General features: G+C 37.8%; 1 protein-coding gene across 1 annotated transcript; it reads left to right on the top strand.

Moving 5' to 3' along the window:
* The first annotated feature begins 32,027 nt into the window (after positions 1-32,027).
* Positions 32,028-109,550, top strand: LOC114476342 (tetratricopeptide repeat protein 7A-like). Its single transcript, XM_028467775.1, has 20 exons — positions 32,028-32,233; positions 36,418-36,581; positions 36,665-36,833; positions 54,558-54,688; positions 55,877-55,998; positions 62,479-62,557; positions 63,159-63,328; positions 67,633-67,696; positions 67,777-67,914; positions 77,064-77,147; positions 81,075-81,179; positions 84,068-84,185; positions 85,548-85,605; positions 87,895-87,967; positions 88,050-88,210; positions 101,419-101,535; positions 103,010-103,122; positions 105,592-105,726; positions 108,942-109,144; positions 109,488-109,550. The coding sequence occupies exons 1-20, from the start codon at positions 32,059-32,061 to the stop codon at positions 109,548-109,550; spliced, it is 2,442 nt and encodes an 813-aa protein (XP_028323576.1). The 5' UTR covers positions 32,028-32,058.
* The last annotated feature ends 8,693 nt before the right edge of the window (positions 109,551-118,243 follow it).

Here is a 118,243-nt window from a genome sequence, read left to right as displayed (position 1 = left end):
GTTCACAAAGCACTAACTTAAATTTAAAGCCACACCGTGGACTTTTTGACCTAAAGAGTTTATCCATAGTTATTTTAACATTACATTATCAATGCTCCTAGCGGGGCTTCCCTCTGGAAATACCCCCATGTAAGTTTGGAGAAGACAGAAATTCAGGTCATGTGACCTGGAGAATTTCACTTTACAGCAGTCACGTGACCACAGGCTCTGATATACTCATAAAGTTAAGGCATTTACTACTATTAGTGTGTGCGTGTGCGTGTGCGTGTGTGTGTGTATGGTGTGTGTATTGTGTGTGTATAGTGTGTGTGTGTGTATGTGTATAGTGTGTGTGTATAGTGTGTGTATAGTGTGTGCGTGTGCGTGTGTGTGTGTATAGTGTGTGTAGTGTGTGTGTGTATAGTGTGTGTGTGTGTGTGTGTGTATAGTGTGTGTGTATTGTGTGTGTGTGTGTGTGTGTATAGTGTGTGTGTGTGTATAGTGTGTGTGTGTGTGTGTGTGTGTATAGTGTGTGTGTGTGTATAGTGTGTGTGTGTGTGTGTGTGTGTGTGTGTGTGTGTAGTGTGTGTGTGTATAGTGTGTGTGTGTGTGTGTATAGTGTGTGTGTGTGTGTGTGTGTGTGTGTGTGTATAGTGTGTGTGGTGTATAGTGTGTGTGTGTATAGTGTGTGTATAGTGTGTGTGTATAGTGTGTGTGTGTGTGTGTATAGTGTGTGTGTGTTGTGTGTGTGTGTGTGTATAGTGTGTGTATAGTGTGTGTGTGTATAGTGTGTGTAGAGTGTGTGTATAGTGTGTGTATAGTGTGTGTGTGTAGTGTTGGCGCATCAATGTGACAGTTACAAAGTTCATGTACAAGCTCTAAAGACTTAAAGTGGACATCACATTAGAGAGCTGAGAGGACACACACACACGCACACACACACACACACACTTCCCTCTCCTTGGCCACTTCCTTCAGCTCTTCCAGGAGGACCCTGAGGTGTTCCCAGGCCTGGGTCTTCCTTGGGGTCTCCTTCTAGAGGGACGTGCCTGCTCTTACTCAGTTCTTCTAACAGTTCACAGTTCACCTGTGTCAAACTAAAGGCCTAGGGGCCAAATCTGGCCCTTCACAGCGTTTACTTTGTCCTGCAGGAGAAACTAAAACCTAGCTGTAGATATCTCAAATTCACAAGTTCAATGAAGTCACAAAATGAGAAACTTTGACCTCCATTCTCCACTGGATGTTTATGTAACAGATACTCCTGTATGTGCTGAGTCAGCACTGCTGAGTAATGACTCCATCACATACTCAGACCTTCTATTATTGACAGACAGCAGAGCAAAGAGACGTTACGGAGCAGTGACGCCTCCAGTAACTGAAGTTTTCTAAAATCCTGTAATTTTTCACAATCCATAAATATTAAGCTAAAAATCTGACAAAAGATGGTCAAAAAGTCAAGGAAGTGAAAATCAGTGAAAAATCACTTATTGATGGATGTTGTCATAGCTTTACATTCTTAATAGATCATTGAGATGTAGATGTGCAAAATAGGGAAAAAAATAATGTTGAAATAGTCCATAATCTCACAATAACACATTATCAGAGATAAAGTTATGTGGGTGTTTTGCACTCAGGTGTTCTCTCTATTGTCACTTATTAAATATGTATATTCGCTCATGATTTGTGTTTAAATGCAGTGAATCTAGTTTTTGACGTCTGCATTCAGAGACAGTTTCAGGACCACTGATCTGTTTCTATAAGTCATGGTTCATGTCTGAATAAAACTCTATAACTCTATATCTAATAGATCTAATATATCTGATATACATATATATTTATATATATATATAATAACTGGGTTCCTCTGTCCTGAATCCTTGACGTCCATCAGCTGAAACTTATGTAAAACTTTATGCTTCAAATGTCTGAAGGGGTACAGGACTGTGGAGAGTGTGGGAAATCTGGATTTATTTTGAATCTCGATATATTGTTCAGCTCTACTTTGTGATACGTGTAGTTCCTGTTCTGTGTTATGCAACATTGGTGGAAAAATAAAGATTAAATGTTCATACTGAGATCAAATAAAAAATGTGTGTGTGTGTGTGTGTGTGTGTGTGTGTGTGTGTGTGCGTGCGTGCGTGCGTGCGTGTGTGCGCGTGTGTGTGTTACGAAACCGAATAAACAATAGAACAAACAGCAAAATTACACTAAACTAAAAAGCAATACACTGAGTTGCACTGTTTGTGTGTGTGCAATTCTCTTTTATGATTGTTTCTGTGGACTGCCAAGTTAATGTTCATGAAATATTGTTGATGGTTATGTTAATGATGATGAAACGTCCTTCTGGGTCTGTGATTGTGGATTTATGGGTGAATGACGGTGATTTGTTGATTAAAATACAAACCCCTCTTTGTTTTTTATTGTAATGTGATGAAAATGAAACTGGAAATTTAGATAATTTTAACTTAATGTTGTCCAGTTCTGAAATATGGGTTTCCTGTAATAAACAATTATAAGCCTGGAGTGAGGTGAGATGATTGAATAGTACTAAATTGTTTTGTCTGATTGCCAATATCACAAACATTCCATAAAACGATTTTAAGAGCTGTCATACTATTTGATTATTAACAATCAGAGAGTGGGAAATCATTATGCTGTGTGTGTGTGTGTGTGTGTGTGTGTGTGTGTGTGTGTGTGTGTGTGTGTGTGTGTGTGTGTGTGTGTGTGTGTGTGTGAATGTTTGTGTGTGTGTGTGTGTGTGTGTGTGTGTGTGTGTGAGTCTGTGTGTGTGTGTGTGTGTGTGTGTGTGTGTGTGTGTGTGTGTGTGTGTGTGTGTGTGTGTGTGTGTGTGTGTGTGTGTGTGTGTGTGTGTGTGTGTGTTTTAACAATAGAGCAGACGCTGAGTTGCACTGTTTGTGTGTGTGCAATTGTGTGCGGAATGGGACGTGGGTGCTTTAGTAAATATAGTCAATCTCATGTTTATAGCGCCACCTCCTGGCTGGCTCGCCAAAATATGTTTCACTGATAAAATGATGGGCCAACTCATCTCCTGTGCAATGTATTTATTTTTTTTAAAAAAGCTGTAAAAACAGAAAAAAACAGCAGTCAACAGGAGCGCACTGGAACCTCTTACTGTGCCGCATCACGTCCTCACATCTGTTGTTGTCTTCAGCTACTGATGTGCACTGAGCGCCCTCTGCTGGCTGTTGTTTAACAACTACAGACCAATTTCTGTTTTACTCTTGAACTTGAAAACTTAGCTCATACAAGAATATCTAAACACTTGACAGAAAATGATATGACCATCATTATGGCTTTAGAGAAAAAATGTCTAAAGAAATGGCCGTTTTGCAGTTTGTTGATAAAGTCATCAAATATCTAGATGATAAAAATAACACTGTTGGTATATTTTTAAACTTGTCAAAAGTGTTTGACATTGTTAATTATAACATTCTTTCAACAAAATTAGAAAATTATGGTATTAAAGATGATGCCTTAAAATGGATACAAAACTATTTGGATGAGAGAGAACAATTTGTTTATGTTAACAATCAAAGCTCCAACAGAGGTAAACTCAGATGCGGGGTACCACAGGGTTCCATTTTGGGACCTCTTTTATTTATAATTTATGTCAATGATTTAAGTAATGTTTGTAATAATGTACTGCCTCTTATGTTTGCTGACGACACATTTTTTTATTTTCTCATTCTTATTGTGATAGTTTAATAAGAGAAGCAAATAAAGAATTATCAAATTAAGTTTAAAATAAATCAACTCTAAATATACAAAAAAATAACTTTTTGATATTTGGCACAAAAAATAAACTGTCAATGAAGATGATGCAGAGGTATTAATTGATGGAACCAAAATTAGTCAAGTGACGCAAACTAAATTTTTTTGCGTCATTGTAGACCAAAAATTAACCTGTTTGTCGAAAAATAATGAAATATATAAGTATTTTGAGTAGAATTCAGTCTGTAATAGATCCTAAATGTATGACACTATATTATAGTTTAATTTATCCACATATAACTTACAGTAATATGATTTGGGGTGCTACATGCCAAACATATCTGAATAAGATTTTATTGATACAAAAAATCTAAGAATTATGAATTTTTAAAATAGATTGTCCTCATCTGCTCCTCTCTTCAGGAAATACAGTGTTTTGACAATATATAATGTTAATATCTATTGCACTTGTCTCTTCATGTATAAATATATGCATATGTCCAATGTTCTGCCCAGAGCTTGTAGCATTTTTTTCACATATACTTCAGATGTTCATGCCTACTCCACCAGGCATTGCAGAGATTTCCATCTGCCCTTCTGTAGAACTTTGGCCCAACAAAACACACTAATTATGTGTATGTATGTGTATATAAAACATGATATATATAAAATGTTTAAATATATATTAAAACATTCCTGCTCATGCCTGTTTTTGTTTAAACTGACTTTGGGGAGGTGGTCTCATAAGACCTCTAATGGTCTTCTCACTCTCTCCTGCACAGTTCTTTTAACCACTGTATACATTTTGTCTTATTATTTAATTAAAAACTATATTTCTTTAGTAGATTAGACCCTAACAGTATGTTTACAGATAGAAAGTGTTCATAGGCATACAAAAAAATGGGGGGCAACTATTTTCACTTGTTAATTTTAACCATAGTGACACATAAACTTCAAAATCACTTTCAGTTTTCTTTGTGATGAAGATGAAATGACAATACATGCCCCTTCTTTTGTTGGGTTTCTTTCTTCTTCTTTAAGTTCTTGGAGAGTGGACACATCCCACTGGGGGATTGGAACAAAATCATTTTACCAGAAAACTTTGAGCTGAGCCTCCACAGTTTCCCATCATCTGGTTGACAACAACAAACAAATAAATACATGAACTAACCTTATAAAGGATAACTACTTCCTTATCTACAGTATTGTGTATTTGTGTTACAAAGCATATTGAAGTAAATGTTGAGTACTTTTTGAGTATGCTGAGGTTTTTTTAGAAATCAACCTATGGTCACTCTACCCTAACTCAAGGCCTTCTCAGACGACTGTTCTTCAGGAAATTAACTTTGATCTCTTGACATGTTTCAACTGCCAGTCTTCTTCAGTTGTCTTAATAAATGAAACATTAACATATTAAAAAGAAAAGAGTCTGAGTGTGGCAATGAACACAACGATAAGGTTTAAAGGTCAACAAGCTTTTATTGGTCCATTCTGTTCTCAGCATCAGCAGTAATCCCATTTTAAAATCACCAAATATTTCATAATTCATTCATTCATCAGGAATGTGCAGGATTGTTGGATTCATTTTCAAATTGTTCCTCAACTCATGGTTACAATCTAATTATTGTGACGCTCCAACATGTGCACGTACAGATGTGTGTAACATTGTGGAATCAGTGTGAGGATCATGAGGAAGTCCTCAGTAAATGTTCTCCCTGAAAAGGATCCTGGAGCCCAAAAGTGGGAGAACTCATAGAGAACCATTGAATCCATAGTTGGTGAGACTTCATCATGACTCTGATCATTCACGTTGATTGACAGGACAGATGATCAGAGGTTCTGAGTTTTTACCACTACAGTTTAGCCAGGTATTAAAGAATGGGTGAAGTTTGTGAGTGAAGGAGTAGATAAGAGCTGCAGCATCTACATCATAAAAGGAGACCACACCCCCCTCATAGTCCACAAACACACCCACCTTCCCAGGAACACACTTCAGATGATGAATGACTGGAGGACTATCACATGCTACATACTCATTTTCATCTCTGAGGATCACAGCCCAGTAACCAGGACTCATAGCGATGTTTCTCTTCCTGTTGATGGATTCTTCAACCACTCCTAAAGTCCAGTCAGTTTTTCCTTTAAGCTGAACCTCAGAGTAAAATCTGCCTGAACTGAAACTCTGTTTTCCTAAAACATCGACACAAGCAGAACATCTCTCTGGATTATCTGGAAGTTTCTTCCACACATCACTGTGATACACTTGTTTTCCATCATCAGACAGGACGAGTTCAGGATGAGCTGTAAGAGAATCAAGAGTCACATCTACTGGAAACTGCTGCATCATCTTCATCTCATTCATCGTCTTCATCTTCATCTCCTTAATCTTCTTTGTCCTCTTGATCTATGTCTCCTTAACCTCCTTCATCCTCTTCATGTGATTCATTTTCTTTATCTTCATCTCCTTCATCCTCTTCATTTTCTCCTCATTCATCTTCTTCATCCTCTTTATCTTCATGTTCAGGCCCTCCACAGGCTTCACCAGCCGATATCTTCTCAGACATGATGCTAGCAGGTCAGCCTGAGGGACAGAGACAAGCAGTACATTAACAGGAGAATCTATCTTTTTTCTTCTTCTTCTTGTCTGCACATGTTGTCGAAGGTCATCACTATATGTATTGTAATCTTTTTGTGATTAAATTAATTATGTAATTATTGCAGGGGGAAGGGAACAGGGAGGAGAGTCTCAAGGTAGAAAATGGAAAGGTGGAGAAGAGTTGATTATTTTAAAGTGAGAGTGAGATGTAAAGATGTAGTTGTGCATATTGTGCTTATTGCGTTGTGTAATCAAGCCAGTCTGGTGACAAGTGTGAAGCTTATGTATAATGGTGGTGGCTGTGGACAGAGGGAAGGAGTGTGTGGGAATACCTAGAACAGGTATTTGGGATCATGTCTAAAGTTAAGCCCACTCCGAGTTTTATCCCACGGCCCAAGTCCAGTGCATCGTAGACCAGTGTATGTGCAAGAACCGCGACTGCCAACCCAAGTGCCGCCCCGGGCCCAAAGATGCAGCCAGGCCACCCCAAGCTATTGTCAAAATCAGGACCCCCCCAGGGACCCCAGTCATCCCACCTTACGGTATGTGGCACGCAAAGCACCAAGGTGGCAGAGTTGCAGACTCCAGCACTGCCCCCCGCCGCAGGCATACAAGGGCACGGCCCAAGCAACCTGCACCAGAAGACCCCCGCCAAAACTGGACCAGCCAGCCCACCGAGGCCGCCATCCCACCGGACTGCACATTTAGTTACCATTTACTTGTTCTCACAAGTTTTAAAAAAAATGAAATAAATTGTATTTCATACCATTTTGTACTTGTAAAGGTGAAATTTGTAATTAATGATATTGTGATAAATAACACATGGTTTAGTATTGGGACATATAATGTATTATATCGTGACATGCACATTGTGAATAACATCGTACCCTAATTCTTACACTATTTCTCTTTTTTTTTTTTTTACTTATTTACTATTAAAGAAATAGTTATGCTTCTAAAAGGACATATTTCATACTCTGAAAAATAAAAACCTTGATAGATTCATCAATTTTAAGTTTGGTTTTAGTTTTTTTTTATTTTAAGAGGTTTCCAAGGATCTGGTTCAAAGTGGACTTTTTCCTTTTTACTGAAGCTCATTATTTAAACACTGAGCCTACAACACATTACAGTTGTAAAAAATAATAATAATATACAAATATGATACAGATATTTACAACAATCCAGCTGTGAGGCTACAGTGATGCATTATACAGTTTGATTGCCACAGGCAGGAATGATTTCCTGTGGTGTTCTGTAGAGCACCATTATACTTATATTACATTACATGACATTAAACTCATATCATCATTAAGATAATTGAATTCTCAAAAATTCTAAATAACGAGGAAATTAATTTAGTCCTGGGACTTAGATTTAGAAATAAGAAAAAAGGGGACGTGAACCAAAAAAGTTTGAGAACTTAGAGGAGAAACAGACTAAAGTGGAACATATTGATCAGCTGTTTGTTAATAAATGTGTCTGTGTGACATTTTACATCAGCAAATTTAATCCAGAATTGTCTTCATGGTCAGACTTTATTGAGTTAAAACGTATTTTGACATTTGGAGAAAAAATATGGAGATAAACATGTGTTTTCAAACAGCAGAGAGTAGATTATCCTTAAACATGATCACTCTCTACAAGCTTTTTTCACTGTTTTGAAGGCAGATTGTGTCCATCAAAGACCAGGATGGGTTTGACTCTAAAGTTTAGCAGCATGTCTACAAACTTAGTACCACACATACCTGGGATGGAGAATTAATTAAGCGTCATAAAACTCAATTGTTTCATTCATCTTTACATTCATCTAGAAGATGAGTTATAATAATTATACCATTTAAGTTTGAAAATACAATATAGATAAAGAAGGTAGATTTGTATTAGTTAATGTACATATAGAAGGACCTAACATTACTGAATATACTGTATATAGTCTGCCAGAAGAAGGTACAAACGTAATTGAAAAGATTATTGAAGTAATTGTTGAACATACTAAAGGTATCATTGTTTTAGGAGGGGATTTTAATCTCTTCATGAATAAACAATTGGATTCACAAAGTAAAACCAAACATAAGGCCCATAATGATGCTGCTATGATGAGAAGATATAATTAACAGATGTATGGCAAACATTCAATTTAACTGAGAGAGATTATACTTGTTTTTCACCAGTAACTGGAAACTACTCTAGACTAGACTACTGTACTTTTTCATGTTCTCAAAAGATTCAATTCAACTTTATTTATACAGCACAAAATACAACAAAGTCATCTCAAAGCGCTGAACAAAATATAAAGTCCATAGTAAGAAAGAAAAAACCCAACAACATCCACATGAACAAGCATTTAGCGACAGTGGGAAGAAAAAACTCCCTGTTTTTATGGGAAGAATTCTCCAGCAGAACCAGGTTCAGAGGTGGAGAACATCTGGTTCCACTGGTTGGGTTTAGTGAACAGATGGACAAAGAATAGGATAGAGGGATAGACATTCAGAGGGTTCCAGACTAGTTGAGCTGCAAACCACCGATCAGGAACCACCAGCTCCTGCATCAAGACACCTGAAACAGAAAAGAAAGTGAGGAGAAGGCACAGACTGCAGGAAAAACATGATACACTATGATTCACTCCTTCCTAGTGGTTAGGTTAATATTAATATTAAACGTCGTGCGGCTTCCACCATGCTCTGAAATGCTACCACTACAGACAAGGTTTTGTCTTGTACTGGGATGTAACCAATGTAGAGAATATTAAAATAAGACCGATCCATCTATCAGGTCACGCCCCTGTCCAAATGAGACTTAACATTAATCAAAAGAAAACACCTGCTATCTGGAGATTTAATAATTCACTACTTATCAAAGATAACTTTAGATAAAAATAAGAAAAATAATATATATATAGAATTAAATGACAGTGACGAGGTAAATCCAGTGGTTCTTTGGGAAGGTGCAAAAGTGGTACTAAGAGGGGAAATAATAGCTTACGCCTCTTTTTGCAAAAAACAAATGAAACAAAAGGAAAAAACTCGATAAAGAGATTGACCAGATTGAAAAAGACTATAAAACTATAAAAAGTACAGATTCATTAAAACATCTCGAAGAAGCTAAAAGAAAAATTAGTGATTATATAAACCTTGAAGTTCAGAGAGACTTGGTCATTATTGAAAAAACTGCTTAAGAGGGAGTGGCAAAGATTATTGCTTATTAATTAATAAAGCAACCAAATCAAGCACTGGTGGAACAAATTAATATAGATGGTAAAATTATAAGAAATAGAGATGAAATTGTGAATTTGCAGAATATTATGAACAATTATAAAACGACAAAGACAGTGACAAAAGGACTTCCTCTAAAATCTCAAGTTGTTTCCAAAAGATGCAGAAGAACCAATAATAGTTTAGTGGAGAACATTTCTGAAATGGAAATTCAAACTCATATTGGTAAATTGAAAATGAATAAGTCACCAGGTTGTGACGGCTTTACAAATGAGTTCTATAAAGATTTTAAACATGAAATGACTCCTCTTTTATGCAAGGCCTTTAATTGGGCACTAAAAAATAATACCTGGACAACAACATGGAACTCAGGTATAATAACAGTTATACAAACTTGGAAAAAACCCAACTGATTGTGCTTCATATTGACCAATTAGTTTATTAAACACCGATCACAAACTTTTATCAACAATATTGGCCAATAGATTATTGAAAATAATAGCATCACTTGTAAAGCCTGACCAAACTGGATTTATAGGACAAAGATACTTTGCAGATAATGTCAGAAGAACTTTAAATGTGGTACAAATGGCCCAGAAGCATAATAAACATATAGTAATTATTACGTTAGATACAGAGAAGCCCTTCGATAAGGTCATATGGTCATGTCTGTTTGAAACTATGCGTAATACATGACACATTCACTAATTGGATAAAAATCCAAATGCCACAGTCAGAGTGAATGATACTGTATCAGGCAATTTTAAATTATTCAAAGGAATAAGTCAGGGTGATCCCTTATCAGGACTGTTATTTGCCCTATGTATAGAGCCACTAGAGCAACAAATTAGACAAGAAAATAATGTAAGTGAACTAAGCATCGCTGGAGAAAATCATAAACTGTCCTTATACGCTGACGACATAGTCATCTATTTCAACAATTCTGAGTAATCAATAGCTCCAATGATGGAAATTATCCTAGAAATTGGAAGAATTTCCAGGTATACTCTAAATGTGAATAAATCAGAGATTATGCTAATTGGATGTTCTGTTAAGGAAGAAGTAAAAAAATATTAGCCTTTTCATTATAAAATACCTGGGCGTTAACATAATAAAAGACTTGGATGATTTGTATAACAAAAACTTTGGTGAATTGATAACTGTTATGACAATAATTGAATCGGTGGTTCGTACTGATACCGTTTTCACTGTGGGGGGGGAAAAATCTAAATTATACAAAAGAATGTGCTCCCAAGATTCTCATTTTTGTTCACAGCTCTGCCTATTTACAGTATATTCCCCTCACTACATTTAAACAGGGATTCAATGTTCATAAAATTTATGTGGAAACATAAACAAGCAAGAATCTCACAAAATTATCTAAAATTACCAAAATAAATATGAGGTTTGGGATTTCAGAATTTTAAATCTATTACCAAGCAGCAAAAACCAGAAACATTGTAGAGTGGATGAAAACCAAATGGAGAGAAATAGAGAAATACTGTATGATAAACATATTCCACTCTACATTTTGCCTTTTGTTGAATGTAAAAAGTAGTGACGGAAGAAATAGAAAATATACGGTTAAAGAAACGCTTAAAGTGTGGAGACAAATATGTCATGAATAAAAAAAATGTAAGTGATTTCATTTTTTTTAAAGACAAATGAGGTTAGATCTAGTCTGGAATCCATCCTAATCTCCATGGATTACAAGTGGGTGTGGCTTTGCCAGGCTAGGTTAGATCCAGATTTCAAACCAAATAAAATAGATGGAATAACAAATGATTGCTTATATTTGGACAATTATTGTGGGATGTAGAAATATAAACTTTTGAAAGAATTGCCCAACAGTATGAAATCTCAAATTCTCATGTATTTAGATAAATGCAGATTCATAGCTATATCCAGGAGGCTCTAAAAAATAGAAAAGTAGAAGATATTAATCCATTTGTCAGACACATGATCAGAACACATGACATAGATGTAAAAAGAAAATTCTTAACAAAGATTGTCAAACTCATTCGAAAAAAATCCAGATATTGTTTATAAATAAAAAGTAAATAGGAAAAGGAATTTTCAATAAGCATAAACCAATATGTAAAAACATTAACAAATCAACACACTCTAACTACTGGAGGGAATATTGTAAATCAATACTTTAAAACACGTAATATGCAAAAGAAAAATAAGAATGCAACATCTGATTGTTGGCGAAACTGTGGAGAACAACAGGCAGAACATAATCATGTTTTCTGGTCATGTAAAATAATAAAAAAAAAACAATATTGGTAAAAAAAAAAATATTGGAAAATTAACAAAGATGTTCAATGTTAAAATTGACAGCGACCCATTAACTACTTGGAAAGATTCCGGATAATATGATGGAAAAAAATTATCCCCTGTTTTTAATTGTAAGACCACTAAATTGGATGGAAATAATATTTAAAATATATGAAATGAAAAAGATAACTATGAGACTCAGAAATGAAAAACCTGGAAACGGCATCTTTTAAAAATAATTTAACTATATTCATCTCAAATGTGTGTTGTAAAGTAACTAGTAAACTGTCACAAAGCGAAAAAACCAGAAGAACTTACTCAAATTCTTTCACGTCGGATAATCAAAGTAAGCTGTTTGTTGATGTTTTATTGTGGGATCTCGTGGTGTCGCATGAATGCACATGGCTCACAAGGCAGTGTGAAAAACAAAAAAAGAAGAAATATTGTTTATATATGAATGTTTTTCTACTGCAAAGACCAAGCGCGCGGTCGGTAGTTTGTCACCAGGTAACACGGGCACCAGGTGAGACTGAACGCAGGTCCTATTTTACTTCCTTTCTGGGTGAATAGAAGGAATCTGAGAGATCATCAGTTTTTAGCGACAAACAAACGTCAACATGTCCACAGAGGAAACACCGAAAAACAATAAATAATGTTAATATCTGAACAATTTCCTACAGCAAAGACCAAACGTGTAGCCGGTAGTTTGTCATCAGGTAACACGGGCACCAGCTGAGACAGAAAGCGGATCCTGTTGCAGCTCTCCCTCTAAACGGCCCTGTGTGAGTGCGGCATGTACATCCAAGGTGCTCATTAGGTGCATTTATAATGCTGTGTTTGAGGAGAAATGTGCATGTTTACATGGACTTTGTGGGCATGTGTTCACAGTACAGAGCCAGAGACGCCCCTCCCCCATCACATGTTCAGTCTAACCCACGTTCAAAATAAAATTAGAATAAACATTTTGCAAATAACCAAGTAAGTCCAAAATAATGCAGGCACACACTCAACCAATGTGCAAGCAGTCAAAAAAGTTTCAGGTCGAACAGACACAACGTCAGGGAGAAATTCGCTCCTCACACACACACACACACACACACACACACACACACACACGTGTTCAGATTCTTTCTGTGTAATGAGAGGCTTTATTTACATTAATTGTTTTAGTTAATAGAAGTCTGTCTGTCCTCTGCTGATGTTTCTTCAGGCCGTTTGATGGACTCTTTCGTGGGCTGCATATCTTTTATTGGTAATTAGCTTAAGAAATTCAAAATAATACAGTTTTTTTTATTGCTAACAAGCATTGGTTGAAACTGAAGTCACATGTTCAAAACTCCATGTGAACTAAACTGTGAATCACTTTTCATTGCTTTCACACAAAACACATTCAGTGACCACAGTCACCAAAATTCATCAACTCTTTCCTCAGTCACTAGTTATTATTATTAATTATACATTAATATAATTTGTTCACCACCTGCTAAACACTATACTTTTATCGCACATTTTTTCAAATGCTAACACACTTTGTTCCAAACAGAATGATAGAAAAAACCATGGGGAATGTCTGCTGCAGCCGCATGGAAATCTGTTTAAAATTATATCAAAAATATTGATGATAAAAAATAATTAAAACAATGATGTAATTCCAAACACAGCTGAGTTTAGTTGTAGCTGAAAAGCGAGTCAGGTGATCTGTGTTTGGCCTCATTAGAAACAAAGGAGTGAATTCTGAGTCTTTTTCCTTGGACTAAGTTTGGATCAAAGATCAGTGGGTGGTGAGATTAGAGAGAGAACAGACCAGGAGAGGAAGATTAAGAGCTGTGGTCTCTGAGAAAGCAGGACCACAGTGATTGACCATGTGCTAGAGGCTGCTTTCAGGTGCAGACAAACTTGCAGCGTTCAACAGTTGCATCAATTATGAGAATTGACATGCATCCCACATTTACTGTATTGAGTTAGATTTCACAAAATAAAATAATCTATGGCTTTACATCAGCTGGAAGTTTGGGTGTGTTGTTTTTTTTTAAATTTTATTTCTTAAATTGTATTCTGCCCCTAGAATTCTGAGATTCGGCAATTTTCTGTTTTTTTGTAAGGTCCTGAAGTACTTGTGCAAAAGCACAAATGTTCTTGAATACTGTAAATTGCTTCATTACTGATTTAGTCTTTATTACAACATATGTAATTGAGAACTATAAAAGTGCAAAGATCTTATTTTATAATAAAATACTGATTTACCTGACAAAAACCGTTGAAGATTGAAAGATAAGATGTATTTCATGTAATGCTCTTTGTTGTTTGTATCATGTAGTTCAGTGTGTGTTTCCATAGTGACACTATTTGCTAGTGTTGTGGTTGAATGAGCTTCTTTTGAGACGTGTATAAGTGTTTTGTTGATGAGAAACACTTATAGGAATGAGAGTAACTGTTGATCTGAGATCATTAACTGTGTTCAGAGTTTAGAACATGTGACTTCAGTTTAACCAATACTTGCAATTGAAAAAAACTGTAATTAACCTCAATCAGGGACCATTTGAATAATGGAGTTATATTTTTTAATACAAAGATTAACAACAGTACATAGTTTCTTTTCATTGAATTCACAATAATCAGTACATTTGTTATCAATGTCAAGAAATCTTGATATACAGGTTACTGTATATATGTGTTAGATGGATATATGTTGTGTAGTATGTGCTGACGTGGTGACGTATCGATCATTTCCTGTTTACGCTCTACCGCTGCTTGCAGCGCTCTACTACTGTGTTCTGCTAACTCTAATCAAACTTGTTGTCATTGATATTTTAGCCTTGAAAACACTTGTTTTAATTTTTTACCGTACAGTTAAACGTACGAAGGTTAAGTAAAAAGCAATCTCGCCTCTTATAGGCAGTGTAATCTCCTTTAAACTTCCTTTTGTCCTTAGCTTAGCTTAGCTTAAATTTAGCACCTATGGCTTCTCTCTCCTCCCCTCCGCTCTCCTGCCCGGTGTGTCAGATGTTTAGTTACTCCTCGTCCTCCTTTAGGGACAATGGTAGTTGCATAAAGTGTAGCGTACTGTTAGATATGGAGGCGAGGATCAACAATCTGAAGAAGCGGTTCCGCACCCCTGATACCAAAACCGAAGCTAGCAAGCAGGACCTAGCCGGTGCGGACCGTGCTAGCTCTAGCTTAGCCTCCCCCCGGCCAGCAATGACTGGGTTACTGTCCGTGGTAAGCATAGTCGAAGGTCAAAAAGCTGCTCGGGACACCACCATGTTCACGTCTCAAACAGGTTCTCCCCCCTCCGTGAGGACAACACACTCTGATAATTGGCGACTCCATAGTGAGAAACGTGAAGCTAGCGAAGTCAGCGGGCATCGTGAGGTGCATCCCAGGGGCCAGAGCGGGCGACATAGAATCAAATCTAAAGTTGCTGGCAAAGAGTAACCGTAAGTTTGATAGGATAGTCCTCCATGTCGGCACTAATGACTCCCGACGTCGTCAGTCGGAAGCAACCAAAGTGAACATTGAATCAGTTTGTGCTTATGCTAAAACAATGTCGGACTCCGTAATTTTCTCTGGTCCCTTACCAAATCTGACCAGTGATGACATGTCATCATTTAACCGCTGGCTATCGAGGTGGTGTCCAGAAAACGAGGTGGGCTTCATTGATAATTGGAGATCCTTCTGGGGAAAACCGAACCTGATAGGAAGAGATGGAATCCATCCTACTTTGGAGGGAGCATCTCTACTTTCAGAAAACATGGCACAGTCACATTTATGACATCTCATGAATGAGACCATGTTACAGAGGTGGAGTCCTCCACGCCCCTCTGCGCTTGCCTTAGGACAGTTTCCCTCCCATTGCTATTATGATAGCTGTGTTCATCGCCATGACAACTGTTGTGATGGTGATGAATATTATTTTATGGAGACGGTGTCAGTCCCCCGAACCAAATTTCACAATGATTTTAACATAAAATCAAATAAAAGAGCTATCAATTATAAAAATCTGAAAAAAATTAAAATCTCAAATCTAGAAACACCAAAACATAAAACCATTAGATGTGCTCTATTAAATATTAGATCACTGAGATCCAAATCTCTACTAGTAAATGACCTAATCTCAGAAAATAACTTTGATTTATTCTGTTTAACTGAAACATGGCTGTATCAAGATGAATATGTTAATTTAAATGAAGCCACTCCTCCCAGTCATTTAAATACTCATATGCCACGAGACATAGGCCGTGGAGGTAGTGTAGCAGCTATTTATCATTCCTCTCTCCTAATCTATCCTAAACCAAAGGCCAGTTACACTTCCTTTGAAAGCCTGGTTCTAAATTTATCTCATACCGAATCAAAAACCTGCCAGCCAGTCTTATTTGCGATAATTTACCGTCCTCCAGGCCCTTATTCTGAATTTCAATCAGAATTCTCTGAGTTTATATCAAACTTAGTCCTCAGTTCTGATAAAATACTGATAGTAGGAGATTTTAATATCCATGTGGACAAAGATAGTGATAGCCTGAGCTCAGCCTTTATGTCCCTAATAGACTCGGTTGGCTTTTTTCAAACTATTAATGAAGCTACTCATCGTTTAAATCATACTCTTGATCTTGTTCTAACATATGGCCTTGATATTAATGAACTAAAAGTCTACCCTGAAAATCCTCTGCTATCAGATCACTTTTTAATATCTTTTAACCTTATCCTAGAGGATCTCGCACTGTGCAATAAAATAGTTACGAGTAGAAATCTGTCCAATAGTGCTGTGGCTAAATTTAAAGAGGCCATTCCTGCTGCCTTAAACTCAGTGCACCATCCAATAAATAACTATGATATTAATTATAACCCCTCTCAACTGGATCTGCTTGTCGATAGCTCTGCTAGTCTACTAAAATCCACCTTGGACTCAATTGCCCCATTGAGGGAAAAAACTATTAAACGTCAGAGGAAAGCTCCGTGGTTTAGCTCTGAAACTCACACACTCAAACAAACAACCCGTAAATTAGAGAGAATGTGGCGCTCCAATAAAACAGAGGAGTCACGAATACTCTGGCAAGAAAGCCATAGTAAATACATGACAGCCTTACGACATAGTCGATCTACATACTATTCCTCACTAATTGAAGAAAATAAAAATAATCCGAGGTACCTTTTCAGCACTGTAGCCAGGCTAACACAAAGTCAGAGCTCTATTGAGCCCATGATTCCTCTAGCCCTCAGCTGTGAGGACTTTATGACATTTTTTAACGATAAAATTCATAAGATTAGAGATAAAATTAGCCACTCCCTGCCTTCACCTGAGCCTGCTGTACCATTAAATGTAAATAGGCCTAACCTAAACTGTTTCACACATATAGGACTTCAGGAACTTAACTCTATTATTTCATCCTCCAAACCATCGACCTGCCTTTCAGATCCGATCCCAACTAAGCTGTTTAAAGAAGTTGTTCCCCTGGTCTGCCCATCTTTGTTGGAGACAATAAATATATCCCTATCAATAGGCTACGTGCCACAGTCCTTTAAAGTAGCTGTAATCAAACCCCTTCTCAAAAAACCTACTCTTGATTCCAGCACTTTAGCAAACTACAGGCCTATATCTAATCTTCCTTTTATTTCAAAGATTCTTGAGAAAGTTGTGGCGGCTCAGCTCTGTAACTTCCTTCAAAACAACAACCTGTTCGAGGACTTCCAGTCAGGTTTTAGAGCTTAACACAGCACAGAGACTGCTTTAGTTAAAGTAACTAATGATCTACTCTGGGCTTCAGATGAAGGCAAATTTATTTATTTTTATTTATATAGCGCATTTCATACTCAAGGCAACTCAATGTGCTTTACATGATAAAACATTCAATTGTTTAAAATCAATAAGAACATTTAAAATCATCAGTAAAATCAGTAAAAATCAATTAAAATCATCAGTAAAATCATCATTACATCAACAACATGACAAAAAGTCTCTCTCTCAATCATATGCAGTAGAGAAAAAAAGTGCCTTTAACTTTGATTTAAAAATGTTCACATTGGATGCTGACTTCAGCTCCACTGGCAGTTTGTTCCACTTCTTTGCAGCATAACAACTAAAAGCAGCATCACCATGTTTACTGTGAACTCTGGGCTCCACTATCTGATCTGTGTCCATAGATCTGAGAGACCTGCTGGGTTCATACCTGACTAACATGTCACTGATGTATTCTGAAGGACGACTCTCAGTGCTGGTTTTATTAGATCTTAGTGCAGCTTTTGACACTATAGATCACTATATTCTACTAGAGAGATTAGAGAAATTACTTGGAATCACAGGGACTGCCCTAAACTGGTTTAAGTCCTACCTATCTGATAGGTACCAGTTTGTACACGTGAATAATAGGTCTTCTGTGTACACTAAAGTAAGCTACGTGTTGTGATACACACTGTGTGTATAATGTTTTGGACCCAGACGCACGACTCAGAGACAGAGTTAACAGTGAACAAGTGATTTAATTTCCAAGTGAGGTGAATGTGCAGAGTCCTTCTTCAGTGAGCGGTGAGGTGAGTGGTGATCCCAGTCACAATCCCGACGTCCCAAACACGTGAGGTGAGTGTGGAGCAGAAGAGTAGCAGGCAGGCAGGCAGGCAGGCAGGCAGGATCGCAGAACACTGGGGAATAAGGAGACACGAGGAGGTGAGAACAAAGATCATGGGAAAAGATACTTCCACTGAGAGCTGAGGGTACGATACCACTGGGGTAGATAATAATCCGGCACTGAGTGGAGGTAGAGTCTGGTCTTTATGCACTGGAGGTTGATGAGCTGATGAGGAAAACCTGGCTGCCACACCTGCCGCTGATTACAGGAAACCCACAGAGGAGCAGGCAGAAACACACACACAAAGTGGGAGGGCACTGCACAGAACTAACCATAACAGTACCCCCCCCTCAACGACCGCCTCCAGGCGGTCCACCAGGCTCACCCGGGTTAGCACGGTAAAAGTCCCGGATGAGGGACGCATCCAGAATGAGGGCCTTAGAAATCCAACACCTCTCCTCAGGGCCATACCCCACCCAGTCCACCAAAAACTGGAAGCCACGCCCCCTGCGACGGACACCCATAATCTTCCTCACCGTAAAGGAAGGATGGCCGTCGATGTGCCGGGGGGGCGGAGGGGCGACGGCAGGAGGGCTCAAGTCACAGGAGGACACTGGCTTGAGTTGGGACACATGGAACGTGGGATGAATCCTGAGGGCAGGAGGAAGTCTGAGGCGGACAGCAGAGGGGTTAATGACCTCCACAATCTCATACGGGCCAATAAACCGAGGAGCCAGCTTCTTGGAAGCCACGTTCAGTGGAATGTCTTTTGAGCTCAACCAAACCTTCTGCCCTGGGATGTAGGCAGGTGCCGGAATTCTGCGGCGGTCCGCCAGTCTCTGGTTGCGCTCTCTGGTCCTCAAAAGAGCCGCCCGAGCCTCATTCCAGACCCTACGGATCCGCCGAAGGTGAGCTCGCACAGAGGGAACGGCTATGTCCTCTTCCTGAGTGGGAAACAGCGGGGGCACGTAACCCAAGGAACATTGGAAAGGTGCCATACCTGTGGCCGAGGATGTGAGGGAGTTGTGAGCGTACTCCACCCATGCCAGATGTTGGCTCCAGGAAGTTGGTTTCCGGGCACAGACACATCGGAGGGCCGCCTCCAGATCCTGGTTGGTTCTCTCCGTCTGACCATTAGTTTGGGGGTGGTAACCTGACGACAAACTCACAGTTGCCCCCAGTGCCCGACAAAACGCTTTCCAGACCTGAGAAGTGAACTGTGGTCCCCGATCAGAAACAATATCCAAAGGAATTCCATGCAGACGGAAAACGTGCACAGTCAACAGTTCAGCAGTCTCTGTGGCCGATGGCAGTTTAGGTAGTGCAACAAAATGGGCAGCCTTAGAGAAACGATCAACAAAAGTGAGTACAACAGTTTTACCTTCAGAGGGAGGCAAGCCTGTTATGAAATCCAGAGCAATGTGAGACCATGGACGGCCAGGCACTGGGAGCGGACGGAGGAGCCCCACAGGGGGGCGGTGAGAGGCTTTACCACGGGAACACACTGTGCAGGCTAGCACAAACTCTTTGACGTCCGAACTCATAGTAGGCCACCAGAAGTGCCTCTTAAGCAGGTCCAAGGTTCGAGACACCCCTGGATGGCAGGCAAACCTTGATGAATGACCCCACTGGAGAACCTGGGAACGGACAGATTCTGGTACAAAGAGACAGTTAGGAGGACCCCCACCTGGATCGGGGTGTGTATCTTGAGCCGATCTCACCACCGACTCAATCTCCCAGGTGACAGCAGCCACCAGGCACGACGAAGGGAGAATAGTGTCAGGGTGGCTAGAGGTCCCATTACCAGTGGCAAACTGTCTAGACAGAGCGTCCGGTTTAATGTTCTTGCTACCTGGTCTGTAGGTAACCGTAAACTGGAAGCGGGTAAAAAACAAAGCCCACCGGGCTTGTCTCGAGTTTAATCTTTTTGCTGTCTGAATGTAAGATAAGTTCTTATGATCCGACCAAACTACAAATGGTGTCTCCGCTCCCTCCAACCAGTGCCGCCATTCCTCCAGAGCTAACTTAACTGCCAGTAGTTCACGATTACCGACGTCATAGTTACGTTCTGCTGGGGACAGTTTGCGGGAGAAGAAGGCACATGGATGTAGTTTATGGTCCCCTGGTGATCTTTGGGACAAGACCGCGCCCACCCCTACGTCTGATGCATCCACCTCCACAATAAATTGGCACTTGGGATCGGGTTGAATGAGGATGGGTGCCGACGAGAACCTCTCCTTGAGGTCCAGAAAAGCCTCTTCGGCCGCTGGAGACCAAGCAAAGGGAATGGAGAGTGAGGTAAGTCTAGTGAGGGGTGCTACAACCTGACTGTAGTTCCTGATGAAACGTCGGTAAAAGTTGGCGAATCCTAGGAACCGTTGTAGCTGTTTGCGAGAAGTTGGTGTGTTCCATTCCATGACAGCCTTGATCTTTTCCGGATCAGTCTTCACCTGCCCGCTCTCTAGAATGTATCCCAAAAAAGACACAGAAGATGAGTGGAATTCACATTTCTCCGCCTTCACAAACAGTTTGTTCTCCAGTAGTCTCTGTAGAACCTTGCGGACATGGACAACGTGTTCCTCGAGACTGTGCGAGAAAATCAGGATGTCATCCAAATATACAAAGACTGAATGATTCAACAGATCCCTGAGAACATCATTCACCAACGCCTGGAAAATGGCTGGAGCATTGGTTAACCCAAATGGCATGACCAGGTACTCGAAATGACCGAGTGGTGTTTTAAAGGCAGTTTTCCATTCGTCCCCCTCCCTAATGCGAACAAGGTGGTAGGCGTTACGGAGATCCAGTTTGGTGAACACTGTCGCCCCATGGAGGGGTTCAAAGGCGGAACTGATGAGTGGTAACGGATACTTGTTCTTGACGGTTATTTGGTTAAGGCCCCTGTAATCTATGCATGGTCTTAACGATTTGTCCTTCTTGTCAACGAAGAAAAAACCCGCACCGAGTGGAGACGACGAATGTCGGATAATGCCCGAGTTAAGAGACTCTGTGATGTAAGTCTCCATAGCCTGACGTTCAGGCGCCGATATGTTAAACAGCCGACTAGTAGGCAGAGGGGCACCAGGCAGCAAATCAATGGCGCAATCATACGGCCGATGCGGAGGAAGGGAGAGAGCCCTTTGTTTGTTAAAGACCTCTCGAAGGTCATGGTAAACGGAGGGAACCGATGAAATGTCCGGAGGAACCGAAGGGAGCCGACACGAAGGGGGTTTACACGAGGGGGACGCTGAGGTGAGGCATTTGGCGTGACAGTAATTGCTCCAACTGATTATATTACCCGCGGCCCAATCAATGAGGGGGTTATGAAGTTGGAGCCAGGGAAGACCCAACACGACGGGTGCGTGAGATGACGGCATGACGTGGAAGGCTAATTGTTCACGATGATTACCTGCTAAGAGTACTGATAGTGTCTCTGTCTCGAACTCGACACGAGCGAGCCGTTGACCATTTAAGGCATCGACAAGGAGGGGCTGGGAAATAGGCAGGGTCTTGATGCGAGCTCGCCTAGCTAACTCAATATCTAAAAAATTAGAATCTGCTCCTGAATCCACAAGGGCTAGCAGGGTTAGGGGTTTACCCTCAACAAAAATACAGGCCTCCAAATTGAAGCGTCTACGGGGAGAACTAAGAACAGAGGTGTTACTCACCAGCACCCCGACTGCGACTGGTGAGCCTAGTAGTTTAACCGGCTGGGACAGTTTGCCAATCTGTGCCCTTCTTCGCCACAATAAATACATAACCTCTGCTGAAAACGTCTGTTTCTCTCAGCGGGGTTTAGCCGGTTACGGCCAAGCTGCATTGGGACCTCTGAGGATGAGACGTCACCACGGCGGTTATCGGAGTCTCTGGCTCCACTAGCAGTGGGCAGGACAGAGGAAGAGGGACCCGGTCTTTGAGACTGAAACTCATGTCCACTCTCACGCCGTCTTTCCCGGAGCCTGTTATCAACCTTGATAGCTAGTGTGATGAGTTCCTGCAGGTTATTAGTTTCAGGTCGACCCACTAAGCTATCCTTGACTGCCCCATTGAGCCCCTTCAAAAATATCCCCTGCAGGGCCCCCTCGTCCCAACCTAGTGACATGGCTAATGTACTGAACTCAATTGAAAACTCGGCAACACTTCGGGAGCCTTGCCGAAGGCTGAGTAGCTGGTTGCCAGCGTCCTTACTAGCTACGGGATGATCAAAAACAGCGGTGATTTGTTCAAAAAATTGAGGGAAGCTAGCCTTAGCAGTGTGGGGGTTTTCCCAAAACGCGGTTCCCCAAGACCTCGCCCTTCCCGTGAGGAGTCCTAACACGTAGGCTATCTTGGAACGGTCACTGGCGTAAGTCAGTGGTTGTTGCTCGAACACGAGAGAACATTGAAAAAGAAACGACTTACAATCCCCCAGACTACCATTATATCTCTCGGGTGCGGGAACAAACGGCTCACGAGGTTGAGCAGAGCTAAGAGGAGGGGCAGCTTGGGTTGACGGAGTAGGAGCAGGCGGCTGAACAACATTTAATTGTGTCTCTACCCTGCTGAGGCTTGTGGAAATAACTTGTAATGCCTCCATGAGTCCGCGAAGAGTCTGATCGTGTTGACCGAGCAACGCACCTTGAGAGGAGAGGGCATCACGCAGAAAGCTGTAGTTGGCCGCTGTCTCTGAATCGGCTGGGTCCATGTGGCCGGATTATTCTGTTGTGATACACACTGTGTGTATAATGTTTTGGACCCAGACGCACGACTCAGAGACAGAGTTAACAGTGAACAAGTGATTTAATTTCCAAGTGAGGTGAATGTGCAGAGTCCTTCTTCAGTGAGCGGTGAGGTGAGTGGTGATCCCAGTCACAATCCCGACGTCCCAAACACGTGAGGTGAGTGTGGAGCAGAAGAGTAGCAGGCAGGCAGGCAGGCAGGCAGGCAGGATCGCAGAACACTGGGGAATAAGGAGACACGAGGAGGTGAGAACAAAGATCATGGGAAAAGATACTTCCACTGAGAGCTGAGGGTACGATACCACTGGGGTAGATAATAATCCGGCACTGAGTGGAGGTAGAGTCTGGTCTTTATGCACTGGAGGTTGATGAGCTGATGAGGAAAACCTGGCTGCCACACCTGCCGCTGATTACAGGAAACCCACAGAGGAGCAGGCAGAAACACACACACAAAGTGGGAGGGCACTGCACAGAACTAACCATAACACTACGGGGTTCCTCAGGGCTCTGTGCTAGGTCCAATCCTCTTCTGTATCTATATGCTCCCCCTTGGTAATGTTATGAGAAAATACTCTGTTAACTTTCACTGCTATGCTGATGATACCCAACTGTATGTATCAATGAAGCCAGGTGAGACAAATCAGCTATCTAAACTTGAGGCCTGTCTAAAGGACATTAGGGCCTGGATGGACCAAAATTTTCTTCTTCTTAACTCAGACAAGACTGAGGTCATTGTGCTGGGCCCACGACACCTTAGAAAAACCTATGCTAGCCTAACTGCCCTAGATGGCATTACTCTGGCACGAAGCACAACTGTCAGAAACCTTGGGGTTCTATTTGATCAGGATTTATCCTTCAACTCTCACACAAAACAAACTTCAAGAACTGCCTTCTTTCATCTCCGTAACATTGCTAAAATCAGATCTACCCTGTCTCAGAGCGACGCCGAAAAGCTCGTCCATGCTTTTGTTACCTCTCGACTGGATTATTGTAATTCTCTTTTAGCAGGCTGCCCGAGCAAGTCGCTTAAGACACTTCAGCTGGTTCAAAATGCTGCAGCACGTGTACTGACTAAAACTAGGAGAAGAGATCACATTACTCCTGTATTAGCCTCTCTGCATTGGCTTCCCATAAAATATAGAATAGAATTCAAGATTCTTCTTCTCACTTATAAAGCCCTAAATGGACAGGCACCAGTCTATCTCAAGGAGCTTGTTGTGCCATACAATCCCCCAGAACACTACGCTCTCAAAATGCTGGCCTACTCGTTGTTCCATTTGTCTCTAGAAGTAGTATAGGAGGAAGAGCTTTCAGTTATCAGGCCCCACTTCTCTGGAACCATCTACCAACCACGGTTTGGGGAGCAGACACCCTCTCTACCTTTAAGGTTAGGCTCAAAACATTCCTCTTTGGTAAAGCTTTTAGTTAGGAACCAGCTCATAGCTCATAGTTAAGATGCAATAGGCATAGACTGCCGGTGGGGGGGGTCTGGCATGCTCGGTTGGAGAGAGGTTGGAGAGGGCGTTAAGAGAGAGGTCATTTAGGTTAGAGAGGGACCGGAGAGGGTCCCATTCCTCTCTCAAACACTCCCTCTATGTCTGCTTCTTCCCTTGTGTGTTTGCTCCTGTACTCCTTCTGGCTTTTGTCTTGCAGGTCCGTGGGATCCTCAGTGTGGAGTTACAGAGTCTCAACAACTCTGTCTCCACCCTTTCCTCTGAACACACCCAACACAGCATAACGTGGATGGCTGTTCATCATAGGAATGGGATCCACACAAGGTTCCTGCTGCTTAACAGAAGGTTTTCCTTGCCGCCATGATGAATTCATGTTCGGTGTGGGATACATATGTATGTGTATATACGTATATATGCATATGTGTGTATCCATAAAATGAAGAGTCCCTCCTTAAGACTGCTCTACTGTAAAGTGTCTTGAGATACCATTGGTTATGATTTGGCGCTATACAAATAAAAGATTGATTGATTGATTGATTGATAGTATTCTCTAATTTTGTTTTTGACTATTAACTCACAGTGCCATTGACAAGATAACTCGTCATTTCAAATCCAAATGCTCAGTGCCAATGACGCGATAACTCGTCATTTGCGTTTTTTCACGGGGATTACTAGAAAACACCCTGGCGGAGGTCCCTCATCAATATCTAAGCTGTGGGGTGTTGTAGTGACCAACTGTGCCCTGAAGATGGCAGCAGTACACCTTTGGATGAGAGATTAGCCACTGATGCTACCCAGCAAAGCAGGAAGAAGCAGGAAAAATGGAGATTATGGCGCTACAGAATGATATTGTGACGTATCCAGCAGCTCACAGCTCCACATACTAACACAGAACATGTATGGACCTGAGTGGATTGTTGATAATGTTGTGATCGTGAGATAAAACCATCAACTAACCGGGCCAAACGGGTCATTCCTGCGTGTCGGGAGGAGGGGGTGTGGAGGGTGCTACAAAATACCCCCAGCCTGTGAGCCAGATAGCAAAATAATAGGTGACACATAGGAGGTAGCAGCGCACCTTTGGATGAGAGATCATCCATGCTCAGCAGAGCTCAGAAGGAGAAAGGAAAGGGGTTTATGAGACAGAAAATACCGCTACGTACAGAGTTGACATTCCCAGCAACGCACACTCCGACCAGAGAAAGTGTGGAACTCATGGATAATGTGGCGATTGTGAGATAAAACCATAAAGAAACGGGGCAAGCAGTGACACTCTGTATGTCGGGGAGGAAGAGGAAGTTGCGTGCGTGCAGACTGATGGGAGAGAAAGTTGGAGGAACGCCAAAATACAATAAGAAATTCATTCAACTCTGAACCAGATGGATAAATAATAATTTTGCCATCAAAAGCCCGGTCTCAGTGTTTTTTTTTTTTTTTTAATATATAAGTAAACAATGTTCAGATCTTAGAGTTGTCATTAAAGCAAAAAAAATAGCTTTAAAGTCACTGACAGGGTTTTTTTTAGAAAAAGGCTTTTTTCTCAGCTTTTTGCTCTGAAACTGAAGATTTGTGTAAAACTTGCCTTATTCAACGGCTGATTACAAAAGAACTAAAGGAGTCAGAAACAAATGTTTTTTTTGTTGAAAGTAGAGGCTTCAATCTTTCAGAATCTGGCGTCAGATTTCAGATAGTCATAGTGGAAAATATTCTGTGGGTCTTTAAAATCAGTCAAAATGCTCAAAAACGGCTGGTACTGAGGGGGTAGAAAATCTGAGAATGGCTGGCACTGAATGAGTTAATATCCTCAAAAAAGCATTGCAAAGAAATTTCCCTGGTGGTTTTTTTTTTTTTTTGTGTGTGTTATAAAAACATTTTCTAATTTATGTATTACTGTATTGCATTTTTTTTTTTTTTACATAGGATGTCAATGTCATTTATATAGAGGGTGTTCACAGTTGTAGTTGTATGTTTTGTTTTTAATAGCCTTGCGTTAATTCTACCATAGGATCGTAAGGAAACCAATGAAGACTGGATAGAATGGGGTTAACGTGGGCTGTTCTGGGTGCACCGCTCAAAGGTCTGGCAGCAGCATTCTGTACGTTCTGAAGTCTCTTCAGAGTCGACTTATTAAAAGAGAATTACAGTAGTCAGTGCGTGACGAGATGAACACGTGGATGATCATTTCAAGATCGGATTTTGACAACAAATTCCTTACTTTGGAGATATTTCTCAGATGATAAAATCAGTTTTTTGGTCAGATGATGACAGTGACTCTCCAAAGCATACCTGTCAAGTTTTGGATTTCAAAATAAGGGACATTTTCTGGCGTCTATATAACAAAATAGTGATGTATGATATAAATCTCAATAATTTTATTTCAAATGAAGTCTTATCAGAAAGATAATTCTGGGTTAAATTTTCTGACATTTATTAAGAAACAGATGCACAATATGTGTCACTTTTGGATCTTTCACCTGTAAGGGACAGCATGTGTGAGTGAGTTCTGTAGTGTAGCTTGTTCTTGGGAAGGTCTCGATTAGGATGCACTCATTGATCCATCTAATTGAGCTTTACAATGAGTATTTTAACACAAAATAAACTATTATATATATATATATATATATATATATATATATATATATCAATATATGCGATATTGTAGTTTTCTATATCGCCAAAATAGAAAACTCAATATACTGTGTCTTAAATCTCGATATATCACCCAGCCCTAATTCCTAAATTATAAAACAGCCTAAATAAAAACATAGTTGTGTATATGTAAATATATTAACTAACACATGTGCTTCAGTTTATATACAAGTCAACACTTTGCATATTTACTGTTAATTTAACATTGCTTGTCTTTAAGTTAGACATTAACATTGTGTTTTATTCCATATTTTCTGATTATTTCTCATGATCACTCATGTGGTTCTCTGGTATTCACTAATGACTTATTAGACACATTTATTACAGACTTTACATTCTTTAACACTTTATAAACAGTGTATATTTGTGGAGCTTGTGATTGAATGATTTTTCATGGTGACTTACGTGTTTCCTTCTGCTGTGGTAGACGTTAAAATATCAGTTATTAATCTAACAGAACGTGTAACTGTGTCACATCCTGATGGTCTTTATGAAGATAAACTCTCTGTCACATTCTTTGTTTTTTCACTAGAATGTCTTCATTCATCATCTCTTTTCTGAGTTGTTTCCAGGTTTGTTGCCGCTGTCAGCGCTAATCTCGCGAGAACTGCCACTCAGCCCATTTCAGGTGGCAGTTCTCACGAGGCGAGTGACGGTGTTCAGTTTAGTAAGACATCTTTTCATTATTATTACATTAAAATACGGGATATTTACAGGAAAATACTAATACGGGAAGATGGCGGGAAAGAGGGGTAAAATACGGGAGTTTTCTAGCCAAAACGGGATACTTGACAGATATGGTCCAAAGACATTGACTCATCAAACACAACCACAAGGTTTCAGAGGCTGGTTTTAACAGATGCGCCCAGAGCACCAAGAAAGTTCTTGATCAGAGGGATCTTTTTATCAGGAGTGATGATCAGAGTTAACTTTTTGTTTGAATTGAATTCTGCAGATAATTTGATGTCAACCAGTTTTTGATGCAGATACACATTCCAGGAATTCAGATAAGAAGTGAAACTCTGAGTCAATGAAAGAGCAATAAAGCTAGAAATGACAAGACACATTTTTAAAACCACGAATCAACCAACCAAAAGGCACCAGGTACAATAAAAAAAAAAAAAAACAGGTCCCAGAACAGAGCCCTGGGCTACTCCACATGACAGGTTGGACACATTCAACATTAATAGTAATATTAAACGTTATTTAATTTATATAAGAAGTAAACCACTGGAGAACAGTACCAGAAAACCCCATCTCAGATTTAAGTCGATCAACCAGTCTACTGTAATCTACTGTATCAAAGGAAGCTGTCAGATCAAGTAAAACCAAGACTGTGTAACGACCAGAGTCAGCGGCCATCAACACGTCACTGGAAACTTTCAGAAGAGCAGTTTCAGTGGAGTGTATTGATCTAAAACCAGATTGATATTTATCATAAAAATCATGTTGTTGCATGAATGAGGTCATCTGCTCAGCAACCACTTTTTCCATGATTTTTGAAACGAAGGGAAGTTTAGATATGGGCCGGTAGTTTATAGGCTCCCCGGGATCTAGATTAGGCTTTTCAAGAATGTTTTGGCACAAAATACCAATCAGTGCAGCTACGAACAAAATTTCCTGCAGAGCAGACAGACGGCAGCAGGTACAAGTTGGTGCCATCGTGCCACGTGTGCATTCCTGGTGTGCATATAATACCACAAAAAGAGCAAAGGATGTAAATATTTGTCTTATTTTTTTTTTTTTTTTAAAAGACTGGTCTTGACGAGATAGCGTCTATTTGGAATAATACATTTTCTTGGCAAGACCATGTGTTTTTCATTATATCAGTTATTCTAATAGAAGACTGCAGAAGGTTTGGAAACAATATCTCTATGAATAATATGTCTAATACAATAATTAATGGCTTTATCACTCAGTAAAGGGCAAATATTACCAGTATGTATCATTTCTGATTCTATGTCATTTTTTTTAAAATTTTTTTTTTTTTTTACTTACAAATAATGTATGTATTATATTTTATGAAGTTTACAAATCAGTAATACAACATAAAGGGAACAAAGAACAAAGTCAGGGAAAACATCAAGAATGAAACAAATACAGACATTTGAGGCACAGGAAACAGTTCTTCATATAGAAGCAGAGTTCTTTCACCTTTTAAAACGATTAATATAGTATTCATATAATATCTAAACTCAATTTATTATGAAAAAGTGAAAATTTGGAAGAGTGATGAGAATTTCTATTTATGAATATGGAATTTTGCCATTAATATTATGAATTAAGTTTGAAAGTCATTGATTTATTTTTTTAATTAAAGATTAAAAAAAATAACGTCTTTTGGCGTTATTTCTATCATGTTTTTGGTTGTGTTGTAAACATAATATCTAACCGCATTCCAGAATAATACTGTAAGTTAAATTGGCAGTGGTAAAATAAATGTAAAAAATTTTCAGGTTCATTTAAACAAAATGTGCATTTATCGTTCCTATCAGTATATTTTTTATGCACTTTTTTATTTATTTATTTCTGTATGTATGTTAATGATAGTTGTAAATATGGATTTGTTGTTTCCCTGTTATGTGTGAGCTGCTGTAACAGCATCATTTCCTGTAAATGATCATTAAAGTATTTATCTATCTATTTGAAAATCGACATGTTACAGGAATAAATGTGATGTAAAATTTTGAATGAATGAATTATGATCAAATGTATATGTGTTTGAAGGTTGGATGTATAAAGAGGTGTACATACTCTGTAGTGTTATAAAGGGGTTTATTTGTGGGTACAAGGTAAAATAGTGTGTGTGATTTGTCTGGTTTAATTCTATGGGACATGTGCATGATAAATTCATAAATAAAGTTTGTACCAATGCGCCGGTTTTTGTGTGTGTGTGTGTGTGTGTGTGTGTGCGTGTGTGTGTGTGGTGTTTAAAAAAGAATAATAATTAAAGCATTTTATTATAAATTATTAGATATTTCAGGGGACCACATTTGAATTCCAGACGACCCCACATGGGGCCACGATCCCAAGGTTGAAAAACTTTGCATTACATTACGTTTTTTCAGTGTGCAGGAGTAGGGGGTGCATGGCTTCAGGTTAAATGTCTGAAGGGGTACGGGACTGTGAGAAGCACTGCTACGTCATTACTTTGGGAGAAATCCCCGATGACGTCAGCAGGAGGCGTGTCGCGGGCGCTCAGCGGTTGAAGGTGTCAGAGGCTCAGTGCAGGAGACAAGAACCATCACAGGAAACAAGGAAACACAATAATGTCCAGTTCCAGAGGAGAGAATGACAGCGGTAGATCTCTGCTGAGGAGGCTGGAGGTTTTTACTGTGACCCTGTGACCCTGTGACCCCCTCCCACTGTGTAGTAGTTCACTTCATCTGACCCTTATTAGTAGTGCTCCTAGTTCACTTCCATTAGAAACAATGTTGATTATTTTCATTTCATAGCCTCTTATTCTTATATTTGACATCATTATATATCTTTTTTCTTGTTAAAATCAGTATTTGTTCACATTGTGGCTCGGTTTACTGCAGCTTTTCCTCCGTTTAATCTCCACCTGATCCACTTAACGGGAAAGATTAGAGGAGCAACTTATTTAGACACACAAGCAAACCTAGGGCTGCACAACTCATCGATTTTAATCGTGATCACAATTTTCATTTTGTTGACACGATTAAATGAACCTGATCATCAGCAATATTCACATTTAAATATCTTCACTCATGTATTTATTCACGTGGCCCTTGGGTTATTTTTACATATTTATTTAGAATCATTCTTAATTTGAGCTTCATTGTGCACTGTAAACTGTACACATATTGTTTGTTTAAAAGTATAGTGTAATAAAATACACATTTTTTCCAAACATGATAAATAATTGTGACTTTAATCGTGGCCAAAATCGTGCAGCTCTAAGCAAACCTTTAACCAGAGGTGGCAAAAGTATTAGTCTTCAGAACTCAAGTAAAAGTATAGATACATGAATAAAAAGTATTGCAGTTGCTCCCTTACTTGAGTAAAAGTAAAAAAGTACATGCTCCTAAATGTTAAAAAGTAAAACAAAAGGGTTTTTAAACCAGAAAATTCCATATCTTTTATTTTTTTTAAGAACTTGTAGAAAACTGTCACATGGAAACAAGTTCAATTTGTTACCTTTGAACATCTGGATAATTTGGCATTCATTATAAATAAAATGTGTCAAGAAAAAAACGTGCAAATGCTCAATAAAACCTAGAGCAGCTTTGAGTTTAACATTTATAAAAACTTGTAGAAATGCATTAAATCTGTTTACTTTATGAACACCTGGATAATTTATACAGTTTGTAAATAAAATGTGTCAAGATGGGAAAAAAAAAAATAAACCCAGAGCTGCTTTGAGTTTAAAACTGTGAACAATAAAACTAAGGGACCCTCCAAACAGAAAACATTTTGAAACTTTTTTAATGTCGTGACGTCATTTTAGAAGACGTTATAAGTAACGAGCTCATTTTTAAAATGTAAAGAGAAGAAAGTATAACTGTATTTGTTTCAATAAGTAAGAAGTAAATGTTCAAAAGTCACTAAAAAAATAAATAATCAAGTAAAGTAAAGATTACAAAAAAAAAAAAAAACACTTAATAATCCACATTGTCTTTAATGGTGTCATTTTATTGTTTGTAAACTTTGATTTGTGCTTTCGACACACACACACACACACACACACACACACACACACACACACACACACACACACACGCACACACACACACACACACACACACACACACACACACACACACACACACACACACACACGCACACACACACACGCACACACACACACACACACACACACACACACACACACACACACAGTTCGCCGTGTCTCCCATGGTGTCCGGGGACTACAGCTACCAGCACCGGGACAAACCGACCATGGCATCCCGGGTCTCCCTCACCCAGGTCCGCCTGGAGGTGGAGCTGGAGCGGTACCGGGCCGAGGGCCAGTGGGACAAGATCCCGGCCATGATAGAGCAGATGCAGGCGGTAAAGGTCCACGAAGACGGTGAGTGTGTGTGTGTGTGTGTGTGTGTGTGTGTGTGTGTGTGTGTGTGTGTGTGTGTGTGTGTGTGTGTGTGTGTGTGTGTGTGTGTGTGTGTGTGTGTGTGTGTGTGTGTGTGTGTGTATAGTATAGTATAGTATAGTATAGTATAGTTTAAATGGGAACTTTCAGGAAGTCGATGCTTCGTGTTTTAAAAACACTGGGAATAATTTGTGAATTTCATAATTTGTCTGTTTATGGTGAAAGCATCAGTTCAAGTTTACTTTCTAAAGAAAAGAAAAAACAAAAGCAATAAAACTCCATGTTTTAAGACCCAACTCAGTATGTTGTGGTTTTTCCACTGTAGGAATGGTCCCAGTGTTCACACTGCTGGACTTTGGACTGTGATCCAGGTTGTGTTGGTGGGGGCAGTGCCCCCTAGAGGACACCTGTAATCACTTATTATTTTACTGAATGGCACAGGTGTAAAGAGTACTGATATATCCTAGAGCAGGGGTCCCCAAACTGTTCACCTTACCGTACCCCTTCAGACATTTAACCTGAAGCCACGCCCCGACTACTTATGCCTTGTATTAATTAATTCTGTTGCATTTTTTCTTCCTGTATTTAATTATTGTTTGATGCTGTTATATTTCCTGTTTCCCTGTTTTTTGAAGCTGCTGCAACATCTAAATTTCTCCCGTTGGGGGATCAATAAAGTGTTATCTTATCTTATCTTATATTACTCATACACACTGGAAAAAAATCTTAATAATGTAATGCAGTATTTTTCAACCTTGGGGTCGTGGTACCTTGGAATTCAAATGGGGTCCCCTGAAATGTCTAGTAATTTATAATATTTAAAAAATACTGATTAAAAAAGTATTTTTTTTAAAAATGTTTTAACTATTATTCTTTTTCAAATTATAACACACACACACACACACACACACACACACACACAACAACAAACATTATCAAAAGCTAATTCTAGAAAAAAATAAGTCTCTGGAAAATAGGGTCACGAGTCACGACCCAAAAAAGTTGGAAACCACTGATGTAAAGTCACAAACTGTAGCCTTACAATGAAATGTGTCTATATAATAATAACAAAAAATAATAATAATTATCCGTGTAACCATGGTCTTACATCGGCTAATGTATAATTTGTGGTAATGCATGGAGGCTCCTGACTGCCTGTTTATTTATATTTTGGTTTCCAATTTCTATGTTTTATTCATGTACCCCCTATGACAACTTCCGTACCTCTGGGGGTACCTGTACCCCACTTAAGGAACCGAGATCCTAAAGTACTGTTATTTATGGAAGCCTGTTTCACCACAGCAAGTCATAATTATGAGATAGAAAGTCATAATTATGAATTAGTAAAGTCATAATTATGAGATAGAAAGTCATAATTATGAATTAGTAAAGTCATAATTATGAGATGCAAACTGAACGATTGCAGCATTCTACTGATACTGACCGTAATCATTCTTAATTACACTCTGACTAATAATTCATTCATGACACATATTTTGGCTGTTTATTCAGTTAGTTTTCAACACATGGTACATAGAACTGTAGAAAATAGTGGAAGTACATAAATAAGTCTTTATTGCAAAGTGATTCTGTCACATTTACAACACAGCCATACTGTATGCCTCATAGATCAATAGATCAAAGATAATTTGCTCAATTACAAAAAAAAATGTAGAAGGTTGAAATCAACGCTCAAAGGTCAACTTCGACGAATCTCTGTGGTTTTGTAGTAGACGAGGTTGTTGGAACTGTTGCCTTCTGCGGTAACAGATCTTCACTGTTTTTATTTTCATTTGGTAAACAAAAGAGGTTCACATTAACATCTTTAACTTTTCCTGGTTTTTTAGAGCAAATAAAAGCAGCACAAGTTGTTATTTTGACTGAAAAAATTGTTAAATGATCTAAAAAGCTGTTAAATTATATAAAAAGCATTAAATGATCTATAAATCAGGCTGAATGCTTCACTCCAATAGAAAACAATGGGATGTTTTACAGGCAGTGGGGTCATGTGACATCATCAATCACATGATTTCAAGATGGAGGAACACAAGCTCTAAAACTGTAAAAATAATGTGTTTTTTTAGACATAGATCTACTAAGGACATCTCAAAGTTTTTAGGTGACATTAATAAAAACAGTGAGGATCCATTTAAAGGATTTCACGGTGCTCAACCACAGTGTGTGTACACGACCTTCCACATGGACAGTAGAGCCACAACACACATTTTCCACAGGTTTCATAATGGTCTCTAGGCTTACACAGAGAAGGACGAATGCACTTAATGATGCGTCCCTTTGGTGAGGCACTAATGTCCCCACCCTTCACCTCCGATGAGTAAATATGGGCTGGAGGACCCGGCTGCTGTTAGTGTGGATAGTGCACAGAGCAGCATTGTCGTGCTCACTCAGGTGAGACTGGAACTTTAAGGGAGGTGAAGCATCTCCTTAACTCTATAAGAATATCTCCTGTTCTTCTTCTCCTTTGGATTTAGGATGACACACAATGGCCACGGTTACATGATGTGTTTTTAAATTCTGAACTGAATTATTTGGAATGAAAGTGTTCTGCTTCGTGTTTACATGGAAATAGTAATTCCGTATTGAGGTTTAGATGGAAAAGAGGTTTATTTGCCTTTTTTCAATTCTGCTTTAAGTTTGGAGGTTAAAAGAGAGGGTAGTGTTTACACCTAGGTGAGGGGAAGAGAGAGTCAGGGTAGGACAATGGAAGGGGTGGGGAAGAGTGAACTTTTTTAAGGTGAGAGTGAAATGTGGTGTTACAGTTGTGCTTCTTGTGTTGTGTAATCAGTTAAGCCAGTCTGGTGACAAGTTTGGAGACCTTGTAAACACCTAATTCTGAATGAAAATGATAATTCTGAATTAAACTTAAATCTGACTTAGGTGGCTGGTTCATTCCAATTTAAATTCCGAATTAAATAATTCCTGGTTTTTGTATTCATTTAATTATGCTTTAAGTTGGTCAATTTGTGTCTATATCAGCATATATACTGTATACTATATATATATATATATATATATATATACAGTATATATGCTGATTCAGAATATCAATGTTCCAAAGATGTAATTTGAGCCCTTTACCTCTTAAATTGAAAATCTAAATTGCTGCTAAAACTAATAAATGTGGGATGTCCTTAAAATCTGTTACATTATTACTCTACAGAAAAAACTCTGCAGAGCACAAACCCCCGCAATGTAACATATTGTGCAAAGATAACCGTTGATGATATTAACAATACTTTTTAAAACAATACTTGTGAATAAAATCATTTGTGTTCTTGTAGACAAGTTGTTCTCTGGTTTTTACACCTGCATAGTGCTGTTCATAGTAGGGATGTCCCAATACTACTTTTTCATTTCTGATATGATACCAATATTGCAGCCTTGCGTATCAGCCGATACCGATATTGATCCGATATCACCATGAATCATATATATTTTCTATATACAGTATATATAAAAATAATGATTACTTATTTTGTAGTGTGGAATGTTAGAAAAGTCTTGATCAAGTGATGTTACTGACCAATTTATTATTAACCAATTGGTTACATACATTTTAACCTTCAACACAATAATATCTACAATTGAATAAATTAAAAAAATTAATTGGGGGTAAAAAAAAATAATAAAAAATAAATAAATATCGGTAAATTCGGAAATTTGAATCTGATATTTGTTTTCAGGCTAATATCGGACCGATATTCAATATCGATATCGGATCTGGACACCTCTATTTCATAGCGGAGATTTCCCACATTTGCATTCCAATGTTCTGCACAGTTGTTGCCATGAGCATGAAATCATCTCTAAGCTAACCATGTTCATAAGCAGTTTTAAATCATGAATTTGAGCATGAAGGACTTTAAATTCAGCTTGGGAACATGTGTATTCAGGATCAGCACATCAAAATGGTCTAAAACCAGCATGTTCCCTGCTTTTACTCCAATTTGCCGCTAACCGCTAGTTCCTACTCCATAATACGCTGTTGTAAAAAAAAAAGCATATGAGGAAGTGAAAATGTGTTTTTTGAGCTGAAGTCATGCTCTGTTGCTGCTGGGAAATGTTTTGAATGGACTGGAGCTACAGAAACATGAAAACAAAGCCGTACCCCCACCATGGCTCACCTCCAACCCTCTCATCCACAGATGATTACGGCCTGCTGCTGATGGCTGAATCTCTGCTGGAGGAGTGTCTGCAGGAAAACGTTGAGTTATTACGAAGCTGCACACCTTTGATGGACAAGTCCCAGCCCAAACTGGGACGAGCCAAAGGTTTCCTTAACACCATCCTGAGCCGGGGCTTCCTGACGGTGGGAGTTTAGACCACCGTGCAGTAAAGACTTACCTAACCACACTTTAGATTTACTTTCATTTGCATCACGTTTTCTTGCAGCCCAGGTTCTTGAACGAGGCTCTTCTGCTGATGGCCAAAGTGCACTACGTGCAGGGACGCCACCGGGACGCCCAGGGCATGTGTGCCAGGGTTGGACTGGAAGAGCTCACACAAGATGACCAGCCCACCTACCACCTCCGTTTACTGGCTGAAGCTTTTGTGATCAAAGGTACCGAAGGTTATAGAAATGCATCAAAAATCAGGGAAAGGGTTTTTATCTGAGCCAAGGAGGTAAAGTCTTTACCAGCATTTATATATTTGTTTCTCTGTTAGCAGAATTACATCTAAAGTACTTATTTTTAACCAAAGATGGACCTTATGCCATGGAAGATTCCATGAAAGACTAATAAACCCCTGCTTTCTGCTGACACGCCCACTCTGTCAGCCCACACCGCTGTGCGCAGAGACAAACAGTAATACGCACAATGATGTAGTCATTCATCAGCTGAAATCATGTGTCAATCAAGCTCACACACTATGTTATGGGGTGGATCGCTTCTAAATTTACTAAACTTACCTAATGTCAGTAGTTAGGTGTAGTGGCAGGTGTGGCGTGAGTGAAGCTATAGTGATCAGGTGACTTTCACTATGTAGCACCGTCTGCGTGACATGTAAACAAAATTATTAGGCGAACAGACGTGTACACACGTGCACGTCAGTAAGTGTGTGTTGAGTGTTGAGTGTTGTATCCTGTCCAATCACAGCAACCATCTGACTCAGGGGCAAATAGCCCTGCTGTGTCTGTAAATACACACATAGCGTAGATGTGTCTGTAAATACACACATAGCGTAGATGTGTCTGTAAATACACACACAGCGTAGATGTGTCTGTAAATACACACATAGCGTAGATGTGTCTGTAAATACACACATAGCGTAGATGTGTCTGTAAATACACACATAGCGTAGATGTGTCTGTAAATACACACATAGCGTAGATGTGTCTGTAAATACACACATAGCGTAGATGTGTCTGTAAATACACACATAGCGTAGATGTGTCTGTAAATACACACACAGCGCAGATGTGTCTGTAAATACACACATATCACAAATGTGTCTGTAATTACACACATAGCGTAGATGTGTCTGTAAATACACACATAGCGTAGATGTGTCTGTAAATACACACATAGCGTAGATGTGTCTGTAAATACACACATAGCGTAGATGTGTCTGTAAATACACACATAGCGTAGATGTGTCTGTAAATACACACATAGCGTAGATGTGTCTGTCAATACACACACAGCGTAGATGTGTCTGTAAATACACACATAGCGTAGATGTGTCTGTAAATACACACACAGCGTAGATGTGTCTGTAAATACACACACAGCGTAGATGTGTCTGTAAATACACACACAGCGTAGATGTGTCTGTAAATACACACACAGCGTAGATGTGTCTGTAAATACACACACAGCGTAGATGTGTCTGTAAATACACACAGAGCGTAGATGTGTCTGTAAATACACACATAGCGTAGATGTGTCTGTAAATACACACACAGCGTAGATGTGTCTGTAAATACACACACAGCGTAGATGTGTCTGTAAATACACACATAGCGTAGATGTGTCTGTAAATACACACACAGCGTAGATGTGTCTGTAAATACACACACAGCGTAGATGTGTCTGTAAATACACACATAGCGTAGATGTGTCTGTAAATACACACACAGCGTAGATGTGTCTGTAAATACACACACAGCGTAGATGTGTCTGTAAATACACACACAGCGTAGATGTGTCTGTAAATACACACACAGCGTAGATGTGTCTGTAAATACACACACAGCGTAGATGTGTCTGTAAATACACACACAGCGTAGATGTGTCTGTAAATACACACACAGCGTAGATGTGTCTGTAAATACACACACAGCGTAGATGTGTCTGTAAATACACACATAGCGTAGATGTGTCTGTAAATACACACACAGCGTAGATGTGTCTGTAAATACACACAGCGTAGATGTGTCTGTAAATACACACACAGCGTAGATGTGTCTGTAAATACACACATAGCGTAGATGTGTCTGTAAATACACACACAGCGTAGATGTGTCTGTAAATACACACACAGCGTAGATGTGTCTGTAAATACACACATAGCGTAGATGTGTCTGTAAATACACACACAGCGTAGATGTGTCTGTAAATACACACATAGCGTAGATATGGGTCCAACAGTGAAAGTTGATGACACAGGGGAATGTAAAGAATTCTTTTCAGCCAATGGAAAAATTCAGTTGTAATAGTAATTATTCAACTCTTAGTGGCCAGTATATCTGACATTTTACAACTAAATATGCAAAATTAAAATGCTTTTACTAAAATGTGAAAAGTGGGACTAGGATTAATAACCAGCACTACACAATACTCAAATACACATGTATTCAGCAGAAAAAAGTTTGGGTTTGGGATTTAGTTACTCTTTAAGTTTCTGAGCGGATCTGGATCAATATACTGATTCTGGATCTGTTTAAAAAAAATGAAAAATCCTTATGACTCATCAGTCATTGGAGACATTTTACAAAATTCATATCTCGGTAAAAATTGATTGAAAGGTGTCACGGTTCGCATCGATACTCTGAAATTGAATTGCAGTACTTTATTTAAATTTATTTATTTATATATATTGTTAACAGCAGAGGGCGCTATCTATTTAGAATTTGAAATTCAGGAAGAACCACCGTGTTTTAAATCAGAAGTGTGGAAGCATTTTGGCCCCAAGACAAAATGAAAGAGGTGAGAAAGAAAAAACATGTGAAATCCAAGGTCAGAGGGTCACAGAGAGGAAAGGGAGAAACAAGAGAGAGAATGAAAGGCATAGTTTGTTTATTTATATTATTTTTTTGATATGAGATTTGTTTAAAAGTCCAATTGTTGAGGCACAAAATACATTTGTTGCACTTTTAAAAAGAAAAAGAACTATTATGCAGTTTTGCATTGTTTACTATAGAACCAGAATTTAAATGATTAGGCTTCTTCTTCATTTGTATTATTCCTTTATTTATTTCATTCAGGATTTATCTTTGATTAAATTGCATTGTTTTGCATATCCGGCCATTTAGAGCATCAAATTCGGCCTGTACGAGAAAGCAAAAATGATAGAAAAAAATAATTAAACATCTTACAAATGACCAACAAATTAAATTAAATATTTGCAAAGGTCAGTTTTCCATTTCTAATATCACATGACGATAGTCGTTTTTTATATGAAATTGTTGAAATAACTCCATTTTTCCAAATCTGGTGAATTTTCCTCAAATTATTCCCTATAATTTCCCCAATTTCCCAAAATCCAAGACATTTAGGTAAAGATCCTGCAGGGACTGATATACTCACATACTTTATCTTGTAAATATCATTTACATGTGGAAGTGCAAACCAGGGCACATTAATGCTGTTTTTGTTTTTTTTCCACCTAGTGCCCACTTGATGATGGTACCATGAGGATCACTGATGCAGATAACTGACAATATGAAAAGAGGAGATTTGGAGCTTGTTTACAAATAAATAATTATTAGGATTCAAATATAACAAATATAGAAATGCAACACTTTTTTTTGCTCCCATTTTTCATGAGCTGAGCTTAAAGATATAAAACATTTTCTATAAACACAAAATTCCTATTTCTCACAAATATTGTTCAGAAATCTGTCTAAATCTGTGTTAGTGAGCACTTCTCCTTCACAGAGATAATCCATCCACCTCACAGGTGTGGCATATTCAGATGCTGATTAGACAGCATGATTATTGCACAGGTGTGCCTCAGGATGGCCACAATAAAAGGCCACTCTATAATGTTCAGTTTAATCACACAGTAGTTCTGAGGGAGCATGTAATTAGCATGCTAACAGCAGGAATGTCCACCAGAACTGTTGTCCGTTAATTGAATGTTCACTTCTCTACCATAAGACGTCTCCAAAGGAAAGAGAATTTGGCAGTACAGCCAACCAGCCTCACAACCGCAGACCACGTGTAACCACACCAGCCCAGGACCTCCACATCTAGCATGTTCACCTCCATGATCGTCTGAGACCAACCACCCAAACAGCTGCTGCAACAGTCTGTTTGCATAACCAAAGAATTTCTGCACAAACTGTCAGAAACCGTTTCAGGGAAGTTCATCTGCATGCTCGTTGTCCTCATCAGGGTCTCCACCTGACTTGAGTGGGTAAATGCTCACATTTGATGGCGTCTGGCACGTTGGAGAGGTGTTTTCATGGTTGAGGGCAGATGGCAGACAGCGTGTGTGGCGTCATGTGGGTGATGTCAACGTCGTGGATGGAGTGGCTCATAGTGGTGAGGTTATGGTATGGGCAGGTTTATGTTATGGACAACCAACACAGGTGCATTTTTATGATGGAATTTTCAATGCACAGAGATACCGTGACGAGATCCTGAGGCCCATTGTTGTGCCATTCATCCATGACCATCACCTCATGTTGCAGAATGATAATGCACAGCCTCATGTTGTAAAGATCTGTACACAATTCCTGAATGGCCAGCATACTCACCAGACATGTGACCCATTGAGCATGTTTAGGATGCTCTGGATCGGCGTATACGACAGTGTGTTCCAGTTCCTGCAAATATCCAGTAACTTCACACAGCCATTGAAGAACAGTGGACCAACATTCCACAGGCCACAATCAACAACCTGATCGACTCTATACCAAGGAGATGTGTCGCACTGCGTGAGGCAAATGGTGGTCACACCAGATACTGACTGGTTTACTGACCAGTCAGTATCTGGTGTATATTGAAAATGTTTGAGGTCTTTGAGTTCAGCTCATGGAAAATGGGAGTAAAAACAAAAGTATTGCGTTTATATTTTTCTTCAGTGTATTTGACAGTTAATTTACTGAAAGCTGCGTGAAAAAAAAAAAAAACAACGCACATAAATGAGAAATATTATACATAACAACAACAAAAATACACAAAAAACACACAACAGCAACAAGCGGCCATTGGACGCACTTTGCAGCTCCTGAAAGTTAACGCACAATATGAATCCAAAACTCACACAAAAAATACAGCAAATTACACAAAAAGACAACAGAAACTCAAATAATGATAACAAAAACACTCCTATAACATGCCAAATTAAACTAAAATATTCAAAAGAACAATGAAAGTACATGAAATGACCCCAAAAACACACAAAACGTAAACAGAAAGGAATACAAAATGACAAAAAAATACGCAAAATTGGTTGAACACACAAGACAAACACAGACACAACAGCAAAACAGACAAAATGACAACAAAAACACACTATATGATGACAAAAATCTACAAAATTAGGCTTAAATAAATACACAGATTGACACACAAAAATACCCAAAACAAAACAAATGCGCACAAAAGTAACAGGAAAACACACAAAATTATATTAAAATAAATAAAAGAGGAACAAAAATAGACAGATAGACACAATAAATTCCCAAAATAAAAAATCTGCACAAAAATAACAGGAAAACACACAAAATTATTTTAAGAATATACAAAAGAAGCAAATACATAGATTATCATAAAGAAAGCAACTCTGTAGTGTGTTCTCTGTGTTACACTATAATGTATTACACTGTAGTGTGTTATACTGTAATGTGTTCTCTGTATAACACATGGATAGAGATTGTGGCCAAACCACCTTTTGATGGTCAGATATTAATACAAGAAAAAATAAGCTGTTAATATTTTTCTAACTAAACGTAATTCAGGTGCACATCTTGGTACCAAATCACTGGAACCAGTCCAGGTCACGATGGTCTGAATGAGCTCTTTTATTTTCCTATCTGCCTCTCCCATGGGGCACGTTAATCGTACTGTATAATGACGGAGTCTGATCCAGCTGAATAAAGGGAGAACACACCTGTCCACATCTTGAATAATTAAAAACATTGGCCTCTAGGTGTGCCACGCTGCGCTGCTCTGCCTACATTAGGGGCCTTGGTGTAGTAAACACTCTGCTGTAATATGAACTTTTTGGTTTTATCGTTATTCAAAGCACTGCTTTAAACACAGATAAAGACAGGCCTCATCGATCAATAAATCATATGTTTTTACAGACAAAAATTGGTCAAAGCTTGAATTCATCGCTCACAAGATTGTTTTTTTGACTCTCACAAACATTGGGTTTGTTGTGGGATCCTGTAGAACAGAGGTAGGCAACGTTAATCACAGCGGGGAAACAAAAATGTTTGTTTGATCAGAGGGTCACATGATGCACATTCATGTCAACATTTAGAATAATGACTAATCTTAGCATTAATACAGGGAAGAACAAAGAGTTTTTATAGTATTTCTGTGTGATTTTCTGTCATTCTGTGCATGTTTGTTGTTGTCTTGCTCGTAATGAGGCCTTTTGTGCATTTCTGTTGTCCTTTTGTGTATTTTTACTAAGAAAATTATGTTTTTTGGAGTCATATTGTGTATTTGTGTTGTCATTTTGCTTTTTTTGGAGTCATTTTTGTGTATTTGTGTTGTCGTTTTGCTTTTTTGTTTGTTCTGCTGGTTTGCAGAGTAATTTTTTTGTGTTTTTCTTGTCTTGTGTTCTTTTGTTGTCATTTTCTTGAATTTTGTATATTTTTTTGAGTAATTTTCTGTATTTTTGTTGTCATTTTGTGTTATTTGGAGTCATTTTGTGTATTACTGTTGTCGTTTTGTTCACTTTTGTCGTAGTTTTGTGTGTTTTTGCAGTATTTTCTGTGTTTTTATTGTCTTTTAGTGTATTTTCCTGCAATGTTGTAATTTTTTGTTTTTTATTGTATTCTTGCTTTTGTTTTGTGTATTTTTCTGCCATTTGGGGCATTTACTTTATTTACTAAAATTAGACCAAGGGCAGGCGGTGAAAAGGAAAAGTTTCATGACAGATTTGGAAAGAAAGAGAGCGAGGATAGTTCAAAGAAGCATCACCCAATACCAGAGTACTGGTAGTTGGTTTTGAAATAAAACAATATTGCCATTGATTAGATGTACGGTCTACACATACATTGTCAACACTTGAGGAAACTAAGAGTTACAAGTAAATAGGAACACTGGCAGATCTCTAAGGTGTAAAGAAAAGCACATTTACGATCAGGCCTATCACTTTTGTTGTTAGTGTAAATATGTCTCTGTTCTGTGTCACATTCTTACAGGAACTCTTGTCTTTGTTTATGGTGTTCCTCGTGTAATGACGTCACTCTAACAAATATTAAACTTTGGCCATATTTGGATGTTTCTGTAGAAAGCCATAATATCAATGTCCGCCAAAGTTTTGGCTCAACTTTCAATCCATAAAAAGAGCAGAAATGTGTTGGGAAGTCACTTTAGTGCTTGTGCTTTATAAAATATGTGGGATCGTTGCTGGCAGCTTTAAATAATGAAGAAAAATATGAAATACTGGATAATAATTGCTCTTTGGTGCTCACTAAAGATACTAGACTTCTTAGTTTCTCCCATTTTCCAGTACAAGATTGTAATAAATATTTTTCTAAGTTGATATCCATTCCATTACGTTGTCTGCTGCTTATCCCGGTCCAGGTTGCACGGGCAAAATCCTCAGCAGAGAGGCCCAGACCTCCTCTCCTCAGCCACTTCCACCAGCTGACATATTTCAGCTGCTTGTAACCAGAATCTCTTTTTTTTGGTCTCTCATCACCACAAGGTCTCTTGAACAAGATCCAGAGATACTTGAACTTTTTGACTTGGTGACTTGGAGTTGGAAATCTAGTCTTTTCTGAGTGAAAACCATTGCCTCAGATTTAAAGGTGCTGATCCTTATCCCATTTGCTTCACACCCAACTTCAAACTTGAGCCTGAGGTCGTTGTTATATGGAGCCGATAGAACATCAACAAGGGGAGCCCTGGTGGACTCCAACCCTTACTGGGAACTGGTCTGACTTAGAGCCAGCTATGTGGATCAGAATTCTGCTAATTTTGTACGGGGACGGAGTGGTAAGCGTTGGCATATATGTCATGTGACAAGATGTTGCAATAATAAAACATCACACGATAAATCCTTGAATGTACAAGTGGTATTGCAATATTGCGGTAAGGGGTGGCGGTTGACACTAGTTTAATGTCTTAAAACAGTGTTTCTCTAATGGGGCTACGTGTACCCCTAGGAATACGCGATGGCACTACAGGGGGTACTTGAGAGAGAGAGAGAGAGAGGGAGTGGAAAATGAACAAATAAAGTGTTAGTCTTGGTCCCACCCCAGGCGTGAGATGGCTGGAAATTTGGGATGTAACGATTCACTCAACTCCCGATACGATTCGATTCACGATACTGGGTTCACGATACGATTCTCTCATGATTTATTTTACAAAATGGGACTGTAGACAAATGATGACTGAAAAATATTGTACTATTTTCCTTATATTTTTAGTTGTCAAAAGAATCCCTTGATAAACTATTCAAAATAATGCAATTTAACAAAAAAATAAATCTTGAATGAAATAAATAAAGAAATAATACAAATGAAGAAGAAGCCTATTAATTTAAATTCTGGTTCTATAGTAAACAATGCAAAACTGCATAATAGTTATTTTTCTTTTTAAAAGTGCAACTGAAAATATATTTTGTGCCTTAACAATTGGACTTAAAAAAAAACCCAGTCATTTCACTGTATTTACATTAGATATTTATTTGGACCAGCAGAGGGCACTGGTAACCCAGTGGTCGGTTGGCATGCAGATATTTTTGCAGTGAAGAAGAGATGCTATGCGCTAGCAGACAGAGCTAACAGAAAAACGTGACTTTTACAGATATTCTTTCGGTGTGAAAGGGGTAAGGAATCATTTATGAACATGTTTAAGAGTAGAAGGCAGCCAGAAAGAAAGTAGTAGTAGATTCCACCCGCCGCCTATATTTCTGGACAAGAGAAGGATAAATATATAAAAAAGTACGGCAATTTAATTTTCAGAATAGCGATGTGAACCGTGATACCTGTGAATCAATTTTTTACTGCCTTACTATTAATCGTTACATCCTTACTGGAAATGATAAAAAAACATCAATACAAATAAATGTATTCAGGAGCCACTAAATCAGTGTTTTTCAAGCTTCAAACTACACACCATGTGTGGTCGCCTGGAGTTTAAATGGGGTCGCCTGAAATTTCTGAAAAATTTAAGTAAATCTTTAGAAATCTTTGAATCTAAAAGAAAAAAAAATAAAACACAATCTTAAACAACTGTATTTCTATACTTTCACTTTGTGAAATATACATTAATTAAACTAAAATGCAGTAAACAAATAAAAAATAAAACAGAGCTCAAACATGATAAAAAACTAATTCTAGAAAAAAAAAATGTGTAAAGATACTAGACATTTCTGTCTAGAATTTCTGGTCTTTAGGGTCACCAGAAATTCTTCATATCAAAATGGGGTCACGATCCAAAAAAGGTTGGGAACCACTGCATTAAGTAATGTTTCTTTCCAGTTATTTACAAAATCAGATTATTGAAAATGTGTTATCACTTGTTCATTTCATCATTATTATCTGTAGTTGTTTTTAAAGAGTAACTAAATCCCAAACCCACTTTTTTCTCCAGAATACATATGTATTTGTGTATTAAGTAGTGCTGTTTATTAATCCTAGCCCCACTTTTCACATTTCAGTAAAAGTATTTTAATTTTAAGTATTTAGTTGTAAAATGCCTCTAATGGTTAAACGCTGCATTTTTCTATTGGCTGAAACAGATTCTTTGGGTCCCCCTGCTTCATCAACTTTCACTGTTGGCTCCGCCTCTCCTATAAAATCTGAGAGGAGGGAGGAGGGTTTCCTCCAATAACAGCCCTCAGTGAGCATTGATTGACAGCCAATGAGGAAGTCCACTGTGTTCTGTGTGAAACAGTCGTTGTAACGGTGATGTTTTTGACTCTGAGCTTCTATAAAGATCAGATTCTGGTCTAATCAGAGGGTTCATCAAACTAAGTAAAGTTTATTTATTTATATAGCGCTTTTTTCAGACCAGGGTCACAAAGTGCTTCACAATTTACAGTTTAAAAAGGGTACAATGCATATAAAAGTCCACTACAATGATGCTACAATGTATAAAAGAGTCCATTCACAAACAGGAGTGTGTCAAGAAGGCCTCCATACAAAAGTGAGTCTTTAGATGACTTTTAAAAACATCCACAGAGTCCAGCATCCGCAGAGTGTGTGGAAGAGCATTCCAGAGACGAGGAGCTACCGCCTTAAAAGAGTGATCACCTCGTGTTTTAAAGCGGGTGTGGGGGACCAGCAGCAGGTTTTGAGAAGAAGACCTCAAGCTCCTGTTTGAAACATAGGGCTGGATCAGACCCTCAATGTATTCAGGCGCCTGGCCATGAAGGGCCCTGAAAGTCAGCACAAGGATTTTAAAATTCATCCTGTAGATGACAGGGAGCCAATGTAGAGTTTTTAAAATAGGAGTGATATGGGCTCTCCTACAGGTACGGGTCAGGAGGCGTGCAGCAGAGTTCTGGACCACTTGAAGACGAGCCAGATCCTTTTTGCTAAGGCATGTAAACAGACTGTTACAATAGTCCAACCGTGAGGAAACAAACACGTGGATGACCATCTCAAGCTCAGGACCAGAGACTATGTGTGTATTTACAGACATCTATGCTATGTGTGTATTCCTGTCTGTCTCAGTGTGCGCTATGTGTGTGAGAGCTGGGCTGTGTGTGAGCTTCACGTCCTGATTGTGTGTGTCTGTGGTTCTAGTGACACATCTCAGCTGTGAACTCACTATGTGTGTGTGTGTGTGTACAGACACATCAGTGTGTATTACCGTCTGTCTCTGCGCAGCACTGTGGGCTGCCTGAGTGGGTGTGTCTTACTGCTACGCCCATAATCAAGGCATTTTTTGAATTTCCCCTAGTGGCAGGTCAGCAGAAAGCAGGGGTTTATTAGTCTTTAAATAGTTTTCTAAGCAAAATGTTTGACAAGGGGGAAGGGGGTACTCAAACCACTGTCCTAAAACTTCAATACTTTTTAAGAATGTCATAATGATGACATGATTTGGTTTTATTTTTAAACTGCATGAACTGGCAGTGGCTGTTTTTAGGTTATATTTGCAGAATGGCACCTTTTGAATAGGAAGCATTCACTTTATTTATTTCCTCTCCGAAAATATTGTCCCTTATCGTTATTGTGAGCTTAGTTTCGTCCCACCCACAGCGCCCCCCACAGGACGCCTTGGGGGACAGGATTGTCAGCCTTTTCCCAATCCACAAATCATGTAGACTGGTTGGATAAACTCCAATGCCCTCTCCAGATCTATTGTGAGGGTAAAAAGATGGTCCACAGTTCCACAGCCAAAACCTAAACCCCATTGATCCTCATCAATTAGGTTCTACTATTGACCAGTCTTTCCTCTCAGCACCTTGGAGTAGACCGTACAAGAGAAGCTGAAGAGTGCGTTTCTCACAGGTGGAACATTTCTTCTTTTCCTCTTTCTTAAAAAGTTGCAGAGATGTATCAGCCATGACAGCTCTACAACATCCAGAGAATAATGAACACACATCATTGTGTCATTGTGTGTATTCCCATCTGTCTGAGTGGGCGTGTCTTACTGCTACAGCAATAACGCCTATACTCAAGCATTTTTTTTAGTTTCCCCCCTAGTGGCAGGTCAGCAGAAAGCAGAGGTTTAGTTCTTTAAGTACAAGTAAAATTACTGATTAGAAAAATACTCAAAAAGTACCCATAAAAGCAACTCAATTACATTAACGTAAGTAATTATGTAATCCATTACTTTCACCTCTGGTTCTTAATGCAATGCACACTATCGGATTTGACGTTGAGCGCACGGAAGAAGTTTCTGAGCACCGTGTCTCTTCTTCAGGTTTCTGTTTCTCTGCCTAGAGGATTTCTCTGAACGCAAACCAAGGTGTTAAAATGATCAGCTGTCCTCCACCCATTCAGACCCATTCCACCACTAAACCAGTGTGAAAGCAGCCTAAATTACCCAGGATGGGTCTGGTCCATCCCCAGCCCCAGGGCAGCACTGCCACACAGTTGTTTTACTGCCTCAGAGAATGATATCTACAAATAAAAATCTTTTTTTTTAAAGTCACCTTTAGCCAAAAAACCAAAACACCAGTGGATTCCTAAACTAGTTGTTTGAATGTGTTTTTGTACTGGTTTTAAACTCTACACTGCTAGAGATCAGGTACAAATATGTAAGCGTCCGTGTGACTTAGACTGTGTGGACAGCACGACCCACTTAATCAGAACATCTTGTACTTGTAAGCCTTGACTTTAAACAAGCCGGAGACTGTAAACATGATGTAAATGCTGTTCAAACGCAGGAACCTTCTATGGTGGTTTCAAAGTGCAGAGATGTGATAAGCTGGACGTTACAGATACTGCCGTTCTGTTCAGAATCAGAATCAGAAATGTTTTAAAGGCCAAGTACAGTTTTTAGGACAGTACAAGGAATTTGACTTGGTAGTCAGTGCGCGAAACAGAAAACAAAGAAAACAAAGAAACAAGCCAGCAACAATATTAATAATAATGATAAATATAAAGGATGAGGGATAAATAAAGGATAGATAGAGAATAAAGGATAAATAGTAATAGTAAATCTCTGAACTCTTCTACAACTGTGCACATTCAACGCACAAAATAAGCCCTTAGATATTATTACACAATACACACCCACACAAATTTAGTTTTTGTTGTTTTTATTAGAAAATGATTTAGTACCAAATAACAAATCAACTTTCAAGCTTTTGTAAGATGATCAGAAAATCTTGAGTGACTTTTTATATATATATAAAAGCTGAATAATAAACCGTTGTTACTAGTTAAAGTCAGAAATATCTTTGGAATCATTACATTTATATCACAAACACACGTAATAATCCTTCATATGTTGTGTGCTTCACCTTTTTGGAGATTTCAGCCCATGAGCGTCCACAGGTTACGTCAGGCTAACTTTGTATTTCTGCTCTCAGAGAAAGTCTGTGGTGAATTCATCATTTATCATTTCTGAGAAGACTAGGAACATTACAGGGGGACGGATTAAGATGTTACACTTACCAGAAAATGAGAACTGGGTCTTTGAAGATGGCGGTGGGAGCAGAGCATTTGGATGGCACTACTGCTGCGGGGGCCACATGCAGACCCCAAAACAAACACACAAAACCACTCCCAAAATACAAAAAAGCTACAACAAAATCACATTAAGTGACAGAAAAATACACAAAATGTCTCCAAAAACGATGACAAAATAACTTTTTGTGCAGTCCCCAAAACAAACACACAAAATGATTCCCAATATACAAAAAAGTTATAATTCACAAAATGACAGGAAAAAAAACACAGTGATTTCAAAAACATACAACGAAACTAAAAAAATACTCCAAAAAGCTACCACAAAAATACAACAAATGACAGAAAAATACACAAAATGACTCCAAAAAACAACAATATGCACAAAATGGCCCAAAAAACACGCATTTTTGTGCAGTCTCCAAATAAAACACATAAGAACAACTTCCAAAGTGACAGAAAAATACACAAAGTGGTTTCAAAAACACACAAAAAAAACTCAAAAAAACTACCACAAAAACACATTAAATGACAAAAAATACACAAAATGAATCCAAAAAACAACATTATGCACAAAATGGGCCAAAAAGCACATAGTTTTGTGCAGTCCCCAAATAAAAAAACACAAAATGACTTCCAAAGTACAAAAAAACAACAAAATGACAAAAAAATACACGACGCATAAAATGACAAAAAAAATAGTAGTTATAGTAGTACATGTGTGCTAAAAAGGCTTCATATAAGGTCTGACGGAGTGTTCCTCACTGTGAGGATGGAATCAGATATTTGGAGGATGACTTCAGTCTGATAATTACATTTGCTCTGGGATCTGGACTCACTGCAGGCCTCATAATCTACATTTTCTTCCGCTTATTCCTCGAAACATGTCTGCACGTAATCATCAGATTCAATATTGGAACGAGCAGAGATCTGTTTACTGTCTATTATCAATGATCACGTCCTGGCTATGAATCTTTCTGCAGCTGTGGTTGCTTTGCTGAGAGCAGCCAAATAAAGTAAACATGAAAATAAAATGTATTTTTATTTTGTTTTGTCACCAGAGGTGTGAAGAGTACTGATATATCTACTCAAGTACAAGTAAGTCATGCATAAAATACTCAAGTACAAGTAAAAAGTAGCTCAATTAAATAATACTGAAAATAAAAGTTACTCGTTACTTTCACCCCGTGTTTATTTTTATGTTAATACATCTTGGTACGGGTCCCTTGCATACAGTAAACATCTCATGTGTAAACTTAAAAAGGAACAGACCAGATCTTGCGCAATTAGTACTTAATTTATGCATCTGTATAAAACAAAAGATTTGTCAAAATGTACAATTATTTAAAAAATAAAATAACACCAATAAATACAATAGAAATAAATAAAAACAGAATTGATCAGGCTCTGACTATAGATACATTTATAAAAGTATTGTTTTGGTGCATTCATCTGATTGGTCGGCTATGATGTGATGCGTTTGATTGTTGTCTGGTCGTTTCATTTTTTTGTAGTTTCACAATATCTGTTGATCATTTTAAAACTAAAAATAATAACTTACTCAATAACAGTTTTGTCTAGAATGTAATTAATTACTTTACTTATTTTAAAATGTAATTAAGTACAAGTAAAATTACCGATTTAAAAAGTAACTTAGTTATCAATCAATCAATCATCAATCAATCTTTATTTGTATAGCGCCAAATCATAACCAATGGTATCTCAAGGCACTTTACAGTAGAGCAGTCTTAAGGACGGACTCTTCATTTTATGGATACACACATATGCATATATACCTATATACACATACATATGTATCCCACACCCAACATGAATTCATCATGGCGGCAAGGAAAACCTTCTGTTAAGCAGAAGGAACCTTGTGTGGATCCCATTCCTATGATGAACAGCCATCCACGTTATGCTGTGTTGGGTGTGTGCAGAGGAAAGGGTGGAGACAGAGTTGTTGAGACTCTGTAACTCCACACTGAGGATCCCACGGACCTGCAAGACAAAAGCCAGAAGGAGTACAGGAGCAAACACACAAGGGAAGAAGCAGACATAGAGGGAGTGTTTGAAAGAGGAATGGGACCCTCTCCGGTCCCTCTCTAACCTAAATGACCTCTCTCTTAACGCCCTCTCCAACCTCTCTCCAACCGAGCATGCCAGACCCCCCCCCCCGGCAGTCTATGCCTATTGCATCTTAATTATGAGCTATGAGCTGGTTCCTAACTAAAAGCTTTATCAAAGAGGAATGTTTTGAGCCTAACCTTAAAGGTAGAGAGGGTGTCTGCCCCCCGAACCGTGGTTGGTAGATGGTTCCAGAGAAGTGGGGCCTGATAACTGAAAGCTCTTCCTCCTATACTACTTTTAGAGATGAATGGAACAACGAGTAGTCCAGCATTTTGAGAGCGTAGTGTTCTGGGGGGATTGTATGGCACTACAAGCTCCTTGAGATAGACTGGTGCCTGTCCATTTAGGGCTTTATAAGTGAGAAGAAGAATCTTGAATTCTATTCTATATTTTATGGGAAGCCAATGCAGAGAGGCTAATACAGGAGTAATGTGATCTCTTCTCCTAGTTTTAGTCAGTACACGTGCTGCAGCATTTTGAACCAGCTGAAGTGTCTTAAGCGACTTGCTCGGGCAGCCTGCTAAAAGAGAATTACAATAATCCAGTCTAGAGGTAACAAAAGCATGGACGAGCTTTTCGGCATCGCTCTGAGACAGGATAGATCTTATTTTAGCAATGTTACGGAGATGAAAGAAGGCAGTTCTTGAAGTTTGTTTTATGTGAGAGTTGAAGGATAAATCCTGATCAAATAGAACCCCAAGGTTTCTAACAGTTGTGCTTTGTGCCAGAGTAATGCCATCTAGGGCAGTTAGGCTAGCATAGGTTTCTCTAAGGTGTCGTGGGCCCAGTACAATGACCTCAGTCTTGTCTGAGTTGAGAAGAAGAAAATTTTGGTCCATCCAGGCCCTAATGTCCTTTAGACAGACCTCAAGTTTAGATAGCTGATTTGTCTCACCTGACTTCATTGATACATACAGTTGGGTATCATCAGCATAGCAGTGAAAGTTAACAGAGTATTTTCTCATAACATTACCAAGGGGGATCATATAGATACAGAAGAGGATTGGACCTAGCACAGAGCCCTGAGGAACCCCGTAGCTTACTTTAGTGTACACAGAAGACCTATTATTCACGTGTACAAACTGGTACCTATCAGATAGGTAGGACTTAAACCAGTTTAGGGCAGTCCCTGTGATTCCAAGTAATTCCTCTAATCTCTCTAGTAGAATATAGTGATCTATAGTGTCAAAAGCTGCACTAAGATCTAATAAAACCAGCACTGAGAGTCGTCCTTCATCTGAAGCCCAGAGTAGATCATTAGTTACTTTAACTAAAGCAGTCTCTGTGCTGTGTTGAGCTCTAAAACCTGACTGGAAGTCCTCGAACAGGCTGTTGTTTTGAAGGAAGTCACAGAGCTGAGCTGCCACAACTTTCTCAAGAATCTTTGAAATAAAAGGAAGATTAGATATAGGCCTGTAGTTTGCTAAAGTGCTGGAATCAAGAGTAGGTTTTTTGAGAAGGGGTTTGATTACAGCTACTTTAAAGGACTGTGGCACGTAGCCTATTGATAGGGATATATTTATTGTCTCCAACAAAGATGGGCAGACCAGGGGAATAACTTCTTTAAACAGCTTAGTTGGGATCGGATCTGAAAGGCAGTAACTTGTAATCCATTACTTTCACCTCAGATTTTTTTACACAGTGTTTAAAAAGAAAAAAAAAACTGGAATTCAAATGGTTCACCTGAAATGTCTGGTAATAGATCAAATATATTTTGTTTACTTTTTGGTTTCACCATACACAATTCTAAACAACCATATTCTATACTTTCACTTCTCAACAAAAAATGTATAGTTCAATTTAAATGATGTATAAATATGTGAGCTAATGCATCTTAGCACTAATCCTGGCTACTCTGTATTTATAACAAACGTGATCAAAAATAGTAATTGTAGAAAGAAATATTAAAAAGCCTCTGGGGTCGCCAAAAGGTCACGACTCAAAAAAGGTTGGAAACTACTGGAGTAGATTATTATTGAATATTTATTCATATTCTTTACCCGTTTATTCTGTTTCTTAGCTCCCCTTTCTGCTGTTACAGGAAAACATTATTAGTTATTATTAGTATTTATTTACTGTTAGAAACTCTAACAAACCTAAAATATACAGTAGAGGAAACACATACAAGGACAGGTGGAGAACATGCAAACTATCACCTCATAATAATAGTGTCTAAGTCATTTTTATTTTAGCAATTTTGAGATTTTATGCCTGTAGCTCATGTGTTCTTACATTATGAAAAATATAACATTTGTAAACAAGTTAAAATTGCATTAAAACTATTTCAAAAAGAAAATGAAGTTTAAAAAATGAAAGAAAAATAAAATAAAAAACTAGAAGAAAAATAAAATTAAAATAAAATGAAAATGAAAATTGAAAAAATAGAAAACAAAGAATAATAAAAATGAAAACCTTAAAAGAAAATGAAAACAGAAGTAAAATTAAAATAGAAAATTAAAAGAAAACTACAATTTAAAAAAATTGAACAATTAAATCAAAATAAAGAAAAGAGAAAATTTGAGCAGAAATAAAATTAAAAAATAGAAGAAAATTTTTAAGAAATTAAAAGAATAATAAAAAATAAATAAATTAAAAGAAAAAGAAAATTAAAAGGAAAAAAAAATTATCTTTTTTTTTTAATGCTTTATAAAATGGCTTTGACATTTTCTTGGTGGTTGTAAATAATTTAAGCTGCCTCTTTGTGTGTTTCAGGTCTGTCTCTGGACCACCAGGCTTTGTCTTCAGTGTCTCGTATTCGTCTCTCAGAGCGAGAAGAGGAGAGTCTGTCCTGTTACCTCAGGGCCTGCGACGCAGCGCTGGCCTTCCTCCAGGAACTCGATAAGGTTCAGATCAAACAAAAAACCCACAACAACTTTAGTTTGTTGAGTTGAAACGAGAGTAAATATGTCAGTATGTTCACAGTCAAAGTCAAATAAAAGCATGCTTATTGTTGTCTATTGCAGGGGTTCTCAACCTTGGGGTCAGGACACCATTTGGGCTTGTGAGACACTGGGAGGGGGTCGTCAGATGCCTTAAAAAAACGAAGAATATTTTTCAACAATTAGAGCCAAATTTTTAAAACTTTTTTTTTACCTTTTTTCTGCAACTACACCAAAATTGTCATATTTTAACCTATTTTCATCACTTTTTCTTGACATACGGTGGGTATGGAAAGTATTTAAATGTTTCACTCTTTGTTTCATTGCAGCCATTTGCTAAAATGAAAAAAAAAAATATTTCTCATTAATGCACACTCAGCAGCCCATCTTGACTAAAAAAACCCAGAAATTTAGACATTTTTGCAAATGTATTAAAAAAGAAAACTGAAAAATTTAAAGGGGTCTGAATACTTTCTTACCCACTGTATTTTTGCTCCTTTTAATTTATTTTTGCTTCTCTATCAAATTCCAATGCTTTCTTTCCACTCTCAGCTCTCATCAACCCTTTCCACCACTTTTCCACCTAATGTTACATATGTTGACCCATTATTGTCACTTTTAATTTTTTTTCATCATAATTCATGCTTATTTTTGCCAATTTAACCACATTCACTATTTGTCATGCCCATTGTTTGTGAGTTTAAACTAATTGTTTCAATATTGACACTTTTAATCATTTTCTTTTACAGCTTTTTCTGTCTGTTATTGGCCATTCTAGTTTGCAGCTTTTAACCAATTTAATCACATTTTTCACCATTTTTGGTCACATTTATCCCATTTTATTTCTGAATAAAATGATGATTTACATCTTTAAGATGATTATATACTATGACCCAAATAATACTAAACTTCCTGGATAACAGTGGATATTATTCAGATAAATAAATAAATAAATGTGGTTATCACAGATTCATAGAACAATGGACCATCATTTTACTGACTTTATGGATGGACCCCAAAAATCTCTCCTCTTTATTCCCCGTTCTCTGGAACCTTTATTTTGGGGGTCGTGGGCTGAGAAGGTTGAGAACCACTGCTCTACTGTATTGTGTTGTGAACTCATCCCTACTGATTCAGTCATGTTAATTTCAGACTGTAACGACTCCTCACGCTAAAGGAGCTAAATCCAACCTACCTGCTCCTGTAGACATGGATCTGGGCTACTTCCTACAGGCTGCTCTGCAGAGTGCGTACCTTTGTCTGCTGCACAGGGGGTGAGTGAACACTGTTTTCTGTGGTTTAGGCTTCCAAAGGTTAATATGAGTGTGTATTATTCTGATTAGTTCATGTTTGTACTGGGACACGTTTTATCTAATCAAAGGTTTCCAAGGTTACACCTAATTTAACAGCTCTTCACTATTAATTTACACAGTAATATAAGTCACTTGAAATGTTCATAAGTAACAAAGCATCAAAGTATTTGACAACACATGGTGGGAAGCACACGTGTCCAACTCGAGGCCCGGGGGCCAAACCCGGCCCTTCAGAGCATCTGATGTGTCTCGCAGGAGAAAGTAACAATTTCAGAGAAAACATAAATCATTGTGTAAATTAAAAAAATTATTCAGCCGTAGATTTCTCAATCCCTCCAAATACACACATTTAATGAAACTGCATAATATTTGCAGGACTCACAGTTTTCCCACGTTTACATCCAGGGCCGCCCCTCCTTATACACAGAACATGCGGGTGTGTGTATGGCATCATCTTCCAATCTTCCATGGGGGGCCACATTTTGTGTGAGGAGAGGCCTTTGCGCACATTTGAAATGGACATGCTGTGCGCATATACGCACTGGAAGTAGATAAAAGAGAAAAAAAAAAGCTGTCATTATATGCAGAGTCGAGGGGACAGCTTTCCCAATTCTTAATATAATTTACATAATATCCAAACATTTAAGTGCCAAAAAACACAGTGACTAGGAAATAAAATAAACGATTCACAAAATAAAACCAAGTAAAAGAAATTTGTGACATTTGACCCTCCTGCTTCCCGTAGCAGCTCAGAGCTTTGTTTACAACATGGCGGACACCATGGGTTCTCCGCAGACCCATAAGTCTGTTGTTTGTTGTAGTGATGCACTGAGAAAACAAGCGACTGCAACAGAACCCTACACTTAGTGCATGCTTGTCTGGATATAAAGCGATGGATTGAGCTTTATTGTTCCAATCTACTCCCCCCTCCCCGACAAAATCAGCGTCCCCCTGGCCGCCGGGAGTGTGCATGCATTCAGCGTTCAGAGAAGGAGGCGTTATGTTGTCAGAGACTTTTAATGCCATAATCTACGTTGTTGGACTTTTAAATGCTTTTAATCCATATAAATCCTTTTATTCTCTCCTACCTATTGTTTAACTTAGTGATTTATAACTGACACAAGTCTATCCTCCATGTTAAAGTGTATCTCACATATTAAAGCACATGTATCCAGTGTTGTATCATATATCATGTAGAACATCATAAATAATACCACTGCTTAATTTGAGCGACTTTATTCTCTTATTCTTTAAATTACAGGAGGTGCTGAACATTTCATTTTATTTTGCAGCAGTTCATGTTTTGGTACTGTAGCAAAAATGAAGCAGAAAGCGGCTCCGGCTTGATTTTATTATGAATTAACAACATTAAACAATTTCACCAAAATCCTACATTTTTCCTCAGATTACCCCACACAATTTCCCCAAACTACATAAACATTGTTCACAAAATCAAGGAAATTTAAATAAAGATTGGACTGAAGTAAACAACATGTTTATTTTATTGCAAAATTGTGAACCATCAATGTGCAAAGTAGGGCATAATAATGTTCAAAGTACTTGTTTCTGTGCCTAAAATCTGCTGCCTACTTAATATCAAACTGGTCTGTGTTTGAACCCTGCTGTAAAGAAAACTCCATTTATCTGCTTTATCTGATCAAGTATTGACATCGACTAAAGAAGGAAGAGTAAAGAAAGTAGTAGCATCAGTAAACAGGAAGCTACAAATAGCTACAGCAAAGTTAGGATAGATTACACTGAGGAAAAACTCTGATTTACTTTGTTTTAGAACAATAAAAGACTCAACATGTGAATCTCATTTATGAACTTTTCCTACAGTTAGTAAATCCTCTTACAGTTAGGATTGATGGCCAGCAGGTGGCAGTGTTACTGCATGCACAACATTGCAATGACAGTGTTTCACATTTCAGTATTAGTGGTGATACTCAATAAATAATTAAAAAAAAAAAAAAAAAACTGTAATTAATTAAAGACTTTGTAGTTAATTAATCTAATTTAATCACAAAACAATATTTAACACAAGATGCAACATTTTTCCAGTTTAAGTGGATTTTGGTATATGACTGAATCAATAAAAACAATAGCAACACATTAGTGTTTATTATTTTCATCACTGAGTGCTAACACTGTGCAGTATGAATAGAGATTATTATGATTACATTGTTCACTAAGCACAAACTTAAATTAAATATGCTACTGTATATTTATTGGTTTGTGCCACTATAAACTCAATTTGAATAGTTGGTATTGAATTTGAAAGTAACAACTTGCCATAATAACAACAGCACCCAGTAACTACTATTATATTAAAGTTATAAATAACTTTAATAATGCAAACCTGGTTGTGGTGTCTTTGTTCTGGGCGGTCACACCCTCAACGGGCCTAAGAATCATTTTTGTAGATGTAAACAGGAGTTCCATGAATCAGTGATTGATTGCTCAACCTTACGGACCGTGTAGTGACATTGAATTGCGTGCAAGTGAATCTGAATTTGAGAAACAGAAATATATTGAATTTTTGGAATGTACTAAGATGAAAACAGAAAAAACACAATTTCCAGTTACTAATTAAGTTTCAAAACAGTAAATTCAACTTCAAGTTGTTACTTTGAAAATCAATACCAACTAGGGCTGAACAATTTTGGAAAATAATCTGATTGATATTTTTCCATCAATATTTCGATTGCGATTTAATTTGTAGTTATTAGTTCAAGGTCCTCTTCTCATGTATTTTTCAACAAACATAATCATTGAATCAATGTAATGTGTTCTTCTAATAAACAATATCAGATGTATTATACATAAATAGTTCTTTCTTATAGGTGAGGCTTATGTTAAGATAAAAGAAAATGAAGCAGTTTATTTATCTACTTAATTACATTTGTAAACCTAAATACTTTGACTTGCACTCTTGTAAGTATTCACCATGACAATGTAACCAAATTCTGCCAAACAAAATTAAAAATTAAGGTGCAGGAAAAGTAAGAAGAACAAAACGGGCTAAACGGGTCATCCCTGCGTGTCGGGAGGAGGGGGGAGGTACAAAATACCCCCAGCCTGTGAGCCAGATAGCAAAATAATAGGTGACATGTAGGAGGTAGCAGCACACCTTTGGATGAGAGATAATCCATGCTCAGCAGAGCTCAGAGGGAGAGAGGAAAGGCGTTTACGAGATAGAAAATGGTGCTGCGTACGAGAGTTGACGTTCCCAGCAGCGCACACTCGACCAGAGCATGTGTGGAACTCATGGATAATGTGGCGATTGTGAGATAAAACCAAACGAAGTTGCGTGTGTGCAGACTGACGGGAGAAAAAGTTGAAGGAATGCCAAAATTCAGTAAGAAATTCATTCAACCAGATAGATAAATAATAATAATTTTGCCATCAAAAGCCCGGTCTCAGTGTTTTTTTTTTATGTTTTATATAAGGAAACAATGTTCAGATGTTATTCAGTTGTCACTAAAGCAAAAAAAATGGCTTTAAAGTCACTGACAGGGTTTTTTTTTAGAAAAAGGCTTTTTTCTCAGCTTTTTGCTCTGAAACAGAAGATTTGTGTAAAACTTGCTCTATTCAACAGCTGATTACAAAAGAACGAAACGAGCCAGAAACAAATGGTTTTTTTTTGATAAAAGTAGAGGCAGATTTCAGATAGTCATAGTAGAAAATATTCTGTCGGTCTTTAAAATCAGTCAAAATGCTCAAAAACGGCTGGTACTGAGGGTGTAGAAAATCTGAAAACGGCTGGCACTGAATGAGTTAAAACCAGAAAACCATCCAACAAAGGGAACCAATCCAAGTTCCTCCATCAGATCCAAAGTTCCACAAACACAGGGACAGAGATGAACCTGTAGCAATGATTATGAACTGGAAACTCAACTAAAGCTAACTATGCTAAGCTAACCCACCGACACACAGACTGAGCTAAGAGCTAATGCTAACCACTCCATATAAGGAATAGACCAAGTAAAAAAAACAAGTCTTACTGTCATAAAACCACAGAGATCCATTGATTTGTTTATGATCAGATTTAACACTTTACTATGGAAGAATAAAAACTAAACATGTCACACGGTGTGTGAAATAAATGTTAGCATAAATAATAATGTTACTATTCAATATTTTTTAATTATATTTCACGTGTTCACAGACAAAGCTGGTCCCATTAGACTAATGTAACTATTGAGGTTATTACACTAAATATACTGAATGATTAAATCATCAGCTTGATCTGGTTTAATTATAGGAAATCATAGTTATTTATTAACCATAACTTTATGTAACTCATTATCAGATAAATGAAACAAGATTAAACAGCAGTAAAAACACTAATGGAGTTATTTTTACTTTTCATGTGCTTTTTTTTTTTTTAGAAAATAATTTTATTTCAAATGAGGAAATACATGAATTACATACAATAACACTAATAGTGACCCACATGCACTAATATATTCCATAAAATATCAGCTCATCAACTCTATGAGTCAGCAGTTATTGTAGCCTTTTATAATGTGTCTAATGTTGATGTATTAACATTTATTTGTGTTTGTAAGGAACTAGTTTATTCTTTAAGTTGGGAATTGTTTTATTTATTTATAGTTTTTCGTTTATCGTTATCGTGATAAATACCAGAAATGATCGGGATCATATTTTTTTTAGTCCATATCGCCCATCACTAGTATGTTCTTATTAAACCTTAAGAGGGAAACAAAACCTTTTGAACACTAATAAAAATATTATATTCACTCAATAACAGCAGCACACAACACACTGAATTATTTCCTCTGTATTTCATCCATTTCCCCCTCACGGATAGCAGTGGCTGCCATAACATTACGGGTGGTCCGAGAAGCAATTTGGGGGGTGGAGGAGGGAGGGAAGCCTGCAGGGTACCCGGGGTGGCATCGACCAGGGTGATACCGTCATGCCACAACCCTGCGGACGCCGACCAATGTCAGTGATCAATCCTTTCGCGAGGCTGTAACTTTCAGATCCCTTCAACGCATGCGTGTAGACTACGTCACTTCCTTCACTCGCAATCTTTACGACGGAGCTGCTGGAACGTGATATTTCAATGTAAACCAACCATACGACGTTTGTTAAATCTTTTAATAGTAGTACACGTAAATATGTGACTGTTTGTGGTGTTTTTTTAATTGTTAATTTAAAAAAAAAAAGAGGATAAAAACACAATATCCAACGTTGACGTTGGTCAAAAACCAAACAGAAAATAAAATAAAAAACAAAACAAATCAGAATTCACTCAAATCATACTTTTTAATTATTATCCCCACAAAGTGGAAAGGGGATACTGTAGGTTTGAGCTCCGTCCGTGCATCTGTCCGTCCGAGTTAAAGTGGACAGCTTTTTTCAGAACACATTTAAGATAAGATAACCACATTTTGTGTGTGGCTTCAGAGTATCAATACCTTGATGAAGTTTGAAACTCACATACATCTGCCAGCAGGTGGCGCTATAACAAAGGTCAGTGCGTTTTGGCTTTTAACTCCTACATTGTATGTCGCACATTCAAAAATTTCATATCAACAGATTCCCTGAATAACACTGAATCAGCTGAGCAAGGCCACGCCCATTTCCGCCTGGAGTTTTGTTGGCGCAAAATCGCGAAAACTGCACAACCTACTTTTTCTAACTCCTCCTTGGGGTTTTGTCAAATCAGTGTGAAACTTGTCATTTAGAGTCTTCAGTTGGACTTGATCTGAATTTGAGGAAATCATTTTGTTCAGTCAAAATATGCGCAAATTATTAACGAGTAAAGTTTTCTAGCTAGCTATAAAAACGCGAACTGTTGCATATCTTGGTCAAAATAAATGCTAACACCACCAATTCTGAGATCTTTGGTTGGCATGTGTCTGTGGGGGAATCAGCTACATTTGAATAATGTAGGCCACTAGGGGGCACTGCAGATATGGGACATTTATATTTCTTAAAAATCAAGACCACTTTTTCAAACACATTTTGGCATGTAAGTTTCACATTTTAAATCACATCTTCATAAACTTCATATCCACGTGTTCAATGCAAACTGTACGTAGGCCTGTGTCCTAATGCTCGCCCTGTGAAAAGGATTGAGCACTGACACGCACCCCTCACGAGTGCGCCCGCTGCGACTCTGTCTTGTAACTCGTTCATTGAGAACGGTTCTGTGCTGTTTGGAGTGGAAAAAAAGCGATAGTGCGTTATTTTTCTGTAATGAATTAATCATAGTTAATGCGATAAAGTCCCAGCCCTACTCAAATTATTTCACATCAAATATTAAATGCAAACATCAAAATAAGATGAAGATGACTAAAACACACACAATGTCTACACATCTGTTAAACTCACACACATCACATTAGACTGTTTTAGACTTCATTACATTGTGAACAATCATTCGTTCATACGTTTGTTGTGTTTCAGTCACCTCGCTCAAGGCGCTCACCAGCTACGCAGAGTGTTGAGGGTGGTGGAGTCTCGAGGCTCTCAGAACTTTAGAAAGGTGACACACACACACACACACACACACACACACACACACAGTGTTCTATCAAAGCTTGTTTTGTGCCTTTTTCTTGTCATATTTTTGTGTGTTTATGTCGTAGTTTTGTTTATTATTTTTTGTTCTTTTTTATTTCGTGTTACAATTCTGCATGTTCTTGAAGTCGTGTTTGTTGTTTCGGGTATTTTTTTTTTGTGTCATTCTGTGTATTTATTCATTCATTCTGTGTCTTCTTTTGTACATTTTAATATCATTTTGTGTGTTTTTGGAGTACTTTTCTAGATGTTTGTTCTCATTTTGTGTGTTTTTGGAGTACTTTTCTAGATGTTTGTTCTCATTTTGTGTGTTTTTGTTGTCATTTTGTCTGTGTTTGTCATGTGTGTTCAAGTAATTTTGTTCATTTTTAAGTCATATTGTATACCTTTCTATTATATTTGTCGAGGTTTTGTGTGTTTTGGGGTCATTTTGTCTACTTTCATTGCTTTTTTTTTTTTTTTTTGTTTTTTGTGTATTTTGCTCTATCTTTTGTATATTTTTTGGAGTCACATTGTGTGTTTACTTTATGGGGCGTGTGTGTGCGTGTGCATGTGTTCTCTTCCAGTGCGCTGCGAGGAAGCTCGCTGAGGTTCTCCTGAGCTCTGTGAGCGAGGACAGCTACTGGCCCCCCCTGGGACCCCCACCCTCAGCATGGCTGCACAGAGAGGGAGCGGCGGCCTCCAAAGACGCCATCTACCCCACCATCAAACCACCACAGCGCTACAGCACCGACTGGTAACACTGGGATGAGTGGGACATTCACAGCACAAACACACTGTTCACACAGATTCCTTTAAACGCCACATGACATAGGACACATGTGGCCCTACATTTAATATTGGCCCCCAAAATATACACACAAACTGACTGTAGACATAGAGAAAATGTCAGCAAAATGACACAAATCAAGAACAAAAAAACACAACATGACTCCAAAAAACCTGCAATTCAGCAACAAAATAGAAACAAATTACACAAAACGTCAACAAAACTACACAAAATTACAGAAAAATAGCCAAATTGATAACATTCATATCTGATCAATCTCAGAGTACAAATGATAAATTTGATCGTCATTAACTTGTTACGTCCTCATGTTTTGAAAGCCCCGCCCACTGAGGTCCAACAAGAAAAGAAAGTTTGAAATGACAATCAGCATCATCACCTCTGAGGTGGAGCAAAACAAAGATGTGCTTTTTGAACATGTGAAAACTGGACTTTAATTTAAACGCTCAGTGGAAGAGGATCAGCTACTGAGCAGGTGACGTCTGCCCCCCTGTGTGCACTGAGAACGCAGAGATCCTGGAGACACACACAAATATGACGTTTATATCAAATAAATATGACATTAAAGAAATTAAGGATCTAAACGCTTTAAAAAAAACCTTAAAAATGACAAAATGTTGTCCATTGTTTGTGTTTATTATGCATTATGCCTATAATTAGTCACATTACTGATTAAATACTGCAGCGCAATTGTAAATGAGTCCCTATTTCCTCCGTACAGCCTCGGAAACAAACAGAGCAAGTCGTGCAGAGTAATATAAGCCGCAGAAACAAACTAGTGCTGGCATTTAGGAACCGAAAAAACTAATCAAAATTCAAACATCTTCATAAGGGTTCCGGTTCTCGGAGTCCATCCCTAATAATAGGATAGTGTGTGCGTGCACTGGGTGAACCTATGCACTCCTGATTTAGCTTTAGCTTTATAGTTCAGTATTCTGTGAAAGGAAAACCAAAAATCACTAATAACGTGGGCTTTAAAAATAAAAAAATGTTGGTTTTAATTATCCATGTAGATCTGTTCTGAATATGTCTGATAACGCTTAAATGACAGCTAAGGATTGTTTAATACTTTATTTTCAGTTTCAGTCACGTTATCGTACACGAGCTCAGACCTGATGTGAGATCTGGTCGTAGCGTACGATCACGTCACAATTAATAAATACCAAAGCTTGTGTGAATATGGACGAACACACATCGTACGCTCAGATCTTAACGTACAAATGGTTGATAAATGAGGGCCAATGACAGCAAATACAAAAATAAACAACAGAAATACACAAAATGATTGTTAAAAAACACACAAATCGACAAGAAAAGTACACAAAATGACACAAAACATTCACAGGAACAATAGAATGACACAAAAGACAACAAACCAAAATGTCTTATTGTTTTTATAATGTTTATTATTAGGTAGAAAATTATACTCACACTGAATATTACCAGCAACTCACAAAATACACTGAATAATGAAAAGAACAAACAAACAACAAATTACACAAAATGACACCAGTAACACACACAACAACAAAAAATACACACAAAACAACAACAAAAACACACTAAATGAGAGACATATACACAAGATCACTAAAAAATACACAAAAAAAACATAAAAACATACAAAAGGAAACATCCAAACGACACCAAACACACACACACACTGAGAGAGAATAATTCAAATAATACCAACAACACAAAAAAATGACAACAAAAACACACAAAGTAAGAGACAAATAAACTGAATAATTAAAATCACAAACAACAAAATTATACCTAAAACACACACAGTGATGATAAAATTGATCTTGATTAGAACATGAACTGAAAATACAAAGGTTTATGTTGGTCCCACATCAGGAGGGAGATGATCGTAAATTATAAAAACTATAGAAATAAATATATTCAGGAGGCACTACATACTGTTTCATTCACTTATTTACAAAATGAGATTTTTTAAAATTTGTGTTATCACTCATTCATTCCATCATAATGATCTATAGTTGATTTTTCATAGTATTCTGAGCAAAACGTAGTAGTTGTACAAGGTTGTACTTAGATTAAAAAGTAAAAGAAAGGGGGGTATTTTAGCCATAGAAGTTTGAGAAGCACTGGCATGTATAACCATTGTGTTTATGGTGTATATACTGTATATATAATCAGTATGGTTGTTCCCAGGGTTGTATGGGCTGTTTCCCATCTTAAAGGAAGGGGACTTCCCTCTTATCTAAACACAGCTCTAAAGATAGAGACTACACTGACTGTAGAGTCCTGGGAGGCTGAAGACACTAGCTCACATTTCTATGGGTTTAGATAAACAAACATGTGACAGCAAAGTGCTGAAAATACATGATCACATGATCACAGGTTCATGATGAGATGAGATAAACTCTGTTCTACATCATCTGAGATCATGTGAAGCACACATTTAATGTGATGTTCTGTGATATGACAGTAAAGACCATGACTTACTCATTTGTTCATGTTCATGTTTTTTCCTCTCATCGTTTGAACCTTTACTACGTTTTGACTTCATCGTACTCAGACCCTTTGACTTAGTTAGTTAGCACATACATAATAACACAGAGTGGTCATCACAGCAGTAAGGTGATTATATCAGATCTGAGGGTCACATGATCAACATTCATATTAGCATTTGGAATAATGACCAATCAGAACATTAATACAGGAAATAACAAAGGTGTTTTTTGTTGTTTTGTGTGTTTTTGGAGTCATTCTGTGTGTTTTTGCTGTTTGTGTGTGTGGTCGATTTGTTTTGTGTATTTGTGTTTTCATTTTGTATACCTTTCTGTGGTTTTTTTGTTTTGTGTTTTTGCAGTTTTTTTGTTTGTTTTTGGTGTTTTTTTGTGTTTTTAAGTCACTTTGTGTATTTCTGTTGCTGTTTTGCATAGTTTTATATAATTTTGTGTATTTCTGTTCTCATTTTGAGTATTCTAGTTGCTGTTCTGTGTATATACATATATATCCCAATCTTTTTTCCCATCCACTCTGTGGAACTTCGTGTTGATGATGTCATAGGTTCTCTCAGAGTCACACAGCTCAATGTTGACAGGTAGTCATGGTTAGGAGTGTGACGATATCTCGATACGGCGATATATTGCGATATTTTTACGCACGATCGATTATCAATATGCTTGCGCTATCGATTTTTTTTTTTTTTTTTTATTTTTTTTTTTTTAAAAAACCTTTTCTGCATTTTCACTAAAATGTGCAGGTTTGTCTTCACATAAAAGTTGTCACTGTTTGTTGAAGGAACCAATATATTATTTACTGGAATATTGCACTATAATGATGTCACTGGTAAGAAAGACACTATTTTTTGTTTACATAAAGGACTATTAGAGATACTTATTTGTTTACATTGGTATGTTGACACTTATTTACAGAAATGTTGCACTAAAATAGTGTCACTGTTCATAGGACACTTTTTCAATTTTTTGTTTTTCAGAGATAAAATAAAAAATTGTATTTTTTCACTTAATCTTTTTTTTTCTTGTTATGACATAGATTATCGTAGACTGATTTCTGACCAATATATCGATAATCTCAGTATCGTTGTATCGTGAGATAATCATTATCGTGAGCTTTGTATCGCGTATAGTATCAAATCGTGAGGTACCCAGAGGTTCCCACCCCTAGTCATGGTAACCCTGAGTTTACCATGTTGCCATGACTGGAGTGTGTTAGCAGAGCTTGAGCTGCTTGGCGGAGGTCTGTGCTCTCTGACTGCTTTTTTACTTTTGAATACTTTAGTTGGCTTTTGTGTATTTTTGTAGTCGATTTGTCTATTTTTGGAGTCATTTTGTGCATTTACTTTTGAGTGCCACATAAATTTAGTCTAAGGGCGCATGTGAAGCTCGCCCTGAGGATGTTCTGTACTCCTGCACTGTTTGTTGTGTTTAGTAAATGTGCCACCGACAAAAGAAAGTGATGAATGATAGAAAAGAAAGAAAGGAAGGAGAAGTCCAACACCTGAGATGTTTCTGTATTATGATACAGCAGAGGTGGTCCGTACTGGGTTACTGCTGCTCTGTGAGGCTGAAAGTGGACTCCTGTGTGTGTGTGTGTGTGTGTGTGTGTGTGTGTGTGTGTGTGTGTGTGTGTGTGTGTGTGTGTGTGCGTGTGTGCGTGTGTGTGTGTGTGTGTGTGTGTGTGTGTGTGTGTGTGTGTGTCTGAGAGACACAGGTGAACTTCCACTTCTTGGTTCTAGTCCTTGTTTTCTGTGTTGGCAGTTGCTTCTGTCCTCAGGACGTGGTGGAGGAGGCTGTGTTACTGCTGCTCATCATAGAGTCCATGGTGAGACACACACACACACACACACATACACACACACACACACACACCTTTGTAACAACACCTTTCCTTTGCTGCTGCAGGCCAGCGGAGAGGCAGTGATCAGTCGTATGCCGGACCAGGCCGAGGCCCGTAAGGCCAGCCTGGAGGAGGCCACCTCCGTCTATGACCTGCTCACCATCAGCATGGCCAGGAGGGGGCAGTACGCCATGCTGTGTGAGGTGCCCATTCACACACTCTTCATTTTCCATCCAACCTTGGGGTCAGGACCCCATTTAAAGTCAGGAGACACTAGGAAGGGGTCGCCAGATACCTTCAAGAAACTAAGAACATTTTGTTAAACAGTTTAAGCCCATTTTTGCTTATTTTTATCCTTTTTCTGCAACTACACCAAACTTGCCATGTTTTAACTTCTTTTTATCACTTTTTTGCTATATTTTTGATACTTTTTGCTACAATACGTTAATCTCTGCAACTTCTCAATCACATTTCAATGCCTTTTTTGCACATTTTTTTCCCACTTTTAAGACATTTTCAGCACTTATAAACCCTTTTCCACCTAATGTTGCATTATTGTCAACCTCTTTTCACCATATTCCATGCATTTTTGCCAATTTAACCACATTTATGATTTGTCATGCCCATTATTTTCCAGTTTAAACTAATTGTTCCTTTTTACCATTTTTTCTACATGGTTTTTGCCCATTCTAACTTGCAACTTTAAAACTATTTTTTCTAATACAAATATATTTGGGTATGAAATCGTGCTGTTGATTAACCCTGGTCCAACTCTCAACATTTTTGTCTAAAGTATTTCAGTTTAGCATATTTAGTTGTAACATGTCAGAATGACTGCTCTCTATGGGTTGAAACCAGGATATTACAATGGATGTTTGCTATTGGCTGAGAACAAGATCATGTGACCTTTTGGGACCATCTTGCATCACAAACAAGCACTGTTAGCCCCGCCCCTTATATAAAAACTTTCACCTGTGGAGTCTACAATCTATGGTGAGTTGGTTGGATGGAGAGAATAGTGAATAGAGAGGTATATTGAGTAATGAATAGCTAGTTAGCATAGCATAGATTGTTCTTTGGAGATTTTATAGTATAGAGTGGGCGTGTCTTAACTGCTCCAGGAGCCCCGCCCATAATCAAGGCATTTTTTGAATTTCTCTCCTAGTGGCAGGTCAGGAGAAAGCAGGGGTTTAGTTACATCTTTAAGATGACTCTATATACTATGGCCCAAATAATACTAAACTTCATGGATAACAGTAGATATTATTCAGATGAATAAATAAATATATAAATAAATACATACATACATACATAAATTAATGAATAGATAAATAAATAAATAAATAAATAAATAAATAAATAAATAAATAAATAAATAAATAAATAAATAAATAAATGTGGTTATCACTAGGGATGTAACGATTAATCGTAAAGCAGTTAAAAATCGATTCATAGGTACCACGGTTCACATCGATGCTCTGAAAATTGAATCGCAGTACTTTTTTTAAACAGCAGAGGGCGCTATATATTAATCCTTCCAGATGCGGACGTGACGGGCGGAATCTGCTCCTATTTTCTTTCTGGCCGCCATTTACTGTTAAACATGCTCATAAATGATTCTTTACTCCTTTAGCACCAAAAGAATATCAGTAATATTACGTGAATATCTGTAAAAGTCATGTTTTTCTATTAGCTCTGTCTGCTAGCATAGCATCTCTTCTTAACTGGTGGAATAACTGCATGCCAACCCACCACTGGTTTACCAGCGCCCTCTGCTGGTCTAAACAAATATCTGACGTAAATACAGTAAAATGACTGTTTTTTTTTTTTAAAAGTCCAATTGTTAAGGCACAAAATACATTTTCAGTTGCACTTTTAAAAAGAAAAATAACTATTATGCAGTTTTGAATTGTTTACTATAGAACCAGAATTTAAATTAATAGGTTTCTTCATTTGTATTATTCCTTTATTTATTTCATTCAAGATTTATTTTTAGTTAAATTGCATCATTTTGAATAGTTTATCAAGGGATTCTTTTGACAATGAAAAATAAAAGGATAATAGTCAGTATTTTCCCCAAAAAAATAAAGGAATATTTTTCAGTCATTTGTCAACATTCCCATTTTGTAAAATAAATCGTGAGAAAATTGTATCGTGAACCCAGTATCGTGAATCGAATCGTATCGGGAGTTGAGTGAATCGTTACATCCCTAGTTATCACAGATTCATAGAACAATAGACCATCATTTTACTGACTTTATGGATGGACCCCAAAAATCTCTCCCCTTTATTCCCCCTTATAGATGGTCCTGTCTCCACATGACTGTTCTTCAATGTTCATGTCTGTGTTCAACCACCTTCAGCTACAGTGGGGGTCCCTGCTCTATGGAACCTTTATTTTGGAGGTCACAGGATAAAAAGGTTGAGAACCACTGTCTTAAACCCAGGACCTTCTTGCTGTTTTTATTCAGTATTTTCAATGACTAATAGCATTGAAACTATAATCTCATCACATGGAACAAAATCCAATCAGACTCATGATCTTGTGATCTCACACATTGATCAATCAAATGGGTTTGTGTGTTTGTGTGTGTGTTTACAAATATTAACACCATCGATATCAGCTTTATCAATGGGAATTGAGTCTTTAAAGAAATGCATAAACTATTATGCTTTATATTTTAGTCAACTATATCTGACAGATTTAGCCGACTAAAATCTTTTTTGAGTATGGCTGTGTTACAAATTCTATACTAACGTATTATACACTACACAGTTAGTATATACTGTAGTGTATACTATATACTGTTAGTATGATTAGGATGATGAGCGTTCCCACTGAAGTACACTTCTAAGTTTCCCAAGATGCATTGAGAACCAACAACGACCAAAACCTGAAGCACACTGAGGCTAAATGTCTCTAGCTGTGTTTCCATCACAGTTTTTCACAAATTAATAGTGATATTTCTAAAGTTATGACAAAGTAGAATTGCTCTTTGAACGTGTTTCTATTGAAGGTTGTATAGAGAGCCTCGTAACTCTGGTGAAACTCATCCCGTGAGACTTTGCTGCAGGAAGACGAACCCTTTAAAGCTCCTTAGAACACTCCGTATTCCTTTATTGTTTCACGTTATGTGGCACTAATCATTTTTAAGTATAATGCTAAGAAATGTCTGCGTTTCCTCTTCTATCCACATGTACCACGCCATGTTTACTCAGAGAGAAGTGGTCATGTGACCAGGTACATCACATCCTGTGATGTATAAAAAAAATGTTTCTATTGAGCTTTAACGATAGATGTCAATATAGAAACGTTTGAAAAACCTCCTCATGAAAGGCTAAAAATTTTACATTTTTATATTTGAGTGTTTTTTTTTTTTTCAAAGTTCAGATGTTACCATCACAAGTTTTTATTGAGCTATTCAGATTTTGGGCATTTCCAATAATAATGGAAACCCAACTTATGTTGATTTTCCACCTTTGAAAGTTCTGAAAACATTTTAAATGAGAAAGTGACCAAGTAGAATATCAACATGTGCTCATTTGTTCCATAAAACTCACGTAAACACATTTCATTCTCACATTTTGGAGATTTTCATTTTGTGCTACTGACAAAACTTCTTGTTAACTTCAAATTAAGAGTCCTATTTACCGTACAAAAATGTTAAATAACTAATGGAAGACAAGGGGAGATGCTTACATTACATAGTTTGATTTTTAGCTTGAGGCCAGTCCAAGGACCATTTTACATTCCACTCACAATGCATCATGGGACAGTTGAGTATGACTAGTGTTCCCAACGTGCATATTTAAAAAATGTCTCCATACATTATACAACGAGGCAGAGGTGTCAAAAACACGAGTTTTCAGTACTTAAGTAAAAGTATAGATACTTGACTAAAAAATGACTGGTTAAAGTAAAAGTATTGAAGTTGCTCCCTTACTTAAGTAGATATTACTAAATGTACTTAAGTAAAAAGTAAAACAAATGTCCCTTCAATAATAAGACAGGATTTTTAAACCAGCAAATTACATATCTTTTTTTTTTTTTGCAGAACGTGTAAAATACTGGTACATATTTGTAAATATGTCAAGAAAAAAATTAAGTGCAAATGCTTAATAAAACCTAGAGCAGCTTTGATTAAACATGTTTAACAACTTAAATGGAAATGGAAAAGTAAATGGAAACAAGTTAAATCTGTTCATCTTTATGAACACCTGGATGATTATAGATAACATTTGTAGATAAAATGTTTTCAGAAAAAAGAAAACAAATGCTCGGTAAAACCTAGAGCTGCTTTGAGTTTAACATTTTTAAAAACTTGAAAATGTGAACCATAAAACTAAGGAACCTGCCTAACGGGAAAAAACTCAAACTACCAACATGTTGCGTCGTTTTACGTCGTGATGTCATCTTAGAAGGTTCTAAAAGTAACGAGCTCATTTTTAAAATGAAAGGAGTAGAAAGTACATATATTTGTTTTTAAAAAGTAAGGAATAAAAGTAAAAAGTCGCCAAAAAAATAAATGGGTGGGCTTTGGCTTTGCCAAACTTTTTAATGAATGTCCTTATCAGAGCGAGTGCAGGGATTACGTGTCTCTTTCCCCATCACTGGCTCTCCTCCACTTCCTGCTCCTTCCATTTCACTTCTTTACAAACACCAAACCTCCTCATGTGACTTATAACGCAGTTTGATTGATTCAGATATATCAGACATGACAACTTATATCACAGCAAAGGCCACAGAACTGTGATTATTAGACGGTCACATGATCAACATCATTCATCTGGTGCCCCTTATCACACGTGTTTTTTCATGTGTGTGTGTATTTATCATGAATTATCATGTGTAAATCTTCAATTGTGCTTGTGAATTGTGTAAAGTGCACAGCACCTGATACACATGTGGAAAGCACCACCGTCCACTAGGGGGCAGTACTGAGTTATCTGCTGAAGATGAATTCCATTTACCAATACAAGCATCAAGAATATCTAATAAAGACAAAGTCACTGTTATTTACTGCAGTGTCACCACAAATCACTGTAGCCTTCACTCATTTCCTGTTCATCAATCTATCATGCTTTGTTTGACAACATTTTAATGGATTTTTATTTGTGAAAATGTTTTTGATGACACTTGTCTTGATTTATGGATGCTATATTTTCTATAACACAGAGTAAAATTGTCATAGATCCCCAGTACACCCGTTTGGCCAAATAAATGATGTATAGACTATAGTAAGTAAACTTAGAATCTTTACCACCCTTTCTGTTACCAGAAAGTAACAAATGGGAGGAAATGAAAATAGGATACAGTTTTAGTGTGAATTTATTATTTGAAACCACAATTTTGAAATTGATTAAATACATTTCTTTACATTTTCTTAAATTTTTAACAAAAACTGCATAACAATTGTGAAAACATTTTTCTGAAAAACATGTGGAAAATCTGAAAAATATATGTGAAAATTGTGGATTAATTTGTGAATATTTCTGAGAGTCCATCTGTCAAGAGAAGATCAGCATTTTTGAAATAATGAATATTTCACAATTCAGTCATATTGTGAACAAATAAATCTGCTGTGAAACTTACAGCCTGTAACTGTCTTTGTGAATGTTGATGTAATGTCTGTGTTGTTTAAAAAGTATGGACCAACATGATGTCAATATTCAGACAATAGCAAGAAAAACATGCAAAATCTGCTCAAGATAAGTTTACTTCACTTTTGATAATAAAACGCACACTTATAAAAAGCTTCGTTCCAGTTCAAGAAATACCATGACATCATGTTTTCTCTTCAAAGCAGCAGAGCATGGCAAGAGCTTTAAACTATTATTCAGCATTTTTAATAGACTCAGCTAGGTGTTAGCTTACTAAGTACACAATTAATTCAATAAGAAATATATGTACGTCCTATCTAGCCTACCATAGTACGGAAGCCCTAAAGACTCATGAAGGCTTTGTTCTTTTTGACATAATAATATTCAATCACGTCTGATAAATAGCCTGTCGACTCTCGCCCTCAATGAACCGCTAACAAGGGGCGGTGTTGTGATGCGCCCAGTCGTTGGTCAGCAAAGAGCAAGAAAATAGGGCCTATTTTTAGAATATTTATTAGATTAGTTATCATCGTCATGTTTTTATTGGACTCTTGTGAAACATTAATGAATAAATTATATCATGAAAATTATATTTTATAAAAAATAAATAAATAAAATAAGTAATTAAAACATAAGTTTCCTTATTTTTCTTTTTTTCATCCATTGATCTTAAATACTTATGGGGTGCCGATGGCGCCCCCTTTGGTGGCCAGCGTTTCTAGCATTTGCCCACTGCCTACGCCACAGGCGGGTAATAATACCACCAAGTTTAGTATGCTAATAATATATATATATATATATATATATATATATATATATATATATATATATGATGGCCCGGCACCCCTAGCATTTGCCTATACTGCCTATGCCACAGGCCGGCCCTGATCAGCATTTAGAATATTGACCAATCACAGCATTAACACAGGAAACAACAAATGTGTGTTTTTGCTCTTATTTTATGTATTTTTCTATCGTTCTTATGGATCCATGGTGTATGGATTTTGGTTTTGGACCATGGGGTCCAAAACCAAAATGAAAAGTTGAATGAAGAAAAAATGTTTCATATCCCCAGAAAGAGTAATCTTTATACTAAATAAAAAGAGAGATTTTTCTTACATTCCCACATGCAGTTAAAGGTTTTTTTGGATTTCCAGAGACTATCACCCAAGAACCAATACATATCTGTGACTAATCATTAGTGATGTGAACAGTCTATGTTCATAGCTCTAAGCTGATCACATTACAGGGAGCTGAGACTAAGTTATTTACTGAAGGACCAAATATGTTCCAGACCCAAACACACATACATTTAGAGGAGCTGGCATGTCCACCAGATATGATGTATAGCAGATCTATTTCTATATTATGAGAAAGTAGGTGGAGCTATATTAATATACCATATTTACCTTTCCTATCTGATGGAGTTCCTGACATATTGGAAGCTGAAATTGGAAAAAAAATAATAAGTGCATGTGAAAATCTACACATACCACCCAATTATCAATATCTCAAAAAGTATTCATCTGATCAAATTAAAAATGTACAGTGTGTCTGTTGAATTTTTAACAATTAATACAATTGGAACAATTGGTAAAAATTTCAGGAATATTTGAGACCAAAGTGTGTGGGATGTCCTGAATATGTGTTTAAATGACCCCAGTAGAGATGTTAGCTAAATGCTAAATGCTCTTAAACACTACATTGAGCTCAGGTATTTGATGATGAACACGCCTTAAGGTGTAAAACAGCTGACACGCTGTTCCTAATGTTTCTAAAGCTGTGGTGCATCTAGCAACGTGTGCAGGGGTCAGTGCTGCTATGGAACAGCAACCACACTACAGTTCCTCAGCAGCTGCCACTGAACAGAATGTTCAGAGAATGTTCTCACAATCAGGCCTTCAATGATGCTTCACAGCTAAAATTAATCCATGTACCCTTCGTTCTTTGGTTATTCCGTTTTAAAACCAAATCAAAATAACTAATAAATGGTGTGGTTATTTTGTTTTACTGACTTAAAACCAAAACAGAAATACAGAAAAAACAAAAATCGGACAAGCAGCGTTTTTCTGCTTTAAAATTAAATCATCTGTTTGTGTGATATTTGGATACAGTATTTACGGCCACACAGAGGGGACACACAGGGGGGCGGACTTTTACTCCCGGACAAATAAAGGAGCCACACATAAGTCACTTTACCGATAACTGGTGAATTGAAGTGTTATTAATACATAAGTAAAAACCAAATTTTAAAAAATGGATGTTACTAAAACATTCACATGATGTGATTAAAGGAACCAAAGGTGGTGTAATGAATCTACTGGTGCTCTTCGTTTCTAGTGATCAACTTCCGTGTGTGTTGACGGCTGCCGTTAGTGGCTAGTGGTATTATAATGTGCAAAATAAATATGTTTTACTGCCCTTAAAATAGATGTCATGGTTTTTGCTGAATAAATAATTTTTATTTTTATGTTTTGCTGAAATAAACCTTAACAGGTCGAGTGTGTGCGAAGGAGCAGCGGACTTCAGTTCTGGTCCAGTTTGCCATTAATATTTTTATTTTTCAACAGAAAAACACTGCTTATCTGGTTTTGGATTCTTCTGTATTGGTTTTAAGTCAGTAAAACAAAATTAACCACACCATTTATTTATTATTTTGATTTGGTTTTTAAACAGATTAACAAAAGAACAAAGAGTACATGGATTTGATAACCCATGTTCAAAACAACCCGCCATAAAAACAGTTTCTGACAGGCTGTCACTCTGATCAACACTAAACAGTCAAAGAGTGTCAGACCTGTTTCTGTGAAATAACCCTGGAACTAAACATAACAACCCTGGATCAACCTGTCACTGAGAATGTTCATGTACATACTATTTAATTAGAATGTTCTCCTGCACTACTCATCAATGCACGACTGCACTATTATCTTATTCTTGTTAAATTTTATTATTATTTTTTATTTATTTTTTTATACTATTATTATTATTATCTTGTTATTTTATTTAGTTTTGCACATTCTAGTCTAACTACAGTTTATATTTATGTTTATATTTATTATTATTTTTTCTAGTTGATGTTTACACTATTAGAGAGAGCACAGTTCACCAAGTCAAATTCCTCGTGTGTATAACATACATTACTTGGCAATAAAGTTGATTCTGATTCTGATTACAATTCAATCACGATTACAGTGACCATGACGATTACAATTATTTTTTATCCTCAGAATGTCATTTACAATTACATTCTCAATTACTGAGCCTGAAATAAATATTCTATAAAACTTAACCATCCTCTTGTATTAGCTTTCTGTTAGCATCTCTAATGATAACAGGTCCTAAATCAGCTGTAAAATACACAAAGCAAATATCTGTCATCTAATTTCTTTCATATCTATCGGTTTCCTTGTTAGGCTTCTTAATAAATTCAAATGTAGGTATTGATATTTTTGGTGTGGGTCAGTTTACCCCTCAATTTATTTTTTTTAAATGGTAAAGTGTTGAATGCTTGATATGAAACATACTTTATATATTGTTGATTACATATGTGTAGAACTGTACATAGAACTGTAACATTGTTCCACAGTTTTGTGTTAAAATGTAATTGACAACTTTTATAGAATTGTCATGGCAATTACAATTATAAAGTCAATTATCTGAACTCAATTACAATTGAATTATGATTACGACAGTAACAGGTTGGTGTTTGATCAGTTGCATAACTTCTTCTTCTCCTTCTCCTCCTCAGTGTCTGGAGAGAGCCATGAAGTTCTCCTTCAACGAGTTCCACCTCTGGCACCAGCTGGGCTTGTCACTCATGGCTGGGAGGAAGGTGAGCTCATCCTGCCTCATATAATATATCACACACACAGAGACACAGCAGACGTCCATCCTGTGTCTGTGTGCAACAAATACCAGGCTGTGCATAGGGAGGGAGGGGCAGGATGACCACGGTCTGCAAGGCTTACACTAGGGCTATGTCTGAATAGTCACGGGGTTAAGGAAAAGGAGTTAGGAGACTTCCTAAAGGAGTTAGGAAAAGGCCGTCACGTTGTTTTGACAATCAGAAGCACTTCCACTACTTGACTTAATAATCCCACGGTGGTGAAAAAACTACAAATTTCCTAAAATAGATTAAAAGCACATTTATAACACTTTCCACTGTGCCTCTAATTGCTGATATAATCTCAAATATCACAAATGCTGTGTCCGAATTTTCCCTCCTATCTCCTTTCCTATCCACTGTTCCTTCACCCCCAGAAGTGTTTAAGTGGTGGCCATGATATAGAGAAAAAGAGACTCAATGCTTCCTTTTTACCTCCTTTAGCCTAGGAAACACTGATGCTGGATAGGAAAGCAGATAGGATGGACTATGCAGATGCAGCCATAATATATGTGTTAGATTATTATTATTATTATTATTATTATTATTATTATTATTTAAAAGTTGTTCAAGGCATATTATTGCATTGGTAATTTACATGATCTCCATCCTTTTTCAGTCTTCGTGAGTTTCCATGAACGCTCTGATGTGTGTGTCCCTTTAAATGTTGTCGCTGCAATGAATTGTGGGTCAGCATTATGTGATCTCCTTTGGTAAAGGAAGCATCAGTGTTTCCTAGGCTAAAGGAGGTAAAAAAAGGAAGGATTGAGCCTCTTTTCCTCAGCTTTTAAAGAATGTGAACGCTCCGTATCATGGCCGCCACTTAAACACTTCTGGGGGTGAAGGAAAAGTTGCTAGGAAAGGAGATAGGAGGGACTATTCAGACACACCCTAGGGTGCTTTCACACATGCCTCTTTGCTCCGCACCAGGCTTTGCTTACTCGGATACTCCAGTGTTTTAGCGATAAGTGAAAAGTCACTGGAACTCTGGTTCGGAGCAAACAAGCGAACTCTGGTCCTCTGAAAAATGTAGCTTTTGGTTCGGCTCGAACGACCACCACACAGCCACACACACTAATATCCATCCATCCATCCATCCATCCATCCATCCATCCATCCATCCATCCATCCATCCATCCATCCATTTTCAGAGTCACTTTGTCAGCACACAAACATTTACTCACTCCTTTGTGTATTTTCCCACGTCATTCATTTATTTCACTCATCTCTGTTTCCTCAAACTGCTCACATGATCAGCGATGGCTGCACATTTATGACTGCTCGGTTTTATCTGCGTATATATTCTCATATCTTCACACGTTACACATCCTTACCGGTAGTTACCGGTGACATGACGACTGAGCGCACCGAGTCCATCGGACTATATGTGTGACATCACACAAAGAGACAATCACAGGTCACACTATTGCTAACATTAAAGCTTTCAGTGTTCCTTTAAAGCTGCAGGAAACAGAAATATGTAAATATGTAAGGATTGAAGAACTCCCTCGTTAAGGCCTTTTATTGATATGAGAATATAAAATGATAAAAACACATGCATGCTTATAGAACTGGGCATTCTTAAAGCCTTGAACCTTTACCAAATGCATAAATAAATGAATAAATAAATACATGGTGTATACACCTTCAAAGCTTCATACAAACGAATGATTTTTACATGATTTTGAAACTTAAAATACTTGTATATAAAATACATAACATAAAATAAATTACATAATTTTTTAATCTAATTAATTCATTTTATACACCCCTAATATATATATATATATATATATATATATATATATATATATATATATATATGCACACAGTATATACTGTATTGTAGGGGTGTCTTGATATAAATTATTCACTCAGATACCGATACTGCATCATTTTGTATTGGATACGATATCACTGATCAGCATTAATTCTTAATCCCTGTATTAATTATTTTGTGGAATGTCATAAAAGTCTTGATGAAGTGAATTTTATCAAACAGGGAACAGTAGTCAGCAACAGTATTATTAACCAATGGGTGATATACATTTTAACTTTAAACAGAAGAATATTCTACAATAGAAAAAAAAAAAATAAATTAAAAAAAAATATATATATATATATATATGTATGTATATAAATTAGAAGAGCCTGAAAAAAATCAATAAAAACAATATTTATTATACTGGCTATTTTAGATGCATTCCGATCTGATACTTGTTTATTTTTCTGATAAAATGACACCCTAATACAGAGATGGGCACGTTTTATCACAGCGGGGACATAAAAATGTGAGATCCGAGGGTCAAGTTATTGCATTCATGTCAGCATTTATAATTATGACCAATGAACATTAATACAAGAAAAAAAAAAAAACTAAGGGTTTGTGTGTTTTTGGAGTCATTTTGTTTATTTTTTTTTGTTTTATTTGAGCGTTTCTTTTCTATTTGTTATCTTGTGTGTTTTAGTGTGTTTTTGTATTTCTTTGTTATTTTTTGAGTGTTTGTTGTGTTTTGTATTTTGGTTGTCATTTCTGTTTTTGGAATCATTTTATGTATTTTGTTGTAGTTTTGTATATTTTTCTGTCATGCTGTGTAGTTTTATTGTCGTTTCATAGGCTTTTTTCTTATTTTATGTGGTTGTGGAGTCAATTTGTGTTGTAGGAGTCATTTTCTTGCATATTTTTGATATTTTCTATAGTTTTAAGTTATTTTCTGTATTTTGGTGTTCATCCTCTGAGATTAAGCCCTAAATATTGGGTATTTCTCTGTCATTGTGTGTGTTTTGTTGTCATTTTGTATTTCTTTGTTATTTGTTTGTGTTTTTGTTGTTGTGTTGTGTGTTTTGGGAGTCAGTTTTTGTTTTCGGTGTCATTTTATGTATTTTTCTATGGTTTTGTATAGTTTTACGTCATTCTGTGTACTTTTGTTGTGTTTTGTATGCTGTTCTCATTTTATGTGGTTTTGGAGTTAATTTGTGTTGTAGGAATATTTTTTTTTTGTGTATTCTTGTTGTTTTTTTTATAATTTTTCAGTTATTTTCTGTATTTTTATGGTCATCCTCTGAGATTTTGGCATAAATATTGGGTATTTTTCTGTCATTTTGTATTTCTTTATTTGATTGTGTTTTTGTTGTTGTGTTGTGTGTTTTGTGAGTCAATTTGTGTATTTTAGTTGTCATTTGTGTCTATTTATGTTGTAGGTGTCATTTTTTGTGTATTTTTCTATAGTTTTTCAGTTATTTTTCAGTATTTTTAGGGTCAGCCAGTTTTTGGCAAAAATATTGTATATTTTGTGTGTTTTTTTTGTTTGTTTTTTTTACCCCATATATACAGTATATAAACACATAATAAGTAGAGTGCAGTACCTCCCCTGTGGCTGTGATATGAAATCATTGATACGACTCACCGCATAAAGTAACACGTTCAGATGAATGAGAACTCTAGAAATAGGCTCTGCTCCCTAGAAGGAGAAGATCCGCTTCTATTTAGGGCCGTGTGTGTGTGTGTGTGTGTGTGTGTGTGTGTGTGTGTGTGTGTGTGTGTGTGTGTGTGTGTGTGTGTGTGTGTGTGTGTGTGTGTGTGTGTGTGTGTGTGTGTGTGTGTGTGTGTGTGTGTGTGTGTGTGTGTGTGTGTGTGTGCGTGCGTGCGTGCGTGCGTGTGTGTGTGTGTGCGTGCGCGTAAGCACATGCTCCATTAATGATTGACCCACATGTATAATGTGACAGTGTATCTAAATGAGTCTATTAAAGCTGTGTGAGGAGAGTTGATACGTGTCTGATGAACCCACTTAAGAATGATCCGGGTGGTTGTGTGACACATGTGTACATGAATCACTTTGTCATCAGTTGTGTGTGTCAATGTGTGTATTTCTCCAGGGAGTTGCTGCAGTGTCTGCTTTAAAAGAGTGTGCCAGGATGAGACCTGAAGACCCTTCACTGCCACTACTGGCTGCTAAAGTCTGCATTGGTCAACTGCACTGGGTGATTACACACACATTTAATTATAATGATAATGATAATGATAATGATAATAATTATAATGATAATAATGATAATGATAATTATAATAATAATAATACATCAATTCTATATAGCGCTTTTTTGGATGCTTTACAGATTTAAGGGATTATTCTTTCACTCCACATACACACAAACAAACAAAAGTACCATTGCAGATGACAACCAAAATACCCTAAAAAAGACTCATAACACACAAACGCAAACATATTGAAAGAAAAATGCTCAAAATGACTCAAAAAGCACACAAAACAACAAATAAGTACACATTATGTTTTTAAAAACACATAAAACAGTTATTATTTTTATTAATCGGTATATTCTTCTCTTATTTTGTGTGTTTTTGTTGTTGGTATTATTTAAATTATTCTATCTCAGTGCTTGTGTTTTTGGTGTTGTTTAGTTTCTCTGTTATTTTGGTGTATTTTGGAGTAATTTATTTATTTTTCTCATTTAGTGTGTCTTTGTTGTCTTTTTGTGTGTTACTGGTAATGAGTAATAGTATTTTTCGCTCTCACTGTGTGTTTTTGATGTTATTTTGTTGTCGTTTGTCTGTTCTTTTTATTATTCAATGTTTTTTTCTCTTCTTTTGTGCTGTTTTGTTGTTGTTTTGTGAGTTGCTGGTAATATTTAGTATGATTATAATTTTTAACATATTTTTAATGCTTTCATTTGATAATTTTCCTCGCTCTCTCTTTTAAGTGCCATCGCATACCCCGAGGGGTACACGCACCCCCATTTGAGAAGCACTGGTTTAGATGCTGCTGTTGTTGCGAGGATGAGATGAACATGGGTGAGGGTACGTCAGAGAAGAGAAAGGGGTCAGAGATTAGAAGAGACGAGTGGAGAGAGCACATCTGTCAGCAGCTGGAGATCATGGCTAAGGAGCTTATGTGTTACACACAATGAGACACTATGGCCACAGTGCAGCAGGGTGGCATCACAATAACGTCTAGACTTATAAAGTCACACACGTCTCTCTGATTTCAGCACTTCTAGACAGAGAAGCACCAGAATGTCATCATTGATTCTTTATTATTGTCTGACTTTTCTCTTCGTGTAGAAACCACGTCACCATTATTATTAGTGATGTACCAGTAAAGCTGCTTTTCTAAATTCCTGAAGAGCAGTGATGCAGATGTGGGATTTCTGCCCGACAACAGTGACATGTTGTTCTTTTACACCATTCAAAGGAGGGACAATCATATAATCCTCAGAGAACAAGAACAGTTTTTAATACATGTGACATGGCTTTGAAAAAAACTGGAGACAAAGGAGTGACTGGAGGAGCTGGATCTGCTGCACGAGTGGTTCTCAAATGGGGGTACATGTACCCCTAGGGGTATGTGATGGCACTACAGGGGGTACTTAAGAGAGAGAGAGGATAATTGACAAATGAAAGCATTAAAATATGCATTTTTTAATGTTTATTTTTAGTTGAAAAATGTTATTAATACTAAATATTACCAACAACTCACAAAATGGAACCAAACTATCACTGAATGTACATATTATTTAATTTAAATGATCAACTACGCACACTCTTTAATGTAAATACTGTAAAAAGATAACACCTCATGTTCATTATCCTTTTGCACTTCTCACCACTGCACTACTATCTTATCTTATTTAGTCTTGTACACATTAGTCTTTAATTACTTGTTTATGTTTTGTTAGTTGATATTATTATTTGTTATTATTTAATGTTTACGTTGTACAGAGAAAACAGTCTACCGAAGTCAAATCCCTTGTGTGTTAAACAATAAAGCTGATTCTGACAACAAAAACAAACAAAATAAGAGAATAACACACTGAATAATTAAAAGAACACACAAACAATGACAAAACACACAAAATGATGCCAAAGACACACTGAGAAAAACTGTTAATATAACCAACAACACACAAAACGACAACAAATGAGAGAAAGATGCACAAGATGAATACAAAATACAATAAAATAACAGAGAAACATGCAAAACAACATAAGAAACAACCAAACAACTCCAAAAACACACACACTGAGGGAGAAAAATTAAAATAATACAAACAACACACAAAAGAAAAGAAAAACATACTGAATAATAAAAAGAACAGACAAAGAACAAAATACAAACTGACAAAGAAAGGAAAATACTATTATCAGACAGTTACATCTTCAATTATCCATGTTCAATTACAACTCAGTTACGATTACGACAGGCATTTTTTCCAATTACAATTAATATTTTTCCCCTGAAATTCAATTACAATTAAGTTATCAATTACAAAAGTTCAAATGTATTAATTGCAATTACTGAGCCTGAAATTAAACATGTTGTGCCTTATGATAGACTTATCTCAGAAAAAAAATCTACAATTTTAAATTATTTTGCATTACCTCTGCAATTTGAGTGATTTTCACATTTTTCATGTCTTACTGGATTTTCACCCCAGTTTAAGTAATGTCATCATATTTAACTAGTTTTTTTTACATTTTTATGTCTTGTGATAGTCTTATCTAAAAAAAAAAATCCTCCATTTTTCTGTTGTCATGCCTTACTTATAAAAGCAAAAGAAGTTCCAAAATGTTTGCATTTGCATGCCTTGGCATTTTTTATAGAATTTTATTAAAAAAAAAACCCAGGTTACATCTAAATAGTTTGTTTTACAGTAAACAATGATTACAATTGTTAGCATGAGAGCAAAATAGAAAATCCAGTTTTTGAGATAAACAACAAACACCATTGTGTGTGTGTGTGTGTGTGTGTGTGTGTGTGTGTGTGTGTGTGTGTGTGTGTGTGTGTGTGTGTGTGTGTGTGTGTGTGTGTGTGTGTGTGTGTGTGTGTGTGTGTGTGTGTGTGTGTGTCCAGTTGGAAGAGGCTGAGGCTCTGTCCCACACTGTGGTGTCCATGGGAGAAGAAGCAGGAGAATTCCTGTCCAGAGCCTACCTGGCTATGGGACTCTGTAACAGTCTACAGGCTTCTGATGGTAATTATTTATTCAACTGTATAATGAGATTTATGGAGGGAATATTAACACCATTATTGTCCTCGGGGTCAATTTCACCTCATTCAATGCTTATCATTCAAAAAATAATCATTGATTTAAAAGATCTATATCCTGCTATTTTAAGACCTTCCAAAGTGAACGACGGCCACATATGGTTAATATTTAACATTTGGCAAAAAAAACTACTAATTTATTAAGAAATATTAATTATTTTATTTCAAACAGGAAGTTGAAATGTTTTCTCTGGAGCGCCGCCTCTCCCCGTGTGAGTGCCGCCCATTTCATGACGTAGCCCTAGAGCCCCAGCAAAGCAGCATGGGCAACAAGCACGCATGCCTTTAGCTCCGCAGAGTGGGCGTGTATGTTCACTGTGGAGGCGCGGCTTCGGCAGCAGGCACTTCCTGGAGTTGATGGTTTATAATGCTTGTGACATCACTAGCATTTGAACCGCTGGTTTTTCAGAAGAGGGCGGAGCAGCAGCTCAGAGAGCTGATTATTGAGGATTTCTCAGAGATGCAGGAAGGAAGCCCAATAATACTTTTTGATAAGGAATGAACGATGTGACAAAGTTATAAGCTGAAAGGTTGATTTAGCATGCTATAGGACCTTTAATTGTTTTGCTTTATATTTCATGACTTTTCCTAATTTGATAAGCATAAAATTATCATGATATTTTGTTAATGTGCTGGACACATATTGCACGCATTGGTGTTCCGAGGGGTCAATTTGACCCCTAGCTGTTTTAGCTGTGTGCATCTGTGTGACCTACTACTCACACCTGCCAAAGCAGAACTGATATTTTCCGTGCTGTGGAAAAGATCAGAAAATATTTTGATTAAAGGCTTTTAAGATACACTAAGTCTAAAACTGAAAGTTTGACCTGATGGTGGCGCTGCAGGAACGGTCACATCATAACTACAACCAATAGGGTTCATAGTATTGTGTTCATTAATGTTGTCAGTAAATCTGAATAGATTTGAATGAAAACTATTCAAAATAAATGAATTCTAATTTTAAAATGTGTCCTGATGGTGGCGCTAGAGAACAGCTCAAGGTTTCATTATCGAGGGCTTATTAATGTATTCAATAAATAAACAAAGTGTCTGACACTTGGTCAAAAATATCCCTGGGGTAAAATGTGTTATATTGTAATATTGGAGGATAATAGGAGGGTTAATAAACAACAAGTGCCTGTACTGTTCAACAACCATATGTTTATGTTTGTAGATGAAAATCACTTCTATGTGAGGTTCAGAGTCTGTTGTCATGTTTCATATTTAGACTGCTAAATCTTAAAAAACTAACGTTGAGCTTCATTTGATTGTTTCTCCTTTTCTGCAGCAACCCTGAAAGCAGATCGAAATGAATTCAACAGAAAAGCTCTCACAGCTTTGAACAAGTGGGTTTATTTCATTTAGTGTTTTAAATGTCATTTGTGTCTCTGCTTGTTTAGAATATGGTATATACATTATTGGATGAAAACATTTTTGCCATGATTTTGTAAGGTTGTTTCTCTTCCTCCTTCCCTGATCTTTTAATTGAACAGCTCTGACGTCAAATGAAAAAAGTAGTAGTATTTAAATGTAAATGTAAATTTATCTCTTAAATCCTAGGGAACAAAGAAAACGCTGGGAAAGACGTGAAACTTAGCAAAGTAAATACACAAAATGATTCCAGAGACACACAAATTGACTGTAAAATATACAAAAAAATAAAAAGACTGAAACACACGCAAAAAGAACAACAAAAACGCACAAAATGGATCACACGGAGGCCCTGTACTACAAAGTTGGATCAGTATATCCTGATATCTCTCCATTAGCTTCACCTAACCAAACATTCTCTGTCACAGAGCAGCTGTACTATGAAGCAGGATATAAACACGTTCATTTAACCCAGGTGATTTCAGCCTGGCTACATCAAAGCCCTGTATTGCTATGGTTGTTAGCGACTCCACTGTTATGCTATGGTTGTTAGCGACTCCACTGTTATGCTATGGTTGTTAGCGACTTAACTATTATGCTATGGTTGTTAGCTACTCCACTGTTATGCTATGGTTGTTAATGACTCCAATGTTATGCTATGGTTGTTAGCGACTCCACTATTATGCTATGGTTGTTAGTAGGGATGTAACGATTAATCGTAAGGCAGTTAAAAATCGATTCATAGGTACCACGGTTCACATCGATGCTCTGTAAATTGAATCGCAGTACTTTTTTTAAACAGCAGAGGGCGCTATATATTAATCCTTCCAGATGCGGACGTGACGGGCGGAATCTGCTACTACTTTCTTTCTGGCTACCATTTACTGTTAAACATGCTCATAAATGATTCCTTACCCCTTTAGCACCGAAAGAATATCTGTAATATTACGTGAATATCTATAAAAGTCACGTTTTTCTATTAGCTCTGTCTGCTAGCATAGCTTCTCTTCTTCACTGGTGGAATAACTGCATGCCAACCGACCACTGGGTTACCAGCGCCCTCTGCTGGTCTAAACAAATATCTGACGTAAATACAGTAAAATGACTGTTTTTTTAAAAGTCCAATTGTTAAGGCACAAAATACATTTGCAGTTGCACTTTTAAAAAGAAAAATAACTATTATGCAGTTTTGAATTGTTTACTATAGAACCAGAATTTAAATTAATAGGTATCTTCTTCATTTGTATTATTTCTTTATGTATTTCATTCAAGATTTATTTTTAGTTAAATTGCATCATTTTGCATAGTTTATCAAGGGATTCTTTTGACAATGAAAAATAAAAGGAAAATAGTACAGCATTTTTCAGTCATTTGTCAACATTCCCATTTTGTAAAATAAATCGTGAGAAAATCGTATCGTGAACCCAGTATCGTGAATTGAATCGCATCGGGAGTTGAGTGAATCGTTACATCCCTAGTTGTTAGCGATTCCGTTGTTTTGCTATGGTTGTTAGCGATTCGGTTCTTATGCTATGGTTGTTCGCGACTCCGTTATTATGCTATGGTTGTTCATGACTCCATTGTTATGCTAGGGTTGTTAGCGACTCCACTGCTATGCTATGGTTGTTCGCAACTCCATTGTTATGCTGTGGTTGTTAGCGACTCCACTATTATGTTATGGTTGTTAGAGACTCCACTGTTATTCTATGGTTGTTAGCGACTCCATTGTTATGCTATGGTTGTTAGAGATTCCACTGTTATCCTATGGTTGTTAGCGACTCCATTGTTATGGTATGGTTGTTAGAGACTCCATTGTTATGCTATGGTTGTTAGAGACTCCATTGTTATGCTATGGTTATTAGCGACTCCACTATTATGTTATGGTTGTTAGAGACTCCACTGTTATGCTATCGTTGTTCGCGACTCCACTGTTATGCTATCGTTGTTAGCGACTCCACTGTTATGTTATCGTTGTTAGCGACTCCACTGTTATGCTTTGGTTGTTAGCGACTCCACTGTCATGCTATCGTTGTTAGCAGAGCAGCCTCCTGTTAAAACCCAAACAGGGAGAACATGCAAAAGGCCTTTGCGAAACCAAAACTCATGACATATTATCTAGAATAAGTAAGGATGTCCGACTATGTGCTAACTGACGTTAGTGAGCATTATTAGCATAATGATGTAATGTCACATATCAGGTTTTATGCAAAAAAAGTTTGGATTTTCCACCCTTGCTGACACTATTGTGGCCCTTCCCTCCACAGAGCTCATTCATTGGACCCCCAGGATCCTCAGATTGCGATGTACCTTGCTCTGCAGCTCGCACTCGTACGACAGGTACAAGAAGAAAACAATACAATGGAAATGTGTTCTTAATTGTTCCCAGACAACATCTTTGTACGTTTCACCTGTGTGACAGGTATCAGCAGCCATGGAGCCCCTGCAGAGCGCTTTGTCTCTGCGTGGAGACGACCTACACTCTCTCCACCTGCTCACCCTGCTGCTAAGCGCCCAGAAACACCAGCGCCACGCTTTGGACACTGTCGGCCTGGCTCTCAGCCAGCACCCTGACAACTTCAAGTAGGCACACACACACACACATACTATGGGGGGGGGATCGCTTCTAAATTCATGCGCACCAGTCTATCGAATGTGCAAAAGAACGCGTACCCTGCGTCTGCACGTCTGGGTGTCTGATCTACATTTTCCATAGACTTAGAATGGGTACACAGACACAATGCACAAGTCACGTCTGCATGAGTGCTTGCGGACGTGTTAATGCGTTAACTTGTTAACATGTCTGCACACCTACGCCACACCTGGATGTACACCTAACAAACATAAATATGTTTTGATTTTATTTTAATGTGATTTTGATTGCCTAAAGCGTGCGGACAGATGTTGATATAAATGTCATATCCACGTGTGTCTCCAGGATCTCTGTTGTGAAGTTGTTCTCAATGCACACAGGGGGGCAGACGTCACCTGCTTGGTAATTGATCCTCTTCCACAGAGCATTTAAATGCGTTTCTTTAATTCCAGTATTCACACGTTCAAAAAGCACATTCTTTGATTTGCTCCACCTCAGGTGTGAGGATGCGGATTTTCATCTTGGAAAAGTTTCATTTCTTGTTTGACCTCAGTGGGCGTGGCCTCCGAAACAGGAGGGCGTAACAAGTTAATGACGATCAAATTCAGCCACCAGATTTATCATTTGTGCACTGGGAATGTTCCAGTGACGTGCCGTGAGCACTAGGGTGGGGTAGGCAGGGCGTTGAAATCGAGACCACCAATGACAATTTCATATGTTTCTGCTGGCAAGTGTTAATCTAACAAAATCAACATTGTAAAACACCATTAAAGAAACATAAACAATTATTTGATATAGCCTCCATATTCTCCCAACAAGATATATCTCATGACACGGCAGAGCATCCGTTGTTTGTGTTGGAAACACAAAGAAAATACAGAACAGCCACAGTGAGCCGCATTCACAAAGCCAATCCTTCCTTTTATACCATTCACTCCATTCACTGTGGAAGGTACCAACAATGTTCTGACATTTCCTTTGCTGAAGGTCTGGTAGCTCAGGTGTTGGTCTCCCATCGTTTTTCCTCAAATGAAAGTTTCTCTATCGTCTCTAGCGCTGTCATCCTGCCTGTAGTGTTATCCCGCCCACTAGCTAAAGAACGTAGCAGCGGTCACGTGATATCAATTCACTAATGCACTGTGAACGTACGTATAGCATTTAGCATAGCACGGTTACATCCAAAGGCAGCGTAGAGAGCTGCCTTTTTACGTAAATGGTTTTCATCTTGGGGAACTGACTGCGCATGTGCAAACACATAAAAACACGCTATTGGAACAGAGGCAGAGCAGCAATGTGCTTTTGGGAGGGGGTGTGGCCTCCTCCTGCCTTACAGCGGAGCAAGACTTTTGCAATGTCTCTGCCGTACCAGGAAATAGTGGTGTTGAGTCATTTGGGCTACGAAAAGCACAAAATGCTGACACTTTAAAACTTATAAATACTGTAAGCTATCGGAAATTGAAAAATAAATTATAATTATATTATGATTAAAACAAATAATCAAAATGTAAATTCACCCTTGTGTAGACACTGCTTTCCCTGACTGCACATCACTGGAATGATCAGATATTAATGTTTCATAAATCACACGTTGGTCCTGTCATATGACCAAATGTGATCTCAGATTTTCCACCTGTTTTTATGCAAGGTTGATAAATCAGTGCCATTTACTTTGCAGACCACACAAATTTAGAGCGAGGGTCGCATGTGTCCCCCGGACCACCAGTTGCCCATGTCTTCTTTAGACGTGTCGGGGTAGAATGTTGCAGCACCCTTTCCCCTTCTGGCCAATTTCTCTTTAACACTGAGTGCTGTCATGATACACATGTTAAAGTCCAGTATATGAGACATGCTGGGCCACAGAATGATCAACATCACTCAGAGCCAGGAGGTCCACTCACTATGTTTTGTCGTGTAAACCATAGAAATAAACAGGAGAATGGATTCGACCCCCGCGACAACAGCTCAGCCCTGACCACCATCTTACCAGGGGCTAACTGGACCACTATCACATCCATCACATTTAAGAAGCAATGTATGAAATAACAAGTTTAAAGACTTGCAGCGTGTTAGTAAATAAAAGAAAAGTAAAAAATGTAACATTACACTGTATTACTGTCCTATCTACCTTTTCATATTTACACTGTAGATATGAAGTCGTTTTCAACCTTTTCAGCCTGTGACCCAGAGAGCAGGGACCCCCACTGTAGCTGAAGGTGGTTGAACACGGACATGAACATTGACGAACAGTCATGTGGAGACAGGACCATCTATAAGGGGGAATAAAGGGGAGAGATTTTTGGGGTCCATCCATAAAGTCAGTAAAATGATGGTCCATTGTTCTATGAATCTATGATAACCACATTTATTTATTCATCTGAATAATATCCACTGTTATCCAGGAACGTTTAATATTATTTGGGCCATAGTATGTAGTCATATTAAAGATGTTAATCCTTGTTTTAATCACAAATATAATGGGTACAACGTGACCAAAACTGGTGGAAAAAATGGTGAAATGGGATTTTAAAAACCACAGAAATGTGTTAAGAGTTGCAAATTAGAGTGGAAAAAAACATACTTAAAAAGTGGTTAAAAAGTGACAATATTGGAACATTAAGTTTAACCTGGCAAATAACTGTCATCACAAATTGCATGAAATATGGTGAAAAGAGGTTAAAAGTGACAATAATGGGTCAACATATTTGATATTAGGAGGAAAAATGGTGGAAAGGGTTTAAAAGTGCTGAAAATGTCTTGTAAGTGGGAAAAAAAAAAGGTATTGAAGTTTGATGGAGAAGTGGCTGAAATAGGAGTAATGTAGCAGAAATGCATTAAAAGGAGCAAAAATATGGCAAGAAAAAGTGGTTAAACTAGGTTAAAATATAGCAAGTTTGGTGTAGTTGCAGAAAAATAGTAAAAATAACCAAAAATGGGCTAAAATTGTTGTAAAAATATTCTAGTTTCTTAAAAGCATCTGGCGAGCCCCCACCCCCACAGTGTCTTATGACAACAAGGTTGAGAACCCCTGGTGTAGAGGATATGATTGATTGATTGATTTAAAAGTAGGTAGCAGTTGTTAGCAGTGCTCACCCCATGATGTTTTCTGCTTTGAAAAACATTTCATAAAGTTGCCATTTGGGGTCAGTGTTTGCCTCCACGGTCCCAGTACAAACCAGATCAGATGAACCAGAGGGAAACAGAAAACCAGAACATCCACGAGAAGAAAGGTTAAGGTGGGAATGCGAGGCTGTCAGGTTGAGGAGGAAAAAGCACAGATGGGGCGGGAATATGTGAGGAAGGCCAATCAAACGCGTTCATACAGAAAAACAAGCACACACACAGACACACACACACACAGATACATACACATACACATCCTCCATTGAGACACTTGACTGCTTTGACCCATTTAGGAGCTCTTCTCCTGGCTCAGCCAATCACAGCCCTCCTACCACTAGAAATCCCCATCGCCTTGGTAACCACCAGTTCATTTAGGTAGAGTGAGTGAAGAACACACCATTACCTGTCCAAGAACTCATGAAAATTACAAGTATGTTTAGTATTCTCTCTACTTAGAAACCAGATGATCCTATTGGTGATTAGAAAGTAGCCTCTGCTTGTTTTTGATCTTTTATTCACACATTTATCCATGTTTTAGGGTTTGATGCTGTGTGTGTGTGTGTGCGTGCGTGCGTGCGTGCGTGTGTGTGTGTGCGTGTGTGTGTGTGTGTGTGTGTGCGTGTGCGCGCGTGCGTGCGTGCGTGCGTGTTCCGGCCCTGCTTTCGCTTTGCTCATGTCATCTCTGAGTGTGTGTGGGTACCAGGGCTGGGGTCAATTATAATTATAATTGCATAATTGTTGCTAATTACAATTATGGTGTAATTATAATTGAAATTATAGTTGGAAAAAATGTTTTTCGAGCTTATTGAATGAAAAGCATTTACCTCAGAGGTCGGAATTGACGGCTTGGATCTTTCCGGGTTTCGAGAATCGAGATACAAATCGAACCATTGTTAAAACAAAAATCTTTTCCACCACTAGTTAGCGCTGTAACTAGTGGTGGAAAGGATTTTTGTTTGGGTTTCCCTTTCAATACGGGTAAATTCCTGTCAAAACAGGAAGTCCCCGGTATCGGTTAATATTGGAAATCAGAAATTTACTGTTGGACAATATCAGATATCAGTGAAAAGTGGCTATCAAACATCTCCAGGAGTCGTTGTTCCTTCCACAGCCAAAGATAACATAGCGTAGCTTCCTTGGACATAACAAACAGTCTCATTCACTTCCATCCGTACCTACCCTGGCGATAAGCCACACCCACAACCTTACTTTTTGTAAGAAGAGTATGTTAATGAACAAACATGGCGCCCACCACAGAGAAGACGTTCAGAGGTGCTGCTCTGTTTTAAAAGTTCTGGATATATTGTTGGAGCACAACAAGAAGAGTTTTTTTGGGCCTTCATGCATATTCATGAGTATGTTCGACCACCTTTTTGTACATCCAACCTTCAAACACATACTCATTTGACTCATTGACAATTGACTAGCTCCCACATTAATACATACTGACGGGCACTATACTAGTTATACTAAATGTGAAGATAATAACTGTAATATCAACCTGCCTTCGCTGTTTGTTTTGGGTTTTTTTCCAGACTTTATTTATAGTTTTTCAAAATGATACCGAACAACAGCGTGTGGAAACATGTACATATAAAACAGAGTAAACCCCATCTCACCCTTCATCCCGACACACACAAAAAAAAGTGCATATCTTACAAACAAGAGGCGGGGCAACTGTTGACATGGAACACCACTCACTGATCAATTGATGCACAGCATCACAAATACAAATTAAGCAGAGAACACATACATTGATTATATTTGTTTTACCTAAAAGGTAGTTTGAGAGGGAGGAGCTCACATTCTTATAGGGTAGGAGGAGCCAGGATTATGAGGAGGAGTTTCTTCTTTACAAAATGTGGATAACAAGGAAGGGTGGAAACTTTTTTAACTCTGTCCCTCTGAACGAGGCTAAAGGGATGTATATCACTGTAGCAGAACCATTAGACAGTGATTTTTCATAATACTGCCCCTTTAACAACAAATATTACAGTGATTGAGCTAACTGACTGAGCAGATGATGGAGAGAAACAGCAGTGTGTGTGTGTGTGTGTGTGTGTGTGTGTGTGTGTGTGTGTGTGTGTGTGTGTGTGTGTGTGTGTGTGTGTGTGTGTGTGTGTGTGTGTGTGTGTGTGTGTGTGTGTGTGTGAGTGTGTGTGTGGTGTTTTCTCACTAACAAGCTCATTGAATATCATTAGCCTTGAATGTGTGATGGAGCAGCTCACATCAAAGCACTCGTGTCTCTCTGTCTGTTTGTGTGCAGCAGCATCTTGCACATGCACGTCTGTGTGCTGCAGCTTGTGTGCGTATGTGTGTGCATGCATGTGTGTGATCCTCGTTAGCTGCTGCAGAGTAACATTAACTTCCTCCCTCACGTCTCCTTTTCCCACTTCCTGTTTTCCTCCTTCACTCTCTCTAAACAGGCACACATTTCAATGCAAAACGGGATTCTGCAACTGTGTGTGTGTGTGTGTGCGTGCGTGCGTGCGTGCGTGCGTGTGTGTGTGTGTGTGTGTGTGTGTGTGTGTGTGTGTGCGTGCTTGTGCGTGTGTGTGTGTGTGTCTGGCTTCACACTTTGTACTAAAGGAATTGTCTTATCTCAGCCTATGATGATTTTGCATTCGCCTAAAAGTGTGTATGTGTGTATGCTGTGTGTGCTGTGTGCATGTGTGTGTGTACATCTGTCTAAGTGTAGCCCGTGCACACAGTGTCTTACTCGTGCACAAAGCTAGCTTGCTTAATGCCTGTCCCATTCTTGTGTTGACCTGCTTGTGTTTCTACTTAATCCAAGTAGAAGATGAACCTGTGTGTGTGCTTGTGTGCGTGCGTGTGTGTGTGCGTGTGTGTGTTTGCAGAGAATAGGCTTCACTTAACTGTGAGAGCGGTGAGTGACTAATGCTGTGCATGCACAGCTTTGTGGACAGAACATTTTTTTTGTTGCTATTTTTGCTCTGAGTTTACGCCGCTGCTGCTCGCCGCTCTGCGTTGGCCACTGCTGTGTGTGTGTGTGTGCGCGTGTGTGTGTGTGGTTATTTGCTCACTGCCTTCCTCCTCGTCCTTGAAGCACACTGTTAGCGCTCATCCCCAGGAGGAAGGCAAAATGACTGCCTTAGTGACCCGCTGAACGCTATAAACAGGGTTGGGGTCAATTATGTTTTTCGGTTACAATTACGTTTTTAATTACTTATGTTCGATTGCCGTTACAAGCATTTTTTCACAATAATTCTTATCCTCACAAGTCATTGACAATTATGTTCTCAATTACTAAAGGTAATTATCAATTACGCGATTACAATTATAATTGACCCCGACCCTGGTATGAAGTGTTGTGAGGTACGAGGGTGAAACGATGTCGCTGGATTTGATGCGTGAATAAAGACGATTTCAACTCATTGCTTCATCTGAAGCTGTGCATTAAACATCACCCCCTGCTTTGTGAACGGCTGCTCATCACTAATGTCAATTTGGTTGGAAGTGTTTTTTCAGTTCAGCATTCTCCTCCACTTTGTTTCTTATTCCTGAACGTTGCTACATTTCACTGTATGGGAGACATTCAGTTCAGCAGATGATTAATTGTTTTTTTTCTTATACAAAAAGTGACAAATGCCATGTCTCTGAACCCTGTCATCTTGTCCAGTGTAGATTGGAGACACTGCCTGCTCGGAGCATGTTGCAGCTAGCACTTTCCGAGTGCCCGTGCTAGCTGCTACATGTTTAGCATTGAGGCAGTAGCAGAGGCAAGAAGAGCTCCAGTGATCAACAAAGTCTTTCTTGCACAATTTCCAAAAAACTGGGCTTTTGCTTTTTGCTTTTGATTATAAAACAAAGAGCCAAGCTACAATGGCCTCATGTAAAATAACCTAAAGAAAGAGTAATCTTTATACTATAAATTAAAACAGAGATCAGTTTTTCTTACATTCCCAGATGCAGTTATGGGCCAATAAAAATAGTAAAAAAAAGTAGTTTTTTCTGATTTCAAGAGCGTGTCACCCAAGAACCAATGCATACAGTATATGTCACTAATTATTAGTGTACATGTACATAGTGCAAAGCTGATCAAATTACAGGAAGCTAAGGCATATGCAAAGTTGTTTACTGAATAAAAAATATGAAGAATTCAAATCCATAATTCAGACCAAAAACAACAATGTTGCTGCAGAAAAATCAGGAAGAAAAGAACACTAATGTGTAAAAAAGCGTGAGATGATCATTATTAATCCATGGGATGATAAACGGACAGTGCTCTGATCACTTTCACTTTATTACAGCACAGACATGTTTCTATTCAGGTAGTCGTCCTCAATTTATCACACACACACTGAGATGAGAGCACATTGTTTCACTGTCAGCGTCACTATAGCATATGCATGTACTGTATGTATGAATGAATGAGTTGATCCATCAGTACATACAGAGAGTGTCACTTCACAGGCTTCATCAGCTGACTGTAGATCAGTCCATCAGATGTATATATCTTTCCTAAATGTTGTCATAAGTAAATGAAATGATTAATTTATCCATTGATAATCTTTCTTTGCTAAACTCAGCTGTCAGATCTGCACCAACCAGGATCATCTAACAATGAACTGCTCATTTTACAAGAGAACTGATTGGTCAGGAAGCGGTACTTCAGTACTAACTCAGATCTGATCCACTTTATAACCTGGTCCAGACCAGGTTAGGCAATCAGCCTAAGTTACCATGGTGATTTAACCCAGGAAGAAGTTAGCCAGCGTCGTACTACAGGACACACCCAAAAAATTCCAGAAGTTAGCACGATAAGATTAAATCCAGCTTCGTAGTACAGGCCCTTGGATTGATTTTGTGTATTGTTTTTCAGTAATACGTTTTTTTCTTCCGTCGGTCGTTAACGCCTCCTTTTGTCAGATTTTCACAAAGCTATGAAAACATTCAGAAATTTCTCAAGATTTATGCTTGTAACTTTTACACTTTTTGAGTTGTTAATTTTTTGTCATTCCTACTGTTACTGTTTCATTATTCCTACTGTTACTGTTTCATTATTCCTACTGTTACTGTTTCATTATTCCTACTGTTACTGTTTCATTATTATTCCTACTGTTACTGTTTCATTATTCCTACTGTTACTGTTTCATTATTCCTACTGTTACTGTTTCATTATTATTCCTACTGTTACTGTTTCATTATTCCTACTGTTACTGTTTCATTATTATTCCTACTGTTACTGTTTCATTATTATTCCTACTGTTACTGTTTCATTATTCCTACTGTTACTGTTTCATTATTATTCCTACTGTTACTGTTTCATTATTATTCCTACTGTTACTGTTTCATTATTCCTACTGTTACTGTTTCATTATTCCTACTGTACTGTTTCTATCCTACTGTACTGTTCATTATTCCTACTGTTACTGTTTCATTATTATTCCTACTGTTACTGTTTCATTATTATTCCTACTGTTACTGTTTCATTATTCCTACTGTTACTGTTTCATCATTATTCCTACTGTTACTGTTTCATTATTCCTACTGTTACTGTTTCATTATTCCTACTGTTACTGTTTCATTATTCCTACTGTTACTGTTTCATTATTCCTACTGTTACTGTTTCATTATTATTCCTACTGTTACTGTTTCATTATTCCTACTGTTACTGTTTCATTATTATTCCTACTGTTACTGTTTCATTATTCCTACTGTTACTGTTTCATTATTATTCCTACTGTTACTGTTTCATTATTATTCCTACTGTTACTGTTTCATTATTCCTACTGTTACTGTTTCATTATTATTCCTACTGTTACTGTTTCATTATTATTCCTACTGTTACTGTTTCATTATTCCTACTGTTACTGTTTCATTATTCCTACTGTTACTGTTTCATTATTCCTACTGTTACTGTTTCATTATTCCTACTGTTACTGTTTCATTATTCCTACTGTTACTGTTTCATTATTATTCCTACTGTTACTGTTTCATTATTATTCCTACTGTTACTGTTTCATTATTCCTACTGTTACTGTTTCATCATTATTCCTACTGTTACTGTTTCATTATTCCTACTGTTACTGTTTCATTATTCCTACTGTTACTGTTTCATTATTCCTACTGTTACTGTTTCATTATTCCTACTGTTACTGTTTCATTATTCCTACTGTTACTGTTTCATTATTCCTACTGTTACTGTTTCATTATTCCTACTGTTACTGTTTCCTCATTCCAACACCTCCAATACCAGCCTGTGACAGAGAGCTCAGAATAACAGAGGGACGCTCTCTCCTCACGGATGAGTGATGCTCATGACAGACTGCATCCTCTGAGAGCCCCTTCTGGCAATTAACTCTCACACACACACACACACACACACACACACACACACACACACACACACATCACTTAACCAGTTGTCTTGGACTAAAAAGGCTGAGCGGAAACACTCCTCATCATCATCCTTTCACCACAGCGACACACACACGCAGACACACACTCTTGGTGACACTCACTGTGCATTGATCACAACACTTAGTGAGCATTTTAAAGATGTTGATGGGTTCAAAGCTCTTTCCATGTAAGAGTCAATCACATTGGGACAGTCTGTGATCCTGCTCGTCTACCACTGAAAGCTCTTTGAAATGCATTATTCATCAAAATCAGGACATTTTGTGGAGTTAACTGGATTGTTTTTTTTATAATATTCACAAGCAAGGGAATCTATTGAATAATAATAATGATAATATTTTTTAAAGATTAAAAAGCAAAAATGGGGATTTTGAAAGACTTAACTTGTGCTAATAAATTGTAATAGTAATAATTTTTCAAGATGACAATGTAAAAAAATAGAATTTTAAAGGACTTTCCTTGACTAATAAATTGTAATAATAATAATAATAATAATTTTCCAAGATTACAAAGAAAAAAATTACAATTTTGAAAGACTTTATGTATGCTAATAAATAATATTATTAATAATAATAATAATAATAATAATAATAATAATAATAATAATAATAATAATAATAATAATAATAATAATAATAATAATAATAATTTTTCAAGATTACAGAGCAAAACATGTCAATTGTGTGGTAATAAATTGTCAGTTTTTAAACTAGGGAATGTATCACAATAATAAAACCAATGTTTTGCAGTAAACAACCTTTTGGATTTTAAATCCAAAGTTTGGATGTACAGTAGGTGAACAAGAAGTACTGCTTTACGGCAGCCCAATACAAACTAATGCTAGATTATGACCAGCCCTGTGGCTGCACACGGTTGTCTACAAATTCACTTTTCTCAAACTTATATCAGGGCGGAGCCAGAAAAAAAAGGCAGAGAAGACCTTTGTCTGAGGAACGGAGCAACTCTATGCAGTGACAGCTCAGCAGCAACACACAGCAATCACACACGTTGTGGCAACAGGCACGCACACACACTCACAACCCAGTGCTTCATCAGGCAGCACACACACAAATATAATTTCATCTATCTATACATCTATCTTTTCATCTATCCATCTATCCATCCTTAGAGCTGCTTGGTCAGCACACAAACAAACACACACACGCACATTTCCACACTTCCTTCCGTATTACTCCCTCATCATTCATTTATTCTACTTGTCTCTCTTCCTCATACTGGTCACATGGTCACATGGGACTATATGTGTGAAAGCACCCTTAGTGTCACTGTTGTATTAGGATTTTTCAGTGATCGGTTGCTACTGTCTTGGGAGAGCAAAGGTACGATGTAGCTGTGGGGTGGGGCAGGCGGCGGGGGGTGAGGAGTGTTTACAACAGTGACCTTTAGGGGGAGCCCTACTGTTACTTAGTTCTGCTTTAAGTGGGCTACAGATTTTAGGTGGAAAAAGTAATTTAATAATTATTGTGATCTAGTTTGCACTTTCACGTATAAACAAATGATAGAATATGTAATAAGTGACAGATATCAGTCCATTTTTTTTTTTTAATTAGTTATTTTAACATTTTACGATTAAAAATGACAGCCATCATGTGATATAAGAGTGGGGAAAATGTAAACCTTGCTAATATTGTAAAGTTTCATTGGAATTGTGTAATATTTTAGATATCAGGAAGATTTTGCTGAAATCACGAGAACTTAACACCGCTTTTGACGGGAAAAATCCCATAGAATTGTGTGATATTGTCCCAAAACATTATTTGTGAAACCTATAATTACCGCAAACCGAAGAATCACCCTCACGTTTTGCACGAAATCCCACATAGCCATGTGAGTGGAGATGTTTCTGCTGTGATGTGTCACCAGGTAAACTGATCACCATTTCAGCTAATACACTATCAGCTAAACATGTCTTTGTACCAGAGCTTTTTCACATTTGAATTTAGTCATAATAATGTGAACCAACACATTGAAAACCCACTTCATATGAAGCTCTGCATTCGTTTTCAGTCACAGGATAACATCATCCCTGATCAAACCTTAACATGTAGCAGAAGATTTTTGAGTTTTTCACACTTTCTCGACCACATGTGTTAAACTCCAGGCCTGGGTGCAAAATCTGGCCTTTTAAAGCATCTAATCCGGCCCGCAGGAGAAAGTAAAACAACAATACATTTAAATATTATCTAAATATATTACTTGTTGAAATCTCAGTGCCTCCAATACAAATTCAGTACAAATTCACAATATTTGCAGGTCTCACAGTTTATCCATGTTTATATCTCATGATGGCAGACAGTTTTCATCTCAAATTGTTGAAATAACAACATTTTTCTAAAATCCTACAATTTCCTTAATTTATTCCACAAAATGTATCCCAATTAAATAAGAATTGTTTTTCACATCTGTAGCAACAACATTGACAACAAAGTATAGACAGGTAAAGGGATTAAGGTAAAGAGCCCAGTGCAGACATGGACAACTAGTTATGTGTGGCCCTCAATGTTAATGTGCAAAATCACTCCAAAAAGCATACAAAAATACACAAAAAGGACAGAAGAAATGCACAGAATTACTCTAAAAACACACAAGATGACTACAAATAAATAAATCAAAAAAGTGCATAAAACATTAAAAATATACAAAATGACATTAAAAAAAAACACAAATCAACAGCCAAAATGACAGAAAAATACACAAAACAAGGTATCATGGTGCAATGATCATCATGTATATCCCCATTAATAACCACACAGTTGGTCACAATGTATGGACAATGTTTGGGATCAATTACATTTTTCAGTTTCAAATATGTCTTCAATTACAATTCAATTAGGATTATAGTTACCAGCATGTTTTCTGATTACAACTAAATTACAATTATTTTGTATCCTTAGAAAGTCAATTACAATCATGTTCTCAATTACTTAAGTTCAACCACAATTAATCCCAATTACTGAACCTGAAATATATAACCTAATGAAAATAAACCTTCCTCTTATGTTAACTTTCTTTTAGCATCTCTTATGATTACACAATATCTATGATCTAATTTATTTCATATCTACTGGTTACCTTGTCAGGCTTCCTAATTAATTAAAATATACCTTTTAATATTTTTTAATGGTAAGATGTTGGAAAGCTTGATATGAAACACATTTGAATTATTATTAACTTCATATGTGTTGAACTGTATATAGAATGGTTCCACAATTTTGCGTGAATTATGATTTACAATTTTTACAAAGTCATTTATATGAACTTGATTACAATTCAATTACGATTATGACAGCATCAAATTTTCAAAATTACAATTATCCCATAATTGTAATTAATTATCAGTTATGCCATTGCAATTATAATTGACCCCAACCTTGGTATGGACACACCCATATTTTACAATAATCACAATGAAACGCACAATCTGCTTCTGATCCCGATGACACTCAGTAGGAGAATTGACAAACCAACCAAACATAACTGAGTCAAATTTCAGAAAGATCGGCTCATTACAAACTGAGATATTCATTTTTTTTATTTTTTCCAAAGATGAGAGATTGGAATTTATTTATTTTTCAAACTGATCCAGAGTCAGAATACTGTTCAAAGTTTGAGCTATTTAAGAATGTGAGGAAATGAAGTTTCTATCTGATGACAGTGAGTAATCTTTCTTTATCAGTTTGCTGTTTACGAAGGTGAAGCTTGAGGAAGTGGTGCACTGCCCCGCTGTGGCCCTGCACACCTGCGAGGAGATGCTGCAACTTTGGCAAATCCGCTATGATGTCAGTCGCTCCAGGTGAGTATGGGTTAGTCATCATTTAGTAAGCACTAAATCTGTTCAACGTGATAGCTTAGCACAAACATGATAGCTTAGCACCAGTGGGTGCTAGAGGTTCAACGACTTCATAATTCTAAAGGTCGACTTTATGTGCATACTAGTCGAGTCGACATCGACTAGTCGAGTCGACATCGACTAGTCGATGACGTCACCAAGAGCCGAAGCCGAGCCAAGTGGCAGCCGAGTGTCGGTGGCGACAGTTCCAATCCCTGCGGCTTCTCGGCGGACATTTACTCCCCCTTAAACACGTTTGTAATTATTCTCCAGTCAGCATTTACTACACCCACCGGAGGGTGATGTTTAAGGGGGAGTAAATGGCTCCTTAATAGCTACGAAGAGGTTTATGCAGTTGACGTAGCATTCTTCTTCTCTATCGCCGAGAAGCTGCAGCGGTCACAGATTTTTTCAAGTCACAGACTTTGGCACAACACCGCCAGCTCCTGGGACACGGGACATGCTATAGAAGCTAAGTAAATCCAGGAACAAACTTGATATCTTAGCATAAACGTGATTGCTTAGCATAAACGTGATAGCTTAGGACAAACGTGATAGCTTAGGACAAACGTGATAGCTTAGCACAAACGTGATAGCTTAGCACAAACGTGATAGCTTAGCACAAACATGATAGCTTAGCACAAATGTGATAGCTTAGGACAAACGTGATAGCTAAGGACAAATGTGATAGCTTAGCACAAACATGATGCCTGGCTCCAAACAGCCTATACACGTCATTCTTTTTAATAAAAGAAAGAAAAACAAACAAAAATACAGTTACAGATATTGTCTGATCTGGGTGCCACAAATTGAATATTTTCCTGTAATTTTTGTGTATTTGTTGTTGTCGTTTTGTGTGTTTTTCTGTAATTGTTTTTATTTTATGGAGCCATTTTGTGTATTTTTTGCTGTTTTCTGTTGTCCTTTTGTGTTTTTTCTTTGGTCTGTTTTTCTGTCATTCTGTTGTCCTTTTGTATATTTCTGTAGTCATTTGGTGTATTTTTCTAACTTTCTGTATTTTTCTATACTTTATGTTGTTCTTTGTGTATTTTTGTTGTATTTTTGTTGTCCTTTTGTATATTTTTCAAAAAATTTTTGTATTTTCATTCTTGTGTGTGTTTTTGTTGTCCTTTGTGTATTTCCCTGTTACTTTGTTGTCTGTGTGTCTATTTTTGTTTATTTCTGTGTCCTGTTATTTAATTTAATTGTCCTTTTGTATATTTTCCTGTAATTTTTTGTAGTTTTATGTAACTTTGTCGTCCTTTTGAAATTTTTTGACGTCCTTTGGTGTGATTTTGTGAAATTTTGCTGTATTTTTACAACACTTGTTGTTCTTTTCAGTATTTTTGTTGTCCTTTTGTGCATTTTCCAGTAATATTCTGTATTTATCTGTAATTCTGTTGTCCATTTATTCATGTCCATGTTATTGTGGTTCCAGTGAGACAGATGACAGCAGCAGTATTCCCATGGCTGAGCGAGTGGAGGTCAATCCTGGGCCCAGGAAACCCTCCATCCACCTCACGCTGCCAGACTTCCAGGATGCCTCCATTGGTCTGTTTTCCTGTTTGTGTCCTTTAGAATAAAGCCAGTCACTGGGCCAGTGTGAATATTCACTATTTTAATGGATTGTTAAGAGTTAAACACATCGCTGCAGGTAAATAGCAGAGAGACAGGGGAATTTGTAGGTCAGACTAAATCCTCCACCGTTTGACCCGTTCTGGATTAAAGCCCTGCTTGCTTTCCTCTAACCTGATTTTGGAAAGCAGATGTGCCGTTTGAATATCTCTCCACACTTCCACCAGTCCAACAGGACCAAGCATCACTCTTTATTTAGCTGTCAGGGCTTTAAAAAGTGATTAGCATCAGTAGCTTTCCTTATGTGCTATTCCCTTTGCTTTCACCATGAGCTCTGTCATGTTTTTTTAAGTATGAAAATTTGATGTTTTCACATTATCTCATGTTTTAAAGACTGTTTTCGTCCACTTACACAAGTCGTTGTGTTCAAATTTCCTCAATTGTGTTCCAGAGTTTACTCATTTCCACTTCACTTTACATGTACGTTTCATCATCTTTTCCAGTTTAGATTTTTTTTACTTTACTGGTTATTAAGCTTCACAAAATAACACCAAACATGCTAAAAAGGTTAATAGAGTCAACTACTGTTATTAATTTCATATTTTAAATGCTGTAGATCAAGGGTGTCAAACTTATTTTAGTTTGGGGGCCAAATACGTAGCAGTTTATCTTAAAGCAGAACTAAGTAACTTTTTCTCATAGTCCCTGTGAGGGTTCTACAAGTGGTTATGGGGTAATTGGGGGTCTTTCATCCCCCCTGCTGTCTCTGGCCAGAAAACCACACTTACAACTTTCCTGCCTTCAACCCGGTGGCAAGACGTACTGCTTTACGGCAGCCCAATACAAACTAATGCTAGATTATGACCAGCCCTGTGGCTGCACACGGTTGTCTACAAATTCACTTTTCTCAAACTTATATCAGGGCGGAGCCAGAAAAAAAAGGCAAAGAAGACCTTTGTCTGAGGAACGGAGCAGTGACAGCTCAGCAGCAACACACCGCAATCACACACGTTGCGGCAACAGGCACGCACACACACTCACAACCCAGTGCTTCATCAGGCAGCACACACACAAATATCATTTCATCTATCTATACATCTATCTATTCATCTATCCATCTAGATGAATAGATAGAGCTGGTCAGCACACAAACAAACACACACACGCACATTTCCACACTTCCTTCCGTATTACTCCCTCATCATTCATTTATTCTACTTGTCTCTCTTCCTCATACTGGTCACATGGTCACATGGGACTATATGTGTGAAAGCACCCTTAGTGTCACTGTTGTATTAGGATTTTTCAGTGATCGGTTGCTACTGTCTTGGGAGAGCAAAGGTACGATGTAGCTGTGGGGTGGGGCAGGCGGCGGGGGGTGAGGAGTGTTTACAACAGTGACCTTTAGGGGGAGCCCTACTGTTACTTAGTTACTTAGTGGGCTACAGATTTTAGGTGGAAAAATGAGTAATTTAATAATTATTGTGATCTAGTTTGCACTTTCACATATAAACAAATGATAGAATATGTAATAAGTGACAGATATCAGTCCATGCTGATCTAAACTTTCCATTTAATTGATTTTGTGATCAATTTTCGTGTAATTTGGGGACATTTTGTGGAATGATTTGAAGAGAATTACAGGACTTTTTTTTTTTTTTTTTTTAATGAGTTATTTTAACATTTTACGATTAAAAATGACAGCCATCATGTGATATAACAGTGGGGAAAACGTAAACCTTGCTAATATTGTAAAGTTTCATGGGAATTGTGTAATATTTTAGATATCAGGAAGATTTTGCTGAAATCACGAGAACTTAACACTGCTTTTGACGGGAAAAATCCCATAGAATTGTGTGATATTGTCCTTTGTTTGATATCCGGCCTTTTAAAGCATCTAATCCGGCCCGCAGGACAAAGTAAAATAACAATAAATTTAAATATTATCTAAATATATTACTTGTTGAAATTTCAGTGCCTCCAATACAAATTCAGTACAAATTCACAATATTTGCAGGTCTCACAGTTTATCCATGTTATATCTCATGATGGCAGACAAATTGTTGATATAACTACATTTTTCTAAAATCCTACAATTTCCTTAATTTATTCCACAAAATCTATCCCAATTAAATAAGAATTGTTTTTCCTGCCTATAATCTGGGGCCCACTTGGGATCAAACTGCTCGATATGAGGCCCCTGAACTAAAATGAGTTTGACTCCCTTGTTCTAGACATTCCAGTAATCGTTATCAAGGAGAAAAAAAATAGCATGAAAATGTGTAACATTGTCCAAAAACATGCATGTGAGTCATTGCTGTGTCACGTTGGAACCTGATTTTAAATAAATTTTTCTGTCACACAATGTGAATTCCATTTTTTCTGCATATTTTCCACTATCAGGGAAAATTGGAGGCCCTACATGTGAAACTTTACTCCTTGCAGGTTCTCAGAGTCCCTCTTCGCTGGCAGCGTCCCGCCTGGAGGCGGCGCTCTCTGAGGTGTCAGACATCAGCTCCACACGACGTCAGGGCCCCACCTACATCTGGACCACCCTGGAACGCATCTGGCTTCAGGCTGGTAGGGCGGGCCATCACTTGTGAAGTGTTTAAAAATGTGTGGGAAACTTGAATTTTCGCATTTTTACGACCGCCACGTGAGTGTCTGAGCTACATGTAGCAAAATATCCTCCATAACAGCATATATGTAGATGTAGAATGACACTTGGTGGGTTTTTGTTGAGAAAATTCGACAGGTGTAAAGAGTTCTGATATATTCTAGAAGTAGAAGTATTGGTACTTGATTGAAACTGTACTGTACTCAAGTACAAGTGCAAGTAAGTCATACATAAAATACTTTATTGTTTATTTTTGGTAATAAATCTTGTTCCCTTGCATACAGTAAACATCTCATGTATAAAATTAAAAAGAAAGAGACCAAATCTTGCACAATTGGAAGTTTTGATTTATTTTCCACAAAGGCATCCGTATAAAATAAAAGTGTCAAAATGTACAATTCTTTTAAAAAAATAAAATAAAATAACACCAATGATTTCAATTCAAAATAAAACAAATTATCAGGCTGTAAATGTAGCTATATTTATGAACTCTAAAACTGAGAAAATCACCAGCATTCAATGACGTTTTGGTGCATTACCTTTAATCTGATTGGTCGACGATGATGTGATGCGTTTGATTGCTGTCTGGTCGTTAAATTTTTTGTAGTTTCACAATGTCTGTTGATCATAATAAAACAAATAATAATAATTTGCTCAGTAATGGTTGAGTGTAGAAATATAATGAATTAATTCTTTTGAAACATACTTAAGTACAAGTAAAAATACTGATTTAGAAATATACACAAAAAAGCACAAGTACCCATAAAAGCAACTCAATTACAGTAATGTGAGTACTTGAAATCCATTACTTTCACCTCTGGAAAATGTCAAACCTTCTGCCTTACGAGTGGAGCATTAATGGAATATAATAATAATGCATTGGATTTTATGAAGTGCTTTGAATAGACACTCAAAGCACTTTACATTTCATTGCATTATTCTTTCACTCCACATGTGGTGGTAAGCTATTGTTGTAGCCACAGCTACAATTTATTCCATTGATTCACCACCCATACTCAAAGCATAAGAACATGAGCTCTATGGTTGACTAGCCTCCTGCTGTTACATGACGTGGGAGTCAAACGGTGTGTCCCATTTCCCCCATCCATCCATCCATCCATCCATCTATTCATCCATCCATCCATCCATCCATCCATTCATTCATCCATCCATCCATCCATCCATCTATTCATCCATCTATTCATCCATCCATCCATCCATTCATCTATTCATCCATCCATCCATCCATCCATCCATCCATCCATCTATTCATCCATCCATCCATCCATCCATCCATCCATCTATCCATCTATTCATCCATCCATCCATCCATCCATCCATCTATCCATCCATCCATCCTAGCATTCCTTTTCCATCTGTCACTTCCTCCCTAACACATCCTTCCTTCCTCAAACACATCACATCAGTGACACGAGGCGATAGATCACTTTTGGGGGTGGAGTCCATGGGTGGAGTTACCAGCAGAGGGGAGTGTATTGTCTTAGCTTGTGACGTCACAAACTCCAAAAATTTGAAACTGAGCAATTTACTCTGTGTAGTAAGACCACAAACAAACGACTGGATGGTCTTATTTCACATTTTGTGTGCCGGTGGACACTCAAGTTACCTCGTGATAAAGTTGATCGTTGATAATATGTCACCTTTAAGTTACTGCTAGCCTTCCATATTATCTTACCATCTAATTAAAGTGAAACCATGAAATGTTTGTATGTAGAAAGTGCTTTTATAACTGGTATCTCTTCGCACTACACACGTGTTATCTTTACTGTATCAGACTTAGGGATGAGAACCAAAAAACGTTTTTTTTCTGAGAACCCAGTAATGTTTGCTTGTATTTCAATTCCGCTTATCGGTTCCTCTTACGTCGCAAATATGTAACTATAAACCCCTCCAGGTCCTGTATATTATGTTTATGCTAGCACCAAGTGAAGCTCCTCCCACCATATAGTTCTTTGCTGTCCACCACGGAGAATCCAGCTCCTCCACCTGCAGCTGTGCTGTCCTCTGTGCTGTGTCTGTAGCGTCTCTGTTGCTACACTAGTCACTTCCTGGTTCTGTACACTCGCGCTAAAGTTGCTTCTTGCACACATTTTTCTTCCAAAAACAACAAACTTCAGCAAGAACACACACCTCGTCACCAGTTTACTGTATGTCCTCATAACAAGTAATCAGACACGGGAGACGGACTGGTATACTGATCTTTGTCATTAGTTTGCTCTTTCACACGTACACACACACACACACACGGCTGATGACATCACATGTAACAATGGGGACGGCGTCTCTGAAGGTCCATTTATAGAAATGTAAACAAAGATTAAACTAAAGCTTTACCGTTTAAATACATAACAAATAGTGCAGATGTACTTTTGGTTAATATGTTCTTTTTTTTACAGATCAATTATTTGTTTTATGTCTGAATTAGTTTTGGATCAAGTTGTTCAAGTTCAAAAGGAGCACTGTAAATATTCTCAAATGTTTGTAGCCAAAATGTGTCATATGTTGTAATAATAATAATAATGTAATCAATTTTATATAGCGCTTTTGTATATATTACTATCCAGTGAAAACAATCTATACCTGGTGGATTAAAAGAGAGCTGATATACCTGCAGGAAATTAAAGAGATAAAGATAATATAATAAAGAGTTAAAGCAAACAAATTCATTTGTATTATTTCATTCCCTCACGCAATGACAATCAATAAGGAATCGAGAAGAGAATCGGTAAGGAATCAAATTGATAAGCAGTATCGATAATGGAATCAGAATCAGGCTAAATTCTTATCAATTCCCATCCCTAATCAGACTATCATCTTTTCTTATGTTTCATGTCCAAACTTAATTTTTGTGACTGACCTGTTTCACCCTCTTTCTCCTCTGTTCTCTCTCTACATCCCTCTATTCTCTCTCTACCTCCCTCTGTTCTCTCTCTACCTCCCTCTATTCTCTCTCTACCTCCCTCTGCTCTCTCTCTACCTCCCTCTATTCTCTCTCTACCTCCCTCTATTCTCTCTCTACCTCCCTCTATTCTCTCTCTACCTCCCTCTATTCTCTCTCTACCTCCTTCTATTCTCTCTCTACCTCCCTCTATTCTCTCTCTACCTCCCTCTGCTCTCTCTCTACCTCCCTCTATTCTCGCTCTTCCTCCTCTTTTAGGGGAGCTGTTCATGGCAGACGGCCGGTTGAAGGAGGCCCAGTTCTGCATCGCTGAGGCCAGCGCCATCTTCCCCAACTCACACTCTGTGCTTCTGCAGCGCGGCCGTCTGGCTGAACTCCGCGGTCAGTTGGACGAAGCCAAGTGTCTGTACGATGAGGCGCTGGCCATCCATCCTACAGGAGAGCAGATACTGGTGCACATAGTAAGAAACTGTACATGTGAACACATTCTGAACATGTCTATTGAAGTGCCTTCATTCAATGATGCAAGAAGTCATTGCTGAGGTCAGGCCTGCTCACATAGTGGGAATCAGTTACTAACTGAACTTTTTCCAATACTTACCAGTAGAAATGGAAGGAGAGGTGCTTTGATAGAAGGAGGCTGTTATTGTCAGGAAATAAGAGTTTCAAATAAAATGGTATATCACAAAATCAATTTTTTTCTTGCACCCTTACTAATCATTTATGTATTCAGCAGAAAAAAAGTGTTTTTAGGGTGTGCTTACACTTTAAGAGTCTACTCTGTCCCTCTCTACCTATAATAAGGGCTTCGTTATCATGAATCACTGGATCCTCAATGAAAGGACAGGCCACGGCAGACGGAGGTGATGGATACACGTGATGTAGTCCTAAGTCTTACTGATAGAATTAAAACACAAAGGAAGACTGCATCATCTATAGCAGTGGTTCTCAAACTTTTTTTGGCTCAAGTACCCCCTTTCTCCTATTTCTAAATCCAAGTACCCCCCTTTGTCTGACTACAACTTTTTGCTCAGAATACTGTGAAAAAACAACTTATAGAGAATAATGATAGAATGAATGAGTGATAATACACATTTTAAAGAATCCCATTATCTAAATTACAATGAAACAGTATTTAGTGCCTCCTGAATAGATTGATTTCTATAGTTTTTATTGTTTCTGGTCAAACACGCCAGGGCTTAATTTGGGCCGGAGCAGGATCAAATTTTAAGAGGCACTTATTTGATTGGATCCAGCATGTCATTTATGATTTATTCATTCACCTTATTTGCTTTGATTACATTGTGTAATGATATATGTGGACAGCTGTGTCTTTTATTGAGTTGAAATCACTGGAAACGTCATTGTACAAACAAAACTGAATGTAAAAACTGAGCGCGAGTGAGAGAGAGAACAAAGTCAGGCCACGCCCCCACGCTACGTCTAAAGTGTGATTTTGCACAAAAATAGTGTCTCTGTCAGCTTGGAAGACGTAGAAAATGGCAAAAAAAAACCAAAACAAAAATCAGTTGATTTAAAGAGATTTTTTAGGCCAATAAGTGAAGCTAAGCCTGAGGTAAAGATTGTTTCTGTGGAAATCGCGGAGGAGAGCAGTAGCAGCAGTTAGCGTAGCGAGTAGCAGCAGTTAGTGTAGCGAGTAGCAGCAGTTAGTGTAGCAAGTAGCAGCAGTTAGCGTAGCGAGCAGCAGTAGTTAGCGTAGCGAGTAGCAGCAGTTAGCGTAGTGAGTAGCAGCAGCTAGTGTAGCGAGTAGCAGCAGTTAGCGTAGCGAGTAGCAGCAGTTAGTGTAGCGAGTAGCAGTAGTTAGTGTAGCGAGTAGCAGCAGTTAGTGTAGCGAGTAGCAGCAGTTAGCGTAGCGAGTAGCAGCAGTTAGCGTAGCGAGTAGCAGCAGTTAGTGTAGCGAGTAGCAGCAGTTAGTGTAGCGAGTAGCAGCAGTTAGTGTAGCGAGTAGCAGCAGTTAGCGTAGCGAGTAGCAGTAGTTAGCGTAGCGAGTAGCAGTAGTTAGTGTAGCGAGTAGCAGCAGTTAGTGTAGCGAGTAGCAGCAGTTAGCGTAGCGAGTAGCAGCAGTTAGCGTAGCGAGTAGCAGTAGTTAGCGTAGCGAGTAGCAGTAGTTAGTGTAGCGAGTAGCAGCAGTTAGCGTAGCGAGTAGCAGTAGTTAGCGTAGCGAGTAGCAGTAGTTAGTGTAGCGAGTAGCAGCAGTTAGTGTAGCGAGTAGCAGCAGTTAGCGTAGCGAGTAGCAGTAGTTAGCGTAGTGAGTAGCAGCAGTTAGTGTAGCGAGTAGCAGCAGTTAGTGTAGCGAGTAGCAGCAGTTAGCGTAGCGAGTAGCAGTAGTTAGCGTAGCGAGTAGCAGCAGTTAGCGTAGCGAGTAGCAGCAGTTAGCGTAGCGAGTAGCGGCAGTTAGCGTAGCGAGTAGCAACAGTTAGCGCAGCGAGTAGAAGTAGTTAGCGTAGCGAGTAGCAGCAGTTAGTGTGGGCAAGTAGCAGCAGTTAGCATAGCAAGTAGCAGCACCTTTAGCGATGATGCTAATGCAGGAGAACCTGCCTCCAACAGACAGGACACAGGAGGCTCAGTTCAAAGCTAAAATGAGCTGCTGCTCTAGGTTTATGAAAGACAACGCAGGCCTCGGCTGTGAAATATGTAAAAAAGTTGTAAAGATACAAAGTTCTTCATGGTTGTTTTTTGGCTGTTTTGACAAATCAAAAGTAAGAACACATTTTATTTTCATTTCCTGCTGATTTATTAGAGTTATGGTGTGAAAGTTTGTAATTGTTTTGTATTTGTGGCTTTTTGTGTTCTGAAAGTTGAAAGTTTTGTACTGTCCTTGGTGCTGAAACATGGCACATTTAACAGCTGTCACTCAGAGTGAGAGACGATACGCTCTGTAAAGGGAGATTGATCGAGCTTCTTTAAAGTCTGTGTAAAGCAGAAATAAATGTGTGTTATAAGTTTGTCACACCACAGAAACATGTGTCATTAACCACTGAGCCAAATTTGAAAGATGAAAAAAGTATATAAAAATCATGGAAAAACAAGCACTTCTCACTGCTCTGAGATGCTGGGGGCGTGTCAGTTAGAGGCACTGGAACCACGCCCACACGCGGGAAGGGCAACGCCTCTTTACTGTGTGTATGGGAGAGAGCAGTGTGAAAGCGGCTGCCCGAGTCCGAATATGTGTATCCCTCCCGGGTAAAGTGAAAACTGCGCCCGCTAAAGGCGAAAAACAAAATTGGTGTTAATGGAAAATGTGGCACCAGCGGACGCGTCTTATTCCCCTGAATCTGAATATATGGTTTGTTTTTGGTTAGGGGCTGAATTGCGCCCGCTGGAGGCCGCGGAAGTTTGGTGTTCTATCATCGTTATTATGATTATCATTTTTAACTAAAAAAAAACATTATAAAGCCCCATATTTTTAATGCTTTCCTTTGGTAATTGCCCTCTCTCTCTCTCTCTCTCTCTCTCCCCATGTAGTGCGACGTACCCCCATTTGAAAAACACTGATCTATAAGACCTACACATTAAACACTTGCACAAATAATAAGGGAGGTAAGTAGTCGTTTAAATCACAAACAAACATCAACGATAACACGATAACAATCTATTTTAAAAACATATTAAAATCTTTTTTTTAATTCTCTCTCTCACTGCAGCCGCTGCACAAATCCCCCCCTCCTCCCCTCCCCCACCTCCATCCACACTGATGCTCAGTCTCTCTGTCTGTCTTGTAGAAAAGATGATTCAGTGGATTAAGCACAGATACTGTAACCTTTAGTCTATCTGTTGTCATGGTGAGGGAGCAGAGAGGGATATTCCTCCATCTTCACACTGATCATAGCTTCACACGTAGATGAAAAGCATCCATGGATCGCTCTCTGCCTTAAGTGTGACTCATCTTGTGACCACATAAGGCTAATACTTATTTTTTTTCTTTGACTTTGTGTGTGTGGGGAAGTAGACATGCACGAGTAAGCTCCGTCTCTTCCATATTTGGTCTGTGGGAGAACCAATCCCAGGGGGTGAAACGTTGAAACGCAGCCAGCTGGAGGAGTCCCACGCTGGGTCTGTAACGGACAGATGTGTCCTCAGTCTGACCAGCATTTAGTGTGTGTGTGTGTGTGTGTGTGTGTGTGTGCGTGTGTGTGTGTGTGTGTGTGTGTGTGTGTGTGTGTGTGTGTGTGTGTGTGTGTGTGTGTGTGTGTGTGTGTGTTGACTTTCTGCTCTTTTTTGAGTAAACTAAATGTGTTGTTGACCCAAATACTAAATATTCCATCCTACAGAATCCTTAGAAAAGGTGGATTATATTTAGACGTGCTAATTGAGGCGAATGGCTGCATTCCTGCATTATTATGAAACCTAAGTGGGACACATTTTTATTTGAAGCACTTCCCATTTACAACAGCTCCAGCTTTGTGCATTATTTCTGTGAACACTTAGTGTGTCAGTGGCCCATTTATGTGGCCCTGCCTTCAGGAGGATTCTCGTGGCATTCTTGGATGATACTCCGGTTTCTCTGCACTAGTACATACTGTATGCTACGCTTTTGTCTGAGGGAACGTCCATCAGATGCTGTGCAGGCTTTTTTCTGTCACAGCTAATGCAGGAGGATAACTTACTCTGCTAATGCTATTTGATATGATAACGATGCTAATGTTATTAGGCAAGGCAAATTTATTTGTATAGTGCATTTCATACACAAGGCAACTCAATGTGCTTTACATGATAAAACATTCAATTGTTTAAAATCAATAAGAACATTTAAAATCATCAGTAAAATCAATTAAAATCATCAACAAACACATGACATCATCAACATGACCATAAATCTCTCTCAATCATACGCAGTAGAGAAAAAGAAAAGCCTTTAACTTTGATTTAAAAATGTTCATGTGATGCTGACTTCAGCTCCGCTGGCAGTTTGTTCCACTTCTTTGCAGCATAACAACTAAAAGCAGCATCACCATGTTTACTGTGAGCTCTGGGCTCCACTATCTGACCTGTGTTCATAGATCTGAGAGACCTGCTGGGTTCATACCTGACTAACATCTCACTGATGTATTCTGGACCAAACCCATTCACAGATTTATACACCAGCAGCAGAACTTTACAGTCTCCTCTGAGGCTGACTGGGAGCCAGTGTAAAGACTTTAAAACTGGACTAATGTGTTCTGACCTCTTTGTTCTGGTTCTGACCTGAGCTGCAGCGTTCTGAACCAGCTGTAGATGTTTGATGAAGACCATTACAATAGTCCAGTCTGCTGGAGATAAAAGCATGGACCAGTTTCTCCTGATCTTTCTGAGTCATTAAACCTTTCACTCTGGAGATGTTCTTTAGGTGGTAGAAGATGTTTTTGTGAGAGATTTGATCTGACTGTGGGTTGTTTTTGTGCAGATTCAGTGTCTTTGTGTTTTAAACTTGGATTTCTTGCACTTTTCCTTTTTAGTTTTACGTTTACCCACCCGACCATCCAAGATGTATTTGTAGTTAGATTAGGGGTGGGGCCATACACTGATAAAGGGCTCACCATAACGATACAATACAATATTTTTTGAAAGGAAGAAAAACAAAAAATAATCATGCAAACAAAGTATTTTTGGTTTTAAATCATTTTTGTGTCTTGTTGTTTTGTGTTTGGTAATGTTTGTCGTCATTTTGTGTGTTGAAGTTGTCATTTTGGGCCTATACTACAAAGCTAGATAATTATATCCTGGATTTATCTCCATTAGCGTCACCGAACCAAACATTCTCAGTCAGACAGAAGCTGTCCTATGAATCTAGATTACAACATGCTAAGTTGAATGTGTTGATTCCAGCCTGGCTACGTGCACGCTCTAGTGACAGAGGAGGAGATTACAGCTTCAGACCAATCACAATCAGAAATACTTACAGAGCAATTTACGTCACAATGGAGGAATAATTCTTTCAAAATATGAAGAATTAAAATTCATAATTCAGACCAAAAACAACACTGTTGCTGCAGAAAAAGCAGAAAGTAATTAATACAGTAAATGATGAGTGTTAATGATTAAATAATTGAGATTATAAACAGACACTGATCAGTTTCACTTTCTCTTTTATCTTGTCTGTGTCTCTGATGCTGCGTTCATACAGATCAGCCCACATCATAAAGTGAAATATATTTATATTTTAGATTATCTACAGGACTGAGGATCTTTGCATCGCCACAGAATACATCAATGAATGAATGAATGAATTAATTTATTGGTCTAAAAGCGTCCGACAGACACAGGCTTTATCAGCTTACTAATGTCGGTCAGTCCATCAGATAAATCTCTATATTTCCTGTAGGATATCATGAGTAAATAAAGGATAAATATTCTCTCTCCTGTCAGCTTCTCATCAGAGACTTGCTCACAATGATCCTCCTTCTATTGGACAGGTTGTTTTCTTAGAGAACTGATTGGTCAGGGGGCGGGGCTTCATTCTTGCTCAGATCATATCCAGAACAAAACCTGGTCCAGACCAGGTTAGTCATTCAGCCTAAGTTACCATGGTGATTTAGCTCCGTAAGACATTAACCAGCTTTGTAGTATAAAAACTTAATGGTACATTCACACCAGACGTGTTTTGGATGTCAAAATCGTGCCTCACGACGCTTGTGCTCATTTAACACTGACGCTTGTCACCAGTGTCGAAGATGCTTGGGACGCGCGTCGAGGGGAGGGGCTTCTCTGTTGCTGGTGGTGTTCATACAATGGATGATATTGTGGTGATCAGTTACGTTCATAATTCACCCAGTGACTGTGAAGTGGTGGAACATTATTGTGATGAGAAGGCTGTGTTTCAGGTCGGATGTGTTTTGGTGTGAGTCAGTGTGTGCACTGTGATGTCACAGGGCTATAGAGAAGTGTGGTTGAATAGAGAATAAAGTTTGGAGTTCCTTGCTGAACACGCCCCCTCTGACTCCCGTTCATCGGCTCTACATTATCCAGAGAGTGGCTTGGCTTTATTTGCGCCGTTTCTGGATTAACCTGAGCTGCTCTTCCTACTTCAGTCTCTCCCGGGCCCAGCCGCTCGCATCTCCTACCAGGACACCAACTACTCTATTCCAGCAGAAGAGCCTGTCCATCTGTCTCCGCCTCCGGTTAGTGTTTTTTTTCTTCTTCTCATTATTTTGAATACGTCACAGTTGCTGAACACTCCTGATTGGTTGACGCGCCGCCATATGCCCCAAAAGTTCAACAATCCCATGTAAAAAGCATCCGCCGCGCGAAAAGCTTCAAAACGCGCTGCACAGGAGGCGTGGGGCGCACAGCGGGGCCTCTGACGCTCCCTAGAAGTGCTTCCACCATATATTGTGAATATACACCTGATGTTTTTGATGTTTCTGACGCTTTCAACGCGTTTGATGTGAACGCGCCATAGGAGGAAATCCAGCTTCGTAGTACAGGCCCCTTGATGTCATTTTGTGTATTTTTCTGTGTTTTTTGTTGTTACTTTGTGCATTTTTGTTCACGTGCAGTTTTCTGTCGGTTTGTATATTTGTTGTTATTCTGTGTTTCTCTTGATATTCATGTGTCTTTGCAGTCATTTTGTATACGTGTTGTTTTGTTTGTTTTTGTCATTTTTTGTATTTCTCAGTTATTTTGTGTACTTCTGGAATCTTTTGTGTGTGTTTTTGTTGATATTTTGTGTATTTCTCTGTTGTTTTGATGTTTTTTTGTGTAAAAAATGTGTGACATTTGGAATAAGGTTAGAAGTTGAAGCTCTCACTAAACATGTGACCGGATATTGCTTGTGTCACATAGTAGCATCAGACATGTCGAGGTAGAGGGAGTCAGTCAGCAACGTGTGTTACTGCTCAGTTGTGTGTGTGTGTGTGTGTGTGTGTGTGTGTGTGTGTGTGTGTGTGTTTTTCTGCTCTTTTTTAGTAAACTACTGTAAATGTACGTGTTGTTGACCCAAATACTAAATAATCCTTATTCTTAGAAAAGGTGGATTATACTAATTCAGGCGAATGGCTGCATTCCTGCATTGTTATGAAACCTAAGTGGGACACTTTATTTGTGTGTTTTGTATAATATTTCTCGTGTGTGTGTGTGTTGGTTGTTGTTTATGTGTTCTTAAGTACCTTTGTGTATTTCTGTTGCTAGTTTGCATAATTTATTATTATTTTGTGTATTTCTGTTCGAATTTTGTAAATTCTTGTTGTTCTGTATATTTAATGTTTTTGTTTGTTTACTTGTGTCGATTTGTCTATCTGCTCAGCCTTGCTTTCGGCTTTGCTCTGCCATGAATGTGATGATCCTCTACATCAACACACACACACACACACACACACACAGACACACAGACACACACACACTCTGAAGCACTTGTACTCATTGAATTAATTGCGTTCCAATTATCAACTGAAACCCGCCCCCCTTCACTTTCCTTCTCTCTGATTGGTCGGGCTGGTTGTCGTGTGATTAGATAATGCAAATACATTATTTATATCACTTTGCCCATTCTTGCCTTTTTCTGGAATTGCCTAGCAACCAGGAAAATATATTCTATCGAGCCAGACCTCTGATAACCATGTAGAGAGAGAGAGAAAGAGAGAGAGGATTAAAACTGTGGTGGGGGGGCCACAGAGGAAGACGATTGGGAGTTGGCTGCTTCCTTGGTTGCTATGTATGGCTCATCTGGGCTTACTTATTTTTTCCTCCCTCTCTCTCTCTCTCTCTCTCTCTCCATTGTTCCCATTTTAGCTCTCTCCCTCTTCATTTTCTTTCCTCTTACATGTGGATCTTCTTCTTGTGTGAGCTGTGTTAACTTTGTTGATGTAATTTGTTGAAAGGTAAAATCTGTCAGTTTCAGCTAAAGTGTAGTTTGAATGAACCTGTGTTTAAAAACATCAGGTGGTGATACATGGACTGTCCAGACCAAGAAAAACATATATCCAGTTTTATTTGATTTATTTTGTATCACATTTAAGGATAGATATTACGTCGCTTGTCATGTAAGACACACCTAATTCTGTGCACATGCCCAAAGAAAAGGCACACAAATATATCAAATAATAACAAAAATACACAAAAGGATTTGAAAAACATACAAAAAAGCATGAAAAATACCCAAAATGACAGAAGAATAGACAAAATGACAACAACAAAAAATACAACAGAAATACACACAATTACTCCATAAACACACAACACTGCAACAAAAATAAACAAAATGACAAAAAAATATACAAAACAACAACAAACAATAACAAAATGAGTCCAAAACATACTAAATACACAAGATGATTACAAAATTCACAATGAAATTACACAAAATTACAATTAAATTACACAAAAGAACAACAAAATTACCCATAAATACTTCAGAAACACACAACACTCCTACAAAAATAAACAAAATGACAAAATATATATATATATATATATATATATATATATATATATATATATATATATATATATATATATATATATAAAATAACAATACAATAAATACACAAAGATAAGGTGGAAAGGTAAAATCTATTTGTAGAAATCAGTTTCAGCTAAAGTGTAGTTTGAATGAACCTGTGTTT

This window comes from Gouania willdenowi, chromosome 15 (genome assembly GCF_900634775.1).
Source record: "Gouania willdenowi chromosome 15, fGouWil2.1, whole genome shotgun sequence".
In the NCBI taxonomy this organism is placed as follows: domain Eukaryota; kingdom Metazoa; phylum Chordata; class Actinopteri; order Blenniiformes; family Gobiesocidae; genus Gouania; species Gouania willdenowi.
This window is presented reverse-complemented; position numbering and strand designations above follow the sequence as displayed.

Coding starts and splice junctions, on each gene's coding strand:
- LOC114476342 (XM_028467775.1), top strand. CDS start 32,059: ATGGTGTCCGGGGACTACAGCTACCAGCACCGGGACAAACCGACCATG. Junction 36,582..36,664: donor TGAGCCGGGGCTTCCTGACG/GTGGGAGTTTAG, acceptor GTTTTCTTGCAG/CCCAGGTTCTTGAACGAGGC. Junction 87,968..88,049: donor AGCTCGCACTCGTACGACAG/GTACAAGAAGAA, acceptor CCTGTGTGACAG/GTATCAGCAGCCATGGAGCC.